The 142,789-nt window shown below is 44.2% G+C and overlaps 4 protein-coding genes, 2 non-coding genes and 2 pseudogenes across 23 annotated transcripts in view; 5 read left to right on the forward strand and 3 right to left on the reverse strand.

Moving 5' to 3' along the window:
* Positions 1–1,953: 1,953 nt before the first annotated feature.
* Positions 1,954–2,025, reverse strand: TRNAE-CUC (transfer RNA glutamic acid (anticodon CUC)). Its single transcript has one exon. It is a non-coding gene; the product is annotated as a tRNA-Glu (tRNA).
* Positions 2,026–2,260: 235 nt separating this feature from the next.
* On the reverse strand, positions 2,261–2,366 carry TRNAL-CAA (transfer RNA leucine (anticodon CAA)). Its single transcript has 2 exons — positions 2,329–2,366; positions 2,261–2,306 (listed from the first exon to the last, which is right to left on the reverse strand). It is a non-coding gene; the product is annotated as a tRNA-Leu (tRNA).
* Positions 2,367–3,999: 1,633 nt separating this feature from the next.
* LOC140604428 (homeobox protein NANOG pseudogene) lies at positions 4,000–6,665 on the forward strand (annotated as a pseudogene).
* Positions 6,666–20,339: 13,674 nt separating this feature from the next.
* ZNF692 (zinc finger protein 692) lies at positions 20,340–28,600 on the forward strand. The gene is given in 13 exon segments (XM_072777246.1): positions 20,340–20,547; positions 20,805–20,992; positions 21,293–21,324; positions 21,639–21,902; positions 22,626–22,674; positions 22,764–22,889; positions 23,205–23,426; positions 23,514–23,591; positions 23,694–23,772; positions 25,387–25,501; positions 27,924–28,023; positions 28,165–28,431; positions 28,433–28,600. Coding segments are annotated over 13 exon segments (1,626 nt in total). The 5' UTR covers positions 20,340–20,475; the 3' UTR covers positions 28,467–28,600.
* A 465-nt stretch (positions 28,601–29,065) lies between these two features.
* Positions 29,066–37,215, reverse strand: ZNF672 (zinc finger protein 672). 15 transcript variants are annotated; one of them, XM_072777249.1, is made up of 5 exons: positions 36,391–36,865; positions 33,869–33,925; positions 33,006–33,100; positions 31,723–31,778; positions 29,066–31,625 (listed from the first exon to the last, which is right to left on the reverse strand). In XM_072777249.1, the coding sequence occupies exon 5, from the start codon at positions 31,365–31,367 to the stop codon at positions 30,006–30,008; it is 1,362 nt and encodes a 453-aa protein (XP_072633350.1). In that variant the 5' UTR covers positions 31,368–31,625; positions 31,723–31,778; positions 33,006–33,100; positions 33,869–33,925; positions 36,391–36,865; the 3' UTR covers positions 29,066–30,005. The 15 variants fall into 15 exon arrangements, 14 of the variants coding, with proteins under 14 accessions (XP_072633350.1, XP_072633360.1, XP_072633359.1 ...); XM_072777259.1 differs by lacking the exons at positions 31,723–31,778; positions 36,391–36,865 and adding an exon at positions 36,876–37,215 and having other exon boundaries at positions 33,869–33,891; XM_072777258.1 differs by lacking the exon at positions 33,869–33,925 and having other exon boundaries at positions 36,391–37,215.
* A 13,916-nt stretch (positions 37,216–51,131) lies between these two features.
* SH3BP5L (SH3 binding domain protein 5 like) lies at positions 51,132–65,452 on the forward strand. 3 transcript variants are annotated; one of them, XM_072777264.1, is made up of 7 exons: positions 51,132–51,417; positions 51,936–52,543; positions 59,259–59,321; positions 59,487–59,615; positions 61,723–61,884; positions 62,824–62,997; positions 63,553–65,452. In XM_072777264.1, the coding sequence occupies exons 2-7, from the start codon at positions 52,361–52,363 to the stop codon at positions 64,021–64,023; spliced, it is 1,182 nt and encodes a 393-aa protein (XP_072633365.1). In that variant the 5' UTR covers positions 51,132–51,417; positions 51,936–52,360; the 3' UTR covers positions 64,024–65,452. The 3 variants fall into 3 exon arrangements, with proteins under 3 accessions (XP_072633365.1, XP_072633363.1, XP_072633366.1); XM_072777262.1 differs by lacking the exon at positions 51,132–51,417 and adding an exon at positions 51,418–51,559; XM_072777265.1 differs by lacking the exon at positions 51,132–51,417 and adding an exon at positions 51,715–51,736.
* A 34,818-nt stretch (positions 65,453–100,270) lies between these two features.
* LOC140604520 (casein kinase II subunit beta pseudogene) lies at positions 100,271–114,655 on the forward strand (annotated as a pseudogene).
* Positions 114,656–132,627: 17,972 nt separating this feature from the next.
* Positions 132,628–142,789, forward strand: part of LYPD8 (LY6/PLAUR domain containing 8) — a 10,621-nt gene continuing 459 nt past the window's right edge. Inside the window, exons 1-7 of one of the 2 annotated variants that reach the window (XM_072777267.1) lie at positions 132,725–132,770; positions 133,100–133,193; positions 134,845–134,953; positions 135,338–135,457; positions 137,641–137,805; positions 139,303–139,440; positions 142,190–142,789. The exon at positions 142,190–142,789 is cut by the window's right edge and continues 459 nt beyond it. In XM_072777267.1, coding sequence (XP_072633368.1) covers positions 134,899–134,953; positions 135,338–135,457; positions 137,641–137,805; positions 139,303–139,440; positions 142,190–142,488 — 777 coding nt within the window. In that variant the 5' untranslated portion in view covers positions 132,725–132,770; positions 133,100–133,193; positions 134,845–134,898 and the 3' untranslated portion in view covers positions 142,489–142,789. Of the gene's footprint in view, positions 132,771–133,099; positions 133,194–134,844; positions 134,954–135,337; positions 135,458–137,640; positions 137,806–139,302; positions 139,441–142,189 lie in introns of both variants that reach the window. The other variant, XM_072777266.1, reaches the window with a different exon arrangement.

Below are 142,789 nucleotides of genomic sequence, written 5' to 3' on the forward strand. Positions count from 1 at the left end.
TTTTTCTTCATCTTCACTAGCATTTGGTGTTATCACTACTTTTTATTCTAGTCATTCTGCATCTCATTGTGGTGGTGATGGTGGCATCTCATTGTGATTTTCATTCCTACTTCAATAAAATAAACATGAATGTCTTTTCATGTCTTTGGCTTATTTTTTAAATTGGATTGTTTATTGTTTTACCACTGAGTTTTAAGAGTTCTCTATGTATCCGGTGTCAGATACGTGGTTTATAGATTTCTTTTTCTGTCTATACCTTGTCTTGTCATCCTTCTAAGATCTGCAGAATAAATGTTTAATTCTTGCAAGTTTTGATTTAATGATGTTTTCTTTTATGGATTATACTTTTATTGTTATCTAAGAACTCTTCACTAAGCCTGAAGTCCTAAGAATTTTCTCCTACATTTTTTTCCTAAAATGTTATAGTTTTGAATGTAATTTTTAAATCTGTGATTCATTTTGAGCTGATTTTTGTGTAAAATATGAGTAATTTTTCAAGTAAAGTGTATTCATCTACTAATAAATTATATATACCCATGGTAGGAAAATTAGCATATGCATAAAATTACAGAGTTACAGAAAATTAAGGATTTTCATAATCCTAGCACTTACAGAAAATCATTTAAGAAATCATAAAAGTTACATTTAGATGTTTGTCCTTTCAACTTTCTTTTTCTTTTGTTCTTACATGTATTTGGATCCCTTCCAATTCCTTTTGAAGATGGAGAGAAGTTTTGAAAATTAAACTTAGAGGTTAAATAGAATTTTATTCTCTTTCTTTTTCATCCTTTGGTCAGTTTTGCTGGTTAGAAAACTAAGTTTTAGAGAGGATAAGCAACTTGCCTTCAGCTGGAAAGACACAGTCGGAACTTACTCATCTCAGCCTGACCACTTACCTAGCCATCCATCATTCACTGCACCTTGCTCCATACTGGACTAAATTACAACAAACAACAAGGACAACAGCAACTGCTAGAGCACAGCAAAACAGAAGCAAAGTTCTTTGTGCCAGATTTGCGACTGTCTGGGAAAGCAGGATCTAACCCATAGTGAGGTAGTGTGTACCCTAGCTCAGTCTTGGCCTGGAGGTCTAGAAAAGGTGCCCAAGGAGAAATGAATACTTTGAAAAACAACAAATTAGGTATAGAGGCTCAGATTATACAAATGTTAAGAAAATAGAATTTAAATGTGGTCTAACTGTTCTTATTATCACAATATATTGTTTTCTACAGGCATTACAATAGGAAAATGAACAGTGAAAATTCCTAGAAAAAAAGCTTTTTAAAAAGAAGCTATAAAAGATACTTGGGGAACAATTGGGAGAAATCTGAATGTGAACTGGCATCTGATGTGTTAACTTGAATAGCGCAATGAGCTCTGCAATTGTCACACGGGTGGCAGGCTGGGGATGCAAGAGAGAGAGAAATGTGGCAAAATATTAACCAGGGTTGTATCTAGGTAGAGAGAATATCTGTGTCTTTTGTGTCATTTTTAAAAATTTTTTTAAATTTATTCATAAGAGACAGAGGCAGAGACATAGGCTGAGGAAGAAGCAACCTCCCTGCAAGGAGCCCAATGTGGGGCTCAATCTCAGGACCCCAGGATCACAACCTGAGCCTAAGGCAGACATGCAACCGCTGAGCCACCCAAACGTCCCTTGTGCCATTAGTTGAATTATTTAACATATCTTCAAAATAATAAGGTAGATGTTGGGATGAGGGAGATTTACCAGACTTCCCTAGATCCACAATTGCCTGCGTCACTGTGAGCAGCTAAGATCCAGGTGACCCGTCCAGGTTCGGGGCAGCCCGGGGGTGGCGCCTTGCCTCGGTTAGCGCTGCCTCCAGCCGGCGCATAAGACCTTGCCAGACGCACCGTTCACTTATCATAACGCCTTTCTGCCAAAACAGAAAAGCTACGGGGTGTATTTCGAAGGTGGAAAGAAAACATCCATTCCCTGACCGGGAATCGAACCCGGGCCGCGGCGGTGAGAGCGCCGAATCCTAACCACTAGACCACCAGGGAAGGCACGCTCACGCCGCTCCCGAGGTGCTAGACCAAACATGTAGCGATGACGCGGTCGGAGGGAAAGTGCGCTTGGAGGACTTTGGGTGCCTCCCCAGGCCCTCGCCTCCGCACGCCCGCAGAAAGGGCTGCGGGAGGACTTCGGCGACCTCAGGGTCTCTCGGGGGCAAAAAGAATCGCCAGCAGTCCCTGGGATGGTGTGGGGGTCCTTCAGGAGACGCACACAAAAGGTCTGTGTCAGAAGTGGGATTCGAACCCACGCCTCTATTCAGAGACCAGAACACCCGCGGGGAAGGTGAGCACCTTGAGTCTGGCGCCTTAGACCACTCGGCCATCCTGACACCCGGCGGGGAGGCCGGCTGCGCTGCACCCGCTTCCTGGGCGACCGCCGCCTCCGCCGCGCAGGCCGCCCGCCCTGCACTTCCGAGGACCGCGCGGCCGCTCGGCGCCCGGCGGCCCGGCCGGGTCTTCCCGCAGGGAGTCCAGCGAGCCGCTCCGGCCCGGCGCCCTGGGTCCCCGGCACCGGAGGGCTCCGACCGCGGCCGGCGTGCACCCCGCGGGGGCAAGAACCCGGCTGCGGCTGCCCCCGGCTCCCGCCGCCCTGCGCTCCCGGCTGGGCCTCTGCGGGTGGAGCACGGGAGACACGCGGGACGTCCTCGCGGCGGGGAGCGCGGGCGAGTCCGTGGTGACCCCGCACACCCCGCACACCCCGCGCCCCCGGCCCGCGCCCGCGCCCGCTCCCGCTCGCACCGCCGGCGCCGCAGATGATGCGGAGACACTATTAAAGAAAGCGATGACTGTAACCATCCGAGAAAAGGAGTCCTCACGCGTGACCCCTGTTGAAACACTATCAGGAAGGCTTTTTCTTTTTTTTTTTTTAATTTTATTTATTTATGATTGAGAGAGGCAGAGAGCCTGGCGCGGGACTCGATCCGGGGGCCCCGGGATCACAGCCTAGGCCGAAGGCAGGCGCTGAGCCCCTGACCCGCCCAGGCATCCCCCGTTAGGGAGGCTTTAAGGGCGGCCGTCGTGACAGGTGTAGGGACCACTGCAACGGGGGCTGGCCCCGGCAGGGACAGAAGTCGGACTCCATTCAGAATACAACAAAGAAAAGTGAAGTTTTCTAGCTAAGGAACCGGGGGGGGGGGGGGGGGGGGGTCAGTGGATGGCAAAGGAGGCAGAGAAAACATCATCCAGGGTTAGGATTCTGGTTGCTGGATCTGACTCGGCCTGACACGATTCTTGCTGAAGGCAGCCCTGGATGATAAAGAGCACTTTGGGGAAGGGGGGGTGAGGAACCCCATTGGATATCCAGGATGATCAGATATCAAGGATGGGAGATTCTGGCTAAATTTATTTAGCAGGAATCCTGCCAAAATTGGACAATGCAGAGACAAACATGGAAGTCCAAAAGTCAGGCCTAGTAGAAGAAAAAAAAAATCCAGGGAACACTTAAAGGAGTGCAAAGACAGCTAGCGTGCTTTAGCGGCCAGTGGGGAGGCCCCACTCCCCTGCTCCAGACTGCATCCCATTCAGTCCTTCATTCATTCACTGAGTCTTTACTGAGGGTCCCCTGAAAATACAGCAGTGAACGAACACAGAAGCCCTTGCCCTGGAAAACTGCTAGTGGGGGGAACAATCTGCACAAACAAATATATATGCTGGAGGAACAAGAGTAGGGTAGTGGGATAGCAGGTTGTATTTTTACACCGCCTTGGTCAAGTGAGTCCTGCTGAGGTGATTTGCTAAAATAATTTCATTTTAAAGATTTATTTATTTACGATAGACATAGAGAGAGAGGCAGAGACACAGGAGGAGGGAGAAGCAGGCTCCATGCCGGGAGCCTGAGACGGACTTGATTCCAGGACTCCAGGATCGCGCCTTGGGCCAAAGGCAAGTGCCAAACCGCTGAGCCACCCAGGGATCCCTAAAATAATTTTAAAAAGCAAAACAGGGACGCCTGGGTGGCTCAGCGGTTGAGCGTCTGCCTTCAGCCCAGGGCGTGATCCTGGGATCCCGGGATTGAGTCCCACGTCGGGCTCCCTGCATGGAGTCTGCTTCTCTCTCTGCCTGTGTTTCTGTGTCTCTCATGAAAAAATAAATAAAATCTTAAAAAAAAAAAATAAAAAGCAAAACAGGTGACTCTCACGCAAATATATGATGCACCCCTGTCAAGAGTTTATTCAGTTCATTTATGAGGGGCCCCGAATGTTGTTGCAATAACCAATTCAAATGAGATATTCAAGAGATTTTTTTTTTAATAATCAGTCAACCAAAGGAATGTTGAAAAAAGATTGCTAACAGATGGAAGGGAGGTTAATATCCTAAAGATAGGTAATAAACTATGATACTTAAAGTTATGATTTCTACTTTGGGGTAATTTTTATTTTTTACTTATTTATTTTTTACCAGACAGAAATCAGGGGCATCTCTTGACATGTTTTATTTGTATTGCTATAAACAGGACTCTCTGGCCTTGCTCTCACACAGAAACCGTATGCATTGCGATCAGTTTCCCACAAATTAACCTCTATACCTGCAGAATTATAAAATAGCCAACTCAGTCAAAGGTGCCCATGGAATCAGTTCACCCCCAAAAGGTCTGCTAGGCAATGCTAAGCACTCCACTGTTAGGACACCTAGCATCCAAAAGGACAAGAGCTGGACAGAAGTTAAGCCGTACAAACAGATTTTATTCAGGAACTATTGCAGTAGGGGATAGGAAACCTCATCTAGAACTGGGCTCGATTCCAAATATAGCAAGGACAAGCAAGGATTTATAGTCAAGGAACAGAATGAGAGTCAGTGGATGGAAAATGAGAAGAGAGGAGAAGGGAGACTTGCTATACTGAGCTAACAGGGTTTCTGCTAAAGGCAGGCCAGCCATGAGATAGCACCTGGAGGATGGTGGGGGATGAGGAATTTGATGAGATAGGGAGGGTGATTAGATATCAAGGATGGAGGGATTCTCGATAAACTGACCTAGCAGAATTGTTAAAATTAGACTCTGTGGCTATGGGCAAACTAAGGTTCTGTGGCCCCAGTTTTCCTGTTCCCCACCCAGTCTGGACAACCAGGCAGCTAGCTACCTTTTGCCTTACAATAGCCTTGCAGTGAGTGTGGCTTCTAGCTCCGGCCCAGTGCCCATCTTGCCCCAAAGCACCAATTGTAGGAACTCTTCAATGCCTGAGATTTATGGTTCTAAAGAAAATTATGCACCCTTGCAAATATCAGCTGCTGAGAACCTCACATGGAGACCATCTCTCCTTTTCCTTCCTCCATGGATTTGCTTATTCAGGCCAGCCCTGATTCTTTCTAGTAAAACTAGTGAATCACTACCCACTTCTGTAGAGAGCACAGTGAAGAAGGAAGTTATGGCCCAAGGCAAGAAAGAGAAGATGTTCTCTCAGACCCAGCTATATGTACTCAATGACAGATTTCAGAGACAGAAATACCTCAGTTTCCAGCAGATGGGAGAACTTTCTAGCCTCCTGAACCTTAGCTATAAGCAGGTGAAGACCTGGTTCCAGAACCAGAGGATGAAATGACGGTGGTAGCAGAAAAACAACAACGTAAGAGTCGCAGGATAGAACGGTGTGTCTCGTAATAGCTCAGCGACTACAGAACACCCAGGCTTCTACTCCTATCACCGGGGATTCCTGATGCAGACTTCTGGAAACCTTCCAGTATGGAGCAACCAGGCCTGTAATAACCCAGGTGGGAGCAACCAGACCTGGAAAAGCCAGTCCTGGAGCAACTGTTCCTGGAATAGTCAGATCTGGTGCTCCCAAGCCTGGAACAACCAACTGTGGAGAAGAATCCCTGCTGCCCCAGATCCAGTTCCAGCAAGATTTTGTCAGCCATGTGGAGTCCATCTTAGAAAGCTGCTGGGGAAAGCCGTAAGAGAGCAAACTGTCAAGTATTCTAGTACACAGCAGATGGTGGATCTTTCTCAAAGTACTCTGTGACTATATAGCCTGAAGATGTGTGACAATGAATCTATGAATCAGTCTCAATTGGTGCTGTGTTACTTCTCTGAAGATTTGTCTTTTAGGTCCTGGATCTCTGCCTTGATGTTCCGTTTCCCTTTATGCTCATTGTGTCCACTGCGGAGGGGTGGGGGGGGTTGGGGCTTGCTTAGAGTCTAATCAGAGAGGTTTCAGTAGATCAGCTACTGTGCACAACATGATAAAAGATGTTTCTGGTTGTAGATAACTAGATAGGATACTAGCTTGAATATCTTTGGGTTCTAGAATCTAACTTCAAGAATAGGAAGTATAAGTGATGAATCACTAAATTCCACTCCTGAAACCAATACTCACTATATGTTAATTAACTTGAATAAAAAATAGAATAGGAAGTAAAAGCACAGAGATGTATGATGGATTATCCTTGTTTTCTGAGATTGAGAGGTTTTACTTGTTGATGACCTCAGTTGTTCCAGTGCTGTTTTTACTACAACTCCTAATTTGAAAACAAAAACAAAAACAAAACAAAACAAAAAACCCTCCTAATTTGTTCATTATTCTAGTCTTTGTAGAAAGAGGCTTTATATTTCAATGCATCATGATAATAATACCAGTTGACTGGTTGGTTTATAGGTTTAAGTACAAATAAATAAAATACCCACTTTACCTTTATTTTTATTTTTTTAAAGATTTTATTTATTTGAGGGAGAGAGATCACGAGCAGGGGGAAGGGCAAAGGGAGAAGCAGACTCTCTGCTGAGCAGGGAGCCCAATGCAGGGTTCCATCTCAGGACTCTGGGATCATGACCTGAGCCAAAGGCACTGCACCATTCAGGCGTCCTCTCCACTTTACCTTAAAAAATAATTAGACTCTGCTAGAATAGACATGGAAGCCCAAGGTCAAGGCCTGCCTGAAAAAAGGGCTCGAAGTGTTACTGAACCAAAGTGGGCCTGCCCCCCCAGTTAGTTACAGATAGAGATTACAGCAGGTGAAGTTGCCTTACGAGGCCATCTTTACTTGTACAGATAAGGAGATCACAGGGAATAATTTCCAAAGCTGTGTCTCGGGAAACCAGGGAACACAGGCTCCTTTAGGGTTGGGATGAATATGCAGAAGGGAATTTTAACTTTATAATGAGGCTGAAGAGATTGTTGGTCCCTCCTCCGGTACTTTCTGATTCATCTGGGCAGGCTCTCCCTCAAATGTTTCTTTCTCTGTTCCTGTAGTTTGTTACCTTGTCTCTGAAGCTAAGACTGACAGCTAGATAGAAGCTTCTAGTGGTTTAGTTTCTAAAAGGAAGATTGGCACTTCAACAAAAGCTCCTACTAGAAATTTCCTGAGTTCAGGGGGTCGGGCTTTAATGAGAGGAGCCTAAGTAAGTTAAGTCAGGGAGAGTGTTTATCAGTAGTTATCTATGTTGTCTATTTACAAGTTTTGGAGAATCATTTCTTATCACACTGATAAGACTGACTGAAGGGAAGACATGAGTGTGAGGACACAGGGAATGGTGTTTTCAATAATGCTTATGATACTATCCAACTTCTGTGGTGGCCGCTTGGCCTTCATGACCTTTAGGCCAGCTTGACCCCACTTCGCAGTCTCCCATGTGCCCCAGGGAGCTAACCGCCTTTCCTTAACATGTTCAATCTGCCTTCATTCCCACTGCCATGGCCAGAGAAAGCCCTGCTCTACCTGGGCACCTGCATGCAGCAGAGAAGCTTACATTCCAGTAGAGAAAGACCTAGAATAAACAAGATAAATATGGGAGTGATAAATATATGACAAAAAACTAAAGCAGAGAAAGAAAGGTAGAGAGAGATGCAGGTGATGAGGAAGGCCTCTCAGGATGTGCCTTTTGAACAGAAATTTGAAGACAGTCAAGGAGCAACCAGATGAAGTATCTGGGGCCAGAGGGCTTCCGGGAAATGGAAGAACAAATAGAAAGGCCAACAAAGGAGACACAAAAGTACAGCTGGAACTGGGTGAGAGGGACTGGTGCCACCTGTAGAATGACTTCATTGAGCAAAGAGGACAGTTTTGAGCCAAGCTGCGGTAAGGTATGGCCTGCTTTCTGATGATGCCTTGGCTACTGCATAGGGAATAGACATTTGGGTGCAAGCAAATGTGAAGCAGAGAGAGCAACTGAGAGGCCACTACAGGGCTCCGTGACTAAACAGTGCGGCAGCGAGCCAAGCAGTGACAGGAGAGTGGACTTCTGGATACATTTTGTTTGTTTTGTTTTGTTTTGTTTTTCTTAAGATTTTATTTATTTATTCATAGAGACAGAGAGAGAGAGAGAGAGAGAGAGAGAGAGAGGCAGAGACACAGGCAGAGGGAGAAGCAGGCCCCATGCAGGGAACCCAATGTGGGACTCAATCCTGGGTCTCAAGGATCACACCCCAGGGCTGCCAGCAGTGCTAAACCGCTGCGCCACCAGGGCTGCCCTTCTGGATACATTTTGAAGGCCAACAGCATTTTTGATGTTGTCAACACAAAATGAACAAATTTTGTGGAATTTCTAATTAAGAAAAAAAAGAAAGGAAGAGGCTTATTTGAGCCCAAGTTAGGACAGCTGCTCAGGGTGTGCGGTCTTCACAAAGAAGAGAGAGCCCTGGGGGAAAATATTAGGAGCAGAGCTGTACATGTTTTAACACAAAGAGTTACAAATCGGGGGCTTGGGAAGATGGCAGAGTAAGAGGACCCTGAGCTCACCCAATCCCACGTTCACAGCTAGATATCATCCACATCCAACTCACTAAACCTGGAAGTGATCCAAAGACTGATAGAACAAACTCCACCACTAAATATAGAGAAGCTGCATCTGATACGAAGGTTACGAAGGTCAGAAAAGTGGAGGGAGACTGTCCCCAGGAGGGAGGAGCTGCACACATGGAGAGGGCAGAGAAATGGGCTTTCACCCCAGGAAGCTCACATGGGGAAGACTAATCCCCATAACATTTTGGCTTTAAAAACCAGAGGGGGCTGGGATGCCTGGGTGACTCAGCAGTTGAGCATCTGCCAGCTCAGGGTATGATCTGGGGGTCCGGGATCAAGTCCTGCATTGGGCTCCCTGCAAGAAGCCTGCTTCTCCCTCTGCCTATGTCTCTGCCTCTGTGTGTGTGTGTGTGTGTGTGTGTGTCATGAATAAATAAAATCTTTTAAAAAAGAAAAAATTTGGAAAGACTACAAATATATGGAAGTTAAACTAGATGCTACTAAACAATGAATGGGTCAATTAGGATATCAAAGAAGAAAAAAAGTACATGGAAACAAATGAAAATAAAAATACAATGCTCAAACCCTTTGAGATGCAGCAAAAGAGGTTCTAAGAAGGAAGTTTATAGCAATACAGGCTTACCTTAATAAGCAAGAAACACCTCAAATAACCTAACCTTACACTTAAAGGAGCTAGAAAAAGAACAACAAACAAAACCTAAAACCAGCAAAAGGAAGGAAATAATAAATATTGGGGCACAAATAAATGATAGAGAAACTAAAAAAAAAAAATTTGAACATCCATATGCCAACAATTTGGACAATGTAGAACAAATAGGTAAATTCCTAGGAACATATATACTACCCACACTGAAACGTGAAGAAATAGAAAATTTAGACAGACTGATTAACCAGCAAAGAAATTGAGTCAGTGATCAAAAACTCCCAACAAAAGTCATCAAAGATGATACGAAGAAGTGAAAAAACATTCCATGCTCATGGGTCGGAAGAACAAATATTGTTAAAATGTCTAAACTACTCAAATTAGTGTATGTATTTCATGAAACCTCTACCAAAATACCACTAGTTTTTTTCACAGAGCTACAACAAACAATCCTAAAGTTTGCGTGGAACCAAACTTTAGGACTCTTAAGAGTCCTAAAGACTCTAAAGAGCCAAAGCCATCTTCGAAAAAGAAAGTCAAGCTGGAGGTATCACAATTCCAGACTTCAAGCTGTATTGTAAAGCTATATTCATCAATATAGTATGGTACTGGCACAAAAGTAGACACATGGATCAATAGAATAGGATAGAAAACTCAGAATAAACACACAACTATGTGGATAATTAATATTTCATAAAGCAGGCAAGAATATCCAACAGGGAAAAGATAGTCTCTTTTCTAAATGGTGGTGGGAAAATTGGACAGCCACATGCAGAAGAATGAAACTGGGTCTCTTTCTTACAGCATACACAAAAATAAATTAGAAATGGATTAAAAACCTAAAAGTGAGACCTAAAACCATCAAAATCCTAGAAGAGAGCCCAGGGAGTAACCTTTCGGTCGTTAGCTGTAGCAACTTCTTTCTAGATATATCTCCTGAAGGAAAGGGAAACAAAAGCAAAAATAAACTATTGGGACTCCATCAAGATAAAAAATTATCTGCACAATGAAGGAAACCTCAACAAAACTAACAGGCAATCTACAGAATGGGAAAAGATATTTTCAAAGGACATATCCAATAAAGGTCTGATATCCAAAACGTATAAAGAACTTACAAAACTCAACACTCAACAAACAAGCCAATTCAAAAATAGGCAGAAGACATGAACAGACATTTCTCCAAAGGAGACACCCGGTTGAACAATAGACACATGAAAAAATGATCATCATCACTTATCACCAGGATGATGCAAATCAAAGCTACAATGAGTTATCACTTTACATCTATCAAAAGGGCTAAAATTAGCAACACAAGAAACAATAGTATTGGAAGGGATATGGAAAAAAAGGAAGCCTCGTGCAGGATTGATGGTGATGCTAACGGTGCAGCCATTGTCGAAAACAGTATGGAGATTTCTCAAAAACTTAAAAATAGAAATACCTAAGATCCAGCAATTGACTACTATTTACCCAAAGAGTAAAAAACACCACTGATTCAAGGTGATATATGCACCCTTATGCTTATAGCAGCATTGTTTACAATAGTCAAGCTATGGGAGCAGCCCAAGTGTCCATCGATAAATGAATGGATAAAGAATATATAGCATAGGGACGCCTGGGTGCCTTAGCAGTTGAACGTCTGCCTTTGGCTGGGGGCGGGGGGTGATCCTGGGGTTCCGAGATCGAGTCCCACATTGGGTTCCCTGCAGGGACCCTGCTTCTCCCTCTGCCTGTGTCTCTGCCTCTCTCTCTCTCTGTGTCTCTCATAATAAATAAATAAAATATTTTTAAAAAGAATATATAGTATATATATATGTATATATATATATATACACACACACACAATGGAATATTACTCATCCATAAAAAGAATAAGATCTTGCAATTTGCAATGATGTGGATGGAGCTAGAGATTACAATGCTAAGTAAAGAGAATGACAAATTTCATATGATTATACTTATATGTGGGATATAAGAAACCAAACAAGCAAATGGAAAAAAATAAGAGAGAGGAGGACAAAAGAAGAATAGATTCTCAAATACAGAGAACAAACTGATGGTTACCAGAGGGGAGGGGTGGGGAATTGGTAAAATACGTGATGGGAATTAAAGAATGCACTTTTGGTGATGAGCACAGGGTGATGTGGAAATGTTGAATTACTTTGCTGTACACCTGAAACTTCTATAATACTGTATGCTAACTAATTGGAATTATTTTTTTTCTTTTTTTTTTTTTTTACTAATTGGAATTAAAATAAGAACCTAAAAGCATCTTAATTATTTGTTTAACCAAAGTGGCCATAAGAGATTCTATTGAAAGTTGTATAGTTGTTAGGAAAACTTAGCTCCATGAATATTGAGAAGTTTTCGTTTTCTTAATTAAGAACCTGATAAAAACAAATACATAAACCTTGTATTTCTGGGCATATTGGAAAAAATTGTTTATAATTTTTTATCAAAAGCACACCTATAATCCAAGAAGACTTAGTTTTTTACAGAGCAAAAAGGCAAATTTTAATTTTATACCATCGTACTTTTAAAACTCACTTATTACAATCTTAGTCCTGACTGGATATAAAATTCTTTTTCAAAAATGCCCCTTTATAAATCTTTTATAAGTTTTTCTTTCATTTAGATTTTATCCTAAGTTTTCCTCACTAAATAACTAGTCACATTTCAGGACAAAATTATTTTTTTCCGTAAGGAAAAATGGATTTTCATTCTCTATATGTTTTTGACATATCTCTTGGTTTATCATTTTCCAGAAGTCTCAATTACATTGGCAGACTTTTAAATCTTAGAAATCTTAGTCTCCAGTGAAAACTAAATAGTGACCTATAATAGTGACTGTCTATTTTTTTAATAGTTTCACAGGTAGAATTTAGTGATTCATCAGTTGTACATAACACCAAATGTTCATAACATCAAGTGCCTTCCTTAATGCCCATCACCCAATCATTTACCACCCCCACTTTCCCTCCAGCAACCCTCAGTTTGTTTCCTAGAGTTCAACCTCTCTTATGGTTTGCCCCCTTCTCAATTTTCATCTTATTTTTGTTTTCCTTCCCTTCCCCTATGTTCATCTGTTTTGTTTCTTAAGTTCCACATATGAGTGAAATCATATGGTATTTGTCTTTTTTTTTTTTTAATTTTTATTTATTTATGATAGTCACAGAGAGAGAGAGAGAGAGAGAGAGGCAGAGACACAGGCAGAGGGAGAAGCAGGCTCCATGCACCGGGAGCCCGATGTGGGATTCGATCCCGGGTCTCCAGGATCGCGCCTCGGGCCAAAGGCAGGTGCCAAACCGCTGCGCCACCCAGGGATCCCGGTATTTGTCTTTTTCTTACTGACTTATTTCAGTTAGCATAATACCTTCTGATTTCATCCACATTGTTGCAAATTGTAAGATTTCATTCTTTTTAATGGGAGAGTAATAGTCCATTATATATATGTCTCACCTATTCTTTATACATTTATCTATCAGGGAACATCTGGGCTCTTTCCATATTTTAGCTCTTATGGACATTGCTGCTATAAACCTTGGGGTGCATGTGCACATTTGAATCATGATGTTTGTATCCTTTGGATAAATTCCTAGTAGTGCAGTTGCTAGGTTGTAGAGTAGCTCTATTTTTCATTTTTTGAGGAAAACCCATACTGTGTTTCAGAGTGGCTACACCAGTTTGTATTCCCACCAAGATCATAAGAGCCTCATTCTCCACATCCTTGATACCATCTGTTGTTTCCTGTATTGTTAATTTTAGTCATTCTGACTGGCATGAGGGGATATCTGTGGGTTTGATTTGTATTTCCCTGACGATGATTTATGTTGACCATTTTCTCATGTTTTTGGTGGCCATTTGCGTGTCTTCTTTGGAAAAAAATGTCCTAACATGGCTTCTGCCCATTTTGCAATTGGATTCTTGGTTATTTGGGTGTTGAGTTTGAATAAGTCCTTCGTAGATTTCCATACCAATCCTTTATCAGATAGATCATTTGCAAATGTGATCTGTCATTTGCAAACATCTTCTCTCATTCAATAGGTTGCCTTTTTGTTTTGTTGACCATTTCCTTTGCTCTGCAAGTGCTTTTTATCTTGACAAAGTCACAGTAGTTTATTTTTGGTTTTGTCTTCCTTGCCTTTGGAGATGTGTCTAGCAAGAAGGTGCTGCGGCTGAGGTCACACTGGGGCCTAGACTTGCTATTTTCAGCTGGCTTCCCCACTCTGATGCCTGGGAGCTTTGCCATATTCAGGCTCTCCTGTTCTTCCTGTGACCCCAGGGACCCTGAGATCATGCTGCCACACCTGGGATTCCTGCCCCACATTGCCACCTGAGCACCTTTAAGCCTGGGACATCCCCCACCATTGCAGACATCTAAAAGTTCGGATTTCATGTTCCACTGCTTATAATACTTGGTGGTAGCCTCCTTAGGCTGGGTCCCTCCCCTCCCCAGATCCTCTGATATATGGCTCCTGATTCACATCTCTGCACCTTCAAACTCCCAAGAAGTGGTTGCTTTTCTACTTGTAGAGTTGTAGCATTTCTTTTCTCAGATCTCCAATTGGTTTTGCAGGTGTTCAGAATGATTTGATAACTATCTAGCTGAATTCCAAGGACCAGATGAACTTAGGGTCCCCTACTTCTCTACCATGTTAACCTTAAAGCATAACCTATTTGTCTTAACAATTCCCCTGGAATGATGTGGAGGGGAGGGAGCCCTGATCACAACGAGAGGAGTGAGAGGGAAAGAAAGAGAGCAGCTTGTGCAGGGGATTTGCTCAAGAAAAACTCTCCCCCAAAACCATTCACTGGGAAAGGACTACCAAAAGTTGTTATCAACAGCATAGGTTAAAGTCTGAAGTTTTAAAAGTCTGCACCATCACCGGAGTCCTTGCTGATGGGCTTAGTGGTCCTTCTGTGGGCAAGGAAGACAGAGGCCCAGGTGCAGATGGCATGGTCTGAGCATCCCCTGGGTTGATGCAAAGAAACAGTTCTCCTTCTTGGAGTGCATTTGGGAAGAGTGGCATGGCCTCTTCAGGGACAAAATAGATGGCCATCACCAATGTACTTCCCTATTCTTTAGCATAGGAACAGAGACACCTGCTGAGGGTGGCAAATCTTGGTGTCAGCTTTTGATGTGCTTTACCATAAACTCTGAAGTGCTGCATGATCATGGGACCGCTTTTCTGGGACAAATTAGCACTAGCTACAGCATGGTGAGACCCTCTTCCAGAAGATCAGTGTAGGTGCATAACACACTGGGTCCCTCACATTTGGACTTTTGACACCTAACCACGCACCTAAGATAAAACACAGGAGAACTGTGCTGCTTGGCAGGCAGACAGCTTGGACACGGATAGGGTGATGGCAGGGATATGATGGAAACTAGGGACACAGGAAGGGAGATTCTTCACTCTACTGTGAGGGCTCACTTAAGAGTGGTGGGCGGTGGGTGAGAATTCTCTGCTTTGGGGAAAAAGAGTAGAGCAATACCATTCCTCCCACTCCCCACCCCACCCCCCATTAGCACTTGACAGACTTCAGTGAACCACACAGCGCCTCCAGTGGAGACTGCAGCCACTTAAACCGCATGCTGACACTGTGTGCCCTGCAGGAGCATCTTTATGTGGGCAAGTGTGCCTGAGAATTAGTACAGCAGGGTCCCTCCCCGAGAAGACCAGCACAAACCCCTCACATGCACTAAATCTACTGTTCATAGAGTGCTGCAAAGCTTCAGCTCTAGGGGAAATAGGATCTAGCATCTTTTAACAAGCCAACCAAAACACACCTAGTTAAATCTTGCCACACAGAAGATCCAAACACTCCCTACTGCAGGAGAAACTCTGCAGAGGACAACCCTGAGAGAAAGAGCAGCCAAAACACGACAGCAGAGTGCACATTCTGAAACACCTCCTGAAGCACCAGACCTAAGGCAGTATAGGACTTCCTTTTAATATAGTCATTACTCTCAGCAGTGGGAATATAACAGGCCTTTCTAACACACACACACACACACACACACACACACACACACACACAACACCTTAGCAAAATGACAAGACAGAGGAATTCATGACAAAAGAAAGAACAGAAAGAGGTCATAGCCAGGAATCTAATCAAAACAAGTAATATGCCTGAATCAGAATTTAAAATAATAATCATAAAGATATTACGGGCTTAAGAAAAGTAGAGAAGACACCAGAGAATCCCTCACTGTGAAGATACAGGAACTAAAACCCAGTCAGGCCAAAAAAAAACAAAAACAAAAACAAAAAAACAAAAAAAACTATAACCAAGATGCAAAACTGACTGCATTCTATGACAACAGGATGGAGGAAGCAGAGGAGTGAATCAGTGTATAGAAGAGAAAAGAGAAGGGATCCAAATACCTGAAATCACAAATGAAAAAGGAGGAGATATCACAACCAACACCACAGAAATATAAATAATTATCAGAGACTATTATGAGCAATTATATACCAACATTTTTGGCAACCTGGAAGAAATGGATACATTCTTAGAAACATATATTCTACCAAAACTGAAACAGTAGGAAATAGAATATTTGAACAGACCCACAATCAACAAAGAAATTGAATCAGTAATCAAAAATCTCCCAACGAACAAAATTCCCAGGACAGGTGTCTTCTCAGAGGAATTCTACAAGACATTTAAAGATGACTGTTCTTCTCAAACTGTCCTAAGAAATAGGAAGAGGAAGGAAAGCTTCCAAACTCATTCTTCAAGGCCAGTATTACCTTGATTCCAAAACCAGACAAAAACTCCCCTAAAAAGGAGAATTACAGGCCAATATCGCTGATGAACATCATGCAAAAATTCTCAACAAGCTACTAGCAAATCAAAAGCAACAGTACATTAAAAGTATTATTCACCACGATCAAGTGGGATTTATTCCTGGTCTGAAAGGGTGATTCAATATTCACAAATCAATCAATGCAATAAACCACATTAATAAAAGAAAGGATAAGAATCATATGATCTTCAGGGTGCCTGGATGGCTCAGTTGGTTAAGCATCTGCTTTCAGCTCAGGTCATGATCTCAGGGTCCTGGGAGAGAGCCATGTGTCTGGCTCCCTGCTTGGCAGGGAGCTAGCTTCTTCCTTTCCCTTCATGCTCTCTCTCTCTCAAATAAATAAATAAATAAATAAATAAATAAATAAATAAATAAAATCTTTTTAAAAAAATGATTCCCACAATAGATGCAGAAAAAACACTTCAGAAAATACAGCATTCATTCTTGATAAAAACCTTCATCAAAAAAAAAAAAAAAAACCTTCATCAGAGTAGGGACAGAAGGAACATACCTCAACATTATAAAGGCCATATATGAAAGACCCACAGCTAATATTGTCCTCAATGGGGAAAACTGAGAGCTTCTCCCTTAAGGTCAGGAACAAAACAGGGATGTCCACTCTCCTCATTGTTATTTAACATAGTCCTGGAAGTCTTAGCCTCAGCAATCAGACAACAAAGAGAGATACAAGGCAACCAAATAAGCCAGGAAGAAATCAAACTGTCACTATTTGCAAATGACATGATGCTCTCTGCAGAAAACCTGAAAGACTCCATCAAAAACTTGCTAGATGTGATACATGTATTTAACCAAGTCTCAGGATATAAAATCAATGTTCAGAAATCTGTTACATTTCTATAAACCAATAATCAAGCAGCAGAAAGACAAATGAAGGAATTGATCCTATTTACAATTGCACCAAAAATCATAAGATACCTAGGAATAAACCTAACCAAAGAGGTTAAAGATCTGTACGCTGAAAACTATAGAACACTCATGAAAGAACAAATATTGCTAAAATGTCTATACTAAGCAAAACAATCTACACATTTAATGCAATCCTTATCAAAATAGCATTTTTCAGCAGAGCTAGAACAAACAATCCTAGCATTTGTTTGGACCACAAAAGATCCCGAATAACAAAGGAACCTCAAAAAGGAAAGTAAAGCTGGATGCATGACAATTCCAGACTTGAAGTTGTGTTACAAAGCTGTAGTCATCAAGATAGTACGGTACTGGGATCCCTGGGTGGCGCAGCGGTTTAGCGCCTGCCTTTGGCCCAGGGCGCGATCCTGGAGACCCGGGATCGAATCCCACGTTGGGCTGTTGGTGCGTGGAGCCTGCTTCTCCCTCTGCCTGTGTCTCTGCCTCTCTCTCTCTCTCTCTCTCTCTCTGTGACTATCATAAATAAATAAAAATTACAAAATATAGTATGGTACTGACTGTGAAGCAGACACATAGATCAATGAGACCGAATAGAAAATCCAGAAATGGACCCACAACTATATGATCAACTAATCTTTGACAAAGCAGGGAAGAATATCTGATGGAAAAATGACAGTCTCTTCAACAAATGTTGCTGGGAAAAGAATGAGTGAAGCTGGACATTTCTTACACCGTACACAAAAATAAGCTCAAAATGGATGGAAGATCTAAATGTGGGACAGGAAACTCTCAGAATTCTAGAGAACACAGGGACCAACCTCCTTGACCTACGCAGTAGCAACTTCTTAGTATAGACCTCTCCAGAGGCAAGAGAAACAAAAGTAAAAATGAACTATTGAAACTAACAAGATAAGAAGCTTCTGCAAGGGATCCCTGGGTGGCGCAGCGGTTTAGCGCCTGCCTTTGGCCCAGGGCGCGATCCTGGAGACCCGGGATCGAATCCCACGTCGGGCTCCCGGTGCATGGAGCCTGCTTCTCCCTCTGCCTGTGTCTCTGCCTCTCTCTCTCTCACTGTGTGCCTATCATAAATAAATAAAATTAAAAAAAAAAAAAAAAAAAGAAGCTTCTGCAAAGGAAACAGTCAACAAAACTAAAAGGCAGCCTATGGAATGGGAGAAGATATTTGAAAATGACATATCTGACAAAGAGTTACTGTCAAAATTACATGAAGAACTTACTAAACTCAATACCCAAAAAACAAATAATCCAGTTAAGTAATTGGCAGAAGACATGAATAGACTCCCCCTCCCCCCAAAAAAAGACATCCAGGTGGCTAACATTGAAAAGATGCTCAACGATCAACATCACTCATCATCAGGGAAATACAAATCAAAATGATGCGATACCACCTCACCCAGTCATAATGGCTAAAATTAACAACTCAGGAAACAACAAACATTGATGAGGAGGTGGAGAAAGGGAAACCTTCTTTCACTGTTGATGGGAATTTAAACTTGTGCGGCCACTCTGGAAAACAGTATGGAGGATCCTCAAAAAGTGAAAATAGTAATACCAAAAAAAAAAAAAAAAAGAAAAAAGAAAAAAGTAATACCGTATGCCCTAGCAATTGCACTCCTGGGTATTTACTCAAAAGATACAAAAACAGTGATTTGAAGGGGTACATGTACTCCAATGTTTATACCAGAAATGTTCACAATAGCCAAATTTTGGAAAGAGCCCAAATGTTCATATGTTCATCAACTAAGGAATGGGTAAAGATGTGTCATATATGTATATGTTATATACACATATATGATATTATCTAAAAGAATGAAACTTGCCATTTCAAATAACACGGATGAAGCTAGAGTATATTATGCCAAGTGAACTGAGTCAGTCAGAGAAAGACAAATACCACATGATTTCACTCATATGTGGACTTTAAGAAACCTAACAAGTAGGGAGGGAAAAAAAGGAGTGAGGGAAAGCAGACTCTTTTTAAAAATTAATTAATTAATTAATTAATTAATGAGAGAGAGAGAGAGAGGGCACGATTGGCGTGAGGACAAAGAGAGAAGCAGGCTCCTTGCCTGGGGTGGGGGCAGTGGCTTGATTCCAGTACTAGGAGATCATGACCTGAGCCAAGGTTGATGCCTAACTAAACCACCCAGGTGCCCCCCACCCCCCAAACTAACTCTTAACTACAGAGAACAAATGAGGGCTGCTGAAGGGCAGTGGGGTGGGGGATGGGTTAAATGGGTGATGGGTATGGAGCAGGGCACAGGTTGTGATGAGCACTGGGCGTTGTATGTAAGTGAGGAATCACCAAATCTTACACCTAAAATTAATATTACTTTGTATGTTAACTAACTGCAAGTTATATAAAAAACTTGGAAGAAAAAAAAAAATAAATCCCTGGGACGGTTAGCTCACTCAAGAACAGAAGAGAGGATATTTGGTCTAGTTCTAATTCAGGAGGACACTGTATTTGGGTGGTACAGTGGTGGAGGATCCAACAAAGGAAAGGGGGAGCCAACGACGCAGGAAGAAAACCGGAAAGAATGCAGACACAGCAGCACTGGGGTTTGGGATAGAGGAGGGCAGAGGGGAAGATCCCGCAGGGTCAGATGCTCTGAAGGCGGAGAAGCGCTGTTCCAGCGGCTTGATGGAGAGGAAATCTCCGCGGGAGGCATCCCAAGAGGAACTGGGAAGTGACTGAGTCCGCAGCGAAGCCAGGCAACTTTTCAGAGGACTCTCGATGCCTCAGAGGGAGTGGGCCGTGGCCAGATGTGCCTTTGAGGCCTAGACAGGGGTCTAGGTGGTTAGGGCGGCTGATGCTGCAGGTGTTCGCATGTAGGTGGCAACGGAGAGGGAGAAACTGCAGGTGAAGCGCACAGGGCAGGGTCAGGCTCGCTACGTTTCCGCACCAGGCGGAGGCGCACCAGGCGGCGGCACCCCCGGCGGACGCCAGGCCTGCATCCCTCGGAAGCTCCGCGGCGCTCGGGCGATTCCTACGGGAACTACAGCTCCCGGCAGGCGGTGCGCTCGCCGGCCATTGCGCAGGCGCCGCCAGTCCCCTCCCAGTCCCCCTCCCGGCCGCCCCGGCCCCAGTTCCGCGTTGGAGCCGCGGACGCCTAGGGGGCGGCTTCCTCTTAAAGGAGAAACGGCGGCGGAGCGCGCGAGGTGGGCCCTCATCCTCCCGCCACTCTCCGGGCCTGCGCCGAGGAGGGGGAGGCGCAGGCGCAGTCGGGCCGAGGGCGGGTGGGGGCGCGCAGGTAAGACCCGGCGGGGGTGGACCGCGGCGGGCACTCCGGGGGCCCGGCCTGCGCTCAGTGGGCGTTAAGTGGGGCGGCCCGACGCGGGGTGGGAGCGCCCCCGCCCCGGCCACATTCACTCCGCCATGAAGAGCGCCCCCCAGACACCCCCCCCCCCCTCAGCAGTCCGGGCTGGAGGGGCCTGTGCCGTCTTCAAGGTGAAACTGTCACCTCCCCGTCGCCCAGCCCCCGTTGAAACTTGGCCGGAGCCTGGCGCCTCCCCAGGGCGCGGGGCCGGGCCGCTGGCTTCCCTCCCCCCCCGCACAGCGCTGCTCTGCGCGCCCAGTAACGCAAGCCGGGCGGTGCGGCCCCGGCGGCGGCTGCGGGGAGGACCTGGGCCGGCCGATCCGACCGCCGGGGGCCCTGAGGGCGCCCCGGGTCAGGCCGCCCGTGCGCGTGTCTCCTCCACCCGTAGGTCCTGGTGCCCATGGCTTCCTCCCCGGTGGACGCATCGCGCAGGCGGCAGGAGAAGCGGCGGCAGCTGGACGCGCGCCGCAGCAAGTGCCGCATTCGCCTGGGCGGCCACATGGAGCAGTGGTGCCTCCTCAAGGAGCGGCTGGGCTTCTCCCTGCACTCGCAGCTCGCGAAGTTCCTGTTGGACCGGTTAGGAGCCGGGCCGGGCCGGGCCGGGCCGGGGCTGCGCGGGAGGGCGCCCGGGGTGCGACGCCCAGTCCCCTACGTGGTCGGTGCCGGCCGCCAGCTCGTCACCGCCCGCAGATTTCTCATTTCAGCAGAACAGCCTGTGTGACTTGGGGCCTCTCTGGGTCCTGTCCCCCCGCTGTTGGTTTCCAGCGAATAGGGGCCCTAGGGTCTGGTCCCTTCAAAGTGTGGGAGTGCAGAGAGCTGAGGCCAGCTGGCCCGGATCCCTCCCTAAACTGCCTCTCTTCCCCCTCCCCCTGGCAGGTACACTTCTTCACGCTGTGTGCTCTGTGCAGGTGGGTAGGGAGTAGCTAGAGGTCCGGGGCCAGGAGCCAGGGAGGGCGGAGGGGCAACAGGGAACCCCCTCTGGAGGGAACTGGATCAGAGGGGACCCTGAGCCGGTTGGGGAAAGGTGGGGAGTTGGGGAGCCCAAGGTAGTTTGATGGGAGCAGGCTGTGGAAGAGAGCAATGTCTAGGGACCTTGGGGGGTTCTGGGCTCTAAAGGATGATAAACTAAGGTAGGGACTGGCTTTGCCCAGGGAGGGTGTGGTCCCAGCGTGAGAGTAGGAGGCTTGCCAACTCGCCCTGACTGTTGCCTTCACCACTTCAGGTCCTGAGCCTTTGCCCCCCAAGGGTCTGCAGTATCTGGTGCTCCTGTCGCATGCCCACAGCCGGGAATGCAGCCTGGTGCCTGGGCTCCGAGGCCCCGGGGGCCAAGATGGGGGGCTTGTGTGGGAGTGCTCTGCAGGCCACACCTTCTCCTGGGGCCCGTCTTCAGGCCTCACATCTCCAGAGGAGCCTAAGCCAGCTTCCTGTCCAAATACTGCCCGGAGAAGCTGGTGCCCAGAGGCCAGGAATGGTCAGGAACCTGCAGGTAGGCCGGGGGGTGGGGGTGGGGGGGTGGGCAGGAAGAGCTGTGAATGTGCAGCGGTCTGGTGCCTGCGGTCTGGCGCCTGCCTTTGGCCCAGGGCACGATCCTGGAGACCCAGGATTGAATCCCACGTCCGCTCCCGGTGCATGGAGCCTGCTTCTCCCTCTGCCTGTGTCTCTGCCTCTCTCTCTCCCTGTGTGACTATCATAAATAAATAAAAATTAAAAAAAAAAAAAAAAAAAAGGAAGAGCTGTGAAGAAAACGGAGGGAAAATGGTTCCCATCTCTGTAGCTTAGAACCCCCTTTGTTAAAAATTATCCTTTCTTAATGGAAAAACAAGGAAATATATCCCCAAATATATTTTTAGGTATAAAAAGCAAAATACAGAATGAGACGTATGTTGTGTTACCATTGGTGGAAAAACCAGGGGAGGAAGAATATATATATATGTACTTACGAATGTATCAAATACGTCTGGAAGGGCATGAGGGAAACCCGGTTCTCTGTGGGAAGAACTAGGTGAAGAGGGGGTAGTATTGGTAAGGAGACTTTTCCAAGCGTACCTTTTTATACTTTTACCTTTTGAACCATGTGATTGTATCATCTCCAGAGTAAAACACCCCTTCCTGCTGTACCCTCCTCAATCCCAGGAGACCTTAAAAGTACACCTGTCCTCATTCCTCCAGCCCAGAGATCCTTCCCCTTTGACCCTACCTGTACCAACAGGTTTGGCATCTGAGCACGATGAGAGGACTCAGGAGGCCAGGTTGCCCAGGTGAGGTTTGGGGGGAAGGGAAAGGAGAGACTTGGGTGAACAGTGCAGGCGAGGGAGTGGGAGCCTGAGGCTTGCCTTCCTTGGTCCAGCAGGGAAGTAGGACCCTTACTGGAGACCTTCCCAACCCCAGGAGAAGAGGGGGAGGAGGAAGATGAGGATGAAGAGGAAATGCTCAGTGATGCCAGCCCATGGACCTACAGCTCCTCCCCAGATGAGCAAGTTGGGGTTGTGGGAGGATGTTGAAGTGAGCAGGAGGGAGGGAGTAGCTGGCCAAGGACCCCAAACCTTGCAGACTTGAGGGAAAGGCTTTTTGGTGGGGAAGGTGGAAAGAACTGGAGGCTTTGAATCAGGAAAATCAGGGTTGAAGTTCGGCTCTAGAGGAGAACGAAAGCTGAAAACAGATGTGAATAGAGATCCTAGGGTAGGGTAGGGTGGTTCCAAGTTGGGGATCTTTGCAGTTTAGGGGCGGGTGTTGGGTTGAAGGCTAGCTGAGAGCCCAGGGAGATAATGCTCTTCTCTTCTCTTTTCAGCAGTGATCCAGATGCCCCCAGACTATTACCTTCCCCTGTCACCCATGCACTTAAGGAGGGAGAGACACCCCCACCCCCAGAAGCTCCCCTCAATCCTCTTGCTGTACTGTCCTCATCAACATCATCATTGGGTTCTGGAGCTCTTCTGCCTACGGAAGTTGGGGTACAGCCAGACATCAGAGGGACCCCTCAAGCAGCCCAGCAGACTGAGCCCTTGGCCAGGTAACCTGATGGCTGAGACAGAGGGCAGGGGCATCCTGGGACGTGGCCCTCCCTCGAGGCCCTTTGCTCCCTCTTTGCTGCCCATAGCCCTGAGAGTCAGGCCCAGTCTGCTCTGACCTTGGCCTGGGAGGAGGACACGGCACAGATTGGCCCCAAGAGAATTAGGTAGGACTGGGGGGAGGGGGGCGTCTTTGGGGACGGGACTGAGAGGAGGGGGCTGAGGAGAGCCTGTGGGAGTCCTTAAGCTCTCCCATCGTCCTTTCCCAGGAAAGCTGCCAAAAGAGAGCTGCTGCCTTGTGACTTTCCTGGCTGTGGAAGGATCTTCTCCAACCGGCAGTACCTGAATGTGAGGACATGAGGGACACACATTGGGTCCTTTGTGATCTCAGAGGTGTATGAGGACGGCTTAAGGAGATGCTGAGGTGAAGGAGAAGCTGAAGCAAAGAAGCTTGGAGTGTGGGTAGATTTGGAGATAGGAAGAGAAGTGTTAGGGTGGACCTGCAGAGCTTACCTACAGTTAATAATCCCTCAACCAGAAACTGGTAGGTAAAAGCAGAAAACCAAGCCTCAAGCACATAGCTGCTGCCCACCATTGCTGGTTGCATGGGTCCTCCAGGCCATCTGCCTTCAAGGGGAAGGCAGATAACCATGGCATTCCTCAGGCTCTTGAAGTGCTAGCAACTGTTCTAAGCACTTGCTGTGGGTCAAGTCTTTTGATCCCTAGGGAGTAGGTAGGTGCTGATCCTGTTCCTCCCGCAGAATGGCACACAAAGGCTAAGTAATGGCCCAGGCTCCTTAGTGTGTGGTAGTGCTGGGGCTGCTGAGTCCACACTCAGCTACTTGGCGCTGCTGGCTGGGGTGGGTGGTTCTAGTGTTGGGGGTTGGTAGGTGCAGCCTAACTGCCAGCGAGATTTGAGGCACATAGAGGGGTGGCCTACAGCCCCCACCCTATCCAGAGCCCTCCCCAACCATGTCCTACAGTTGAGGGAGAGTCCAGACCAGAGGGATGGTGACACGAGGGTAGATGGGATTTGGGAGAGGGAATGGGCAGGTGCCCAGTGGCAGGAAAGCTCTGGGATGAGAAGTTTAGCAAGGCTAGTCAAACACATTAGAGCCTGTTAATGAAGAAGACTGAAGCAGCCTCGAGCAGTGGCTTAACTATAGGAAACTGGGACTATAGAAAAGGGGAAAGCCCATGCAGTTTACTGAGCCAGGATGTAAAGTTAGGTTGGACAGGGAATTATTTCCCAGACATACTCATGGAGTTAAGTACAGATTACCTCTACAGGTATTTCAGGTTGAAAGCATGCCCATGTGTGTGTTTCCAAAGCAGATTTAGGAAAACATCATATAAGACATGCCCACAATGAGCTATTGATAAAGTAGGCAATCTGGGCAGTACTGTTTTTTATTGATGTTGTTGTTATTATTATTGTTATTATTATTATTATTTAAGGTTATTTGTTTATTCATGAGAGAGGCAGAGACACAGGAGAGGGAGCAGGTGCCCTGCGGGGTGCTCCATGCGGAACTTGATCCCAGAACCCCAGAATCACGACCTGAGCCGAAGGCAGACACTCAACCACTGAGCCACCCAGGCATCCCTGTACATCGATGTTAAAGAGGATAGCCATACCTTCCCCAGATTGTGTTCTCATCCCAGTAGACAGCAGCTCCATGGTTAGGGAACCAAGACAGTCACCAGAATGGCACTTGGTTCAAGGGCTGGGCATTGCTAAGGAAAGTTGTGACAAAAATGTGAGATAATGCAAGTCCAGGACAGAAGACGATGAGGGCACAGTGTGGTGTCAGGATGGGATGGGTGCTGGCATTCAGAGGAGGACTGGCCAGGATGATGTGAGCTGGTGGTGCTAGAACTGTTGGTAGAGCTGGGACAGAGAAGCCTGCCTGCTGGACCAGGTCTGGCGGTCTCCCTGAGACCACCTGTTTCATTTCCCAGCACCACAAGAAGTACCAGCACATCCATCAAAAGTCCTTTTCCTGCCCAGAGCCAGCCTGTGGGAAGTCCTTCAACTTTAAGAAACACCTAAAGGAACATGTTAAACTGCATAGTGGTGAGTGGCGGAAATGCCTCCTCATTTCCCTCCTGTGGGTCCTGTCACCTCCCCTGTGCATCCCTTCACCTCCCCTTTGGGTCCCATTACCTATCCCCGAGGGACCCTTCACCTCTCCCAAGGGTCCCTTCATCTCCCCTGTGGGGCACGTCATCTCCTCCTGAGGGGCCCATCACCCGCCCTGAGGGGCCCATCACTTCCCCTGAGGGTCCCTTCATCTCCCCTGTGGGACCCATCATCTCCTATCTGCAGGTCCCATCATACCCCTCTGTAGAATCACTCTCACACTCGTTCTCTGTGTGTTGAGCACCTGCCTGCTTGAGACTGTTCTAGGTGCTGAGATACAAAAGTGAACGAAGAGGGCAATCCTTAGGATGCCCACTCTAGTGATAACAGGGGAACAAAGGGATCTGAAAGCTCAGAAGAGAGGAGAGCATGAGGGAGGAGTCTCTCTTGTAGAAAGGGAAGGTGCTTTGAGCAAAGACTGAAGTGGAGGGAGGATTGGAGGCTTGTCCATGTCTGTGGGCAGCACTGGGAAGGCCTTCACCTGGCATCTGCATGGCATGTTCCAAGAATGGAGAGGAGGCCAGGAAGTTGGAGAGGAAGGAAAAGAGATCAGATAGGCGGTTGGGGCCTCTTCGACTACCATCAGCATGGCTTGACTTCCGGCCAGATGAGCTGGGCAGCTCAGGGACAGAACTGCCTTTACAGGGAGCAGAGTGACTGCCATGTGGACAAATGGGACTGTAGGAATGTGCTGTGATAGCCTTGACGTGCTGGTACAGTTGAGTTGGTGAGAAGTGGCTGGAGGCTGCTGTGAGGACAGAGTGGCCACAGGTGGGTGGGCAGGAGGGCATCTGGGCTGACTTGAAGGATTCCAGCCTCGGCAACTGGGCAGAGGTGATGTGATTTCCTGAAGGTGAGGGAAAGGCAGGCTTTGGGAAGGTGACATTTTATTTATTCACGTTCCAGAAGATGTGAATCTAGAGTTCAGAGATGTTGGGGAAGAAAAAACTGTGTTCATCACAAGCATGCCGTGGTATTTGGAGCTGCAGGTGGAATGTACCCACGTGGCATGAGTGTAGGTAGAGAAGCATTCTGCGGCTCCTGGGGTGGGGGGTAGTGCCGGTGCTACAGGACTGAGTATAATGAGGATGGGCCGCTGGACTAGATGACAGGGTGGCGGGAGACAAGGGAGGACAGCCAGAATGGAATGAGCTAAAGAAGTAGAGATAGTGAGGATGGGCCACTCTCTGGGGTGTTATGACGACAGGTAGAGAAATGGGAGCTTAGCTGGAAGGCTGTGAGCTTGGGGGTACAAAGATGGGAATGACCCCCCCCCCCCCCCCCCCGAGAAAAGGCTTACTGATGTCTAGGTGGCATGGGGAACCTCTGGTCAGGGAGAAGCAGAGTTATGCAGCAGAGCAAGGAGTGTTCACATACATGGCACAGAGGTTGACTGATGGATCAGGTTGGGGGAAGATATGGTTATTCTCTTGGCTTCTCTCTTCTTGCTGACTTGAAAAATGAGATCACTGCTGAATGAGCTAGCACAGAGAAGACTCCTCTAAGAGTGGGAGAGGGAACCGACCAAGAAAGTGCAGAAGCATATCGTTGGGGATGAAAAGGAGAGGCTGGGGGCTGGGCAAACAGATGGTGGGCTGTGTTTCTGCTCCCCTTAGCACACCTGTGCATTCCTAGAGCGGGCCAAGAGTTGTGTTAATCCTGAGTGGGATTTTAACCAAACAGGTCCAATTGTCCAGGGAGAGAGTGGTCAGTGATTTCATAGTGTGAGTGAAGGCAGGCTACAAAGACGCCCTGGAAAGGGATCTGGGTGAGGAGGGTGGAGGGGCACAGGGATGGGTGGTGGGCTGCTGGACTGGCAGCGGGAAGTCACAGGAAGTCCAGTGATGGGACGTGACCTGGGAATGGTGGCTGAGAAGGATGGGAGACCAGGAACAGAAATGTGGAGTGCTGGACATGTAGAAAACAAAACAGTAGCACAAGTAATGGGGGAGGAGAGGGCCTGGAGCCAGAGATTTGTGGAGTGTGCTGGAGAAACGGGGAAGAAGGCTGCAGGTGGACACGTGTGGTGTGACAGTGGGGGATCCAAGTGGTGGTGAGGCAGAGGTCTAAAGGATGTCACAAGAAGCAGGGATATTCCTGTGGAGCCTGCCCTGAGACCTGGGGAGAAAAAACCACAGGCCTGTGAGAGCTCCTGGAGAAGCGCAAAGGGCAGGTGCTTAGTGCTGGTAGGGAAAAAGGAGCAGGATGGCAGCTGACAGCCACAGGGCGCTGTTGGGCTGGGAGGATAAGCAGGTTGCTTGGGGGCAGTCGTCCTGTAAGGGTTGGCAGGTGGGCTGGGTTGAGGAAGGGCCGTGGCTTGGGGATGGATGCTGGGGTGACCCCTGTGAACCCGCAGACACCCGGGACTACATCTGTGAGTTCTGTGCCCGGTCTTTCCGCACCAGCAGCAACCTCGTCATCCACCGGCGCATCCACACTGGAGAGAAACCCCTGCAGTGAGTGTGGGGGAGTATGGGTGGGAAGGTAGGGCTGCCAGGGGTGCCAGCAAGACACTGGGAAGCTAAAGGCAGGAAGAACCCTTGGGGAAGTTAAGATGGGCTGAAGCCCTGTCCTTCCCTCCACTGTCCCTGGCTCAGGTGTGAGATCTGCGGGTTCACCTGCCGCCAGAAGGCCTCCCTGAACTGGCACCGGCGCAAGCATGCAGAGACTGCTGCCACTCTGCGCTTCCCCTGTGAGTTCTGTGGCAAGCGATTCGAGAAGCCGGACAGCGTTGCAGCTCACTGTAGCAAAAGCCATCCAGCCTTGTTACCAGCCCTACAAGAGTCACCTGGCCCACTGGAGCCCTGTCCCAGCATCTCTGCCTCTGTGACCCTGAGGTCTGGTGACAAGTCCAGGCCTTCGGGTTCCTCAGACTCTGACTGTACTCCCTCAGCAGTGAGCATCCCTGGGCTCTGAGGAGCCAGACCCCAGGGACTGGAGAGAAGTGCCAGGGAGTGCAGGGTGGGGGCAAAGAAACCAGCCAGGCTACTTTAGTCTTCCTAAAGGACAGAATAAACCCTTATTTTACATGGACACGTGTGGGCAGAGTATTTTGGCACCTGCAATGCAGGAATCCTGATTCCTTTAGAAGCAGGCTGCTAGAATATGCCTGAGTACACCATCAGTTGGGCCCTGTTCCTCTCTGCAGGCCCCCACCTCAAGGAGCCAGCTGTCTTTCCCAATTTGCTTTGGCATTTTGCAGTTCTTTTCTGTGGGGTATCATCATACATACCCATTCTTGCACTCAAGCAGGGCAGGCTGGGACACTAGAGAGGAATGAAGGTATGTGAGCAGGAATGGAGGTATGTGAGCCTAAGCCATATTCGTACACTGCGTTATCTGGGAGAACCAAATGTGTATGCCTGAGTAGTCTTGACTTTACACGCAAAATCAAGGGGGCTGTACGTGCAAGATCACTGAGCTACCTTGAATACCTTAGGATCACTCCTAAGTGTGCCAAGACAGCGGCCTCAGCTTTGATAAAGGAGGATCTTGGCATCTGGAACCCAAACAATCTTTATTTCTCCAGCCATAAGCAAAAAAAAAAAAAAAAAAAAAAAATCGCTGGTCAATTCAGACTTTCTGCACTGTTGGCTCCATGTAGCTCAGTTCCCCATGGCTCCAAGTTTGATTTGGAAAGCCCACTCTGAAAGCTCCACTTGGCAATACTCTGCTTTATGGACCCCATGGGGTCTCAGTTCAGGTCCCAAAGTTAATGTCCCTAGCTGCAGAATATTGCCCGGAGAGGCACTCTGATCTGGACACCGTGATCATGTCTGACCCATGGGGCAGGTGGGTACTTTGCTGAGGGCTCCTGTCTACTGTCATGGTAGGTAGGCTTTCTCCCACAGGCTGCATACTTCTGGCATGAGATCTTTCACTGAAATGAGCGATCCCATCATCTGCCTACAAATCCCATCCCTCAGAGCCCAGGGAGAAAGCGGCAAAGAGACTGTCAAGTAGAACCAAGAGGCAAGATGACCACAAGGTGGGTGGGCTGTCGCTGTAGCCACATCTGTGGTCACTACCTGAAGAGGTAGGACGACAAAAGTCCCCAGGAAGAAGAGCGAGAGGAGGCCCAGGCTGGAAAAAGGGGCTGGGACAAGAGAAGATCCAGCACAGGTGGGAAGAGAAGAAAGAAACATCTGAGGGCACAGTGGCGGCAGCCGGCTTCTACGGGCCCTGGCTCTCTTCCCAAGCTCCCTGCATCCACAGCTGGGGGGGGGGGGGGGGGGAGCAGGAAGGATGTGGGCAGGAAGAGCTGGCAAGGCAAAGAGCGGGGGTACTGTGGCAGGGTTACCAGCGGGGGCGTGGGAAGGCCGCGGGCAGCCACGGTGACCTCGCGCGGACCTCCGCCTGCCGGGTGCCCCACTATCGCTGTGCCAGTGCTTCAGTCCCTGCCCAGCCGCCTCCCAAGACGCTTCTCAGCAGGTGTCCCTCAACTAGGACACCAGAGGCCAGGCTTTTCCTGCTCTGCCTGCCTGGCGAAGAGGACTGCGGCTGCTGCGGTGGCTTGGGTGGCAGCGCCGGCGGCTTGTGCCCGAGCGTGGGCCCGCTGGTGCTGGGACAGCGAACGGCTGTGGCTGAAACACTTGCCACACTCGGCGCACTCGGCCGGCCGCTCACCCAGGTGGGTCTTGCGGTGCAGTGCCAGCTTGGAGCCCACGCTGAAGGCCTTGCCGCACTCGGGGCACTTGTGGGGCTTGTGGCCGGCGTGGTTGCGCCGATGCACGTTGAGGTTGGACACGCATGTGAATCGTCTGCCGCACAGCTCACAACGGTAGGGCCTCTCGCCCGTGTGCGTGCGCCGGTGCTTGGTGAGGTCGGAGCGGTCGCTGAAGCGGCGGCCGCACTCGGCACACGGGAAGGGCCTCTCGCCCGTGTGGATGCGCTGGTGCACCGCGAGGTCGGAGCGCTGCCCAAAGCCCTTGCCGCACGTGGGGCACGCGTGCGGCCGCTCTCCCTGGTGGCTGCGCTGGTGGCGCACCAGGGTGGAGCTTTCGCTGAAGCGGCGCCCGCAGTCCCCGCACGCGAACGGCTTCTCCCCAGTGTGCGTCCGCTGGTGGCGCACCAGCGTGGCGCTCTCCTGGAAGCCCTTTCCGCACTCGGGGCACGCGAAGGGCCTCTCCCCCGAGTGCGTGTGCAGGTGCCGCGCTAGTGTGGAGCTCTTGCCGAAGCTCTTCCCGCACACACCGCACTGGTGCGTGGCCGGCGCGGGCGGAGGCCCTGCGGACTCGCTGGGGCTCGGGGCCGCGCGGCCGCGGCTCCGTGGCTCCGTGTGGCTGCCGAAGGCCCGTGGGCCCTGCGCGCCGCGGAGGGGCGGGGGGCCGGGCACGGCGGGCAGGGCCCACGGGTGCGCCCGCGCCTGGTGGGACCGCAGCGCGCTCTGCCGGAAGGCGCGGGCGCACAGGGGACAGCGGCGCGGCCGCTCGGGGGGGTGCCGGCGGCGCCGGTGCAGCAGCAGAGCCGGGCGGTGTGGGAAGCGGCGGCCGCAGGCGCGGCAAGCGCGGGAGCTGCGCCGCCGGTGCGCGCCCTGGTGCAGGTCGAGGCGGCCGCTGTGGCGGAAGCTCTGGCCGCACTCACCGCAGACGTAGAGTGTCTGGCCTGCGTGGGCGCGCCGGTGGGCGCGCAGGTCGGCCGCCGAGGCACAGCGCTCGCCGCAGTCGAGGCAGCGGTAGCAGCCGTCGCCGCCGTGGGCGCGCTCGTGGCGCAGCAACACCGAGCTGTAGCGGAAGCTCTTGCCGCACCCACTGCACATGTAGGGCCTTCCTGCCGCCGCCGCCTCTGATCCCGCGAGCATGGCGAGGTCTGGGCCGGGGCGCCCTCGGGATGCAGGCTGGGGCCAGGCTGGCCGGGAAAGGTGCCTCTCCCACTCCGGGGTCCACCTCCTCCAACTGCGTGTTACTCGGTTTTCTGAAAGCCTGCAAAGGGGGTGGCAGAGGGAGGAACGGGAGGCCTGGGAAGCTGGCTGGCAGACACCAGGTTCCTTCTCTTGTGGGCAGGCTCTGCAGCTTTTTCTCGGGTGGGCTGCAGCCAGCTTCACCCTTCACTCAGAGCCCTACAGGGAGAAAGTCGCTGTCAGCCACAGTAACAGCTGCAACAGCTACACCTTGGGGAATGGAGAGACCCCAGGGTCCCTGTCTCTTGTAACTTACTTGGCCAGGCCGTCTCCGGATTGCATTCTCCGAGAGGAGACAAAGCCATAGGACTCCTAGAATATGGGGAGGGGGGCACTCATGCAACCAGGAAGGGCAAGAGGGATTCAGAGAGAGAGGGAGGGGATGAGGAATAGCCAGCCTGTTTTGTGTCAGTAGATCGGAGGTCGCGGCCTGGAGATGCACTAGGAAACACCAATGGGGGAGGGGCAATGAGAAGGCCCTTGGGGGATCCCTGGGTGGCGCAGCGGTTTGGCGCCTGCCTTTGGCCCAAGGCGCGATCCTGGAGACCCGGGATCGAATCCCACATCAGGCTCCCGGTGCATGGAGCCTGCTTCTCCCTCTGCCTGTGTCTCTGCCCCCCCCCCCTCTGACTACCATAAATATTAAAAAAAAAATTAAAAAAAAAAAAAAAAAAGAAGGCCCTTGGGCCTACATGATAGCAACACTTTCCTCTGTGATTCTGGTTTCCTAAGTCCCCAGTGTGAACCCAGCCAGGCCTGGGCTGGAAGGACAAGGAGGGTACCTGTGCAGAAGCAGCAGTCTGGGCAAAAGTCTCAGAGAGGACTGGGGCCCGGGTAAGGGATGGTTATCTGAGAAACCCCAAAGTACTGCACCTTTGCTTTGGACAGCACCTGATAAATAAGCACTCCACGTCAAAGTTCCCTGGCTTTGCCTTGAGAAAGCAACTCAGGACTCAGGAAAGAGGCAGAAAGGAACATGAATCATCCACAAAGAACAATATTGAAAGTTAATGGCATTATCCTAGGAGCGCTTTTCCCATCTTCAGGAAACATGGGGAGAAGGAAGGAGCATTCCTTCCTAATTCTCAGGTCATCCCAGTTGTTTATAAACATTCTCCAGTCTTTTTTCAATGCCCAGCAATCGGAGAATCCAGACTAGCAGAGAAGCTCCATTATGGAGACGGACTCTGATCTGCTGCCCTGTTTATCTCTGATGTTATCCCTATAGCTTTCTGACAGGTTGGTCCAGGTAGCTGTCTGGGGGCAGGCTCAGCCTTTCTGTACAGAACCTCCCGCAGGCCCCATCACTGACTGTTCTCCTTGAGGCCCATGGGTTGGTCCCAGCTAAATTCAGTGAAGATTAGGTATAGCTTCTATAAAATATATATATAGGCTGTGTCACTCAACAGGTCAGGGAGAGGAAGCAAACAAAATGGTCAGCATTTTCTTATTGGCAGATAGAAACATCCTAAATACTCAGCTCTGCTTAAAACACCCCATAAATGGGATCCATTGAAAAAAGCCTTGAAAGCCACAAACCTCAGCTCTGCAGTTTCTGCTCCCTCCACGATGGGCAGGAGTGGCCACTACAGGATGTTCTCTTCTCATGCCTTTGTAACAGGATGTTCTGTACACTGCAGAGATGAAGTAAGAGGGACAACATGAATTTACATTGAGCAAAGGGGACAGAGGCAGGGAGAGATAGAAGAGGGGAGTATTTCCTGGAGGGAAAAGGGTATTGCCTTAAAGGACATTTTCAAATATAAAAAACTAAAGAATATCATGAATCACCCCCTCACCTAAGCATCTACCTACATTTTGTTATTGTTTCATCTGTCACACTCCTCCTTTCCCACACTCCCTCTCTTTTTTTTTTTTTTTTGGTCTGCAGTGTTTTAAATCCTAGACACCTTATTCACAGATACGAGATTAAGCAAAAGCTACAAGCAGGGGAACGAGTCCCTCTGCAGACCCAAAAGCAGTCTTTAAAGGGAGCCCATCCTTCCAGAGGGAACTTTCGGCCCAGACACTGATTCTAGACTGTCAGTTCAAAAGAGTGGTTGCCCTCCTGTGAATAAAACCTTCCCTCAGGATTCAAGTGTTTGATCCAAATGCTAAAGAGAGCAATGTGCATACTAGTGAGGGCTCCACATCACTTGGGGGTCTCCAGGGACCATGGAGACCTCTCAAGCCAAGTTTCTGGGAAACCACCCTCTGTCTCCCAGGGCACATGCCCAAGGAAGATAAGACAAATGCACAAACAAAAACATGCCTACAAAAATGGCATTTACACAAAGATACAATTTCCCCCCATTACAAATGTTAGGGAAGACAGACCCTGATCTAGGGGCAGATTTGGTAACTGAGTGCCAGAGTACAGCCCTCAGGTCTCTCTTGTGTACCTCACTCCATGATGTAGTTTGCCCTGGAAGCAAAAGGGTCTGTGAATGGGAGGAAATCTGAAAGAAAAAACAAACAAACAAAAAAAAAAAAAAAAAAAAAATATATATATATATATATATATATATATATATTATGGTACAAAAAAATTCTAGACTATCCTAGACACTTTCCCAACTGAGAGTCTTCAAGCTGTTATATATTCATTTTAAGTAAAAAAGTAAGTACAGAAGGAAACAATAAGTACCAGGGCTTGGAAAGAGGGAAGAAGGTAATTATGAGTGAGTTGGTAAAAAGTCCTAATAGTTCAATACTTTAAAATATTTTAGAAAAAATATAATATTTTAGTACTTTTCAAGCATTTAATACTTACAAATATTTGCAAATATTACATGTGTAATTAATAAACAGGTACTAAGATAAGCTAATGGAAAAATTAACATTCACAATTGATTAAAAATAAACTTCTGAATTTTATATATCACTTTATTTTTTTGGTTATTTCTTAATAGATGTTGCAGGTATTTCATGCCATATCTAACATATTACAGATTAGAGATGTGTTATAATTCATCCGGATTTAGTACATTATCTAACAATCTACTATGAGAACATCTTAGTTCTTTTCCTTCTGAGTTGTATCCTTCGGTTAATACAAAGATTTTCTTCTCTGGTTATCTGTTCTGCTGGGCCAATATTTCTGGGGCAGGATGAAGAGACAAGCGATCCTCCTTCTTGAAGCCAGAGCTGGGTAAAACTGGTACAGGAGTGGGGCTGAGGGCTGTCCCAGCTGTACTGTCCACTACAGAAGCCATGAGCCATATGTGACTGAGCGCTTGAAATGTGGCTGGTCCAAATTGAGATGTGCTGTAAGGATTACATACACTCCTGATTCCAAAGATTTAGTATGAAAAAAGAATGCAAACTACCTCGTGAATATTGTTTAATGTTGTATGTTGAAATGATAATATTTTGGATATATTGGGTTAAATGAAATGTATTAGTAAAATTAACTGCCTACTTTGGGACTGTTCCACTTCTAGTTCCACTTGTAAAGCCCCTTTCTCTCTTTATCCAGGGCTCTGCTACAGTCACCCCTCCTCACAGAAGCTCTGCTGAGCAACTCCATAACCCACAGCCCCATCCCCTTACTTTGCCTTTATTCTGAATAATCAATGAAAGTAACAAGAAAGTGATTCTCATACATCCTAGGAAGGTTTCAGCCCCTTTCCTAGGTAGGGAGGATGGAATCTAGAGCACCAGAATGGCTACTCCTTGCTTTCTCTTCTTCCATAACAGAAACAAGGTCCAGTACTTCAAAAGAAGTTGCCCCTTTCAGCTTCAGATTCAGTCCGACAAGTTTTCGGAAGTGCTGCTTCCCATCCCAAGTGCCCAAGCCTGATCATGATCCAGATACACTCTTTTGGAAGTTTTGCCTTCACAGAGCTTTTCCTGTGCACTGGAAAGTGTGAAGAAGATAGGGATCTTCGGCAGGGATAGAACATATATAGTAGGATAGTCTATTCCCTAGGTTCCTTTGACACTTGCCCAAAACTGCAACCCACAGAGGGCAAAGCATCGCAGAACTGGGATGCGGGAAGGTGTTTTACACCTTTTCTGGGCCTAGCAAGAAGTTGGGCACATGGATGGCACTCAGTGCTTTTAAAAAATACGTTAATTTGGAAATAATTCTTTCAAAAGTTAGGTTACAGGAGGAGGAGGCCTCTCTCCAGTCATCGTATCCTCCCTAGCCCTATCTGATACTGCACATACCGCAAGTAGTCTGCTTTGGTTTACTGAAATGGAACTGCCAACATCCATGAAAGAACCACAGAGGCAGTTCCTCCTTACTAGCTGTGTGACCTTGGACAGGGGACTTCAGGTGCCTGGGAAAACTCAGGAAAGGAAGCTATCCTAACGTTTCATATGAAAATAAGGTTTAGGAGCGCCTGGGCGGCTCAGTCGTTAAGCCTCTGCTTTCTGCTCAGGTCATGATCCCAGGGTCCTGGGATGGAGCCCCGCATCCGGCTCCCTGTTCAGCGGGAAGGCTGCTCCTCCCCTGCTTGTGCGCTATCGCCCCAGCGCTGTCTGTGTCAAATAAAATAAGAAAGAAAGAAGAAAGAAAGAAGAAAGGAAGAAAGGAAGAAAGGAAGAAAGAAAAGAAAGAAAAGAAAAGAGGAAAGGAAAGGAAAGGAAAGGAAAGGAAAGGAAAGGAGGTTAAAATAGGAGTTTTTAGGTTTTGCCCTGCTCAAGACAGTTCCTCTGAGGAGGGACCCTGAATACGAGTTCTGACTCCTACACCCGCCCCCCCCCGCCCCCCAGGCCAAGGATTCTAAACGTTCTGCAAGAGTTTTGAAGTCCTTCCCCGACCCCCAAGGAACCCTTCTCCGCACGGTTGGAGAGCGTGGGCATTCCGTAGCCGCAGGCCACACCCCGGGAGCTGTCGGAGCCAGCGTGGAAGCTGATTACTCAGTTTCAGGCTAGTCGGTGGGGACTTAACCCGCAAGTGCACAAAGCGGCTCACCGAAGGAGGAACGCCGCACCTGGGTAGGTCGCGGCGCAGCCAATCCCGGGCGCCTCGGTCTACTTTCGTCACGAGTTGCTAGGCGGGTTCTCCTTGGGCGAAACTTGCAGCCCGGGGTCCTCCCGCAGCTCCTCGCCCCAGGCGCCGGCCTACCCTGGGGGCTGGACAGGGCAGCAAAAACGTAGCGAGGAGCGGGGGCGCCGACGGAGCCTGGTGCTGACACTGCCCTCCGGATCCGCCTCGGCCTGGCCAGGTCCGCGTCGCCCGGCCGCCGGCCCCGAAGGTCACCGGGAGAGGCGGGCAAGGCCGGGCGGCCGCGGGCGCAGCAGACCAATGGCGCGTGCCGCACACCCGCCGTCACTCGTTGCCGGGGCCGCGCTCCCGACAGCGGCAGACGCCAGCCGCCCGTAGCGAGGGGACACGACGACAGTTGGGGGTCGCCGCCCCGCGCCAACCCTGCCCCCCCAGCCCCTTGGTCCCCTCACCGGTCGCCGACTGGCTCCTTGGACACCGCGCAGCCCCCACTCAGCCGGCTCGCCGCCCCCGCCTCCCGGATCGCGGGACTGGGGCGTCGGAGGAAGGCGCAGGCGGAGCGCGCGGCCGCCGAGTGGGGCAGCTGGGAGGCGCCTCGAGATAGGGAGTCCCGCGTCCCCGGCTGACCAGTCGTCGGCCTCCTGCGGGCGGCGTCACCGGTTGCAGGGACGTGTATCTAGAAGGCCTCAGAGCCCCCAGCCCCGGGCGGAATCCCAGCGAGGGGACGGGCCTAGCCCTGGGAGCCAAGCTCCGCCTCCCTCCCCGACAAGGCTCCGCCTTCTTCCCACGCTTAGCCAATCTCTGCCTTCCCTTCCGTCCGCCCGCCCCCCGGGCTGCTCCCGTCCAATCAGAGGAAGGGGCGCGCAGTGTGGTTCGGCAGGCGAGGAGTGCGGGTTCCCGGGCTGCTCTTGCCGCTGCTCGCGCCCCGGGTCCTCGCTCCTGCTGCCCCCCTCTACCCTGGGTATCGGGTTCCTGGCGTGGAGTAGCCGCGGGGTCCGCCCGACCAAATCGTCCCAGTGTAAGTTAGTGACTTTTCGTACCGCGAGGCCACACTCGGCACCCATTATCGCGCTTAATGCTCGCCACAGCCCTGCCAAGGAGGCTCCCACCAATTAATGACCCACCCAGGGGCGCACTGCCAGAGTGGAGGAGGGGAGGTCCTGCGCTGCTTTGCAGCCGCCTCTTCAACAACTGCTCGGCAGAGCTCCCCGTCCAAATGTCAAGGCTTCAGTGTCTTCCACTGCGAGATGCAAGTGCTGAGCGCTGCTTTCCGGAGATACGGTTGGTACCCTACTGATCATCTGGAACAGACTCCACAGGATGGCTCTCGGGATCATTCTTCACCTGCTCTAATCTTCCTTCCGAGGACACTTAGCACTGCCATGCTGCTACCTATCGAGAGCGTCTGTCCCTCTGCTCAGGAGTCCCCTAAATCACCGTCCATTCAAACTCCTCAAGTCCTACCCCGTGACTCAGCATGGAATGCTCCTCTGCTTTCAACTCTAACTTAAAAAAAAAAAAAAAAAGTTTAGTCAGGTGCCATTTCCACCAATCTATGCTGGAATGCAGCTTTCCACCCTCACTGTGGAACCCTCTACACGTGGTGCAGTCAGAGGATGGCTGTCACCTCTGCAGTTAAAGGACAGGGCTTGTCTTACTCATAAGCCATGCCTGAAGCCTGAGCACCACACATCACAGGTGCTCAATGAGTGTTTGCTGGTCCACCTGTGAATATGATGTAAGGAGTTCAGGGGTGGCAGCAGCAGGCAAGGAACCAAAAAACGGACCCAGGATGCAGGCCTGGGGTGATGATGGCCTGAACCAGGAAGGGATGGATTTGGAGAAGTAGAAAAGGAAAACATGCTTGTAAAGTTCCATATACAGATAAGGTAATGCTATGCAGGATCATTCCAAAGCCCTTCAGGCCTGAAGAATGGATTAATTAGGACATCTCTGGACTCACTGTTCAGCATTGATATGTGACACGTAGGCCAATTCCAGAGGAGTGATTAGGATACTGATAAATACATTATATAATTGAAAGGGCTGGGAAACATGTTCATGATGACTGTACACAAAATTTGACAGACTGTCATGTGAAAGAGGTCTGGATTAGACAACTTTTTTTCTTTAAGATTTTATTTGAGAGAGAGCATGAGCACGAGTGTGGGGGAGGGGCAGAAGGAGAGGGAGAAGTAGACTCCCTAAGTGGGGCTCCCTATGTGGAGGCTCCATCCCAGGACCCTAGGATCATGTCCTAAGCTGAAGGCACTTAACTGACTGAGCCACCCAGGTGCCCTGACAACTTTTTTTTTTTTTTAAGATTTTATTTATTTATGAGAGAGAGAGAGAGAGAGAGAGAGGGGCACAAAGACACAGGCAGAGGGAGAAGCAGGCTCCATGCAGGGAGCCCAATGTGGGACTCGATCCCAGGACTCCAGGATCACGCCCTGGGCTGAAGGCAGGCGCTAAACTGCTGAGCTACACAGGGATCCCAACTTTTTTTTTTTTTTTTAAATTTTTTTTTATTTATTTATGATAGGCACACAGTGAAAGAGAGAGAGGCAGAGACACAGGCAGAGGGAGAAGCAGGCTCCATGCACCGGGAGCCCGATGTGGGATTCGATCCCGGGTCTCCAGGATCGTGCCCTGGGCCAAAGGCAGGCGCCAAACCGCTGCGCCACCCAGGGATCCCCCAACTTTTTTTTTTAAACAACTTTCTTTTGTGTGGCTATGGAGGAAAGAACTCAATGGAGAGAAAATGCAGGGAGGTGGATTTTTGTTCCCTGTGGGAGTCATTACAGAGGGGGATAATAATTGGAGCATGAATACTGAGCTTAGTGAAATAAAGAAGGTCAAGATGAAGTTATGTGCGTATTTGTCAGTTTGAAAATATTTGATCTAGATGGTTGCCTTTCACTACAAATCTCCATCATTAAATGACAACTCCCAGTATGGTCTTGTAAATATTCAAGATATTTATGGAGGATCTACTATATGCCAAGTAATCTTCCAGTCATTGGGGGATACATCTCTGAAGTGCCAGATGAATCTCCCTAAAGTAAGCTCTGAGTGTGTCATCCTACCACTCAAAAACTGTTAAATTCTATATTACCCATCAAATGAAGTCTACTCTTCTAGTGTAACATCAAGATCTTTTCCCTCCTGTTCCAACCTGTCTTTTTAGCCTGTTCTCTTCAAGCCTCCACTAAACAAGATCACTGCTCACCTACCTACATTTCTCTCAGCCTGGAATATACTCTTACTCCTCCACCTTTCTTTATCTGCCAAAGTTCTGCTTATCCTTCACAACTCTCTTTAAATGCCAATCCACTTCAAAGTGAAAAACATATTTCTGGGGATCCCTGGATGGCTTAGCGGTTTGGCGTCTTCCTTTGGCCCAGGGCGTGATCCTGGAGTCCTGGGGTCGAGTCCCACATCGGGCTCCTTGCATGGAGCCTGCTTCTGCCTTCTGCCTCTCTCTCTCTCTCTCTTTCTGCCTCTCATGAATAAGTGAATAAAATCTTAAAGAAAAAAGAAAAACATATTTCCTTTCTGACCACTAGAATTGTTCATCTAGAAATTCTGTAAGTATTTATCTGAAAATGTGTTGCCTTTCAGGCCACAAGACATATGAATACCTTCTGTATTTAATATCATTTACCATATACTTCAAAACTGTGTCTGTGTCTCATCTCCCCTACTAAACCGTAAGCTTAAGGGCATTCTTACTGAATGCACTTTCCAAATGCTTGCTTATGTTCAAGGAAGTGAGTTGTTGAGTATTAGAGACAAAACAGAAACGGAGTCTTTGAGGAGTGTTGTGGGAAGACAGACCTCCATAGACTATACCTTCCCACGATATATCAGGTGTAAAGTGGTATAAAGCTAGAACAGGAAGAGTGGGACAATTCTGCTATAGGTCATCAGAAAATTTCATAGATTAAACATGTAGCCAAGATTTTGTATCAGGATGGTGATGACAATTATTTCCATGTCCTGGGAGCTTTCTGCCAAGGTAGAGATACTGGGATTTGGTTGGGCAGAGAGATGGGATAAGCACGAAAGTAGTTTCCATACTCTTGCTCTAGACTGAGGACAAAATATTAGTATATGCAGATCAGAATTCTCTGGAGGATGCTGAGTGGGGCAGGACAGGAGTTCTAGAAAATGGAGATGTTGAGAAAGGAAACTCAAAGAAATTTGGTTAATTTGAAGAATCTCTCTCTTCCACACATGTCTTTTTTTTTTTTTTTAAGATTTTACTTTTTATTCATGAAACAAAGAGAGAGAGAGGCAGACACACAGGAAGAGGGAGAAGTAGGCTTCCTGCAGGGTGCCGGATGTGGGACACGATCCCAGGACCAGGATCATGCCCTGAGCTGAAGGCAGATGCTCAACCGCTGAGCCACCCAGGGGTCCCTCCCTTCCATGAATCTTTATTGAGGACACACTGAGTTTCACCTGCCTAGGCAGGTGAAATGTGCCCATAGCATGCCCTTACAGTGTGGTTAGAAGAATCTATGCCACAGTCAAGAGTTTAGGCTTCTGTCACTGGGCAGGGGAGGAGCCATGGGGCATCAGGTTTTTTAAAAACTTGGAAGTTAGGCGATCCCTGGGTGGCTCAGCGGTTTGGCGCCTGCCTTTGGCCCAGGGCGGATCCTGGAGTCCAGGGATTGAGCTCCCGGCATGGAGCCTGCTTCTCCCTCCTCCTTGTCTCTGCCTCTTTCTCTCTCTCTCTCTCTCTCTCTCTCTCTCTCATAAATAAATAAATACATCTTTTAAAAAAAAGACTAGGAAGTTAGAGGTGAAAAGGTGAAGCTATGAGAGTGGATGACATTTCCCAAAGAGGCTGTGGGTGGGTAAGAAGGGAACTAAAGGTAGAACCCTGGAGCCCTAGCCTCTAAAAGGAGGCAGCTGTAGAAGGGGCAATCAGTAAGGACTTTTAGAAAAGTGACTGCTGGGCAGTCCCAGTGGCTCAGCGGTTTAGCGCTGCCTGCAGCCCGGGGTGTGATCCTGGAGTCCCCGGATTGAGTCCCGCATTGGGCTCTGTGTCTCTATGAATAAAATCCAAAAAAAAAAAAAAAAAAAAAAAAAGGGACAATCAAGACAGGGTGAGTTTTTTTGTTTTTGTTTTTGTTTTTTTTTTTTAAGATTTATTTATCTATTTTAGAGGCACACATAGACACATAGAAGGAAAGAGAGAATCCCAAGCAGACTCTGCCCTGAGCACAGAGCCTGACACGGTACTTGATCCCAGGACCCCAAGATCAGACCTGAGCTGAAACCAAGGGTCAGACAAAACTGACTGAGCCACCCATGAGCCTCTAGACAGGGTGAGGTTTTGGATCCCATGTGAGAAAACGGTGGTCCATGCCTAATGCTTGCATAAGCCCCGTAATGTCATAACAATGTCAGTCCATTGAGTTTGACCAGAGGGCACTCTTAGTGGTTTAAAAGGAGAGATAGGGACAGAAAAGGGGAGTAAAAGTACTGAATATTTATTCATTGTGGGCATGTGGAATACAGTACATGCTTTACATTGCAGCTGAGAGGTGAATGAAAGGTAAATAAACAGAGTTAAGGGTATAGACCACTATTTCAATCCCTTGTTTGAAATGTGATCCTGATCAAATGAAATTTGGAAAGCTTGCTGTTACAGTGATATAAAGCCTGAGAACAGTTTCAATTTCATTTTGTTCCTGTATTACTAAATACAATTAAGTATTCCAATTTCAGTCCCATTTACAATAAAAACATTGGCCTCTAGAACATGATAGCTTCTTTTGCTTCTCAAATAACGCCACAGATGTCAACTGGCAGTTTTCCAATAGTGGAAAGAACCAAGTACAGTAAAGTGAAATCTAACAATCTAGAATGAGAACAGAAAGAACAGACAACCTAATAAAATTCTGAATTGCAGATTTTATTGTTTTAAGAATGAGGGTTTTTATTAATTTCAAGTTGCAAGCATATTGTAAAGTCAGGTCAAAATGGTTTTCAGGAAATAATAGCTTACAAATTACATCAATAACAAATTAATTTTAATGACATGACATAGAGTATTTTTTTTTGACATAGAGTATTAAATGTCCTTTCATTATTTTCCTTCAAATTTTTATTTAAATTCCAGTTAACATATAATATTGGTTTCAGGAGAATTTAGTGATTTATCATTTGCATATAACACCCAGTGCCTGTCATAACAAGTGTTCTCCTCTAGGATTTTGATGTTTCCTCATGTAGGTCTTTCATCCATTTAGGATTTATTTTTGTGTATGGTATAAGAAAGTGGTCCAGTTTTCCCAAAACCATTTGTTTAAGAGATTGTCTTTTTTTGCATTTGATATTCTTTCCTGCTTTTTTTTTTTTAAGTTCTGATTTATTTATTCATGAGAGAAACACACACAGAGAGAGAGGCAGAGACATAGTCTGAGAGAGAAGCAGGCTCCATGAAGGGAACCCAATGTGGGACTCTATCCTGGGACTCCAGGATCATGCCCTGAGCCGAAGGCAGAGGCTCAACTGCTGAGCCACCCAGGTGTCCCTTTCCTGCTTTGTTGAAGATTAGTTGACCGTATGGTTGTGGGTCCATTTCAGGGTTTTCTGTTCTGTTCCACTGACCTACGTGTTGTGGTGCCTACACCCTACTATCCTGATGACTACAGCTTTATAATACAGCTTGAAGTCTGGAATGATCTTGCATTCACCTTTGCTTTCCTTTTTCAAGATTGTTTTGGTATTCAGGGTCTTTCGTGGTCCTCTACAAATTTTAGGATTGTTTCTTCTAGCTCAGTGAAAAATGTTGATGGTATTTTGAGAGGGATTGCATTAAATGTGTAGTTTGCTTTTGGGTAGTATTCATTTTTTGTCTTAATTTAAAGAGCATGCTTAGAGGGAAGCAAGTCATAGGAGAGTCTTAACTATAGAGAACAAACTGAAGGTTTGGAGGAGAGGTGGGCTGGGGATGGGTATTAAGGAAGGCACTTGTGTTGATCACTGAGTGTTTATATGTAAGTAATGAATCACTAAATTCTGCTCCTGAAACCAGTATTACATCATATTTTAATTAATTAGAATTTATTTTTAAAAATAACTTATTTATTTATTCATGAGAGACACAGAGAGAGACAGAGACATAGGCAGAGGAAGAAGCAGGCTCCCCACAAGAAGCCTGATCCTGGGCAGCCCCAGTGGCTCAGCGGTTTAGAGCTGCCTTCGGCCCAGGGCAGGATCTTGGAGACCCAGGATTGAATCCCACGTCAGGCTCCCTGCATGGAGCCTGCTTCTCCCTCTGCCTATCTCTACGTTCTCAAGAATAAATAAATAAAAAATCTTAAAAAAAAAAAAAGCCTGATCCCTTGGATCTGGACTTGGATCAAGTCCTGGCTTGATCCTGGCTCAACTGTTGAGCCATCCAGGCATCTCACTAATTAGAATTTAAATACAATTTTAATTAATTTCTATTTCTATTAATTAATTTTTAATAGAAAATTATTGGAGGTTGTGCAGCTTTAAGTGTGCAGCCAACTTCAAAGTCTCAGGCACTGATTCAATCAGAGACTGCTACTTATTTTTACATTTATGCAGGTAAACTAATTGTAAAAGCTCTAGTAAACTAGATACAGATAAACCGGATAAACTTGGTGTAACACAAAACTGGAATATTAGTTGAGAGGATAAAAATCAACTTTATTTAAAAAAGAAGCTCTTTGGGATCCCTGAGCCTGCCTTTGGCTCAGGGCGCGATCCTGGAGACCCGGGATCGAATCCCACATCGGGCTCCCGGTGCATGGAGCCTGTTTCTCCCTCTGCCTGTGTCTCTGCCTCTCTCTCTCTCTCTCTCTGTGTGTGACTATCATGAATAAATAAATTAAAAAAAAAAGAAGCTCTTTGGCTGAATACTTACCATTTACATCAACATGGATAGAACTGGAGGGTATGATGAGTTGTGAAAAAAGTCAATCAGAGAAAGACAATTATCATATAGTTTCATTAATATGTGGAATATAAGAAACAGCATAGAGGAGCATAGGGGAAGTGAGAGAAATTGAATGGGAAGTCATTAGAGAGGGAGAAAAACCATGAGAGACTCTTAACTCTAGGAAACAAACAGGGTTGCTGGAGGGATGGGGAAGGGGGAATGAGGTAACTGCGTGAGGGGCATTAAGGAGGGCACATGATGAGATGAGCACTGGGTGTTATACACAACTGATAAATTATTGAACACTACATCTGAAACTAATGATGTACTATATGTTTGCTAATTGAATTTAAATTAAAAAACACAAGCTTTTTCCTATTCTTTAATGATGTTTAAGTCCTTAATGGTGAAATTTCTTAGTCTTCTTTTCCTCCACCACTCGAAATTTCTTAGTCCTAATGCTAGCTTTTTTTAAAGTTATGTCAGACAGATGAAAAAAATGCTCAACATCACACTAGGCATCAGGGAAATACAAATCAAAACCACAATGAGATACCACCTCACACTAGTCAGAATGGCTAAAATTAGCAACTCAGGAAACAGCAGATGTTGGCAAGGATGTGGAGAAAGGAGAAGCTCTCTTACACTCTTGGTGGGAATGCAAGCTGGCACAGCCACTCTGGAAAACGGTATGGAGATTCCTCAGGAAGTTAAAAATAGAACTACTCTATGACAAAGCAATTGCAATTCTAGGTATTTATTCAAAGGATACAAAAAAATAGTGGTTCAAAGGGTCACATGCACCCCAATGTTTATAGCAGCAATGTCCTCTGTAGCTAAAACATGGGAAGATCCCAGATGTCCATCAACAGATGGATAAAGATGAAGTGGTGTATATATACAATGGAATATTACTCAGCCATCAAAAGAATGAAATCATGCCATTTGCAACAACATGGATAGAACTAGACGGTATTATACTATATGAAATCAGAGAAAGACAAATATCATATGATTTCATTCATATGTGGAATTTAAGAAACAAAACATGAACATTGGGAAGGGAAGGAAAAATAAAATAAGATGAAAATAGGGAGGCAAATCATAAGAGGCAGTAAACTTTAGGAAACAAACAAGGTTGCTGGAAGGCCATGTGTAGGGGGAAGGGATAATCAGGTGATGGGCATTAAGGAGGACACTTGATGTAATGAGGGTGTTATATAAAAATGTTGATCACTAAATTCTACTCCTAAAACTAACAATACAGTATATGTTAACAAAATTGAATTTAAATAAATTAAAAAAAAGAAATAAAAGTTCTACCAGATAAAAATTATGTTCAATGGGCAGCCCGGGTAGCTCAGTGGTTTAGCACTGCCTTCAGCCCAGGGTGTGGTCCTGGAGATGCAGGATGGAGTCCCAGGTCGGGCTCCCTTCATGGAGCCTGCTTCTCCCTCTTCCTGTGTCTTTGCCTCTCTCTCTCTCTCTCTCTGTGTCTCTCCTGGATTAATAAGTCAAATCTTTTTTTAAAAATTATGTTTGGGCAGCCCTGGTGGCTCAGCAGTTTAGAGCCGCCTACAGCCCAGGGCCTGATCCTGGAGACCGGGGATCAAATCCTATGTCAGGCTCCTTGCATGGAGCCTGCTTCTCCTTCTGCCTGTCTCTGCCTCTCTCTGTCTCTCTCCTCTCTGTGTATTCTCATGAATAAACAAATAAAATCTTAAAAAAAAATAAAAAATTTAAAAAAATAAAAATAAAAAATATGTTCAAAACTGACATGTAGGAATCACTGGTTCACAAAATATTTGGAAAATGAGCTTAAAATATGAGATATAACTTTTAGGGGAGAATTAAAGTAAAATACATGGTAAGAATAAAATCACTATGATTGAAATCACTTTTTTAAAAAATTAAATTCAATTAACCAACATACATACATCAGTAGTTTCAGATGTAGAGTTCAATAATTCATCATTTGCATAGCACATCATGTGCTCTTCTTAATGCCCATCACCCAGTTACTCCATCCCCACATCCACCTCCCCTCTAGCAACCTTCAGTGTATTTCCTGTCATTAAGTTTCTCATGGTTTTTCTCTGATAACTTCCCATTCAGTTTTCTCTCCCTTCCCCTATGATCCTCTGCACTGTTTCTTATATTCCACATACGAGCAAAAATGTATAATTGTCTTTCTCTGACTTATTTTGCTCAACATAATAATCGAAACCACTTTCAAGGCATTTTAGGAGCAGTAGTGTAAATAATACTGGTATCACGTGCAAACTTGTAGCATCTTTAGAAAATCTTTTGATTTTGGTTCCTTTCACAGCTTTTGAGGCATTTAAAATTAAAGTAGGTACATTTAAACTAAACATATGATGTCACTAAAAATATTTTAAATAATGTTAAATACTTTTCTGTATAAAGCTTAGTTGAGGCCCTAGACTGACTTCATGACTGGTGCTGTCACTTACCAGCAGTATCACCGTGGGCAAGCTATTTAACCTCTAGTTCTTCAATTTCCTCAGTTGTAAAGTGGAGGTACAGTATACTCCAGTTAGTTGTCATGAGGAAAAATGATAGATACAAACTCACGCAGAACAGTTCCTGGTAGAGAGTTAACACCGCATATGTGTTCACTGTTTTTATGATTCAATAAGATGACAAGCTAAGGGGAAAATAATTTATTTCTCAAAAATCTAGCAGGTTTAACAAGAGTAGAAATAATTCAGGTATTTTAAATAATATAGGTTGTCCCTTTAATTAACATTTATTAGCAAACTTTACATCATATATTTCTCAGAGCAAGTTTCCAACCAATTTTTTAAAAAAGCTTATTGAAGTATAATTGACATACAGAATCTCTATATTGAAATGTACAGTTTGGACAGGTGCCTGATAGTTCACCGTGATCCTACAGTGGTTAATACTCTGTGCTGATATGTACAATTTGAAAAGTCCTAACATATGTATATACAGATCATATCCTCATTACAATCAAGATAGAGAACACATCCACTACCTGCAAGTCTGCGTTATCAGTCTGTCCTCTCTCCTTCCTTTCCCCTGGCAACCACTGATCTGCCTTCTGTCACTATACATTAGTAATCAATTATGTTTCATTACCAGACGGTGGTATGTATTAAAATATTTGACTCAAGGTAGGGAAAAAAAAAAAAGACCATAGAAAGGTAGTTTTGTTGGTAGGAAAAAAAACAAACTACAAGAAGAGTTTTTAAAGATGAAGGTAATTTAGAGTATTTCTGTGAAGAAATTAAAAAAAAAAAGTTACCAATAAAAGCTTGATGGGGGGATCCCTGGGTGGCGCAGCAGTTTAGCGCCTGCCTTTGGCCCAGGGCGCGATCCTGGAGACCCGGGATCGAATCCCACGTGGGGCTCCCGGTGCATGGAGCCTGCTTCTCCCTCTGCCTATGTCTCTGCCTCTCTCTCTCTCTCTCTCTCTGTGACTATCATAAATAAATAAAAAATTAAAAAAACCCCAAAATTTCTTTAAAAAAAAAATAAAAGCTTGATGGGGTGCTTGGGTGGCTCAGTTGGTTAAACTTCCTACTCTTGATTTTGGCTCAAGCAATGATCTCAGGGTCATGAGATGGAGCCCTGCATGGGGCTCCACATTGGGTGTGGAGCCTGCTTGAGATTCTATCTCCCTCTGCCCCTCCCCACCCCAGCTTGCACTCTTTCTAAAAAATAAAATAAAAATAAAAACTTGAGAAAAATTTTACTTCACTGATGAAGAGTTGACTTGTCACTAACACTGTCAATTTACTAGATAGTATCACATCTTTATGTGGCTTTCATATTTTTACATCTCATTTATTAACTCAGTCAACAGGGTTGATAGGTTGTTTATCTGTCAGGGCTTGGAAGAAGGCACACTTGTGGCAAAGAGATCATGTATACTGTGCTGTCCAATGCATTAGCCTCTAACAACATATGGCTATTTATTATTTTTTAAGGATTTTATGTTTTAAATAATCTCTACACCCAACATGGGGCTTGAACTCACAACCCAGAGATAGAGTTGCACACTACCCTGACTGAGCCAGCCAGGCGCCCCCACATATGGCTACTTAAACTTAATTTAAAATTTAGTTGAGTTGCAGTAGCCACACTTTAAAGTTCTGAGTGTCCCACCCATGGCTAGTGAACACCATATTGGACATTGCAGATACAGAAATTTCTATCACTGCTGAAAGTTCTAGTGGACAGAGTTGATTAAGAAGCCTCTTGAGGTACATGATCTACAAAGGAGGTGGGGAGGGTCTCAACTGGAGCAATGGAAATGTAATGGAGAGGAGGGATCTCTTAAGATACTTAATGTACTGCAGAGTGAAGATAGGGGGATTCATTTAGGAGGTCTTCTAGGTTTTTCCCTATGTAAATGGGTGGATGGTAGAACCATTCACCAAGAAAAGAAATATAGAAGAAGTAGGATTGGGAAGTGGAAATCAGATCTAAACTCAGGGAGAGGCAACCCTTGCACAGGCCAGAGGTCTGAGAAGCTGCTGGATCTCAGAATGTGATCTGAGGGGAGTTTGAGTGGAGGTAGGGGTCATGCACTTTGGCAAGAGCTCTCACAGAAAGTAGGCTGCATGACATATAAGGTGGTCATAGTGTAGCATCAGAGCCTGAGAAGTCCAGGCATGCAGGGTAAGGTTTTCAAACATGAGCGGGTAATGAAATCAATGGTCTCCACCAGTATATATATATAGAAAGCAAGAGTATGCTTTGCATAGAATTTGAGTAAAAATCTTTTCCTTAAAAAAAAAATCTTTTCCTTAAACTTTTGTATTTTTACACAAATATATGTACACTTGTTACAAGGTAAAACATTTTTGGGTTGTGGTCCTATATGTTTGAATGTCAACTGATTTATAAAGTGAGTACTGCACACTATAAGCTACATGCAAACTGGAACAAGTGTCTTTTTCCTCATTACCTAAAATTGTGGCACATAGTAGCTCAGTAAAGACATAATGCATGAAGGAATGAGTCAATAGGCCAGAGAAGTAAGGGAAACCCAGGACAAGGGTGACTCAAAAGGTAAAGAAGGAAGAGAGAGAATAAATAGCCCAATATCAGGTGTCAGTCATTTGGTGATATTCAGAGCATGGATGACACCTCATATCTGCAATTTCTGTGGATTGACAGAAGCTAGACTGCAGAAGTAAATGGGAAGGGAGTAGAAAGGACACATAGGACAATGGAGTAACTGGTTTTGTACTGAAATTGTGAAAGTTCAGTATGTCTCTGAAAGAGATATAGGAAAGGCAAGCTGTAGAATTGCACTGCCCAATAATGGAATCATTTGCCAAAGGTGGAGATTTAAATTAGCATTACATTTAAAAAAGCTGTTCCTTCAGAATACTAGCTCCATTTCAAGTGCTCCATGGCCACATGCGGCCGGTGGCTACCACTCCTCGGAGCTGACAGAAAATTTCCAACATTGCAGACAGTCTATTGGAGAGTGCAGTTCTAGGAGAAAGTTTTAGTTCATCGTGCCTGTCCTGGCCCCACAGGACAAGCCAGCACTGCTCCCAAACTTCTCCTACCAGAAACATTATCCAACTATAGCAGAGAAACTGCTGGAGCTATTACAATCAATAAATGTAACTTTACGTGTCTCAGTGAAGGTTAACCCTAGAAAAGGCCCGGGGGGGTACCAGGGAGGCTACCGAACTTCAGGATGTGACCCAGGAGGAGTCTGGGCAAAACAGGTCTTCGTGTCATCCCAGCCAACGCAAAACCATGTGACAAGCCTTGCTAACGACTGAATGCACAGGGAATGGAGCTGCGGGACAAGGTGTTGGGGCGGCAGACGAGGCTTCGTGCTGGGGAGTTCGGGCTCGGCGAGACGGAGACGCAGCGTCAAGTGGGGCATCCCTGCAGGGAAATTCCAGGTCTAATAATTAAAGTTACCAGAAGGTAATAGATACTATATCCGGTTTCCGAACGTGGCTCTCTCAGTAACGAGAAGGAATGCGGTGGGAGACAGGTGTCAGCGTCCCTAAGCTCTGTCTACGTAGACGCTTTAAGTCGGACTCCCACTGACTCACTGCAGAAGTCACTAACTTTGTGGACAAAACAACCCCTCAAGTCGTTTTTAAAGGAATATACTTGGCTCAACTTCTTAAAAAAGTTTTTCTTTTTTTGGTGTGTGTGTGTGTGTGTGTGTGTGTGTGTGTGTGTGTGATTATTCCTGTGGTGAGGGAATGGAGGAAATCCAAAGAGAAGAAAGAATATTCAGCGCGTTTGCCTTCCCTGCCTCAGGGTCAACCTTGAGGTGGCGCTCAGTAAGTTAGGTCTTCTGCAAAAATAAAACCTGAATCCTCCTGTCTTCCCCCTAGGCTGTGCCTGTGACACAAGGTGAGGAGCGGGTCGCCGAGGTCAGGTCCTCTCACGGACACGCGTGGCAGCGCGACACACCGAGTTCGGGCGCCTGGGGTTCTGGTCAGTGCTCACCGGGCAACCGGGTCCGGGGGGGGGGCGGGTGGGGAGAGGCCCGGGTGGGTGAGGGGAGGCCGGGCTGGAGAAGGGCTTGCGGGGCGCCGCGCCGAGGAGCACATTGGCCTGTGAGAACTGTCCGTCTGGACCGCGTTACTAAGGGCATCGCTGGCTTGGCGGAGGGACCGGTGACGGCCGGAAGACGCGCTGACGCCCGACTCCCAGGACGCTGTCCCGAGACTGCGGCCGCCGCTCCTCCTGAGGCGCCGCCCCGGCCTTCCCGCGCGAGGCCGGAAGCGACTTTCCAGCGCCCCGGCGCGCAGAGCAAGATGGCGGCGCTCTCTCCGAGGCGACTGTGCCGAGTTCGTTCTAGTTGGACCCCTTCCCTATGCGCCAGGGACTCCCGACTCGCATCGCCGACCCTGCTTTTCTCAGCAGAACACGCTCATGTCTCAGTTCCACCCAGCGGAGCTGGAGTCCACGCACGGCGGCGCCCAAGAGCGCCGAGCCGCACCGACTAGCACTGACAGGGCAGACCGGCGCGGAGGAAACGTGGGTGCCCAGCCGCGGCCCCGCCTCCCGGAGAGCGCGGGGCGGGGCGAAAGGTCAGGAAGGCGTCGTGTGCGGGAGGCGTATTTCCGCTTCCGCCCGGCCCCGTCGCGTTTTGGTTGGACGGGCTTGTTGTGGGGAGGGAGGGGGGAGATTGTTTGCGGTGGAGGAGCTTAGTGTGCGGGAAGGTAAACTGAGGTAAGGTTCTGTGTCGGGGGGCCCGGGCGTGTGGGAGTCCTGGGGGCAGGCTGTTCAGGACTGAGGGAGGGTGCGGGGTCATCCCCGCGTTTGCAGAGAGAGGTGGGGCGGGGCTGGGGTTAAGGAGTGGATTGCGACGCCCGGGTGGGGGGTGGAGCCCGGGCGGGCGTAGGGAAGGTAGGGGCTCGCGGGGAAGTGCGGAAGGCGCGGCCGGGGCGCGGGCGGTCCCGAAGGGCTGAGGAGAGTGGTTGCGGCGGGGTCTGGTGGACGCGTGGCGGCCGGGAGCGCGGGGCTCGGAGGCCGAGGGGCAGGAAGGGGCCGCCGGCCCGCGTGCGTCCTCATGCTGCCCGTGCGCTGGGCCTTGCTGTCCGTGCAGCTCTCCGGAGACCGTCGTCCGCAGCTTCGGGGGCCAGCCCTATCTCTCCAGCCGCCACCACAGCCTGGAGGCGCCTGCCTCCGCCCTCCCGAATGGTGCTACTCCTCGCAGGCCTCGGCCCGGGATCCACGCCCCCTCTACCCCCTGCCTTGGAGCCGGAGCCCCGGGTCCCTCCTGCCGGACGCCCCGTGACGGGGACGGTGGACCTCTACCGCAGACCGGGCTGCAGCTCCAGGAGCCCCGCCGACCTCGTGAATCTTGGCCTCTAACCCAGCGTCAGGTCATACTTGTGCCCCTTCTCCCGCCGTTTGAGAAGAGAAGCCCTTCTCCTCGCTGGCCGGAGCCCAGGAAGCCCCACGCTGGGGCCCTGGTCCCAAAATGTCAGTCCTCTCTTGTGCATAGGACTGTGCCCCCTCCCCATCAGCATGGCTGAGTTCAGGCCGGCTCCGGGGGGGCGGGAGACCCCGCAGGGGGAGCTTCGGGCTGAGGTTGTAGAGGATGAAGGCCCTCGGAGCCCGGTCTCGGAGGAGCCCCCAAGAAGCGGGAGCGGCAGCACTGAGGCCAAGCTGTCTCCCAGAGAAGAGGAGGAACTGGATCCTCGAATTCAGGTGAGAATAGCAAGAGGGGGACACCTGGGTGGCTCAGCAGCTATTCGTCTTCCTTTGGCCCAGGGCGTGATCCTGGAGTCCTGGGATCGAGTCCCACATTGGGCTCCGGAGTCCCGGGATCAAGTCCTGCATCAGGCTCCTTACATGGAGCCTGCTTCTCCCTCTGCCTGTGTCTCTCATGAATAAATAAAATCTTAAAAAAAAAAAAAAAGACCAAGAGGGAGGGAGACACACAGGGAGCCCAGATTCCGGTTTTCCTGAAGAGCTGTGGGATCAGCGAAGAGTTAGACTTTCTCTCTGTCTGGTGGGCAGGAGCAGGAAGGAAAACCAGCCTGGCGGTGATCATGGCAGCAGTGTAGATCGTGATGCCATGGAGAGAGCCGCCTGCCCCACGCCTGGGCTGTGTTTCTCAAGGCTTCGCAGACAAGTGAAGCAGCAAATTAGCATCAGATGCAGGGCCTCGTTTAGGTCAGTGGAGAGTAGAACTGTCTGTTGTTCTCCTTTCCAAGTAAGGGGCTGTTGGCTGAGAGGTGCCATATGAGAGGATGGGATTTGGAGATTGGGAGGTAGTAGGGAACCTTCCCTTCCTTCTCTCCTCATCGGTGCCTTCCAGGGATGCACACGTTTCACAGCTTGTAAGGACTCAACAGATTGAGGCCTGTAAGGAAATCCCATGTGTTTAGGGAGTTGACCAGCCATGGCCAGTTCTTAATAATACAAGTTCCCAGGTCTGAGGGTGCTGCTTGTATCCAATGAGTGGGAAAGCTGATTTATTATTGCCTTGGAGTATTTACAGGCTAGTAGTTGGTAGGATGGGCAGATCTTGGAAGGCGGCCTCAGAGCAGTGGGTGAGGAGGACAAGCACCATGCGGGTGAGATGCACGGTTGGCCAAGGTGGAGTTTTACTGTTTCCGGGCATTGACTGGGAAAGTTGCTTGGGCAGGTGAGGGCAGGAAGTTGTTGTATGTTGGGGGCTGAGTCTGCCAGAAGGTCTGGCAGTGTCTCCAAGATTCTGACGTTGCGGTGATGCACATACATCTCTAGGTGAGCAGGAGCATCTCAGGGCTTGCATTCCTAGCCTTCTCTGCCAGCCAACCTTTATTAGATTGGTTCTGTGAGTCAAGAGGAGATCAGGTCTGGTCCGAGTATCCTCTCCACCCTCTTGGTGGAGCTTCCCTGGATGTTGAGGTGGGGGAACTGTGTCCATGCTTATATTGGAGCTGCAGTAAGCCATTCGTTTACTGGCGTGGGTCAGTTTATTTCTTCCACGTGTCATGGGTGTTGCATTGAAAACAGCTGAGTGTCTTCTGCTAATTCCATGGATTTGGATTTGTTATCTACTGAGGAAATAAGTTGTAGTGAAAAAACGCGGTTGGGCTGAGATTGAAGCAACCTCCAGCTCCATTGTTGGTGATTTCCATGCAAGTTATGTAATCTCTGAGTTTCACCTTCATCTATAAAATGAGGGGTTGGTCTTGCTGATTTGTGAGCACAACTCCTTGCTGTACTTTGACATAGTCTTTTTTTTTTTTTTTTTTTTATTTATTTTTTTAATTTATTCATGATAGGCACACAGTGAGAGAGAGAGAGGCAGAGACACAGGCAGAGGGAGAAGCAGGCTCCATGCACCGGGAGCCCGACGTGGGACCCGATCCCGGGTCTCCAGGATCGCGCCCTGGGCCAAAGGCAGGCGCCAAACCGCTGCGCCACCCAGGGATCCCTTGACATAGTCTTATAGTTCTTTCCTATCACAGCTCTTTGGCTTAGCTCTTGGTAAAAGTTTGTAGGTGGTGCTTGGGGAAAGAGTCCCGTATCTGTTCTGTGGTGTGGAGGGCTGTGTGATGCACTTCATACATCTCTTTCCAGTGTTCCTTAGTCTCCTCCAGGTGAGAATCTACCATGGGTGGTTTCTTTGCTCAATCTCTCCTGCTCCTGTGTGTTTTTCCAGTGCCCACACAGGCAAAGGCCATAGTGTGAAGAGTCACACTCTCATGTTGCGTTGTTTGGTAAAGTAGCTGTGAGCCACGTATGGCTACTTAAGTAAAATCAATTAAAAACTAAAAAATTAAAATGCAGTTTTCCAGCTGCTGTTCGTATTGCAGAAGTAGAACACCTCCATCATCATAGTTCTATTGGATGAGCTCTGTGAGGGTCACAGAGTACCAAGCAGGCATAAGATTTGCCTTGAATCCAGGGAGTTTGCAGTGTTATTGGAATGAGAAGAACAAGCAAACCATAGTCACTCTTGTTAAACCAGGAGGCACATTGTGGAGCAGAGTGGGTTATGTAGGGAGGAAGGTCTTGTAGAGGCTTCCCCCTTTGATGGCACACTTGTGGCTGGGCCAGTGCTCTGCCCTTATCAGGGCCTCTGTGTCGTCTTGCCATGTGAGAGAGGTAGCCCGATGTGAGGGGCACCTCTCACAGAGAAAGCTAGTAGGATTCAGCCCTTCTGTGTTTTGGCTCCTCTAGATAAGGAGGAGATGGAGGCATGTGTCATTTGAGCTCCCTGTTGGTGTTGATGATGCATGAGACCATAGTATCCTGATAACTGTGTTTCAGTGCTTTAAAGGGATTTTCAGTATATTTTGTGGGTTTCCGCCAACAGATCCATCATAATCCACCAGCAAGTTTTAAAAACACCCATTCCAGGGAACCCTGGGTGGCGCAGCGGTTTAGTGCCCGCCTTTGGCCCAGGGCGCGATCCTGGAGATCCGGGATCGAATCCCATGTCGGGCTCCCAGTGCATGGAGCCTGCTTCTTCCTCTGCCTATGTCTCTGCCTCTCTCTCTCTCTCTGTGTGACTATCATAAATAAATAAAATTAAAAAAAAAATAAATAAAAACACCCATTCCTGAGCCATGCTCAGACATGCGAATTCTGGTCTCCGTGGGGTGAGAAGTGGTTCTAACATGCAGCCCACATGTCTTCACTGAGCCAAGGATATCCCAAAGGCCAGGGACTGTGTTCAGGTATTTTCTGGAACTCCGAAAAATGGTTGCCCCTAAGGCAAGGCTTGTACTCAATAGGGAAAGGGGGTTTCTTGGCAGGCAATTCATGTCCCTGTTTTCTGGTAGGATGCCTCTGGAAGTTGGTTGGAGGCCAGCTCTAGGCCTACCTGGAGTTTGCTGTCCCCCAGGGAAGGCCATGTCTTAGTCTCCATGTCTTGACCTCAGTGTAGTAGTTCTCTGAGGCCTTCAGGCTGGTCTTCAGCTTTCTGACAGGGTCCCAGTGGAGGGAAGAAATGAAGGAGGGTGGTGCTAGGATGGTCCTGGGTCTCCTGCCCTGTGACTTTCTCAGTTCCCTTTGTGATGGGCACATTCATTCTCAGGTGAGTGGATATAGTGCCTTACCTTCTCCCTAGACTCTTCAGAGTGACTTTGCAACCTCTTTGTCCTCATCTGAAGTATCAGTTTAGTTCTCACAGGACAGTCATATTTTCCTTATTCTCAATTCTTGGGCCGTGCATCACCCTGGCCCTGCATCACCATCGGCTTATGTGTTTTAATGGCCCGCACAAGGTGGGCAGGAGCATCTGTCCGCTGAGCACCCATGCCTTTGACTCAGTGGCCTGGCATCTTTGGAATGTGCCCGGTGTGCCCTGGGAAGGTCACCCTCCTTGCTGGTTGCGGGCTCACTGATGGATGATGTATGCTGACTCAGACTTCATCATATTCAAATTCCGTTTCATCCGGGTGCCAGGAGTCCCTGGTAGAGCAGGCCAAATGGAATGTATTGCCAACTTCCCAACACAGAGTCCTGAGTGCTCATTGACTCCCACTCAGCCTTGTCCTGGGTTTGTCCCAGCCTGATTGTTCACCCTGCCCTCTAGCCTATTCTCTTTCCCAGTATCCTGGTCATGTTAGAAAGAGCTTTGTAGCTTTGTGATCAAAAGATTTTTTTAGGGGGAATCCCTGGGTGGCTCAGTGGTTTGGCCCCTGCCTTCGGCTCAGGGCATGATCCTGGAGACCGGGATCAAGTCCCACATTGGGTTCCCTGTTTGGGGCCTCTCCCTCTGCCTGTGTCTCTGACTCTCTCTCTGTGTCTTTCATGAATAAATAAATAAAATCTTTTTTTTTTTTTTTTTTTTAAGATTATTTTAATTGCTGGAAGTGCTGTGTGGATGCAAGGTCCCTTATAGAAAGAAGTACCTGCTCCTGCCCTTAGCTGATATCTGGAGCCATTCACATCCTTTTTCCTGTGGGGAGACTTACGTAGAGCCGTCAGCTCCTGTGATGATCTTGCTAGGATCTGGGAGCACTTTGGGCTGTGGAACTGAGTGGGATCCAGTCTTGAACCTTGGTTTGCCTATGGCAGTGTTGCAGGATGGCCTTTAGTGACCTCCTCTTCTCTAGAATCCGTGTATTGCCTCCTAAGGGGCATGTCCTCTTTCTACCAGGACTGTGGTTTTTCTAGGTGATTGTACTCCTGTCTTCTCTGAGGCATCCATCCAAGGATATGCTTAGTCCTAGGATGGTGGTCACAATAGCAGGAAAGCTGGATTCCACATCAGGTCCTAAATCTAGTTTCAATTCTGCCCCTAACTCGCCACTTCATTGTTTCTTATCTAGCAAATTTGAATGAGCTGAGAAAGAATGTTCTTACAGGAGCTGCTGAAAGCACTGTTACTTCCCCTCCCAGATAGTCTGAAACCCACCACAGGCTTCATCAAGCTGGAGGAGACTAGGTCCACAGTGGGAGAGGTGGTCTCTTATCCTGACAAGAATTCCCTTTTTTGAGGACCCTTGAAGAATTCCATCAACTGAAGGTGATGTCCTAGGTAGGAAGGCACTGTGAAAATCTGAGCTCTGTGTGTCAGGTGGGCAGGCTCTGCCCCTGGGCCTCTTCTGAGGTCCTGTGAACTGTGTCACTTTTTATGGTTCCACAGTGTTTTATTGTGATAAACTGGGATTGTGCTTAATGAAATTGCTTATGTGCACCAACTCCTAGACCCACAGTGTCCAGTATGGGAGCCACATGCCACTGGCCAAGTTGAGATGTGTCCTAAGGGTCAAACACATGAAGATTTCAAAGGCATAGGTTAAAAGGAATGTAAAATTCTTTTATGATTTATGTTGATAAACATGTTAAAATTATAATATTTTGGATATAGTGGATTAAATGGAATGTATTGTTAATAATGTAATCTGTTTGCTTTTGCATTTTTTTAAATGGTTGCCAAAAACTAAAAGTTCAATATGAGGCTCACAGTTTTGTTGGACGGTTCTGCTCTGTAAACTTTAGAGCCAAATTTATGGTCTTCTTTGGGACAGGGGCTGCATTGTTGTAGGTGTGCATATTTTCATACCCTTGTTCCTGATTCTGTTACATGTTTCTTTCTTTCACTAACATTTGGCCATATAACTTGGCTTCCTGTATTCTTACTTGCTGACTCAAATTTTTTAGGACTTGAGGACAGGTATACAAATAAAAAGACTAAAAGAAAATCATATACTGGGTTGTTAGAAGGGCCAAATGAAGTGTGGGAGCCAGTAATGGCAGCATCACTCACTGCCAAGTGCAGGTCGTGTCTGGGTTATGGGCAGCAGGCAGACACAGGCCGGTTCCACTACCCTGTCCAGGGGCTGTAAGGCTCCTGGGAGAGCATCCCAGAGCTGAGTGTCAGGTATTTCATTCCTCAGGAGTGTCCTTGGCATGGTGGGCTCATGAATTTTCCCTTAGGTTCTCCTTCCCTGCCACAGAATCTGTTGTGTGAAGACCTGGGGTCTCTGTCCATCTACTGCCCAAGCAGGCCTAGAAGCCCTTGAGCCATGTGATCTTCTCCCATCTTGACCTGAATTGTCTACCACACCCTCGTGATTCTGCTGCATCCTGCATTTGTCTGGCATTTGCCCTGTCCTCTCCTACCTGGCATACTGCAGACAGCCTCCACTTTTGTCCCTCGGCCCTTGTAAACTTCCCACATATTGCTCAGATCCGCCTTCCTAAGCCACAGACAAGGTGGTGCCAGGCTCTGAGGGGCTCCCCCTGCCATTGGGGAAAAGTTATGGTATCCTTTCTCTGTGCCCCAGCCTTACTGGCTTCTCACCTGACAAGCTGCCTGTCCCAGGCACCTGCTCTCCTGATTCCTAGTCCCCTCCTCACTGGTGCTTTTCTATGTATCCATCAAAGCCCAGCCCAGGAGCAAGTACTGTGGGTGTCCTGAGCTGGCTTTTTCTGCCCAGGTAGGTGACCCTGCTGCCCCCACCATGCCTACCTCTTACAGCTGCTTGCAGTGCTGAGAACTTATTGCTTACTTACTAGGCCATGAGCTCCTACCTCTTTGTTTTCTGAATTCTGGGATCTCAGGTGTGCTGAGCTGTGAAGTGTATGTAGAAAACGTGATGGCCACGTGATAGTACTGTTAGAAACACAGACTAGCTCTAAGGAGACTCCTCCTGGCTGGAATATGAAGAGAAGGTGGCACTGTCTGATGAAGAGAGGGCAGATTGCTGCCACTGAGCGTGTTTCATTCCCTGAATATTGATTTACTCATTGTTAAAATGGGGGTTTAACAACCTGATGCAGAGGTGGAGTTGGGAGGATTACAGGAGACTATGTTATTAGGTCTCCTACCAGGAGCCATCCACAGAACCTCCTGCATCTCTTCCGTTCTCTAGTCAGGTGGACCTTCCCTCTGTGGGCTGTGCTCCCACTCCACGTTGTTCACATGAGGCTACTTTCCACTGCTCTCATTTTTCGCCCCTCTCTGTGGCAGGAAGAGCTAGAGCATCTGAACCAGGCCAGCGAGGAGATCAACCAGGTGGAGCTGCAGTTGGATGTGAGTGTTATTCCTTTTCTTCACCCCCTTGAGCTGGTCTCTGGAGGTGTCTCCTTCTCTCCCTGTTCAATATGGTGGCAGGGGAAGGGGCATGTATGAAAAACAAGAGGGGCTGGGACCTACACCTATGCCTTCCCTCTGCTCACGTCCCTCTCCCTTTGCCAGGAGGCCAGGACCACCTATCGGAGGATCCTCCAGGAGTCAGCAAGAAAGCTCAACACGCAGGGCTCCCACTTGGGGAGCTGCATTGAGAAGGCTCGGCCTTACTATGAGGCTCGGCGGCTTGCTAAGGAGGTATGGCCAGCTGACATGCATTCCAGGAGGGCCACATGCAGAGCCTGGCCCTGGACTCTTCTATCTCTGTATGAATTGTGTGAGACAAAACACTTTCTCCTTTCTTTTTTCTCTTCTGTCTCTTCCTTTTGGTTCATGTTTCTTTTCTTTGCCCACCCCTCCATTCCTTTACCCCTTTCCTTCCCTTTTTTTTTTAAACATAAATAATATGTGTTCATTATTGGAAGACTGTAATGTAACTATAAATATGAAGCAAGAAGAAAATCAAAATCACCCCAAATCCTACCATGTACATGTTTCATGTTTTTTGTACATAGGATTTGTTTTTTTTTTTAAATAATAAATTTATTTTTTTATTGGTGTTCAGTTTGCCAACATACAGAATAACACCCAGTGCTCATCCCGTCAGGTGCCCCCCTCACTGCCCATCACCCACTCACCCCCACCCCCCGCCCTCCTCCCCTTCTACCACCCCTAGTTCGTTTCCTAGAGTTAGGAGTCTTTATGTTCTGTCTCCCTTTCTGATATTTCCCACACATTTCTTCTCCCTTCCCTTATATTCCCTTTCATTATTATTTATTTTTCCCAAATGAATGAGAACATACAATGTTTGTCCTTCTCCAATTGACTTACTTCACTCAGCATAATACCCTCCAGTTCCATCCACATTGAAGCAAATGGTGGGTATTTGTCATTTCTAATGGCTGAGTAATATTCCATTGTATACATAAACCACATCTTCTTTATCCATCATAGGATTTGTTTTAACCAAATATGGTAAGGTGACAGACACAGAGAGAGCTGCCCTGAAAGGAGACTGTATTACTTAAAATTCTCAAGAAGGAAAGGCATACCACACCATGTAGGGCCACGTGGCGAGGCACCTGGGTCAGTGAGGAGCCAGAAGAACTGAGAGGGAAGCTTGGCTCAGAGCCTTTATTGTGCTTACCATGGGAAGGAGTGGGTAAGGCACTTTGAGTTACCTCAAAGGTAACTTTGAGCAAATTTGGAATTAGCTTGAATATTTGTGAGCTCTGGGTGAGGGGTGGTCTCTATATTTTGGTACCTGGCCCTGGAGTAACGTAGAGCAGGTGTGAGAAATACTGGTGTGGTGTGAGAGTTAGATAAAGGGAGTGGTGGGGATTTGGATTGGTTGGTTTGCATTTGAAAAGTGTGCTCATAGAGGAGTTTACTATCTCTGGGACTTAGCCCAGGAGGGTCATGAGGCCCCCAAGATGTCAAAGCATTGTAAAATACAGAGATTACAATTAATACAGCACAGATAGCCTCTTAGTTTTTTTGTATGTATTTTGCCAAAATGAGATGACATGTGCTATTTTTATTTTTTAATTATGACATAATTCTGTGTTGATAAGTATACATCCTTGCTGTCAATTTTTTTTTTTTAATTTATTTATTCATGAGAGACACAGGCAGAGGGAGAAGCAGGATCCATGCAGGGAGCCCAATGTGGGACTTGATCCTAGGACTCCAGGATCGCGCCCTGAGCCAAAGGCAGATGCTCAACCTCTGAGCCACCCAGGCGTCCCACCTTGCTGTCATTTTTAAGAATTGCTTAGTATTTCCTTATTATTACTTTGTTGTTCATTCTGTAACTGAAAAGTTAAAGTTTCCAGTTTTTTGTTTTGTTTTGTTTTGTAAGCATGACTGATGAATATTGTTGAGCACTTGTCTTACTTCCTTCAGCTTACCTGCTGAATTGGAATTGATGATCTCAGGGGTGTACTTTCTGTAAGATTTGGTCTGTGTCACTAACCACCTTGCAGCTGAAGTGGTGTGGATTTTTCTTTTTTCCCCTTAGGGCAAAAGGCCAGTGGCCTTTGTAAGTGCTGATTTCACACGCTCTTACCCTCTAGCAGCAGCATTTTCCAATCTTTATTTCTACATTTACTTCTTTTAAGTCATATCCTTACAAAATATTCTTTATAGAATGCTACTTATTTGATATTTATCCTTAGCGCAGTTTGGGAAGCAAAGCTGATGTTGCACTGGCCTTCCTCCTTATCTTGTCGTCATCCAAGATGGGTCTCCATGGGCAGGTGGAGCTCCTTGGGGCTCCCCATCCTGAATAGCCCTCTCTTCCCAGGCCCAGCAAGAGACCCAGAAGGCAGCGCTGAGGTATGAGCGGGCCGTGAGCATGCACAATGCTGCCCGGGAGATGGTTTTTGTGGCTGAGCAGGGTGTCATGGCAGACAAGAACCGGCTGGACCCCACATGGCAGGAGATGCTCAATCACGCCACCTGTAAGGTGAGCCAGTCAGTGCCAACAGGTTCTGCTACTTCCTTTGCTGTGCTTTCATCCCATCATCTTCCTTCCTCCTTCCTCCTTTCTTCCTCACTCCAACCTTTCCTCAGCTTTGATTCTGTTTCAAGCAAAACCTCTTCCTTCCTCTCTGCCCTGTTTGGCCTCTGTTAGTATACTTTGATTTTTTAAGTGTAATTTGTGTATTGTTTCTCAGCTATTCAAAGGAGAGTAGAGAGTGGGAGGATCCCTGGCATCAGCTCCAGTCTGCCACCTTCACCTTGTAAAGAAGTTAGTCCATTGAGGTTGTTACAACAAAATAACATAGACTGTGTGGTTTAAGAAACAGTTTATTTCTTACAGTTTTGCAGGTTAGGAAGTCCAAGCTCAGGTGCAGGCAGATTTGGGTGTCTGGTGAGGGCCTGGTTCCTGGTTTCTAGATAGCAGGTGGTCTTTTCACTGAGTCCTCATGAGATGGAAGGGGTAAGTGGGAACTCTCTAAGACCTCTTTTATGAGGGTGCTAATCCCATTTAGAGACCTGATCACCTCTCAGAGGGTCCACTTCCAATGCCATCACTTTAGGGGTTAGGATTTCAACATACGAATTTTGGAGGGATACAAACATTTAGTCTCTAGCAACAGATGTCACCTCTTGAAGGATGGTCATGTTTTTTTTTTTTTTTTTTTTTTTAAGATTTTATTTATTTATTCATAGAGACACAGCTAGAGAGAGAGAGGCAGAGACACAGGCAGAGGGAGAAGCAGGCACCATGCAGGGAGCCTGATGCGGGACTCGATCCCGGGTCTCCAGGATCACGCCCTGGGCTGCAGGCGGCGCTAAACTGCTGCGCCACCTGGGCTGCCCCAGGATGGTCATGTCTTAAGAGATAAGAGCGTGGGTCCTAGATCAGTGATGTATATGTTCTCTGCCTCATCTGGGCCAGGTGAATGAAGCAGAGGAGGAGCGGCTTCGTGGTGAGCGGGAGCATCAGCGGGTGACTCGGCTGTGCCAGCAGGCTGAAGCTCGGGTCCAGGCCTTGCAGAAGACGCTCCGGCGGGCCATTGGCAAGAGCCGCCCCTACTTTGAACTCAAGGCCCAGTTCAGCCAGATTCTGGAGGTAGGGGAGGGGGAGTGGGAGTGGGAAGGTATGTGAACAGGCAGGAAGGGGGCAGGCATAGAGAGTGAGGGCTGTTAGAGGGGATGCTGGTGCCTCTTTGGGCCATCTCAGAGACCAGTGTGGTGGGACAGGTAGGCAGTACATGTGCTTAGAATGACCCATAGGAGTGGGAGTGCAGCTTGGGGAATAGGTGCTGGCAGAGAATGGAGTTGAAAGGAGGCAAATGAGGAAAATTGGGAATCGGGAAACCAGGGAGATTGGGGATAAGGAACTGGCCAGATAGGGAAAGGGAACAGTGGGACAAGGAGGGGTGGGTGGGATTGAAGACCTGGGTAGAAGGCTTAGGCGAGGAGCAGGGCAGGATTGCTGGGGAAGAGGAGGAGTGGACAGGGGCTGGCTGGGGGTGTAGTGCTGTAGGTATGTGTTGAGTGGGGAGCTGCCCGTGGGTCTGGAAAAGGAGAGACAGGTAGAGTGCTAGTGGGGCTGAAGCGACTCAGCTCCAGAAACACGGAGAGTTGCCCCCTGGGTCACCTCACTCTGTTCCTCACTCTGCAGGAGCACAAGGCCAAGGTGACAGAGCTGGAGCAGCAGGTGGCCCAGGCCAAGACTCGCTATTCAGTTGCCCTGCGCAACCTGGAGCAGATCAGCGAGCAGATTCATGCACGACGCCGGGGCCAGTCCCCTCATGCCCCAGGCCAGCGGCGATCCTCCCCTGTGGGGGCAGAGGCTGGGCCTGATGGTGGGGAGGATGGGGACAGTGGGATCATGGAGGGGGCTGAAGGCGGGGGCCTGGAAGAGGGCAGCAGCCTGGGGCCTGGTCCTGCCCCTGACACAGACACGCTCAGCCTGCTGAGCCTGCGCACCGTGGCCTCAGACCTGCAGAAGTGTGACTCTGTGGAGCACCTGCGGGGCCTCTCTGACCACACCAGTCTGGATGGCCAGGAGCTGGGTCCCCGCAGTGGGGGACGCTGGGGTAGTGATGGTGGGAGCCGTGGGGGCCGCCATCAGCGCAGCATCAGCCTGTAGTCCATGCTCAGGGTGGCTTGTTCCTCTTCACCACCGCTGACCCATGAGGACCAGACAGGCTCCAAGCTCCCTCTCCTCAGGTTCTTGCTTCCCTTGGAGAGGTCAGGTTGGCTCTTGTCTCTGGTGGGTTTCTCCCCGTCCTCGCCTTTCCAGGTCCCTCCTTGCAGGTGGCAGCTCTCTTTGCCTTATCCTTTCAGAAGGCTTTTCTCTGGCTCTCACATTTGCCCTCTCCCTGCTGGCTCCTCATGGTCTGATGCCCTTTGCTGCCCCCTTTCTGCCTTCCTTCCCTCTGTCTGGTTTTCCCCTCAGGGAACTTGGTCTGGAAGGCACAGGGAATCCCATCAGAGAAGGTGGGTGTGGGACCTGAGTCCTGGCAGCTTGGCCCCCTAGCTTGAGGAAGTAGACACGTGTCCCTTCCACTTCCCCATCTCCCGAGGGAGTCTAAGGATGCTGCAGAGGCCTCTGTCCCAGCCTGTCCATGTGGAACCTGTAAAATGCACTGTAGGACTGTGCCTCTGGAAAACACTACCCATTCCTTCAGTGCCCCTTCATCATGACCCAAGCCACTTTGCTATGTGTGCCGCAGAGCAGGACTTGAAGGGTACCAGTGTCAGAGAAGGTGAAACCCGACCCCCTGTCAACATGGGAGGACACCACCAACTCCACTAGGCTCCCATGTGCATGGTGTTTTCCCCAGCTGGGCTGGGTCATTAACATTGCTGAGGTGCTAGTAAGTCTCTAACAGGGTCCGTGTTGGGGGGTAGATGTGGAATGAGGTCCAGATGGTGGAGGCCCTTGCCTTTCCTGCTGCAGAGTTGGGTTTACTTTTTCTGGGTATAGGATGTTGAGCTGAATCTCAGCATCCTCCTGCAGGGTGGAGTTAGGGAATTTGGTGCTCAGCTGCTGTCCCTCTCTCTTCCCCAAACCAAACAATACCTACTCCAGGATCCCTTGCAGGAGATGCTCAAGTTTGGCTGCAGAGCCTTCTCTGATGCAGGGAGGGGTTGCCCTGGGGTGAGGGAACCCACCCTCCATGGGGAGCAGCTCTGGGTGTTTGGTAGTGTTCCAGGCTCTATGGGGAAGCCACACCTGGATCTGGGTTCCTTGGGAGAACTGGTCCTTTCTCCTTTCCCACCCTAAGAGGTCTGAGAGCTGGACTCTAGGCAGGACAGCTGGTGCCTAGGCCTTTGTGCTGCTGCCATCACCTGGGAGGAGTGGGCTTTCATATGGAGGGTGTCTCCCTTTGCTAAGATGGTCACTATGAGAACCACTGGGTTTGAGGTGGCCATGGGTAGAGGGAGGAGAGGGAGGGAAACATGGGCATGCGTGTGTGCATGTGCTGGGGGTATGTGTGTGTGAGAGAGTGAGTGTGAGAGAAGAGGGTATGCCCCTGATTTTATTTAAATAAAATAGTTTATGTAACAGTTAACGTTTGCTGTCCCTGTTGGGGCGGGGGGGGGGGGGTCTTAATTTTGGTCAGGGTGGGGGAGACCTCCCTCCTACCTGCCAGGCAGGGAGATGAGGACATTGTCAGCCACTGGTATTCCAGAAGGGATGAGGATGCCGATCCTCGATCTGGACATGTGTTGAGGAAAGGGGAGGGACAGATCTCAGGCTGTCTGACTGAAATTTCAGATAATTTTCCCTCCTGCAGTGTTTAGGGCATATTTATACTAAGTTTTTTGTTGCTATCTAAAATTTATTTTTATTTTTATTTTTAAAATTTTTAAAATTTATTTATGATAGTCACACACACACAGAGAGAGAGAGAGAGAGGCAGAGACACAGGCAGAAGGAGAAGCAGGCTCCACGCTATATTATAGCGGATCCCTGGGTGGCGCAGGGGTTTGGCACCTGCCTTTGGCCCAGGGCGCGATCCTGGAGACCTGGGATCGAATCCCACGTCGGGCTCCCGGTGTATGGAGCCTGCTTCTCCCTCTGCCTGTGTCTCTGCCCCTCTCTCTCTCTCTCTCTCTCTCTCTGACTATCATAAATAAATAAAAATTTAAAAATAAATAAATAAATAAAATTAATATAGATGAAAGCTGTCACCCAAGTCGGGACTTAACCTTTTGTGGGGTGGAAAGGATTTGATTGTGCTTGGACCCACAGTCTGTGAAATACTTGGTGGCATTAGGTTGGAGAGAGATGAGAACTTCAGGAGGTGTAGATGTGTAGAGTGAAAGTTTTGGATTGAGCAGCCTCAGCCTCAGCCCCAGAGGTGCGCCTGCATTTCGAGGCAGGTCAGGAGGGATACACCAAGGGATGGAGAAGGCACTGCAAGGGAGGAGGTTAGGAGACCCCCCCTGGAACCTTGATGGGAAGTGGGTGACCTGAAGACCCTCAAGGGGCAGAGGGAAGGCCAGAGTTGGGACAGGACAGCAGTGACCCTGGTGATCTCAGGTGGCATATGGGCCATCTGGAGCCACTGTGTTGTGAGCATGCACTGCGTATCTTTTGACAGGTACTGTCCAGGTATGAGACTGCCTTACTCAAGCTGGCTTTTTATTTATATTTTAAATCTATTTTGTTTATTTATCTTAAAGATTTTTATTTATTCATGAGAGACAGGCAGAGGCAGAGACACAGGTGGAGGGAGAAGCAGGCTCCATTTCCATGCAGGGAGCCCGACGTGGGCCTCGATCCCAGGACCCTGGGATCATGCCCTCGCCAAAGGCAGGCACTAAACCACTGAGCCACCCAGGGATCCCCTGGCTTTCTTTCTTTCTTTCTTTTTTTTTAAAGATTTTATTTATTTATTTATGAGAGACACACAGAGAGAGAGAGATGCATAGACACAGGCATAGGGAGAAGCAGGCTCCATGCAGGGAGCCCAGCGTGGGACTCGATCCTGGGTCTCCAGGATCACACTCCCGGCCGCAGGTGGCGCTAAACCGCTGCACCACCGGGGCTGCCCGCCCTGGCTTTCTTTTTTTTTTTTTTTTTTCCTGGCTTTCTTTTTAAACAAATTTATCTTTCTCGCAGTTCAGAGGATAAGTCCAAGGTCAAGCTGTCAGTAGGATTAGTTCCTTCTGAGGGTTGAAAGGAAAGGATCTGTCCCAAGTCTCTTTCCTTCATTTGTAGATGTATCTTCTCCCAGTGTCTTCATCATCTTCCTTGTGTACAGGTCTGTGTTCAAATTCCTCTCATAAGGGCACTAGTCATATAGGATCAGGGTTCACTCTCGTGACTTCATTTTACCTAAGTATCCTCTGCAAAGACGCTCTCTCCAAATGTCACATTCTGACTAGGTTATAGCTTCAGCCTATGGATTTTGAGGGAGACACAGTTTAGTCCATAACAGCACAAAAGCAAGTCATCACCATGAACAATGTAAGTGGTATCTGATTCTCTTCTTTCCATTGCAACATCACTGGATTTAATCTACCGTTGCTTATCGGAATGGCCTCTGACCTCTCTTCCTAATTGAGGAGTGAAGTGTGGTAAGGCAGATGGGTGCCAGAATATTCCCTTTATTCCTGGAAAAGTTGTGAGAATGCATGGCTTACGTCCTTGGGCAAGTAGGCTTTCTGCGATGACACTCCAGGGTCCTACTTCCCCACCCAATCATTGCTTCAGGACCTGCAAGTCTCTTGGTGTGAAGGAATCCCCAGAAGAAGGGCTGGCTGTGCCCACCCTGTTTCTCTTCACAAAATCACCTCCTAGATAAGGCAAGAGTGGACATCTAATAGAGTTAAGAGCTAATGGTGCTGTTTCCACGTGGAAGAAAATGGCCACAGCAAATATGCCCCCCAACCCTCTCCTAACGGTGTCTTGTATTCATGTGCCAGGTGTATGTATTTGCCGATTTCCACAACAGCCTCATGAGGTGGGTAGCACCATGATTGCCTTTACAAAGATGAGAATTCAGGTGTAGTGGGGATGCTTAGTTTGCCCATAGCCTAGTAGAAGGTAATGGAAGTGTTTGGACTTGAGTGCACAGGAACCATAGGTGAGAAAGTGGAGTGGACGTATTTACCTCTTAGGAAAGTTTCCTGGGGGAGGAGAACTGAGCTAAGAAATAGGAGAGTCAAGGAATTTTGTTCTAAAATGAGCAAGAGGTGGTGAAACAGGGTGAAAGTTCCCCCATTCCTGTGCCATGTCATGTTACCCATGTTACTGAGTGGTAATAAAGTCTTCTGAACTATATCCTCCCCAAGTGAGCAGCTGGGCCTCAGTCTCCCCAACACTTAATACATGTCTGGCACTTAAATGTTTAGGAAACATACTTTTGCATCTCCCTCCTCCCCCCAGTCCAAATCTATGCTAGGTTACTTTGTTAGACCATGGTTAGGAGGTCAGCATCTGTATCCACAGTCCTAGGATTATATCTCCATGTCTTCAGGTGGGGAGTTCTCTAGGCTCCAATTTAATTACCTGTAAAATGAGAAAGCGTGGGTATGCCTAAAGCTATGCCAGGTGGTAGCCACATGATCTGGAATTAGTTCTCTGCAGATTCCAGATTAGGAGGGCCTCCTTCTGTCTTGTGCTAGAGAAGGAGGCTTTTTATAAAGGCCCCGATGAAGTTTGGGTTTACTTCTTACTCTGGATGTAGTTTTGGTAGTCGCCCTTTAACTTGACCTAGCAAGTGCAGCAAGGATGGGCTTCTCAGGCTGTCATGGTCCTGCTTGGTCGGCAGAGGGCAGCAGCCACCAGAAAGTGGGTGGAGCGAAACCTGGGTTGGCTGATCCTGGTCCTGATTTTCCTGCTGGCCTGTTGGGTTTGTCTCCTTGACGCTTGGCAGGTGATCCTGGGACCCTGGAGGGGTAGAAGATGGGGTGTATGAATTAGAGTCTAACCACATCCATCCCCACCTGGGCTTCTTGTACCCCAGATGTGCTTGGGATGGTCTGTTGTGTGTGAAAGCTGGTTCAGGTCTGTGGGGCAGCAGGTCATTTGACACCATATGTTCTGTGCTTCTTGATGCCCTGTTCTCCTCAGCACTGGCCTCCTTCCTTGTCCTCCTTGGTGGCTTTTCACCCTATGCTTCCTCAGCCTCCTTGCATATTCCCCTCTTGGGAAGTCCCTTTGGCTTCCCTCTACCACCACTCCTGAGCCTTTGGCTTCCCCTTTGTCCACTATCCCTGCCTGGCCCCAGACTGCCACACTGCACCGTACCTTGAATTAAAGGAACCAGAGGACCATTTGGCTGGCTGGCAAAAGGGCATGTAGTTTATTAAATATTTAGCACTGGTAGCACCTGTTAGGAATGCCAGAAAGTATAATACTGGGGCTGGATAGCCCATTGAGAAACACAGGTGGATACAGGTAACAGGTGATACAAGACAGTAAACAGATATTTTAAGGTTTATTTGTTTTAGAGCAGGGGAGAGAGAGGGGGAGAGAGAGAGAGAAAAAATCTCAAGCAGACTCCCTGCTGAGCTTGGAGCCCGACCAGGGCTCAGTCTCATGACCCTTAGGTCATTACCTGAGCCAGAACCAAGAGTTGGACACTACACCGACTGAGCCACCCAGATGCCCCAAATGAATAGATGTTTAAGAGGGCTGCAGGCAAGGGGAGGTCTGGGAGGTTAGGAAAGGCTTTGAGCAGGAAACTACTCTCTGAAGCTCTGGACCAGCCCCTGCCCTCAGGCTGGAGAGGTGGTGGTCAGATTCCTCCCGTAACACTCTCTTCTGCCAGTCGTCTTACCCCCATGCCTTGCTCTTCTGAAATTGTCCTGTGCTCATCTGGTCTGGGCCTGTGGCCTTGGTGTCCTCAGGGTGTGAGACAGCACTCTTCAGCAGACATCGTCCGTTGACTTGCTTATACTTGTGCTGCTCCTGGCACAAGTTCTCTCCCTGCATAACCCATCAGATTTCTGCCTGTGATTTGAGGCTCAGCTCATGTGGACTTTGGACCAAATCCTCTGGGCTCCTTTGACTTGTCACAAGCCTGGCTCGGTGTCATTCCTGACTCCATCCCACTCAACACTTAACATAGTACAATAGACATCCTATAAAATAGAGTGATCATGTATTGTCTAAACTGGGACACTTGAGTGTGAAAGGCAGTGGCAGATGCAAGTCAGGACTGAAAAGCACTGACTGCACCATCTAGAGAGCTGTCACTGGTCTGCCTCTGCCATGCAAGCATGTGTGCTTATGGATGAGGCTGTCAGCTCCTCTGGGTTTTGGTGTTCCTGGGTCAGGAAGGGGAGCCAGATGCGGTGGATAACATCTCAGGTTATCAAAGCACTAAATTATGGCTGGTGGAGGAGGTTGGGGCCCATGGGAGGTATTTTGGTGAAGGTGGTTAGATGGTAGATGTGTTTGTAGAAGATGATGGGTCTTAGCATGAGGGCTTATCTTGATGGGTCATAGCATGAGGACTTCAAGACCGGGCTTGGTCAGGGCCCAGCCTAGAGGCAGTAAAGAGCTGCTAGACATTTCTGCTTTGGATATGAGGTGGTGAAGGACTTGGCAGTGAGTTTTCCTTCCTCAGAGCAGGCAGGCGGTTACCACCACACAGTGGAGATAATCCAGCTGATTTATTCATAAACATCACTGGGAGGAGGGGCTATAAAAATTAGTTTCTTTCCCATTTGGGACAGGAACATCCTGATCTAGGCTGGGATGGAAACTAGGATTGTGTAGTTTGTCAAGAGCGGACAATGCATCCTTTCTTGGTTGCTGTGGTATCCCCTTTTCCTCGCTCCTTGTGATTTCTGCAGTAACATGCTAAGTAGGCAGGGTCCTCTCTACACCCAATGGGGCCTGTCCTCCTGAGGTGAGGCAGGAACTCTTCTTACAGGAGTTGGGAGACTGAGAGGGGAGTGGAGGAAATAGTGGAAGCTGAGGGTTTCGTGGTATGAGGCTCCGTGAGATGCAGGACTCTCAGGGGCTGCTGCTGGTTAGGGGAGAATGAGTGTCTCTCATTTAAAGTCACCCCTTCCTTCTCCTTTAAATCTCAGTGGCACTGTTGTGGATTCAGCCTTCAATTCTCCTTGGAGAAAGAGGCCAGAAGTGCACCTGCCCATGCATTACAGGGCAGGAAGATGCATTTTCGACTCTCACACTTGGTCTTCCTCTAGCTGATCTTTACCCAACCACCAATTCCACTTTGGACACTATTTCCTAAACCCCCGATCAGAAACTCTTCCTTCTTTTTCAAACAATTGCATTTAACAGAAGAGACTGTATAAAGCTACCCAGTTGGAAGGGGGACCTGCCAATGACAAGAGAGGGCATGAGGCCTTAGCATGGTTTCCTTTAGAAAGGGGGAAGCTATGTCTTCACGGCGCCAACAAATATAATTAAAAAATGCAGTGAGGTGTGTTCATCTGCCACTTTGGATATGCTATCGCGCGCTCTCTCTTTCTTTTTCTTTTCTTCTTTCTTTTCTGAATTGAATTAGTTTTTCTTTAAAACAATGTTAAAGATCCATCCAGGGAGAAAGTGGCAAGACAAGAAGACAATCTCAAAAGACAGGCAAATCGATCTAGAAGCATAAAAATTGGGAGAGGGATGAGAGAAAACACTGCAACTAGAGGAACCACAGGGATTGGAGAGAGTGGAGAAGAGAGGAAGAGAGACATGAAGATCTATGTTGTCAGCTGGAGGGAAGGACTGGAGATAAGAGGAAAATTCTCCCAGGTGACTGAGCCAGTAGCAGAAATGATGTTCAGAGGTACCTGGACATTAATAATCGAGTCCAGGTAAATTTTATAGTTCTTTCCCTACCCCCACTTTTTTTTTTTTTTAAGATTTTATTTGTTTGTGAGAGACACAGAGAAGCAGAGACAGAGGCAGAAGGAGAATCAGCCTCCCTGCAGGGAGCCCGATGTGGGACTTGATCCCGGGATCCTGGGATCACAACCTGAGCTGAAGGCAGATGCTCAACCGCTAAGCCATCCAGGCATCCCTTATCTTGACCTGTCTCAAGGTTGCTAGGTATGGCCCTCACATGTGTCAGAATGGCTAAAATTAACAGCATAGGAAGTAACAGATTTTGACGAGGATGCAGAGAAAGGGGAACCCTCTCAAACTGTTGGTGGAAATGCAAACTGGTGCAGCCACTTTGGAAAACAGTATGGAGGTTCCTCAGAAAGTGAAAAATAGAACTACCCTATGACTCAGCAATTGCAATACTAGGTATTTATCCAAAGGATACAAACATAGTAACATGAAAGGGCACCTGCACCACAATATTATTATAGCAGCAATGTCCAGAACAGTCAAAATATGGAAAGAGCCCAGATGTCCATCGACAGATGAACGGATAAAGAGGAGATAGTATAGATATGCAATGGAATATTACTCAGTCACCAAAAGAATGATATCTTGCCACTTACAGTGATGTGGATGGAGCTAAGAGAATTATGCTAAGAGAAATAAGAGAAAGACAAGTACCATATGATTTCACTGTAGGTGGGATTTAAGAAACACAGTTGAACATATGAGAAGAGGGATAAGAAATGAGATGGGGCATAAGAGATTCTAACTACAGTGAACAAGCAGGGATGATGAAGGGAGGTGGGTATTATGAGGGACTTGTGAGGAGGACTGGGTGTTGTCAGTAAGTGGTGAATCACTAATATCGACTCCAGAAACCAATATTACCCTATATTAACTAACTAGAATTTTTAAAAAAGATTTTATTTATTCATGAGAGAGACAGAGAGAGGCTTAGACACAGACAGTGGGAGAAGCAGGCTCCACGCAGGGAACCCGACACGGGACTCGATTCTGGGTTTCCAGGATCACACCCTGGGCCAAAGGCGGCGCCAAACTGCCGAGCCACCCTGACTGCCCACTAACTAGAATTTAAATAAAAACTTGAAACAACAAACAAAGAAAGATTGCTAGGTGTGGGGGCTATTCCTTGGAGCTGCCTGCATTCTGCAGCTGACTGTCAGCTAGACATTTATGGCTCTGATATCAGGAAAATCCTTGTTTCAGACATGCCTCACCCTCTGTTGGCTCCAACAGTAACATCTAATAAGTCATATCCTGTGAGCTGTTAAAAAAATGAAATTCAGTTGAGTAAATTTTAAAGATCTTATTGGCTTTATTCAGTGATTCATGAGTGGGGCAGTATCCCAACTAGCAAATAGGAAGGAGCTCTGAGGAACTGTATGAAATGAAAGAATGTTATAGGCAGAATGGAGCAGGACAAGGAAGCTATACTAACAAAAGTGGGTTGATTGTGTCAAGGTCATCCTTAGGGGATGGCAGGGATCTGTCCTGCCCATTACCTCATTAGTGCTGATTGACTGGTTTAAGATTCCATTTTTGGGATAGGCTGAAAGTGCAGTTAAGTAGTGAGTCTCAGTTTGCTGAGGGACTAATGTAAGTCACTCTATTTTGGGTCTCATTTTATTACTAACAATTCCCTCCTTAACTGATCAAAATTTAAACCATGTGTGCTGCTCCCAGCTGAAGTTCTCACAGTTTTTGCATGGTATTCGTAGGTCACAACTTCAGGTTAAGATTTTTTAAATGAGTCATTCTTTTCATTTTCTGACATTCTAGTTTTAGATCATTTGTTTGCTGGTTAGTGGTGGTGAACATGCATAGAAAGCTTTTGAGAGAATACAATATGCCAGGGAGACTGCTATGATTACTATAAGGCTAATTCCCAATGTCTGGGGTGCACTCTAGAGCCCCGGTCCCCAAGACTCAAGTGAATTAAGATTGATTAAATCAAAGAAAGACCCCCCCCCCCCAAAGGAGTCACTTTCTTAAGCCAGGTGGCTTGCATAGTGATCTTATGTAGCTAAGTTTTAACTTCACCAGAAGTGTTAATTTGGATGCAGCAAGTGGTGTTAGCTATAGCACAGATGCCTTCTTGCTCCACTAAAAGATAGTGAAGAACTGTCCTGTCATCATGAAGTGTTTGGCCAGAGAGTCTAAGAATTTTGTTGGGCAGTAATTGCTTTAACAGCACCTGCAATGTCTTCAAGAGTTGAAAGGTTCCTGATTAGAGCTCATTCCTACTCCTAACCAAGGAAGCAAATCCTGAATTATGACTATCTCCTGGTAGGTCTTTTCTAACTTGGTGACATAAATTTGGGGGAATGTACCAACAAAGTGTCTCAGTTTGATTGTGGACGGTTAGGCGCACAATTAGATAACGTAAAAGGCATTGTCAAGTTATGTGCCAGCCTTGTAGGTATTCATAGGCCAAAGAAGAATGATAACCCACAGACGAGGATAAATCCTGTTGGAGCACAAACCATTCCCACTAAGGTGGCACTATAATAGATGTGTGCACAGCAGATTTGCCCATTCAAGCCAGGAGTTATATTTTCAGCACATTCAGGAAATGAATCTCCTAGCTTGAGATAAAGGGTTCTAAATTCTTTGCAAAAATGGGTACTGCTAGAAAGATATTTTCATGATTGTGGACAGTCCAGTTTAGATAATGATATGAACATTGGAGTGCAAATTTACTATCATTTGTGTAGGCATTTGTGTCTAACTGGTCAAGTACAATAGATTTAGTTGGGGAAAGGTAAAATCAAAGTATTTGTATTTGTGTGCTTTGATCATAAAGGTCAAGTCTATAAGTGACTTATAAGAGGAGTTGATTGAAGTTTAAGGTGACATTGAGGATAGAAGAAAAATTGGTCACAGGTAGGACCAGAGGATCTCTAGCATCATAGATCTCAGGGTTTTTTTTTAATTGAAACATAATTAACTTGCAGTGTTAAATTAGTTTCAGGTATACAATATAATGATTCAACAGTCCAATACATTTCTCAGTCCTCATTAAGATAAATGTACTCCTTTTTTTAATAAATTTATTTTTTTTTGGTGTTCAATTTGCCAACATATAGAATAACACCCAGTGCTCATCCCATCAAGTGCCCCCCTCAGTGCCCATCACCCAGTCACCCCACCCCCCACCCACCTCCCCTTCCACCACCCCTAGTTCGTTTCCCAGAGTTAGGAGTCTTTCATGTTCTGTCTCCCTTTCTGGTATTTCCCAAGATAAGTGTACTCTTGATTCCTTTCATCTACTTAACTCATTCCCTCATCCATCTCCCCTCTGACAGCCACCAGTTTGTTCTCTGTATTCGAGTCTGGTTTGTGTGTGTGTGTGTGTGTTTGCTTATCTCTTTCTTCTTTGTTCATTTGTTGTTTCTTAAATTCCACAAATGAGTGAATCATATGGTACTTGTCTCTCTCTGACTGACTGACTTATACTTGCCATTATACCCTCTAGGTCTATCCATGTTGCTGCAAATGGCAAGATTTCATTCTTTTTTATGGCTGAGTAATATTCAGTTGTATTTGTGTGTGTGTGTATAAACACACACTCCACATCTTTATACATTCATCTGTGGATAGACACTCGGGCTGCTTCCATAACCCGGTTGTTGTAAATAATTCTGCAAAGACGTAGGGGTAGATCTAGACAGATTGGAGTTTCTGATGACAAATCAGGCAGTCTGAAAGATTATCCTCTTTAGCGGGCCTGGAAGATATGCACAATGGCATTATCATTTCAAGCCAATGTCAGAGTAAAGGAAAAAAGAAAGGACTTCGTGGTTTTTATAAAGATTTTATTTATTTATTGAGAGGAGAGTGTGTGAGAGGAGGGAGGAAAGGAGGTGGGATGGGGGGGAAAGACAATCTCAAGCAGATTCCATGCCACAACCCTGAGATCAAGACCTGAGATAAAATTAAGTCAGATGCTTAATCAACTGAGCCACCCAGGTGCCCCAAAGGTTGGATAGTTAAAGTGGAATGCTTTTTTTTTTTTTTTTAAGTGGAATGCTTTGATTTGTCATCTTTAGAGAAAGCAATCTCCCTCTATGTCAGATAATTCTCTTCCTTATCAATTTGAGTTGGAGGTCTCTAGCATTTCACAGGACTAGATGTCAGGTGGAGCTGACTTCTTCAGCTGTGAGATATGTAGTTTCTTTAGTTTCACAATGTTTGTGGTCAAGAGCGCCTGGTAAAGTCCTTTCCAGGAGTCTCACTTTTGCAAAAACATTTTTAAAAAACCCCAATACCTGTCTGTAAATGACAAAGGACTAAAAGATTCCATTATTAAAGATCTGATGAGAATTCATTTGATAAGGATATAGTTATTTCTGTACATATACAACATTTTAAGATAATAACTAGAATTATGACTGATACCATGATACCAGGACATAACAGATTTCCAGGAATTCCATATAATTTCTGGAACACATTACATATAACTGTATAAATACAACATCAAGAAGGTTTAACAGTGCTTAACAATGTAACATAACATATTCAGTAAGCCTAATTAGTTGAATTTCTTTTTATAAGGAGAGACAATAAGTTCTTTTCCTTTTTCTTAGTTTTTTCCTTTTTAAAAATTTAAATTCAATTAGCCAACATACAGTACATACTTAGTTTCAGATGTAGTATTCAATAATTTATCAGTTGTGTATAATACTCAGTGTGTGATGAGGAGTACTGGGTGTTATATGAATTCTTTTTCTTTAAAGTTTTTATTTAAACTCAAATAATATTCGACAAAGGAGGAAAGACTATCCACTGGAAAAAAGTCTCTTCAATAAATGGTGCTGGGAAAATTGGACATCCACATGCAGAAGAATGAAACTAGACCACTCTCTTTCACCATACACAAAGATAAACTCAAAATGGATGAAAAATCTAAATGTGAGACAAGATTCCATCAAAATCCTAGAGGAGAACACAGGTAACACCCTTTTTGAACTTGGCCACAGTAACTTCTTGCAAGATACATCTATGAAGGCAAGAGAAACAAAAGCAAAAATGAACTATTGGGACTTCATCAAGATAAGAAGCTTTTGCACAGCAAAAGATACCGTCAACAAAACTCAAAGACAACCTACAGAGTGGGAGAAGATATTTGCAAATGTCGTATCAGATAAAGGGCTAGTTTCCAAGATCTATAAAGAACTTCTTAAACTCAACACCAAAGAAACCAACAATCCAATCATGAAATGGGCAAAAGACATGAACAGAAATCTCACAGAGGAAGACATAGACATGGTCAATAAGCACATGAGAAAATGCTCTGCATCACTTGCCATCAGGGAAATACAAATGAAAACCACAATGAGATACCACCTCACACCAGTGAGAATGGGGAAAATTAACAAGGCAGGAAACCACAAATGTTGGAGAGGATGTGGAGAAAGGGGAACACTCTTACACTGTTGGTGGGAATGTGAACTGGTGCAGCCACTCTGGAAAACTGTGTGGAGGTTCCTCAAAGAGTTAAAAATATACCTGCCCTACGACCCAGCAATTGCATTGCTGGGGGTTTACCCCAAAGATACAGATGCAGTGAAATGCTGGGACACCTGCACTCCGATGTTTATAGCAGCAATGTCCACAATAGCCACACTGTGGAAGGAGCCTTGGTGTCCTTCGAAAGATGAATGGATAAAAAAGATGTGGTCTCTGTATACAATGGAATATTAGCCATTAGAAACGACAAATACCCACCATTTGCTTCAACGTGGATGGAACTGGAGGGTATTATGCTGAGTGAAATAAGTCAATCGAAGAAGGACAAACATTGTATGGTCTTATTCATTTGGGGAATATAAAAAATAGTGAAAGGGGGATCCCTGGGTGGCTCAGTGGTTTAATGCCTACCTTCGGCCCAGGGCGTGATCCTGGAGACCTGGGATCGAGTCCCACATCAGGCTCCCTGCGTGGAGCCTGCTTCTCCTTCTGCCTGTGTCTCTGCCTCTCTCTCTCTCTGTGTCTCTCATGAATAAATAAATAAAATCTTTTTAAAAAAATAGTGAAAGGGAATAAAGGGGAAAGGAGAAAGAATGAGTGGGAAATATCAGGGAGGGAGACAGAACATGAGAGACTCCTAACTCTGGGAAACGATCTAGGGGTAGTGGAAGGGGAGGAGGGCAGGGGGTGTGGGTGACTGGATGACGGGCACTGAGGGGGACACTTGATGGGATGAGGACTGGGTGCTATTCTATATGTTGGCAAATTGAACACCAATAAAAAATAAATTTATAATAAAAAAAAACTCTACTTAATATATATGGTAAAATTGGTTTCAGGTATAGAATTTAGTGATTCTACTTACATATATATAATACTTACATATATACACTTACATATAATACCCAGTGCTCATCACAACAAGTGCCCTCCTTAATACCCATAACTCATTTAGCACAACTGACAACTGCAACAACCCTCCCCTGCAACAACCCTTAGTTTATTTTCTATAGTTAAGAGTCTTCCGGTTTACTTTTCCTTTCCCTATGTTCATCTGCTTTTTTCTTAAATTCCACATATGAGTGAACTCATGTGGTATTTGTCTTTCTCTGACTTATTTTGCTTAGGATACCTAATACAATCTAGTTCCATCCACATTGTTGCAAATGGCAACATTCCATTCTTTTTGAAGGCTGAGTAGTATTTCATACTATATATACACTATGTTCAGGCATTGGGCATTTTAGCTCTTTTGTAGTTTGGCTAATATATATTTTTTAATAATAAATTTATTTTTTATTGGTGTTCAATTTGCCAACATACAGAATAACACCCAGTACTCATCCCGTCAAGTGCTCCCTTCAGTGCCTGTCACCCATTCACCCCCTCCGCCCGCCCTCCTCCCCTTCCACCACCGCTAGTTCGTTTCCCAGAGTTAGGAGTCTTTATGTTCTGTCTCCCTTTATGATATTTCCCACACATTTCTTCTCCCTTCCCTTCTATTCCCTTTCACTATTATATTCCCCAAATGAATGAGAACATAAAATGTTTGTCCTTCTCCGATTGACTTACTTCACTCAGCATAATACCCACCGAGGCTCCTTCCACAGTGTGGCTATTGTGGACATTGCTGCTAGAAACATCGGGGTGCAGGTGTCCCGGCGTTTCATTGCATCTGTATCTTTGGGGTAAATCCCCAACAGTGCAATTGCTGGGTAGTAGGACAGGTCTATTTTTAACTCTTTGAGGAACCTCCACACAGTTTTCCAGAGTGGCTGCACCAGTTCACATTCCCACCAACAGTGTAAGAGGGTTCCCTTTTCTCCGCATCCTCTGCAACATTTGTGGTTTCCTGCCTTGTTAATTTCCCCCATTCTCACTGGTGTGAGGTGGTATCTCATTGTGGTTTTGATTTGTATTTCCCTGATGACAAGTGATGCAGAGCATTTTCTCATGTGCATGTTGGCCATGTCTATGTCTTCCTCTGTGAGATTTCTGTTCATGTCTTTTGCCCATTTCATGACTGGATTGTTGGTTTCTTTGGTGTTGAGTTTAAGATTCTTTATTCTGTTCCATTGATCTATGTGTCTGTTTTTGTGCCAGTACCACACTATCTTGATGACCACAGCTTTGTAGTACAACCTGAAATCTAGCATTGTGATGCCCCCAGGTTTTCTTTTTTAAAATTCCCCTGGCTATTCGGGGTCTTTTCTGATTCCACACAAATCTTAAAATAATTTGTTCTAACTCTCTGAAGAAAGTCCATGGTATTTTGATAGGAATTGCATTAAACGTGTAAATTGCCCTGGGTAACATTGACATTTTCACAATATTAATTCTGCCAATCCATGAGCATGGAATATTTTTACATCTCTTTGTGTCCTTAGTTTGGCTAATATTGATAATGTTTCTATAAACATGGGAGCACATGTAGCTGTAGTTCTGTATCCTATGGGTAAATAGCTAGTACTGCAATTGCCAAATCACTGATAGGGTAGATTTAGTTTTTTTCTGGATATCTTCTTTGGAAAAGTGTTTATTCATGTCTTCTGCCTATTTCTTAACTGGCTTAGTTGTTTTGTGGATATTAAGTTTGATAAGTTCTTTTTAGTTTTTCTCTCCCCCAATTTACTTCCAAGCACCTTGCACTTGACAGCTATCTTACTCCAACCATGAAGTCCTTCTCCCAGTACTCAAATCAATTTCTCAGGTGTTTCAATGATGTCAATACAGCTGTGTTTGAGAGATGAGAAAAGCCTAGAGTCCCCCTACCTCTCTGCCATCTTAACTCCTCTAATGTCAAGTTATTTATTTGAGATTTTTCTTGCTTCTTGATAAAGTCCTGTATTGATATAAAATTCCCTCTTAGAACCACTTTGGCTGCATCCCAGAAGTTTCAGACCATTGTGTTTTCATTTTTGTTTGTTTCCATGTACTTTTTTAAAAGGATTTATTTATTCATGAGCAACACAGAGAAAGAGAGAGAGGCGCAGAGACATAGGCAGAAGGAGAAGTAGGCTCCCTTCAAGGAGCATGATGTGGGACTCCATTCCGGATCCCAGGATCACGCCCTGAGCCAAAGGCAGACACTCAGCCACCATGGTGTCCCATGTCTCCATGTACTTTTAAACTTCTTTATTTCCAGGTTGACTGATTCATTGTTTAGTAGCATATTTTTTAACCTCCAAGCATTTCTGGTCTTTCCAGATATTTTCTTGTGGTTGACTTTTAGTTTCACAGGGTTTTGGCGATAAAAGATGCATGTTATATGACTTCAATCTTGAATTTTTTTGAGGCTGGTTTTGTGTGCTAAGATGTGATCTATTCTGGGGAATGTTTCATGTGCACTTGAAAAAAAATACGTATCCTGCTGTTTTAGGTTGGAATGCTCTGAATACATCTGTTAAATCCATCTGTTACAGTGTGTTATTCAAAGCCATTGTTTCCATGTTAATTTTCTGTTTAGGTGATGCACCCAGTGATATAAGTAGGATGTTAAAATGCTCTACTATTTTTGCCTCATTATCAATCAGTTTCTTTATGTTTGTTATGACCTGTTTTATGTATTTGGTGGCTCCTATGTTGGGTGCATTAATATTTATAATTGTTATGACTTTTTGTTGGACTGTCCCCCCATTTTTTTATTACATAGTGTCCTTATCTCTTCTTAGAGTCTTTGTTTTAAAATCTATGTTGTCCAATATAAGTAGTACTATGCTGGCTTTCTTTTGACATGGATTTGCATGATAGATGTTTCTCCATCCCTTCAGTTTCAATCTATAGGTATCTTTAGGCCTAAAATGAGTCTCTATAGGCAGCATATAGATGGGGTGTTTTTGTAATTCATTCTGTCACCCTATGTCCTTTGGTTGGAGCATTTAGTCCATTTACATTCAAAGTAATTATTGGTAGAGATGAATTTATTGCCATTTTATTACTTGTTTTGTGGTTGTTTCTGAAGATTTTTTCAGATCCTTTCTTGTCTTCCTGCTAAGATGATTTTCTTTAGTGATATTTTTGGATTTCTTTCTCCTTATTCTTTGCATGTTTATTAGTGGGTTTTAATATATGGTTACCATTAAGTTTGTATGTAACCTCTTTTGCAAATAGCCATCTATATTAAGTTGATTATTGTTTAAGTTTGAACCCAATTTGATACCTGGGTGGCTTAGTTGGTTATGCATCTGCCTTTAGCTCAGGTCATGATCCCAGGATCCTGGGATCCAGTCCTGCATTGGGCTTCCTGCTCAGCAGGGAGTGTGCTTTTCCCTCTGCCCCTCCCCACTGCTTGTGATCTCTCTCTCATGCTCTCTCTCTCAAATAAATAAAATCTTTAAACAAAATTGAATTCAGTCTTTTCTTCTCTCTTCCTCAAATTTCAGGTATATATTGTTATATTTTATATCTTTTTTTGTTTTGTTTTGTTTTGGTGAGTCCTTTAACTCATTTTTTACAGAAATTTTGTTTTTACTATTTTTGTGTTTCCTATCTTTATACTGTCACTCTTGGCCTCTCATTTCCACTTAAAAAAAAAAAAAAAGTCCTTTAATATTTTCTGAAAGGCTGGTTAGTGGACACACACTCTAATTAATTTTTAAAAAGTTTTAAAAAAGATTTTATTTATTTATTCATGAGAGAGAGGCAGAAACACAGGCAGAGGGAGAAGCAGTCTCCACGCAGGAAGCCCGACGTGGGACTCAATCCCAGGTCTCCAGGATCATGCCCTGAACCAAAGGCAGACGCTCACCTGCTGAGCCTCCCACACATCCCCTAATTTAATTTTTAAACTTTTTTTTTTTTTGTCTGGGAAGCTCCATCTCTTTCTATTCTGAATTATAGCCTTACTGGATAGAGTATTCTTGGCTGCAGATTTTTCCTATTCAGAACTCAATATATCAGGCCACTCTCTTTGAGCTTAAAAAATTTCTGTTGCAACGTCTCCTGTTAACCCCATGGGGCTCCCTTGTTACTGACTTATTTTGTCTTGCTGCTTTTGAGATTTTTTCTTTAATTATTATATGTCTTGGTATGCGTCTGCTTTTGTTGATTTTGGTAGGATTTCTCTGTGTTTCCTGGATTTGGATATCTGTTTCTTTCTCCAGATTAGGGAACTTTTCATTTAGTATTTCTTCATATACATTTTCTGCCCTCGTTTCTCTCTTCTTTTGGGACTCCTACAATAGGAACATTATTATGTTTGATGAAATCACTCAGTTCCCCAAATCTGTTCTTATTTTGTGCATTTCCCCCCTCTTTTTTGTTCATCTTGATTTCTTTCCATTACTCTGTCTTCTAGGGCACTCATTTATTCCTCTGTTTTTCTATCCTCCTGTTCATTCCATCAGGCATATTTCTGATCCCATTTATTGAGCCTTTTATGTCTGCCATGTTATTCCTGATCTCTGTGTGTCAAGGGTCTCGCTCGTCTTTTACACTTTTCTCAAGTTCAGTGAGTATCCTTATGATCATTGCTTTAAATCCTGTATCACACATGTAATTATTTATATATGTTTTGCTTAGAACTCTGTGGCCTTGTCCTGTTGTTTCATTAGGAATAAATTTCCCTGTCTCTTCATTGTGTTTGCCTCTCTGTGTCTCTTTCTGTGTGTTAGTAAAGCCAGGTGCCTTCTGCTATTGAGTGTAGTGACTTTATGAAAAGGTGGTCATGGAGTGTTCTGTAGTGCAGTGTCCACTGTTCAACAGAATCTTGCACTTCAGGAGAGTATTCTATGTATGTTGCTTACACCCTGCTGTTGTGTCTGAGGCACTTTTCCTTTCAGTACAGTCATCTGCACTGCTTGTGTGCCTATTCTGGGCTATGCTTGTTCTCTGTGGTGTCAGTAGGATCCAGACAGGCCAGCTCTGAGGGGCCGTTCCCTCCAGAGAACTTGGGTCAACATTGTTAGCCAAATTTGTTGGGCCACTAGTCCTATGCTGGATCCCCAGAAGCACTGAAGTGACTGGGGCCTGCATGCTGGGGTAGCTGGAGATGTGAGGCTGCAAGCAGGGATCCCTAGGTACAGCTGTATGTGGCACAGTGGCAGCAGTGGGCATGGCATGCAGTGGTGTCTGGACGTGAGGTTGGGCTGAGTACAAGTTGGCAGCTGTGTACCCAGTGACTGGCAGGGTGTGGTGTGTATGCAGCTTTAACCAAATGTGATCTGAGCTCTGGGTGGAAGCTACAAGTATTTGTGCAGCTCCACTTCCTGTAGGTGGCTTTGTGTGGTGAGTTTGAGTTAGGAAAATGATGCCTGCCAACTTCTCATTTTCAAGGATATCCCTCAACATGTTCCAAAATCAATATGAAGAGATCTGTCTCCCATTTGCCCCTAACATTGTGTAAACTGCCAATTTTAGCTTTTAGTTGCCTCCCCATGCAGGTTGCCATCTCTCTAGTGGCAGTGACACAGCTATCACGTGCATTCCCATCTTGCCCAGGATTGAGTCAGCAGATTTTTAAAGCTCCAGGCTCTAAGTCCCACTGGTTTTACAAACTCATGGATTTCAGCCTCTCTGGTTTTTGAAGCCAAATATTATAAGGATTAATCTTCCCATTGTGAGCTCCCTGGGGTGAGGGTCCATTTCTCTACCCTCTCAGTATGTGGAGCTACATCCCTTTGTGGGCAGTCATCCTCTGTCTGACTTTCCTTATCTTTCAGTTGCAGCTTCTTCTCTATATTTACTTGTGGAGTTTGTTCTGTCATTCTTCATATTGTTCTCCAGTTTATTGACATGGAGATAGATGATATCTGGTTGTAAACGTGGGATGGTGTGAACTCAAGGTCCTCCTAATTCAGCCATCTTGCCCCATAGTCTCAGAAGTATTGACTTTATATCATAGTATTTACATATTGTTAATGTTACATCATAGTATTTACTTTATGAAACATCAAGACAAGTAAACATCACCCAAGGACTTTACATTCTTTTCTGGAGAATGGCCTCTGTGTTTTCAGTTGTATGTAGAATAGCTGTATCATGTCAGGTAGAACTGTGTCCTTGTTCTTGATTTATTTGGAGATTTAGAATGATTTAAAGAGATGTGTATAGGGATACCTGGGTGGCTCAGTGGTTGGGCGTCTGCCTTCAGCTCAGGTTGTGATCCCAGGGTCCTGGGATCGAGTTCTGCATCGGGCTCCCTGCATGGAGCCTGCTTCTCCCTCTGCCTGTGTCTCTGCCTCTCTCTCTGTGTCTCTTATGAATAAATAAATAAAATCTTACAAAAAAATAAAGAGATGTGTATAGGTACAAGTTGATAAGAGGTGGAAATCCAATAGTAAATTTTGTATTATCTTGGCTAGGCCATGGTAAATAGATATTTGATCAAATACTCTAAGTGTTGGTGTGAAGGTATTTTTTAGGGTTAGTAAACTTAAGGGATGCCTGGGTGGCTCAGCAGTTGAGTGCCTGCCTTCAGCTCAGGGCCTGATCCTGGTCCTGGGATTGAGTCCCACATTAGGCTCCCTGCATGGAGCCTGCTTCTTCTTCCTATAACTCTGCCTCTCTGTGTGTGTCTTTCATGAATAAATAAAGTCTTTTAAAAAAGGATTAGTAAACTGAATAAAGCAGATTACTCTCCGTAATGTAGGTAGGTCTTACCCAACTAATTGAAGACCTTAATAGAAGAAAGACCAACCCCCCCCCAGGAGTATGAGGAAATTCTGACAGCAGATCACCTTTGGACTTGAACTGCAACCCTTCCCTGGGTCTCTGGCTAGTGGCCTGCTCTGCAGATTTGGAATTGTGAAGCCCCTGTAATCCCATAAGCCAAATATTTGAAATAAATATATGTCATCTGTTTGTTATGCTCCTCTGGAGAACCCTAACACACCATTCGTATAGATAGTTTCTATTGCTTGCTTTTTCTATTGTATATGGGTTACATTTTCTCCTTTCTTTGCATATCTCCCAATTTTTTGTTGGAAACTATGCATTTTAGATAATATATGATAGCAACTGTGGGTAGTCCTCACTTCACTCTGGGGCTTATTATTTGCCTGCTTACTTGTGTAATAGTTGGCTGGCTTACCTTTATTGTATCTATTATCCACCCATCTCCCCCGACTATTCTTCCCCACCTCTGCAGTGGGAAGCCTCAAATAATTGTGCTCAGAGGACATTATGTATATGCACCTTGTGTATGCCCATAGTCTTGAGATGACAGTGGTTTTGGCAGGTCTTTATTTACTATCTCTTCTCCTGACTATACTCAGCTATGGCAAGCTGCTTACTCTATTTTTTCAGCATGCCTTGGACTTAAATTAACCCATAAACTCATCCGACTAAATTCAGACTCTTTTTGAGATGGTACAGAGAAAAGAGGTGGAGAGAAGGGGAAGATGCCAACACTTTCACTTGTATAGTAAGGAGCTAAGAGATATGGTTTACAGTTAGTGGAAGGATTTAAGTGTATTAATTATTGTTGCAGTTACATATAATTAAAAACACAGCTAAAATATTGATAGAACTATATTGAGAAGCAGTGGTAGTGGCAGAGGGACCTAATCTATCATAATAGGAACCTTATGTATCATAATAGGGACATAAACAATGCCTAAAATTAATCAAGAAATAGTGATTTAACTTTACCAAAAGGGATGCCTGGGTGGCTCAGCTGTTGAACGTCTGCCTTTGGCTCAGGGTGTGATCTTGAAGTCCCTGGTTGGAGTCCTGCATCAGGCTCTCTGCATGGAGCCTGGCTCTCTTCCCTCTTCCTACGTCTGTGTCTCTGTCTCTCTCATGAATAAATAAAATCTTTAAAAAGAAAACTTTACCAAAAGATGTAGAAGTGACTTTAGAATTAAAATCATAACGTGTGGAGGGGCAAGATGGCAGAAGAGTAGGGTCCCCAAATCACCTGTCCCCACCAAATTACCTAGATAACCTTCTTTTTATTTTATTTTATTTTTATTTATTTATAATAGTCACACACACACACACACACACACACACAGAGCACAGAGGCAGAGGGAGAAGCAGGTTCCATGCACCGGGAGCCCGACGTGGGATTCGATCCTGAGTCTCCAGGATCGCGCCCAGGGCCAAAGGCAGGCGCCAAACCGCTGCGCCACTCAGGGATCCCCCTAGATAACATTCAAATCATCCTGAAAATCTACGAATTCGTAGATAACATTCAAATCATCCTGAAAATCTACGAATTCGGCCTGAGGTTTAAAGAGAGAACAGCTGAAACGCTACAGTGAGAAGAGTTCGTGCTTCTATCAAGGTAGGAAGACAGGAAAAAAGAAATAAAGAAACAAAAGGCCTCCAAGGGGGAGGGGCCCCGCGAGGAGCCAGGCTAAGGCCGGGGCGAGAATCCCCAGGACAGGAGAGCCCCGTCCCGGAGAAATAGGAGCTCCACCAATCTCCCCTGGCGGAAAGGCACCCGCAGGGAGTTAGAGCAGCACCCCAGGAGGGCGGGGATGCCCTCAGGCTCCCTGGGACACTAACAGATACCTGCACCCCAGGGAGAGCGCGCTGAGCTCCCTAAAGGGCTGCAGCGCGCACGGCGGGACCCGGAGCAGCTCGGGGGGGCTCGGGCGGCAGCTCTGCGTGGAGGGGGCTGCACGGCTCCGGGAGCAGCTCGAGGGGGCTCGGACGGCTGCTCCGCGGAGGGGGCTGCGCGGCCAGGAGCGGGAATCCAACAGCGCAGGCCCCGGAGCACAGGGCGCTGGGACACAGCCCAGGATCCGGCCTCCCCCCGGGGACAGGCAGAGGCCGGAAGGGCCCAGGACAGCAAGGACGCTCCTGCCCCGAGCTGCGCAGATCAGTGGGCCCCCGGAGCCTGCAGGCCCTGCAGACAGAGAGCTCTGTAGTTCCTGCGGGAGCTGAATCCAGGTTTCCAGAGCTGCCGCAGCCACTGGGGTTGTTCCTCCTGGGGCCTCACGGGGTAAACAACCCCCACTGAGCCCTGCACTAGGCAGGGGGCAGAGCAGCTCCCCCAAGTGCTAACACCTGAAAATCAGCACAACAGGCCCCTCCCCCAGAAGACCAGCTAGAAGCACAAGTTCCAGGGGAAGTCAAGGGACTTAAAGTATACAGAATCAGAAGATACTCCCCCGTGTTGTTGTTGTTGTTGTTGTTGTTGTTGTTTTTGATTTTTGATTGCTTCCCCCACCCCCCTTTTTTTCCCTTTCTTTCTTTTTCTTTCTCTTTTTCTTCTCTTTTTTCCTTCTTTCTTTCCTTCTTTCTCTCCTCTCTTTTGCTCCTTTTCCCAATACAACTTGTTTTTGGCCACTCTGCACTGAGCAAAATGACTAGAAGGAAAACCTCACCTCAAAAGAAAGAATCAGAAACAGTCCTCTCTCTCACAGAGTTACAAAATCTGGATTACAATTCAATGTCAGAAAGCCAATTCAGAAGCACTATTATACAGCTACTGGTGGCTCTAGAAAAAAGCATAAAGGACTCAAGAGACTTCATGACTGCAGAATTTAGATCCAATCAGGCAGAAATTAAAAATCAATTGAATGAGATGCAATCCAAACTAGAAGTCCTAACAAGGGTTAACGAGGTGGAAGAATGAGTGAGTGACATAGAAGACAAGTTGATGGCAAAGAGGGAAACTGAGGAAAAAAGAGACAGACAATTAAAAGACCATGAAGACAGGGGTCCCTGGGTGGCGCAGCGGTTTGGCGCCTGCCTTTGGCCCAGGGCATGATCCTGGAGACCCGGGATCGAATCCCACATCGGGCTCCCGGTGCATGGAGCCTGCTTCTCCCTCTGCCTGTGTCTCTGCCTCTCTCTCTCTCTCTGTATCTGTTATAAATAAATAAAATATTAAAAAAAATAAAAAAATATAAAAGACCATGAAGACAGATTAAGGGAAATAAACGACAGCCTGAGGAAGAAAAACCTACGTTTAATTGGGGTTCCCGAGGGCACCAAAAGGGCCAGAGGGCCAGAATATGTATTTGAACAAATCATAGCTGAGAACTTTCCTAATCTGGGAAGGGAAACAGGCATTCAGATCCAGGAAATAGATCCCCCCTTAAAATCAATAAAAACCGTTCAACACCTCGACATTTAATAGTGAAGCTTGCAAATTCCAAAGATAAAGAGAAGATCCTTAAAGCAACAAGAGACAAGAAATCCCTGACTTTTATGGGGAGGAGTATTAGGGTAACAGCAGACCTCTCCACAGAGACCTGGCAAGCCAGAAAGGGCTGGCAGGATATATTCAGGGTCCTAAATGAGAAGAACATGCAACCAAGAATACTTATCCAGCAAGGCTCCCATTCAAAACGGAAGGAGACATAAAGAGCTTCCAAGACAGGCAGGAACTGAAAGAATATGTGACCTCCAAACCAGCTCTGCAAGAAATTTTAAGGGGGACTCTTAAAATTCCCCTTTAAGAAGAAGTTCAATGGAACAATCCACAAAAACAAGGACTGAATAGATATCATGATGACACTAAACTCATATCTGTCAATAGTAACTCTGAACGTGAACGGGCTTAATGACCCCATCAAAAGGCGCAGGGTTTCAGACTGGATAAAAAAACAGGACCCATTTACTTGCTGTCTACAAGAGACTCATTTTAGACAGAAGGACTCCTACAGCCTGAAAATAAAAGGTTGGAGAACCATTTACCATTCAAATGGTCCTCAAAAGAAAGCAGGGGTAGCCATCCTTATATCAGATAAACTAAAATTTACCCCGAATACTGTAGTGAGAGATGAAGAGGGATACTATCTCATACTTAAAGGATCTATCCCACAAGAGGACTTAACAATCCTCAATATATATGCCCCGAATGTGGGAGCTGCCAAATATTTAAATCAATTAATAATCAAAGTGAAGAAATACTTAGATAATAATACACTTATACTTGGTGACTTCAATCTAGCTCTTTCTACCCTCGATAGGTCTTCTAAGCACAACATCTCCAAAGAAACAAGAGCTTTAAATGATACACTGGACCAGATGGATTTCACAGATATCTACAGAACTTTACATCCAAACTCAACTGAATACACATTCTTCTCAAGTGCACATGGAACTTTCTCCAGAATAGACCACATACTGGGTCACAAATCGGGTCTGAACCGATACCAAAAGATTGGGATCGTCCCCTGCATATTCTCAGACCATAATGCCTTGAAATTAGAACTAAATCACAACAATAAGTTTGGAAGGATCTCAAACACGTGGAGGTTAAGGACCAGCCTGCAAAAAGATGAAAGGGTCAACCAGGAAATTAAGGAAGAATTAAAAAGATTCATGGAAACTAATGAGAATGAAGATACAACCGTTCAAAATCTTTGGGATGCAGCAAAAGCAGTCCTAAGGGGAAATACATTGCAATACAAGCATCCATTCAAAAACCGGAAAGAACTAAAATACAAAAGCTAATCTTACACCTAAAGGAGCTAGAGAAAAAACAGCAGATAGATCCTACACCCAGCAGGAGAAGAGAGTTAATTAAGATTCGAGCAGAACTCAACGAAATCGAGACCAGAAGAACTGTGGAACAGATCAACAAAACCAGGAGTTGGTTCTTTGAAAGAATTAATAAGATAGATAAGCCATTAGCCAGCCTTATTAAAAATAAGAGAGAGAAGACTCAAATTAATAAAATCATGAATGAGAAAGGAGATATCACTACCAACACCAAGGAAATACAAACGATTTTAAAAAACATATTATGAACAGCTATACGCCAATAAATTAGGCAATCTAGAAGAAATGGACGCATTCCTGGAAAGCCATAAACTACCAAAACTGGAACAGGAAGAAATAGAAAACCCGAACAGGCCAATAACCAGGGAGGAAATTGAAGCAGTCATCAAAAACCTCCCAAGACACAAAAGTCCAGGGCCAGATGGCTTCCCAGGGGAATTCTATCAAACGTTTAAAGAAGAAATCATACCTATTCTACTAAAGCTGTTTGGAAAGATAGAAAGAGAGGAGTACTTCCAAATTCGTTCCATGAGGCCAGCATCACCTTAATTCCAAAACCAGACAAAGACCCCACCAAAAAGGAGAATTACAGACCAATATCCCTGATGAACATGGATGCAAAAATTCTCAACAAGATACTAGCCAATAAGATACAACAACAGTACATTAAGAAAATTATTCACCATGACCAAGTAGGATTTATGCCCGGGATACAAGGCTGGTTCAACACTCGTAAAACAATCAATGTGATTCATCATATCAACAAGAGAAAAACCAAGAACCATATGATCCTCTCATTAGATGCAGAGAAAGCATTTGACAAAATACAGCATCCATTCCTGATCAAAACTCTTCAGAGTGTAGGGATAGAGGGAACATTCCTCGACATCTTAAAAGCCATCTACGAAAAGCCCACAGCAAATATCATTCTCAATGGGGAAGCACTGGGAGCCTTTCCCCTAAGATCAGGAACAAGACAGGGATGTCCACTCTCAGCACTGCTATTCAACATAGTACTGGAAGTCCTAGTCTCAGCAATCAGACAACGAAAATACATTAAAGGCATTCAAATTGGCAAAGAAGTCAAACTCTCCCTCTTCGCCGATGACATGATACTCTACATAGAAAACCCAAAAGCCTCCATCCCCAGATTGCTAGAACTCATACAGCAATTTGGTAGCGTGGCAGGATACAAAATCAATGCCCAGAAATCAATGGCATTTCTATACACTAACAATGAGACTGAAGAAAGAGAAATTAAGGAGTCAATCCCATTTACAATTGCACCCAAAAGCATAAGATACCTAGGAATAAATCTAACCAAAGAGGTAAAGGATCTATACCCTAAAAACTATAGAACACTTCTGAAAGAAATTGAGGAAGACACAAAAAGATGGAGAAATATTCCATGCTCATGGATTGGCAGAATTAATATTGTGAAAATGTCAGTGTTACCCAGGGCAATTTACACGTTTAATGCAATCACTATCAAAATACCATGGACTTTCTTCAGAGAGTTAGAACAAATTATTTTAAGATTTGTGTGGAATCAGAAAAAGACCCCGAATAGCCAGGGGAATTTTAAAAAAGAAAACCATAGCTGGGGGCATCACAATGCCAGCTTTCAGGTTGTACTACAAAGCTGTGGTCATCAAAACAGTGTGGTACTGGCACAAAAACAGACACATAGATCAATGGAACAGAATAGAGAACCCAGAAGTGGACCCTGAACTTTATGGTCAACTAATATTCGATAAAGGAGGAAAAACTATCCATTGGAAGAAAGTCTCTTCAATAAATGGTGCTGGGAAAATTGGACATCCACATGCAAAAGAATGAAACTAGACCACTCTCTTTCACCATACACAAAGATAAACTCAAAATGGATGAAAGATCTAAATGTGAGACAAGATTCCATCAAAATCCTAGAGGAGAACACAGGCAACACCCTTTTTGAACTTGGCCACAGTAACTTCTTGCAAGATACATCCACAAAGGCAAAAGAAACAAAAGCAAAAATGAACCATTGGGATTTCATCAAGATAAGAAGCTTTTGCAAAGCAAAGGATACAGTCAACAAAACTAAAAGACAACCTACAGAATGGGAGAAGACATTTGCAAATGACATATCAGATAAAGAGCTATTTTCCAAGATCTATAAAGAATTTCTTAAACTCAACACCAAAGAAACCAACAATCCAATCATGAAATGGGCAAAAGACATGAACAGAAATCTCACAGAGGAAGACATAGACATTGCCAACATACACATGAGAAAATGCTCTGCATCCCTTGCCATCAGGGAAATACAAATCAAAACCACAATGCGATACCACCTCACACCAGTGAGAATGGGGAACATTAACAAGGCAGGAAACCACAAATGTTGCAGAGGATGCGGAGAAAAGGGAACCCTCTTACACTGTTGGTGGGAATGTGAACTGGTGCAGCCACTCTGGAAAACTGTGTGGAGGTTCCTCAAAGAGTTAAAAATAGACCTGCCCTACGACCCAGCAATTGCACTGTTGGGGATTTACCCCAAAGATTCAGATGCAATGAAACGCTGGGACACTTGTACCCTGATGTTTCTAGCAGCAATGTCCACAATAGCCAAACTGTGGAAGGAGCCTCGGTGTCCATCGAAAGATGAATGGATAAAGAAGATGTGGTTTATGTATACAATGGAATATTCCTCAGCCATTAGAAACAACAAATACCCACCATTTGCTGCGACGTGGATGGAACTGGAGGGTATCATGCTGAGTGAACTAAGTCAATCGGAGAAGGACAAACAGTGCATGTTCTCATTCATTTGGGGAATATAAATAACAGTGAAAGGGAATATAAGGGAAGGGAGAAGAAAAAGACTGCTAACTCAGGGAAATGAACTAGGGGTTGTGGAGGGGGAGGAGGGCAGGGGTTGGGGGTGAATGGGTGACGGGCACTGAGGGGGGCACTTGACGGATGAGCACTGGGTGTTATTCTGTATGTTGGTAAATTGAACACCAATAAAAAATTAATTTATTAAAAAAATCATAATGTGTTATATGTGATTATATCTGAGAAGCAAGATTAGAGGTGAGGAAGTCATTTAGAGGCCTTCCTCCCTCTCTCCCTTCTCTTTCTCCCTTTGTTCCTACATCCCGTTCCCTCCTTTCTTACTTTCATTAAAGTTTAAAATATTTAGAGATTTAGGGATTTGCTGAATAAGTAAACATTAGAATTAGGTTATTCAAGAGAACAATGGTTTTCTTTGAGTATTTCAATTCTTTTTTAAAATTTGTTTATTTATTGCTTAACATTTAAAATTTTAATTCCAGTATAGTTAACATACTATATTATATATATATTATAATATATTATATATATGTATATATATATAATATTAGTTTCAGGTATACAACGTAGTGATTCAACAATTCTGTGCATTACTCAGTGCTCATCATGATAAGTATACTCTTTAATCCTCATCACCTATTTAACCTATCTACCTCGGGTAACCATCATTTTGTTTTCCATAATTAAGTCTGTTTCTTGGTTTCTCTCTCTATTCCTTGTATGTTTGTTTTGTTTAAATTCCAAATATGAGTGAAATTATATGATATTTGTCTTTCTCTGATTGACTTATTTCATGCAGTATTATACTCTCTAGATTTGTCCATGTTGTTGCAAATGGCAAGATTTCATTCTTTTTATAGCTAAATTGTATCTATATATATATCTCACTTCTTCATCCATTTGTCTATCAATCAGTGGGCATTTTGGCTGTTTCAGTAGTTTGGCTATTATAAGTAATGCTGCAATCAACAGGATGCATTTATCTCCTTGTATTATTGGGTTTTTTTTGGGGGGGTGGTAAATATCCAGTAGTGCAACTACTAGGTCATAGGATAGTTCTAATTTTAACTTTTCGAGGAACCTCAACACTGTTTTTCACAGTGACTGCACCAGTTGGCACCCACAACAGTGCACAAGAGTTTCTATTTCTTTACATCTTTGCCAGCGCTTGATGTTTCTTATGTTGTTGATTTTAGCCATCCTGACAGATGTAAGGTAATATCCCATTGTAGTTTGGATTTGCATTTCCCTGATGATGAGTGATGTTGAGAATCTTTTCATGTGTCTGTTGTCCATCTGGATGTTTTATTTAGAGAAATGTCTATTCATCTGCTCATTTTTAATTGGATTATTTGTTTTTTGGGTGTTGAGTTGTGAAAGTTCTTTATACATTTTGGATACTAACACTTTATCAAGTATGTCATTTACAAATATTTTCTCCCAGTTTGTAGGTTGCCTTTTAGTTTTATTGATTGTTTTCTTCTCTGTACAGAGTTTATTTTGATGAAGTTCCAAGAATTTATTTTTGCTTTTGTTTCCTCTGCCTCAGGAGACATATCTAAAATTTTTAATTTTTATTTATTTATGATAGTCACAGAGAGAGAAGGAGAAGCAGAGACACAGGCAGAGGGAGAAGCAGGCTCCATGCACCGGGAGCCGGATGTGGGAATCGATCCTGGGTCTCCAGGATCGCGCCCTAGGCCAAAGGCAGGCGCCAAACCGCTGCGCCACCCAGGGATCCCCTCAGGAGACATATCTAGAAAAAAGTTGCTACATCCTATTTTAGAGAAATTACTATCTGCACCCTCTTATAGGGTTTTTGTAGTTTTTAGCTCTCACATTTGAGATCCTTAGTCCATTTTGAGTTTATTTTTTGTGTGATGTAAACCAGTGGTCCAGTTTCATTCCTTTGCATGTAGTGGTCCAGTTCTCCCAAAACCATTTGTTGAAAAGACTATCTTTTTCCTGTTGCATATTCTTTCCTCCTTTGTCAAAGATTAATTGTATAAATGTGGGTTTATTTCTGGCCTTTCTAGTTTCTTTTATTGATCTGTGGAGGGGCACTCAATTCTCAATAATTGATAATGTAAGTTAAACATCATTCTTACCTATTTATTAAGTCATGTACCCATGTACCTAGTCTTAGGATGTTGTTAGTGCTAGTTATGGGTCATTGTCTGCCCTTGGGAATTTTGAAACTGCATTATTTGAGAAGAGTCCTCCTCAACCTCTGGCCCCCAAATTAACCAAATTCAGGCTCCTTTGAAGAGATAAGTTTCAAAGTTAGTGTTTGAAATTTGCTTTGATCCCAGGAAGATTCTTGGATCCCTGTTTTCCTGTTTCTTTCTGGCAAACTAACTGGCCTAAAGTTTAGCTTGAATCTTTGATGAATGCATCAATTGATTCCCAACTGCATTTTACACAGGCTTCACTGGTGTTAGAGCTCTCTTAGGTTTGACTATTTTTTACAACCTATTGCAAATGAGGTCATTTCCTTTGGAGGGAAAATTGGAACTCTCTGTTCTATGGTTTGCTTCTCTCCACTGAAAAAATGTCTGAGCCATGGCTCTTGTGCTGATTTCTGTCTTTCCTAGGAAGAGAGCCCTCTGACTAGAGGCAGGAGTGAGAAGGAGCCCTGTGTTCTTGGCTGTACCAATGGCGAGGGGAAATTCCATCTTGCTGAGCTAGAATAGGGACAAGGCATGGATCTTGGTTCAAGTAATGTTGGGACTTCTCTCTCTCTCTCTCTCTCTCTCTTTTATTTATTTATTTTTTTACTAAATATAGTAGACTTCCTGAATAACTTTTTATTTACTATATGCCCTTATGACAATTTACAGACTTAAAATTTTTTTCACTAGTTTACTGGTCTACAGAGTTTTTTCATACTAATGTACTAAAAGTGGAACTTTCACTAGGATGCCACTTTAATTTGGTCTCAGGAGTCCCCAAAGCTTGTTGGAGCCAGGACATGCTGATTACATTTAAGTTCAGAACTAAACCACCATGTTCCCATTACAATTATGTGTGTGGGAAAGGATGGTATGTAGGGAGAAAGGGTCTTCCTTCCAACTGCCTTCCAGATATAGAAGATGGCAGGTGACTCTCACATACACATACACAGTCACCTCCTCAGTCACTGACACATTCATGGTGACCTCTCCTTCCACCCTAACTTAACTCATGGCATTCCTACCCTAGTCTGTCACCTAAGCCTAGTTCTAACTGCCATCCTACACATCAGTTCTATGTTGATTATAGTAAGTGCGATCAAGTATAAGAGGTTCCAGTGAGGAGCCCAGTCCTGGACTCCAGAAGAGGACTAAGTTCACTGTGCCTCCTCATTCTCTATCTTGAGCCTCTCTGCCCACCCTTGGCTAGGTAGTGGCATGGAAAAGGTTATAGGTTCCAGGGATCCTTCTATGCCTATGGCCCATCATACTGACTGCTACCAGAGCAGAAAGAAACCTGGGCTTCCGATCTCCCGGGAAGGAAGCATCTGTGGATATAAGGATCTTTGAGTGCTCAGAGATGGATCTTGCAGTCTCTTTGAATGTGGATGTCCTTCTACCCTTGACACTTTAGTTGGTGGACAGAGACCAAACTTCCTTTGTTCTTTTCTGCCCAGAGAACCTAGTCTGAATCCTACATCATTGCCTAGTTTCACTTGAAACTTCTCCCTTTGCAGTACACAGATCCTGAGTCAGGTATACAGATCCTGAGTCAGGAACAGCTATTTATTTATTTATTTATTTATTTATTTATTATTTATTTATTTATGATAGTCACACACACACACACACACACACACACACACACACAGAGACAGAGACACAGGCAGAAGGAGAAGCAGGCTCCATGCACCGGGAGCCCGATGTGGGATTCGATCCCGGGTCTCCAGGATCGCGCCCCAGGCCAAAGGCAGGCGCCAAACCGTTGCGCCACCCAGGGTTCCCAGGAACAGCTCTTAACACTGTCCTCAGACTTCTGGAAATTCCCATATCCTGCTCAGCTCTACATATAGGTAGATTTTATGACAGAAATATGTCAGGGCCATAATGGGTGGCAGAAAAAGTCAGGAGGTGGAAGCATAAGCTCCTTCCAGTCTTTCTCTTCCCAAGTTTATGGTTGTGGTTGTGGGAACCAAATGAGGTCTGTTTACTTACCTAGAAAAGAAAAATACATGAATAGGATGATTTCAAAGATCTTGCTCAGATAGAAAAGCTTATTATTCTATTCAATATGTATCTTCTTAATGCCTGTTTTGCCCAGGCGCTGTGGCAACAGAAGTAAGAAGCCCAATTACAGAGCTCACCATTCCCAGAGGAAATGAGCAGTCAGTTATTCACCTTTTTTCTTCTGCCTATGTCTGCCTAGCAGTCCCTTCTTCCATGCCCTGAATCTAGGGACTATTAACCTCAGTTAACACACTGGCCACCCATTTGCAGCTGCATCAAGTTGTCCATGGACTATGACTTACAGGTCCATAGTTTCCAGTCAGATGACTGCACCTACTGATTGCTCTCTTCCAGGAATGGCCATTTGCACTCCAAGGGGGTGGTGGTGGTGGTGGTGGTCTGACTCCAGTCCTGATGTTTGGAGCTCTTTTATTTTACTTCCCATCTACTGGATGCTGTGGATGGAATTCCAGAGTACAGTAAAGATTCCTTGAGCCCATGTAGGCTGCTTCTTCAGAAGTTCTTTACCTAGGTTCTACAGACTTCCAGTCTATGAACAACATTTAGGGGTCAATTAATGTGGATGGTTAAAAGTATTTATTTATTTTCCCCAGACCTTACAAGAATCATTGCTTTCTCTTCCATGATGAATGGAGCCAACCAAAGAGAAGGATTAGAAAGACCAGTGCATTGGATGCCAAGAGAAACCACAGGTCATATTATGCCATAGTTGTTAACAAACAATTCAAAATTTTATTTATACTCACCACAACCTGAAAATAGCTGTGGTTATTAGATCTTCAGGCAGGCTAATGCTTTAATAAATTAATAAAGAAGTACACATAACTATTTTTTGTAGGGTTTTAAAATTTCTACTATCTTTATTACTGTATTTTAATATAATTGATTTCCCTTATGAGGCTCTGTACCTCATTTTATGCATACAAGCACATTTCTGAAGTCTTTTTACAAAATGGCTAGAGGAGTCCATGCTCAAAATGAGTTAAGAAGGCCTGTCCAAAGTTCTCCAGAATAGATTACATATTAGCTTTAAAAACCTACCTCAAAAAATTCAAGAAGATTGAAGTCATACCATACATACCTTTTTTAAAAAAATATTTTATTTTTAAGTAATCTCTACACTGAATGTGGGGCCTGAATGATCCCAAAATCAAGAGTCCCATTCTCCACCAACTGAGCCAGCCAGGCTCACCACCATGCTTCTCTTCTGGCCAAAGTACTATGAAGCTGGAAGTTAACTACAAGAAAAAATCTAAAGAGACCATAAATACATGGAGGTTAAGCAACATGCTACTAAACAATGAATGCATCAACTAGGAAACAGAAGAAATTAAAAAGTACATGGAAACAAATGAAAATGAAAATACAGTGCAAAAACTTTGGGATATAGTAAGTGGTTGTAAGAGGGAAGTTTATAGCAATACAGATCTAGCTCAAAAGAGCAAGAAAAATCTCAAACTAACCCTATACCTAAAGAAGCTAGAGAAAAACCCCTTAAAACCAGCAGAAGGAATGAAATAATAAAGATCAGAGCACAAATAAATGGTATAGAAACTAAAAAAGAACAATAGAATGATCAATGAAGCCAAGAGGTGATTCTTTGAACAAATCAATAAAAACCTCTCACTAGATTCATATAAATAAATAAATCTCAAAAAAAGTGTCAAATGAGAGAAGGGAAATAACAACCAACACTACAGGAATACAAAGTATTGTGAGAGAATAGTATGAAAAATTGTACAACTTGGAAACAATAAATTCCTAGGAACATATAAACTACCAAAACAGAAGCAGAAATAAATAGAGCATTTGAAGAGACTGATAACCAGCAAATAAATTGAATCAGTAATCAAAACCCTCATAGCAAACAAAGTCCAGGACCAGATAGATAGCTTCACAGGCAAATTCTACCAAACATTTATTTTTTAATTAATTATTTTTTAGATTTTATTTAAATTCAAATTAGTTAACATATAGTGCATTAATTTCAGGGGTAGAATTTAGTAATTCATCAGTTGCATATAACATCTAGTGCTCATTACATCAAGTGCCCTCCTTAATGCCCACCACCAAATTACAAAATCCCCCCACCTACCATCTGTCTAGTAACCCTCAGTTTGTTCCCTATATTTAGAAGTGTCTTATGGTTTGATTCCCTCTCCATTTTTATTTTATTTTTTTCTTCCCTTCCCTTATGTTCATGGGTGGTTTTTTGTTTGTTTCTTAAGTTCCACATATCAGTGAAATCAAATGGTATTTGTCATTTTCTGACTTGACGTATTTAGCTTAGCATAAAACCCTCTAGTTCCATCCATGTCATTGCAAAGGGCAAGATTTTGATGGCTGAGTAATATTCTGTGATATATATACATAACAATGGTATATATATATATTATTTCTTTTTAATCCATTCATATATTGATGGAAATCTGGGCTCTTTCCGTATTTTGACTATTGTGGACATTGCTGCTGTGAACATTAGGATGCATGAGCTACTTCAAATCATTATGTTTATATCTGGATAAATACCTAGGAGTGCAATTGCTGGGTGGTAGGATGGATTTATTTGTTACTTTTTGAGAAACATCCATACTGTGTTTTCCACAGTGGCTATGCCAGTTTGCATATTCAGTACAACTTTCCTCTGGAGAAAGTTGTGCACTTCCAAAATCTCTGAACTTGAGCTCCACTCACTGTTTGCAATAACCTATACCACTCAGTTCCTCTGGCTTCCCAGTCAATAGTCCAAGAAGTTTTCTTCTTGTGCTAACCTGATGCTGCACATTCTCAACCCGTCTCTCCCTCTTTCCCCTTTCCCTGGGGAAAGATATCCTTCCCCATTGCAGCAGGGCAGATTTCCTCTCCCCTAATTCAGTCACACACATCTTGCAGCTGCCATGCTGTCTCCCTCCAGCCGTGGAAATCCTTCTTCCAATCTTCAGATTGATTTCCTGGGTGTTCCAAGTGATCTGACCTCAATACAACTATGTTCAAAGGATAAGGAAAGCCAAGGATCCCCATACTACTCTTCCATCTTAACTCTTCTCTACCAAACATTAAAGAAGTATTAATTCCTATTCTTCTCAAACTATTCCAAAAAAATAGAAAAAGAAGGAAAACTTCCAAACTTATTCTATGAGGCCAGCATTATTTTGATACCAAAACTAGATAAAGACATTACTGGAAAAGAGAACTACAGATCAATATCCCTGATGAATATTAAAGCAAAAATTCTCAATAAAATACAAACAACACATTGATTAAAGAATCATTTACCACAATCAAATGGATGGTTCAATATTTGCAAATCAACCACCATGATACGTCAGATCAGTAAAAGGATAAAAACCATATAATCATTTCATAGTTGCAGAAATAGTATTTGACAAGGTATAGCATCTATTCATGATAGAAACTCTCAACAAAGTAGGCTTAGAGAGAACGTATCTCAATATAATAAATGTCTTATGTAAAAAACCCACAGAGAACACCATCATCAATGAGGAAACTGAGAACTTTCCCCCTAAGGTTAGGAACAATACAAAGATGTCCACTCTCACCACTTCTCTTCAACATAGTACTCTAAATCTTAGCCACAACAATCAGACAACAAAGAGAAATAAAGTGCATCCAGATTGGCAACGATGAAGTAAAACTTTCACTATTTGCAGATGACATAATAGTACACACAGAAAACCTTAAATACTCCTTCAAAAACCTTCTAGAACTGATAAATAAATTTGGTAAAGTCACAGGATACAAAAACAACACGCAGAAATCTGTTGCATTTCTATACACTAATAATGAAACAGCGGAAGGACAAATTAATAAAATAATTCCATTTACAATTGAACCAAAAATATTAAAATACCTAGGAATAAACTTAACCAAAGAGGTAAAAGACCTATACTCTGAAAACTATAAAACAATGATTAAAGAAGTTGAAGATGACACAATTGGAAAGACATTCCATGCTTATGGATGAGAAGGCCAAATATTGTTAAAAGGTCTATGCCAACCAAAGAAATCTACGCTTTGGATGCAATTCCTATCAAAATATCACCAGCATTTTTCACGGCTAAAACAATCCTAAAATTTATATGGAACCACAGAATACCCCAAGTAGCCAAAGCAATCTTGAAAAAACAAAACAGGAGGTAATACATTCCAGACTTCCAGTTATATTACAAAGCTGTAGTAATTCAAACAGTATACTGTTAGTATAAAATGGACACGGATTAATAAAACAACACTAAAAAATCTATAATTATATGATCATTTACTCTCTGACAAAGAAGGAAAAAATAGTGGGAAAAAGTCTTCAACAAGTGGTGTTGGGAAACTGGATAGCTACTTGCAAAAACAATGAAAGTAGGCCATTTTCTTACATGATACACAAAATAAACTCAAAATGTATCAAAGACCTAATTGTGAGATCTGAAATTATAAAAATTCTAGAAGAGAGCAATTTCTCAGATATTCCTGTAGCAACATTTTTCTAGACATGTCCCCTGAACTATGAGGATGCAGCAAAGGTGGTCCTAAGAGGGAAGTATATAGCAACACAGGCCTTTCTCAAGAAACAAGAAAAGTTGCAAAGACACAGCATAACCTGAAATCTAATGGAGCTGATAAAAGAACAACAAATAAAGCCTAAATCTAGCAGGAGTAGAAAAATCATAGAGAGTGGACCAGAAGGCAATGATATGGGGAAAAAAAAAAAAACCCAGAAGAGATCAACGAAATCAAGAGCTGATTCTTTGAAAGAATTAATAAGATCGATGAATCCCTAGCCAGACTTATTAAAAAGAGAAAAGAGAAAGGACTCAAAGAAATAAAATCATGAATGAAAAAGAGATCACAAGCAACACTGAAGAAATACAATTATAAGAGAATATTGTGAGCAATTATATTCCAACAAATTAGGCAATTTGGATGCATTCCTAGAAATATATAAACTACTAAAATGGAAACAGGAAGAAATAGAAAATCTGAACAGAGCCATAACCAGCAAAGAAATTTAATCAGATATCAAAGATCTCCTAACAAACAAGAGTCCAGGGCCAGACGGCTTCCCAGGGGAATACCACCAAACATTTAAATAATTAGTACCTATTCTGAAACTGTTCCAAAAAAATAGAAATGGAAGAATAACTTCCAAACTCATTCTATGAGGCCAGCATTGATCCCAAGACCAAATAAAGACCCCACCAAAAAGAAGAACTACAGACCAAAGATCCCTGATGAATATGGATGCAAAATTTGTCACCAAGATAGTAGCAAATTGGATCCAAAAGTTCATTAAAAGGATTATTTACCATGAACAGAGGAATTTATTCCTGAGATGCAAGGGTGGTTCAACATCTGCAAATCAATGTGATACACAACATTAATAAAAGAAAGAATAAGAACCATATGATCCTTCTCAGTTGATGAAGAAAAAACATTTGACAAAATACAGCATCCTTTCTTGATTGAAACTCTCTGCAGTATAAAGATAGAAGGAACTTACCTCAGTATCCTAAAAACCATACAAAAAAATCCACAGTGAATATCATCCTTAACAGGGAAAAACAGAGATTTTCTTCCAGGGTCAGGAATAAGACAGGGATGTCCACTCTCACTGCTGTTCAACATAGTGCTAGAAGTCCTAGCCTCAGAAATCAGACAAAAAGAAATAAAAAGCATCCAAATTGGCAAAGAAGTCAAACTTTCACTATTTGTAGACATGATACTTTATATAGAAAACCCAAAAGATTCCATCCCCAAATTGCTAGAACTGATGTAGGAATTCAGCAAAATCGCAGAATATAAAATCAATGCACAGAAGTCAGTTGCATTTCTATACACTATCAATGAACAGATGAAAGAAATCAAGGAATGGATCCCACTTACAATTGTCCCCCAAACCATAAGACACCTAGGAATAAACCAAAGAGGTAAAGGATCTGTACTCTGGATACTATGGAATGCTTATGAAAGAAATTGAGGAAGACATAAAGAAAAGGAAAAACATTCCATTCTCATACATTGGAAGAACAAATATTGTTAATGCTACCCCCAAAATTGTCTATTGCTACCCAGAGCAACCTACACATTCAGTGCAATCTCTATCAAAATACCATTAGCATTTTTAAAAAGGTTTTATTTATTTATTCATGACAGATACACAGAGAGGGAGAGAGAGAGGCAGAGACACAGGCTGAGGGAGAAGCAGGCTCCACACTGGGAGCCCGATGTGGGACTCGATCCCGAATCTCCAGGATCTGGCCCTGGGCTGAAGGCAGCGCTAAACCGCTGAGCCACCCGGGCTGCCCGCATTAGCGTTTTTTATAGAGCTGGAACAAACAACCCTACATTTTTTAAAAATAAATTTATCTTTTATTGGTGTTCAATTTGCCAACATATAGAATAACACCCAGTGCTCATCCCGTCAAGTGCCCACCGCCGTGCAGGTCACCCAGTCACTCCTATCCCCCGCCCACCACCCCTTCCACCACCCGTAATTCTTTTCCCAGAGTTAGGAGTCCTTCATGTTCTGTCTCCCTTTCTGATATTTCCCACTCATTTTTTTTCTCCTTTACCCTTTATTCCCTTTCACTAATTTTTATTTGTATTTATTTATTTTATTTATTTATTTTTTTAATAATAAATTTTTTATTGGTGTTCAATTTGCCAACATATAGAATAACACCCAGTGCTCATCCCGTCAAGTGCCCCCCTCAGTGCCCGTCACCCAGTCACCCCCACCCCCCGCCCTCCTCCCCTTCCACCACCCCTAGTTCGTTTCCCAGAGTTAGGAGTCTTCATGTTCTGTCTCCCTTTCTGATATTTCCTACCCATTTCTTCTCCCTTCCCCTCTATTCCCTTTCACTATTATTTATATTCCCCAAATGAATGAGAACATATAATGTTTGTCCTTCTCCGATTGACTTATTTCACTCAGCATAATACCCTCCAGTTCCATCCACGTCGCAGCAAATGGTGGGTATTTGTCATTTCTAATGGCTGAGTAATATTCCATTGTATACATAGACCACATCTTCTTTATCCATTCATCTTTCGATGGACACTGAGGCTCCTTCCACAGTTTAGCTATTGTGGACATTGCTGCTAGAAACATCGGGGTGCAGGTGTCCCGGCGTTTCACTGCATCTATATCTTTGGGGTAAATCCCCAGCAGTGCAATTGCTGGGTCATAGGGAAGATCTATTTTTAACTCTTTGAGGAACCTCCACACAGTTTTCCAGAGTGGCTGCACCAGTTCACACTCCCACCAACAGTGTGAGAGGGTTCCCCTTTCTCCACATCCTCTCCAACATTTGTGGTTTCCTGTCTTGTTAATGTTCACCATTCTCACAGGTGTATCTCATTGTGGTTTTGATTTGTATTTCCCTGATGGCCAGTGATGCAGAGCATTTTCTCATGTGCATGTTGGCCATGTGTATGTCTTCCTCTGTGAGATTTCTGTTCATGTCTTTTGCCCATTTCATGATTGGATTGTTTTTTTTTCTTTGCTATTGAGTTTAAGAAGTTCTGTATAGACCTTGGATACCAATCCTTTATCTGATAGGTCATTTGCAAATATCTTCTCCCATTCTGTAGGTTGTCTTTTAGTTTTGTTGACTCTTTCTTTTGCCGTGCAGAAGCTTTTTACCTAGGTGAAGTCCCAATAATTCATTTTGGCTTTTGTTTCTCTTGCCTTCATGGATATATCTTGCAAGAAATTGCTGTGGCCAAGTTCAAAAAGGGTGTTGCCTGTGTTCTCCTCTAGGATTTTGATGGATTCTTGTCTCACATTTAGATCTTTCATCCATTTTGAGTTTATCTTGTTGTCTGGTGTAAGAGAATGATCCAGTTTCTTTATTCTGCATGTGGATGTCCAATTTTCCCAGCACCATTTATTGAAGAGACTGTCTTTTCTTCCAGTGGATACTCTTTCTCTTTCCTGCTTTGTCAAATATTAGTTGACCATAAAGTTGAGGGTCCACTTCTGGATGCTCTATTCTGTTCCATTGATCTATGTGTCTGTTTTGGTGCCAGTACCACACTGTCTTAATGATCACAGCTCTGTAGTACAACTTGAAATCTGGCATTGTGATGCCCCCAGATATGATTTTCTTTTTTAATATTCCCCTGGCTATTCGGGGTCTTTTCTGATTCCGCACAAATCTTAAGATGATTTGTTCCAACTCTCTGAAGAAAATCCATAGTATTTTGATAGGGATTGCATTAAATGTGTAAATTGCCCTGGGTAACATTGACATTTTCACAATATTAATTCTTCCAGTCCATGAGCATGGAATATTTTTTCCAATTGTAAAATTAACGAAGCACCTCTAAATATTGAATTAGAATTAATGCCTGGATGTATCAGCTTCTCATGAAATACTTTAATCTTTTAGTGCACTAAGAAGGCACACAGCATTTTCCAGGATTACAAAGCTCACCAGCATGGAGACAGCAGCACTTCCGACTGTTCTAATGCAAGTGATTGACAACTGTTTACTTTTTCATAGGGTTTGCCTCTCTCAGTTCTTAGGAATTCCACTATTCTTGCTCTTCCCCATCGTACTATAATCTTACAGACCTTTTAAAGCAGAAAGAGCATCCTATGTAATAGCTATAGTCCTGGGATCATTTTCTTTCTTGCTTGCTTGCTTCTATATTTTTTTTATTGGAGTTAGATTTTCCAACATATAGTATAACACCCAGTGCTCATCCCACCAAGTGCCTCCTCCGTGCCTATCACCCAGTCACCCCATCTCCCTGCCCACCTCCCCTTCCATTACCCCTTGTTCATTTCTGGGATCATTTTCTATAGGTGATCTCCACTAGATGCATTTCAGTAAGACTTTTAAAATCCACGCTGTTCTCATTGTTTGTTTTACAATGTTTTTCCCCCAGCTGTGTTCTCCTGGCCAGCATTGTGTATTCAAGGGCCTGATCAATATGATATGGAAACCTGATCTGGTAGCAGAGTTAAATGCCCTAGAACCTTCCTAGTATTTTATTGCAATTAGCAAGGGCCCTGATTTGATTCCCAGGAGGTAGGGATGTCAAAATTAAAGAAAACTGGATATTGGTTAAAGTGGTAAGGACAGATTTCAATCAGTAATATTCTATTGCAATAGGGAATAGTCCGGTATGAACTGAACTCAAGTTTGATTTGTGCAGAGGTGACTGGGCATTTTGAAAACAGAATTGAAGGAGTACGGAGGGGAAATGGGGGACTTGAACAGAGTCAGGGAAGTGAAAACTTACACAAATAGGGAAGAGGGCATTGATCCACATTAAAGCCACCTGAGTTTGCTAACTAGTGCATGTGGCAAAGGCTTCTCCCATAGAGGTGAGGGGATAGTGGCCCTAGCTTCAGGCTGGCTGACTGCCACAAACCATCAACTCCTTTGCAGCCTTAAGTTTTCTCAGGAAGGCATTTTAAGGGGCTTGGGGTTATTCTAGCAATACAGGCTTGAATTTTTAGGGATTATGTTCATGTTTTGTTCAAGTCTTTATAGGCCAGGGCTGAGGTCAGTCCAGAAGAGGGCTCAGAATAACCTGGCTGGAGTTTGATCAGGGAATCTTTGCAGGATGGCCCTCTTTTCCCATTGTGTTTAGGCACTCTTCTTAGAAAGAAAGGGGGAGCATTTCAGCAGACCTCTTCTCCCCTGGCAACAGGCTCCCAATTCCCTGTCTCTGGCCATAATTGGCAGAAGAAGGAAATCTTACCATCAACATAACCCCTTTTATGTTGTCATAGGAGCAACATATTTCTCATGGATGCGTCTTTTCCATTCTAGAACAGACTCCTTGTGGGCAAGCACTTAGATACAGCAGTTCTTAAGGTGTCCTGGTGAGAGTACTATGGTGGGGGTGCAGACATCATGGCATCACTGTCTGTGCATCAGGCTCCTGCTGTGCCAGCTGCTGGCTTGGAGAGCCTGCTGATACAGGCTATAGGCACTTTGCCTTTTGAGTGCTGTGTGGCTTGTGATCTGAAGGATACAGTCTAGGTTATAGCATAGCTATGTTTCTTAACTGCTGGGTTTGACTTGTTACTGGGTCATGAAATCAATATAGTGTGTCTTGACTAACTTTGAGAAAGCTAGTACAAATTAGTACAAACATGTACATATCCCTCACTGTTGAGCTCAGTCTAAGTGCTCTTTGTGTATTTCCTCATTTAATCTTCATATCTACCCCTGAGCAGGTGCCTGAGGTACAAAGCCCTTAAGTCACACAGCTAGCACCTGACATAACTGGGATACTCATTTATTTTAATTGAAATATATTGATATGTAACCTTGTGTAAGTTTAAGGTGTACAATAAGTTACATTTACATATTATTGTATGATGACCATTGTAGTGATAATTACCATCCCCTCACATTACATAATTATCCTTTCTTTTTAGTAGTTGGAATAATTAAGGTCTAGTATCTTAGCAAGTTGGATGATCATAATACAATATTGTTGTCTACATTCATGGTATTGTGGATTATATTTCTAATGTTATTTACTACTTGTAGATTTTTACCCTTAAACAGTATCTATCCTGTCTCCCCACCCTTCTTCCCTGGTAATCATTATTTTATTTTCTATTTTTACAAGTTTGGCTTTTTTTTTTTTTTAATTAAGTTTGTCTTTTTAAAATTCCACATGTGAGTGATATCATACAGTACTTGTCTTTGTCTCTCTGACTTATTTCAGTTAGCATAACACTCTTCAGGTCTGTCCCTGTTGCAAATGGCAGGTTATCTATCCTTCTTTATCATTGCTAAATAATATTTCAAATACTATTTGAACATACACACATTCAAACCTCTGCTTTATCCATTCATCTGTTGTTAGACACTTAAATTGCTTCTATATCTTGGCTATCGTGAATAGTGCTCCAATAAACAGGGTAATTTATATATTTATTCAATATCTTGTTTTTATTTCCTTTGGGTATAGACCCATAATGGAATTGCTGGATTATACGGTGGGTGTATTTTTAATCATTTGAGGAAACTCCATACTGTTTTTCATAGTGGTTGAACCAATTTACATTTCCACCAACAGTATAGGAGTTCCCTTTTCTTCACATACTTGCCAGCACTTGTTATTTCTTGTTTCCTTTTCCTTTTTTTTCTTTAAAGATTGTATTTATTTATTCATGAGAGACACAGAGGCAGGGACACAGGCAGAGGGAGAAGCAGGCTCCATGCAAGGAGCCTGATGTGGGACATGATCTCAGGTCTCCGGGATCACCTCCTGAGCTGAAGGCAGATGCCCAACCACTGAGCCACCCAGGTGTCCCCCTATCTCTTGTTTTCTTGATAATAACTGTTCCAATGAGTGTGAATTGAAATCTCATTGTGGTTTTTTTTTATACCTTTACTTTTTATTTCTTTTTATCATTATTAACTTTTACCTCTGATAATTTTTTCTTATTTTATCATTTTACAACATTTGAAGATCAATATTAAATTCCTTTATTTATAGTTATTACCCCTTAACAAAGAAAGAATACAAAGCTATAAATTTGATCTTGTCCTAATTGTTTTTGAAGTATTTCATTTTTTTATTTTTATAGGCACTGAATTATTTCAGTTCCTTTATTTTAAATATTTCTTTAACAAGGCCTAACTTATACACTCTAAGATGCACAACTTTTAATACCTCTAGATGAATTTTACATATCCATATGTCTGTGTAACCACCATCAACATATAAAACATTTACATCACCCCAGAGTTCTCTTGTGCCCCTTCACATCATATACCACTTCCAAGAGATAACCACTAGATTGATTTGCATTATCAGAGACAAGTTTTACATTTGTATAAACAGAATCATCCAGCATGTACTCTATGTGTCAGACTTTCTTGACTTTTAATATCTGTAGGAGTCATACATGTCCTGTTTAACAATATTTCATTCTTTTTTATTGTTGTTTGGAATTCCATCATATGAATATATCATGATTTACTTACTCTTTTACTGGTGGCAATTTGGTTTATTTCTTGTTTAAGGTTATTATACACAAACTGTTATGAACATATTTCTGATGAACATGCATTTGTTTCTTTAGCATATATACTTAGGGAATGGAATGACTGGATTGATTCAAAAGTTACTTTAGAAGTATATTACTAATTTTTGAATCATTAAGTATTTTAATTCATCTTTATATTTTTTCTTGTTTTATTTTTTAATAATAAATTTATTTTTTATTGGTGTTCAATTTGCCAACATACAGAATAACACCCAGTGCTCATCCCGTCAAGTGCCCCCCTCAGTGCCCGTCACCCATTCACCCCCACCCCCCGCCCTCCTCCCCTTCCACCACCCCTAGTTCGTTTCCCAGAGTTAGAAGTCTTTATGTTCTGTCTCCCTTTCTGATATTTCCCACACATTTCTTCTCCCTTCCCTTATATTCCCTTTCACTATTATTTATATTCCCCAAATGAATGAGAACATATAATGTTTGTCCTTCTCCGATTGACTTACTTCACTCAGCATAATACCCTCCAGTTCCATCCACGTTGAAGCAAATGGTGGGTATTTGTCATTTCTAATGGCTGAGTAATATTCCATAGTATACATGTGTATATATAACTTAAAAAAATTTAAGTATCTTTTGTCTGGTATTAGGATAGCTCCAGCTTACTTATGGTTGCTATTTACATAAAAATATTTTTCTGTCCTTTACTTTCAATTTGTATATTTGAACTTGATGCGTTTCTCCTTTAGACAACAGATACTTGGATGTATTTTTATTACTCCACTATGAAAATCTCTGCCTTTTGATTGGATTGTTTATATAATGTTACTCTTGATATTGTTGGTGCATGAGTAGACACTAGGTAGACACTAGGTAGACACTAGTAGCTAGGTCAAAGGCTGCATCTGCCTGAAATTTAGTCCTGGTAAATTTAGTCCTGGAATGAGAAATGCTGGTAGAAGCCCCTCCCAGAAAGATACCATAGCCCTCCACTGGGTCCTGGACGGTAATAGAAACCCTGTATTCTGGTCACACCAACCTTGAATAGAGTCCAGAAGTGGACCCTCAACTTTATGGTCAACTAATATTTGATAAAGGAGGAAAAACTATCCACTGGAAAAAAGACAGTCTCTTCAATAAATGGTGCTGGGAAAATTGGAAATCCACATGCAGAAGAATGAAACTCTCTTTCACCATACACAAGAATGAAACTCTCTTTCACACAAAGATAAACTCAAAATGGATGAAAGATCTAAATGTGAGACAAGATTACATCAAAATCCTAGAGGAGAACACAGGCAACACCCTTTTTGAGCTCGGCCACAGTAACTTCTTGCAAGACGTCCAGGAAGGCAAGAGAAACAAAAGCAAAAATGAACCATTGGGACTTCATCAAGATAAGAAGCTTTTGCACAGCAAAGGATACAGTCAACAAAACTAAAAGACAACCTACAGAATGGGAGACGATATTTGCAAATGACATATCAGATAAAGGGCTATTTTCCAAGATCTATAAAGAACGTCTCTATCATGCTGAACTTGGGATGGGGGAAGCAAGTATGCTGCAGATCAAATGTTGAAGACATTTGCTATTCTTATGGTTTTAGTAGATTAGTAGATTTGGTCCATCTTTGGTAGCTTTTCATGAATAAATAGTCTCTTGCTGCATGACCCTAGCACAATTGCAGATGTTTTCTATATGGTTGTTTTTAAAAGAATTTTTGCCAGTTTCACTGGGGTGTTGGTCCACAGACCTCCTAATGTTGCCATTCCTGAAGTAAAACATATTTTGGAGATTTTCTATGACTAGGATTTTTTATTTTTTATTTTATTTTTTGATCAGGAATTCTGTCTATATTCTTCCCTTATGAAATTTTTAGGCACATTTAAACCCATGAGAGAGTTTTGTTTTTTTTGTATATTTTTATTGGAGTGCGATTTGCCAACATATAGTATAACACCCAGTGCTCATCCCATCAAGTGCCCCCCTCAGTGCCAGTCTTGCAGTTACCCCAACCCCCTGTCCACCTCCCTTCTACTACCCCTGGTTTGTTTCCCAGAGTTAGGAATCTCTCATGTTCTGTCTCCCTCTCTGATATTTCCCACTCATTTTCTCTCCTTTCCCCTATAATCCCTTTCACTATTTTTTATATTCCCCATATGAATGAAACCATACAATGTTCTTTTTTTAATAATAAATTTATTTTTTATTGGTGTTCAATTTGCCAACATACAGAAAAACATCCAGTGCTCATCCCATCAAGTGCCCCCCTGGGTGCCCATCACCCATTCACCCCCACCCCCGCCCTCCTCCCCTTCCACCACCCCTAGTTCGTTTCCCAGAGTTAGGAGTCTTCATGTTCTGTCTCCCTTTCTGATATTTCCTACCCATTTCTTCTCCCTTCCCCTCTATTCCCTTTCACTATTACTTATATTCCCCAAATGAATGAGACCATATAATGTTTGTCCTCCTCCGATTGACTTACTTCACTCAGCATAATACCCTCCAGTCCATCCACGTTGAAGCAAATGGTGGGTATTTGTCATTTCTTTTCTTTCTTTATTTTTTTTACAGATTTTATTTATTTATTCATGAGAGACAGAGACAGAGAGAGAGAGAGAGAGAGAGAGAGGCAGAGACACAGGCAGAGGGAGAAGCAGGCTACATGCAGGAAGCCCGACATGGGACTCAATTCCTGGTCTCCAGGATCAGGCCCCAGGCTGAAGGCAGCACTAAACCACTGAGCCACCCAGGCTGTCCCTGTTTGTCATTTCTAATGGCTGAGTAGTATTCCATTGTATACATAGACCACATCTTCTTTATCCATTCATCTTTCGATGGACACCAAGGCTCCTTCCACAGTTTGGCTACTGTGGACATTGCTGCTATAAACATCGGGGTGCAGGTGTCCCGGCGTTTCACTGCATCTGTATCTTTGGGGTAAATCCCCAGTAGTGCAATTGCTGGGTCATAGGGAAGATCTATTGTTAATTCTTTGAGGAACCTCCACACAGTTTTCCAGAGTGGCTGCACCAGTTCACATTCCCACCAACAGTGTAAGAGTGTTCCCCTTTCTCCACATCCTCTCCAACATTTGTGGTTTCCTGCCTTGTTAATTTTCCCCATTCTCACTGGTATGAGGTGGTATCTCATTGTGGTTTTGATTTGTATGTTCCTGATGGCAAGTGATGTGGAGTATTTTCTCATGTGCTTGTTGGCCATGTGTATGTCTTCCTCTGAGATTTCTGTTCATGTCTTTTGCCCATTTCATGATTGGATTGTTTTTTTCTTTGCTATTGAGTTTAATAAGTTCTTTATAGATCTTGGATACTAGCCCTTATCTGATAGGTCATTTGCAAATATCTTCTCCCATTTTGTAGGTTGTCTTTTAGTTTTGTTGACTGTTTCTTTTGCTGTGCAAAAGCTTCTTATCTTGATGAAGTCCCAATAATTAACTTTTGCTTTTGTTTCCCTTGCCTTCATAGGTGTAACTTGTAAGAAGTTGCTGTGGCCAAGTTCAAAAAGTGTGTTGCCTGTGTTCTCCTCTAGGATTTTGATGGATTGTTGTCTCACATTTAGATCTTTCATCCGTTTTGAGTTTATCTCGGTGTCTAGTGTAAGAGAATGGTCTAGTTTCATTCTTCTCTGCATGTGGATGTTCCATTTTCCCAGCACCATTTATTAAGGAGACTTTCCTTTTTCCTGTATAGCTTTGTCGAATATTAGTTGATCATAGAGCCGAGGATCCATTTCTGGGTTCTCTATTTTGTTCCATTGATCTATGTACCTGTTTTTGTGCCAGAACCACACTGTCTTGATGATTAGAGCTCTGTAGTACAACTTGAAATCTGGCACTGTGATGCCCCCAACTCTGGTTTTCTTTTTTCAATATTGTCCTGGCTATTTGGGGTCTTTTCTGATTCCACACAAATCTTCAGATGATTTGTTCCAACTCTCTGAAGAAAGCCCATGGTATTTTGATAGGGATTGCATTAAATGTGTAAATTGCCCTGGGGAGCATTGACATTTTCACAATATTAATTCTGCCAATCCATGAGCATGGAATATTTTTCCATCTCTTTGTGTCCTCCTCAATTTCTCTCAGAAGTGTTCTGTAGTTTTTAGGGTATAGATCCTTTACCTCTTTGGTTAAGTTTCTTCCTAGGTATCTTATGCTTTTGTGTGCAATTGTAAATGGGATTGACTCCTTAATTTCTCTTTCTTCAGTCTCATTGTTAGTGTACAGAAATACCGCTGACTTCTGGGCATTGATTTTGTATCCTGCCACACTGCCAAATTGCTGTATGAGTTCTAGGAATCTTGGGGTGGAGTCTTTTGGTAAACCCATGAGATAGTTTTAAAAGGCTTTGTGTGATCGGTTCACACATGGTCTACACTAATGCCAGGTTGCCTAATCTTTCTCTCTTTCACTCTCTTTTTAGGTACAATCATAGTCTTTATTTTTATATATAATTTACACCCCACATACTTTTTGAAAAGATTAGATCATTTATAGCAACAACACATTTGACACCCAATAACTAAAGTAAAAAATAAAAGTTTAGTAATTAAAAGAAAGAGAAAAAAAATTACCATGTGTTTCTAGTCCAGAATTATTTTTTAATGTTTTCTTATTTATTTTTAGTTTTTTTTTTTAAATTTAAATTCTAGTTAGTTAACATATAGTGTAATATTAATTTCAGGAGTAGAATTAAGTGATTCATCATTTACATATAACACCCATGCTCATCACAGCATCCTTATTTTTTTGTATGTATTTTTATTAGAGTTTGATTTGCCAACATATATTTTAACACCCAGTGCTCATCCTGTCAAGTGCCCCCCTCAGTGCCCATCATCCAGTCACCCCATCCCCCCGCCCACCTCTCTTTCCACTACCCCTTGTTTGTTTCCCAGAGTTGAGTCTCCCATGTTCTGTCACCCTCCCTGATATTTCGCACTCATTTTCTCTCCTTTCTACTATATTCCCTTTCACTATTTTTTTTATACTCCCTGTATGAATGAGACCATATAATGTTTGTCCTTCTCCAATTGACTTACTTCACTCAGCATAATACCCTCCAGTTCTATCCTTAATACCCAGCACCCACTTACCCCATCCTCCCACTCACTTCCCTTCCAGCAACCCTTAGTTTGTTATATATAGTTAGGAGTCTCTTTTATGATTTGCCACTTTCTCTTCCTTTTTTTCTCTCCCCTATCTGTTTTGTTTCTTAAATTTCACATATGAGTGAAATTATATGGTATTTGTCTTTCTCTGACAAGTTTCACTTAGTATAATACATTCTAGCTCCATCTACATCACTGCAAATGGCAAGATTTTATTCTTTTTGACAGTGGAACGACAAACTCGACAAGCTCTAGACATGATTTTGGACCTGGAGCCTGATGAAGAGTTGGGAGACAACCCCAACCAGAGCGACCTGATTGAGCAGGCAGCCCAGATGCTTTATGGATTGATCCACGCCTGCTATATCCTCACCAACGTGGCATCGCCCAGATGTTGGAAAAGTACCAGCAGGCAGACTTTGGCTACTGTCCCCGTGTGTACTGTGAGAACCATCCAATGCTTCCATCAGCCTTTCGGACATCCCAGGTGAGGCCATGGTGAAGCTCTACTGCCCCAAGTGCATGGACGTGTACACACCCAAGTCATCGAGGCACCATCACACGGATGGCGCCTACTTCGGCACCGGTTTCCCTCACATGCTCTTCATGGTGCACCCCGAGTACCAGCCCAAGCGGCCCGCGAACCAGTTTGTGCCCAGGCTCTATGGTTTCAAGAGCCATCCAATGGCCTACCAGCTGCAGCTCCAAGCCACCAGCAACTTCAAGAGCCCAGTCAAGACTATTCGCTGATTCCCCACCCTACCTGTCCCTCAGGCTTTGACATCTCCAATCCTTTGCTGCCACCCTTTCAGGAACCTTCTATGGTTTTTAGTTTAAATTAAAGGAGTCATTATTGTGGTGGGAATATGAAATAAAGTGGAAGAAATGGCAAAAAAAGTTAAATTAAAATTAAAGGCAAAAAATTATTAAAATAATTAATAAATATATGAATTAATAAATATATGAATATATATCTCACATCTTCATTTATTTTTTTGATAGCTAATATTCATATATATATGAATATATATATGTATCACATCTTTATTAATTCATTAGGCTTTTTCTATGATTTGGCTATTGTTGATAATGTTGCTATAAACATCAAGGTGCATGTGCCCTTTGATCAGTATTTTTGTTTCCTTCAGATAAACACCTAGTAGTGCAATTACTGGTCTGTTTTTAACTTTTTTTTTTTAAATTTTTTTAAATTTTTATTTATTTATGATAGTCACAGAGAGAGAGAGAGAGAGAGAGGGGCAGAGACACAGGCAGAGGGAGAAGCAGGCTCCATGCACCGGGAGCCCGACGTGGGATTGGATCCCAGGTCTCCAGGATCGCGCCCTGGGCCAAAGGCAGGCGCTAAACCGCTGAGACACCCAGGGATCCCTGTTTTTAACTTTTTAAAGGAATTTACATACTGTTTTCCAGAGTGGCTGCATCAGTTTGCATTTCCACCAACAGTGTAAGCGGGTTCCCCTCTCTCTGCATCCTGACCAGCATCAGTTGTTTCCTGTGTTGTTAATTTTAGCCATTCTGACTGGTATGAGGTGATATCTCACTGTAGTTTTTATTTGCATTTCTCTGATGAAGAGTGATATTGAGCATCTTTTCATGTGTCAGTCATCTGCATCTTCCTTGGTAAAATGCCTATTCGTATCTTCTGCCAAAATCTTGAGTGGATTATTTGTTTCTTGGGTGTTGAGTTTAATAAGTTCTTTGAAGTTTTTGGATACTAACTTTTTATCAGGTATGTGATTTGCAAATATCTTCTCCCATTCTGTAAGCTGTCTTTTAGTTTTGCTGATTGTTTCCTTCGCTGTGCAGAAGATTTTTATGTTGATGAAGTCCCAATAGTTCCTTTTTGCTTTTGTTTCCCTTTCCTCCAGCAACATGTCTAGTAAAAAGTTTTTATAGCCAAGGTCAAAAAGGTTGCTGCCTATTTCTCCTCTAGGATTATGATGGTTCCTATCTCACATTTAGGTTGTTCATCAATTTTGAATTTATTTTTGTGTATGGTGTAAGAAAGTGGTCCAGTTTCATTCATTCATTCATCTGCATGTTACTATCCAGTTTTCCCAATACCATTTGTTGGAGAGACTTTTTTCCATTGGATATTCCTTCCTGCCTTGTTGAAGATTAGTTGACCATACAGTTGAGGGTCCATTTCAGGGTTTTCTATTCTGTTCTGTTAATCTATGTGTCTGTTTTTGTGCCAGTACCATCCTGTCTTATTTATTTATTTATTTATTTATTTATTTATTTATTTATTTATTTAAGTTTTATTTATTTATTCATGAGAGACACACAGAGAGAGGCAGAGACATAGGCAGATGCCCAACTTGATCCCAGGACCCTCGGATCACAACCTGAGCTAAAGGCAGATGCTTAACCACTGAGTCATCCAGATGTCTCAGTACCATACTGTCTTGATGACTACAACTTTGTAATAATGTAACATGAAGTCTGGAATTGTGATGCCTCCAGCTTTTCTTTTCTTTTTCAGGATTGCTTTGGCTAATCAAAAAGAATGATATCTTACTATTTATTTTCAACGAAATGGATGGAACTAGAGGTTATTATGCTAAGTGATAGAAGTCAAACAGAGAAAGATAATTATCATATGATTTCACTTAAATGTGGAATTTAAGAAACAGGATCATAGGGGAAGTGAAGAAAAAAATAAAATAAGGTAAAAACAGAGAGCAAGACAAAAACCATAAGAGAATCTTAATTATAGTAAACAAACTGAAAGTTGCTGGAGGGGGTGGGGGGGTGGGGTATCGATGATAGGAATTAAGGAGGGCACTTGATGTAATGAGCACTGGGTATTGTACCCACCTGATGAATCACTGAACTCTACCTCTGAAACTAAGAATACACTATATGTTAATTAATTGAATTTAAGTAAAATGAAATAAAAAAGATTGCTTTGGCTACTCAGAGTCTTTTGTGATTCCATACAAATTTTAGGATTTTTTTTTGTTCTAGCTCTGTGAAAAATGTTGATGGTATTTTTATAAGGATTGCATGAAATGTGTAGATTGCCTTGGGGTAGTATAGATATTTTAATAATATTTGTTCTTCCAATCCATGAGAATGAAATATTTTCCTACTTTGTGTTCTTTTTAATTTCTTTCATAAATTTCTATAGTTTTCAGAGTACAGATCTCTTACCTCTTTGGTTAGGTTTATTCCTAGATATCTTACTGGTTTTGGTGCAATTGTAAGTAGGATAAATTCCTTGATTTCTCTTTCTGCTTCTTCATTATTAGTATATAGAAATGCAACAGATTTCTGTGTGTTGATTTTGTTTTTTGTGACTTCCCTGAATTTGTATAACAGGTTTTTGTATAACAGTTTTTTGGTGGAGTCTGTTGTGCCCAAGATTGCGAATCTGAGAAACCACCGAGGAACCGAGGAGCCAACACTGATGCAAACACACGAGGGTTTATTTACAAGCTCGAGCTTGGGTCCAAGTATACCCGACACAGCGGAGCAGGGACTTGGACCCCGAAGTGGGTTACAGCTGGTTTTTTTATAGGCTGGTCTAGGGGATTTTCAGAAGGGGTGGAGGAATTTCTAAGTTCTGTTTACATTTTGATATGGGGCTTTTAAGGGCATTGAGCTCTGTTCTCATTCTAATATGGGACTTTCTACCAGGGGTGTGGGCTCTCTTGTCTTTCTGATATGGGATTACCTGCCGAGGACATTGAGGACATTCTACAGGTTTTCCCATAAAGTTCAGCTTTATGGGATGAACGATGCTACGTTCATCCTACGATGAACGTACAATGATCCTACGATGCTGTACTTGTGCTAATGCTAAACTTTAGGTGGGATGGCCTTAATTTTTCTCGGCCTCCACAAGTCTTTTCAGGTTTTCTACATAGAATATCATGTGCGCTTTTTTGTTTGTTTTTAGAATATCATGTTATCTGCAAATAGTGAAAGTTTGACTTATTCCTTGCCAATTCAGATGCCTTTTATTTCTTTTTGTTGTGTGATTGCTGAAGATATGGACTTCCAGTGTTATGTTAAATAATAATGGTAAGAGTTAACATCCCTGTGTTTGTGCCCAAGATTGCAAATACGAGAAACCACCAAGGAGCCAACACGGATGCAAGCGCACCAGGGTTTATTTGCAAGCTCGAGCTTGGGTCCAAGTATACCCGACACAGCGGAGCAGAGACTTGGACCCTGAGGTGGGTTTCAGCTCAGTTTTTTATAGGTTGGTCTAGGAGATTTTTCAGAAGGGGTGGAGGGATTTCTCAAGTTCTGTTTACATTTTGATATGGGGCTTTCAAGGGTATTGAGCTCTATTCTTATTCTAATGGAGGCTTCCTGCCCTTGGCTTGGGCTCTGTTCTTAGCTGTTTTCTTCCTGTAACTGAAGTAATACAAATTTCAGCTCTTATTCACTGGGGCCTAAGATGGCTGTACTTTTGCTAATGCTAAACTTGAGGTGGAATGGCCTTGATTTTTCTTGGCCTCCACACTGTTGTTCCTGACCCTGGAGGAAAAGCTCTTAGTTTTTCCCCATTGAGGATGATATTAGTTATGGGTCTTTTAAGCCTGGCCTCTATGATGTTGAGGTATGTTCCCTATATCCCAATTTTGTGGATGATTTTTTTTTTTTTAATCAAGAAAGGTTGTTGTACTTTGTCAAATGCTTTTTCTGTATTTGTTGAGAGGATCATATGGTACTTGTTCATTCTTTTATTAATGAGGTGTATCATCTTGATTGATTTGTGAATATTGAGCCGTTCTTAGAGCCCAGGAATAAATCCTACTTGATCATGGTGAATAATTCTTTTAATGTATTGTTAGATTTCATTTGTTAGTATTTTGTTGAGAATTGTTTCGTTCATGTTCATAAGGGATATTGGCCTATAATTTTCCTTTTATTGGAGTCTTTGTCTGATTTTGAAATTAAGGTAATGTTGGCTTCATAGAATGAGTTTGAGAGTTTTCTTCCCATTTCTATTTTTTGGAACAGCTTGAGAAGAATAGGCATTCTTTAAATTGATTAAATTCCCCTGGGAAGCCATCAGGCCTTGGACTTTTGTTTTTTGGGAAACTTTTTATTCCTGTTGTAATTTCTTTGCTGATTATGAGTCTGTTCAGATTTTCTTTTTTAAAAAATTTTTTTTATAAATTTATTTTTTATTGGTGTTCAATTTGCCAACATATAGAATAACACCCAGTCCTCATCCCATCAAGTGCCCCCCTCAGTGCCCATAACCCAGTCACCCCACCCCCCGCCCACCTCCCCTTCCACCACCCCTAGTTTGTTTCCCAGAGTTAGGAGTCTCTCATGTTCTGTCTCCCTTTCTGATATTTCCCACTCATTTTTTCTCCTTTCCCCTTTATTCCTATATTTTCTATTTCTTCTGTTCAGTTTTGCTAGTTTATATGTTTCTAGGAATTTATTCATTTCTTCCACATTGCCCAGTTTGGATCATCATACAGTTTTTCTAACATTCTTTTATAATTGTTTATATTTCTGCAATGTTGGTTGTGATCTCTCTCATTCCTGATTTTGTATCCTTCTCTTTTCTTTTTGATAAGTCTGGCTAGGAGCTTATCAATTTTATTAATTCTTTCAAATAATCAGCTCCTAGTTCATCAATCTGTTCTATAGTTTGTTTGTTTGTTTGTTTGGTTGGTTGGTTTCTATGCCACTTATTTCTGTTCTAATCTTTATTGTTTCCCTTCTACTGGCTTTAGGCTTCATTTGCTGTTCTTTTTCTAGCTCCTTTAGGTATAAGGTTAGGTCATATATTTGAGATTTTTCTTGTTTCTCGAGATAGGCCAGTATATAGGTCTCTTATGATCACTTTGCTGTTATGCCAAAGACTTTGGACTATCATGTATTCATTTTCTTTTGTTTCCATGTATTATTTTTAAAAGTTTCTTGTTTAATTTTCTGGTTGACTCAGTCATTCTTTAGTAAGATGTTCTTTAACCTCCCTGTATTGATGATCTTTCCAAATTTTTTCTTGTGGTTCACAAATTTTGTGAAACCTTTTCATGTTTCATAAAATTGTAGGCTGAAAAAAATGAATGGTATGGTCTCAATCTTTTTGTATTTGTTGAGGCCTCATCTGTGACCCAGTGTGTGATCTATTCTGGAGGATGTTCAATGTGCACTTGAATAGGATGTGTGTTCTGCCCCTTTGTGATGAAATGTTCTGAATGTATGTCTTAAGTCCATCAGGTCCAGTGTGTCACTCAAAGCCTTTGTTTCCTTGTTGATTTTTTTGCTTAGATGATTCTGTGCATTGTTATAAGTGGGATGTTAACATTCTCTACTATTATTGTATTATTATCCATGAGTTTCTTTATGTTTATCATTAACCAATTTATATATTTGAGTACTTCCAAGTTGGGGCCATAAATATTTACAATTATCTTCTTGATGGATAGACCCCTAATTATGATATAATGCCCCCTTTCAGCTAGTGTTACATTCTTTGGTTTAAAATCTGGGTTGTACCAAAGAAACAAACAATCCAATCATGAAATGGGCAAAAGACATGAACAGAAATCTCACAGAGGAAGACATAGACATGGCCAACATGCACATGAGAAAATGCTCTGCATCACTTGCCATCAGGGAAATACAAATCAAAACCACAATGAGATACCACCTCACACCAGTGAGAATGGGGAAAATTAACAAGGCAGGACACAACAAATGTTGGAGAGGATGCGGAGAAAAGGGAACCCTCATACACTGTTGGTGGGAATGTGAACTGGTGCAGCCACTCTGGAAAACTGTGTGGAGGTTCCTCAAAGAGTTAAAAATAGAGCTGCCCTATGACCCAGCAATTGCACTGCTGGGGATTTACCCCAAAGATACAAATGCAATGAAACGCCGGGACACCTGCACCCCGATGTTTATAGCAGCAATGGCCATGATAGCCAAACTGTGGAGGGAGCCTCGGTGTCCAACGAAAGATGAATGGATAAAGAAGATGTGGTTTATGTATACAATGGAATATTACTCAGCTATTAGAAATGACAAATACCCACCATTTGCTTCAATGTGGATGGAACTGGAGGGTATTATGCTGAGTGAAGTAAGCCCGTCGGAGAAGGACAAACATTATATGTTCTCATTCATTTGGGGAATATAAATAATAGTGACAGGGAATATAAGGGAAGGGGGAAGAAATGTGTGGGAAATATCAGAAAGGGAGACAGAATGTAAGGACTGCTAACTCTGGGAAACGAACTAGGGGTGGTGGAAGGGGAGGAGGGCGGGGGGTGGGAGTGAATGGGTGACGGGCACTGGGGGTTATTCTGTATGTTAGTAAATTGAACACCAATAAAAAATAAATTAAAAAAAATAAAATCTGGGTTGTCTGATAGAAGTATGGCTTGTCTGTTTTTTTTTTTTTTTTTTTTTATGTTCATTGATGTGATCAATAGTTCTCCATCCCCCGACAGAACATAAAGACTCCTAACTCTGGGAAACGAACTAGGGGTGGTGGGAGGGGAGGAGGGCGGGGGGTGGGGGTGAATGGGTGACAGGCACTGAGGGGGACACTTGACGGGATGAGCACTGGGTGTTATTCTGTATGTTGGTAAATTGAACACCAATAAAAAATTAATTTATTAAAAAAAAAGTTCTCCATCCCCTCCCTTTCAATTTGCAGGTATCTTTAGTTCTAAAATGAGACTCTTGTAGGCAGCATATAGATGGATATTGTTTTTTTTTTTCACATTTAGGTACTTTTATTTATTTATTTAAAAATTTTTTATTGGAAAAAATAATTTTTTTATTGGTCTTCAATTTGCCATATTGTTTTTTATATTCATTCTGATACCCTTTTGATTAGAGCATTTAGTCTTTTTAAATTCAGAATAATTATTGATAGGAAATTAGTGACATTATATTACTTGTAAAGTCATTGTTTCTGGAGATTTTCTGTTTTGTTCTAGTCTCTGTTACTATTGGTCTCCCCTCACCCTACCCCACCCCTCCCCGGAATAATTTACTTTAATATTTGTTGCAGGGCTGGTTTGTGGTCACAAACTCCTTAGATTTTGTTTCTCTGGGAAAAACTCTTTAGTTCTCCTGTTCTGAATGACAGCCTTGCTGGATAAAGTATTTTTGACTGTTGATTTTGTCTATTCAGCACATTAAATATATCATGCCATTCTGTTCTGGTCTGCCAAGTTTCTGCAGATAGGTCTCCTGCTAACTTTATTTGTCTTCCCTTATAAGTTAGGGACTTCTTTTGTCTTATTGCTTGTGGGATTTTTTCTTTATCTCTATGTTTTGCTAATTCAACTATAATATGTCTTGGTGTTGGCCTGCTTTTGTCGATTTTGATGGGAGATCTCTGTGCATGCTGGATTTGGATGTCTGTTTCCTTCCACAGTTTAAGAAAGTTTTCAGCTATGATTTGTTCAAAGTAATCTTCTGCTCCTTTTTTCTCTTTTATTCTACTGGGACTCCCATGATATGAATATTATTATGCTTTATAGAGTCACTCAGATCCCTAACTCTAGATATGTGATCCAACATCTTTCTTTCCCTCTATGTTTCATATGTTTCAGCTTTGTTATTTTCCATAATTTTATTTTTTATATCACTTATTCATTCTTCTGCTCCTTCCAACCTTTTCTTTCTTTCTTCTTTCTTTCTTTCTTTCTTTCTTTCTTTCTTTCTTTCTTTCTTTCTTTCTTTCTTTCTTTTTAGATCTTACTTATTTGAGAGAGAGCAAGAGAAAGAAAGAGACTGTGAGAACAGTGGGGAGGTGCAGAAGGAGAAGCAGGCTCCCCACTGAACAGGTAACCTGATGCAGGGCTGGATCTCTGGACTCTGGGATCATGACCCGAGCTGAAGGCAAATGCTTAACCAACTGAGCCACCCAGGTGCCTCTGCTTCTTCCATCCTTGTGGATATTACATGCAGTTGGTTTTGCATCTCAATTATAGCATTTTTTGTTTAACCTGACTTGTTTTTAGGTCTTTTATCTCTGCAGGAAAAGACTCCCTGGTGTCTTCTATGCTTTTCTTAAGCCCAGCTAGTATCCTTATGATTTTTGTTTTAAAAATTGGATCAGTCATATTACTTATATCTGTTTTGATTAGATCCCTGGCTATGACCTTTTCTTCTTTCTTCTGGGATGAATTCTTCCCTCTTGGCATTTTGTCTAAATTTCTGCTTATCTATGTTAGGTAAGCCTTTATGTTTCCTGATCCTGAGGCTTTATGAAGAACAGTTCACACCAGCAATTGCACTACTATTTATATACCCAAAGAATACAAAATTCCTGATTTGAAGGGGCACACGAATCCTGATGTTTCTAGCAGCATTATCAACAATAGCCAAATTATAGAAAGAGCCCAAATGTCCATTTACTAATGAACAGATAAAGAAGAGGTGGTATGTGTGTGTGTGTGTGTATAAGTTAGCCATCAAAAAGAATAAAATCTTGCCATTTGCAAACACGTGGATGTAGCTAGAGTGCATTATGCTAGTGAAATAAGTCTGTCAGAGAAAGACAAATATCATATGATTTCATTCATATGTGGAATTTAAGAAGCAAATAGATGAATATAGGGAAAGAGCAAAAAAAGAAAGAGAGAAGCAAACCTGTGAGACTGTTGATGATAGAGAACAAACTGAGGGAGGTGGGCTTGGGATGGACTAAATGGGTGATGGGTATTAAGGAGGACACTTGTGATGTAAGTGATAAATAGTAAATTCTACTCTTTTTTTTTTTTTTTTTTTTTAGTAAATTCTACTCTTGAAACGAATATTACCCTATATGTAACAAATTGGAATTTAAATAGAAACTTGAGGGGTGCCTGGGTGACTCAGTCAGTTGAACATCTGCCTTCAGCTCAGGTCATGATCTCAGAGTCCTGGGATTGAGCCCCATGTCTCAGGCTCTCTGCTCATCAGGGAGTCTGCTTTTCCCTCTCCCTTGGTTCCTCCCTCCACCCCCAACCCCCTCCCCTGCTTGTGCACACACATACTCTCTCTCTCTCAAATAAATAAATAAAATCTTTAAAAATTAGAACCGCAACACCCTTTTTGAACTTGGCCACAGTAACTTCTTGCAAGACATCCAGGAAGGCAAGAGAAACAAAAGCAAAAAAGAACTATTGGGACTTCATCAAGATAAGAAGCTTTTGCACAGCAAAGAAACAGTCAACAAAACTAAAAGACAACCTACAGAATGGGAGAAGTTATTTGTAAATGACCTATCAGATAAAGGACTAGTATCCAAGATCTATAAAGAACTTATTAAACTCAACAGCAAAGAAACCAACAATCCAATCCTGAAATGGGCTAAAGACATGAACAGAAATCTCACAGAGGAAGACATAGACATGGCCAAGAAGCACATGAGAAAATGCTCTGCATCACTTGCCATCAGGGAAACACAAATCAAAACCACAATGTGATACCACCTCACACCAGTGAGAATGGGGAAAATTAACAAGGCAGGAAACCACAAATGTTGGAGAGGATGCAGAGAAAAGGGAACCCTCTTACACTGTTGGTGGGAATGTGAACTGGTGCAGCCACTCTGGAAAACTGTGTGAAGGTTCCTCAAAGAGTTCAAAATAGACCTGCCTTACGACCCAGCAATTGCACTTCTGGGGATTTACCCAAAAGATACAAATGCAGTGAAACGCCGGGACACCTGCACCCCGATGTTTCTAGCAGCAATGTCCACATAGCCACACTGTGGAAGGAGCCTTGGTGTCCATCGAAAGACGAATGAATAAAGAAGATGTGGTCTATGTATACAATGGAATGCTATTCAGCCATTAGAAATGACAAATACCCACCATTTGCTTCGATGTGGATGGACCTGGAGGGTATTATGCTGAGTGAAATAAGTCAATCAGAGGGGATCCCTGGGTGGCGCAGCAGTTTGGCGCCTGCCTTTGGCCCAGGGCGCGATCCTGGAGACCCGGGATCGAATCACACGTCGGGCTCCCGGTGCATGGAGCCTGCTTCTCCCTCTGCCTATGTCTCTGCCTCTCTCTCTGTGTGTGACTATCGTAAATAAATAAAAATTAAAAAAAAAAAGCCAATCGGAGGAGGACAAACATTATATGGTCTATTCATTTGGGGAATATAAAAAATAGTGAAAAGGAGTAAAGGGGAAAGGAGAAAAAATGAGTGGGAAATATCAGAAAGGGAGACAGAACATGAGAGACTCCTAAATTTGGGAAACGAACAAGGGGTGGTAGAAAGAGAGGTGGGCGGAGGGTGAGGGGTGACTGGGTGGGCAGAGACGGGCACTTGATGGGATGAACACTGGGTGTTATGCTATATGTTAGCAAATTGAACTCCAATAAAAAAAATAAATAAAAATTAGAACCTTGACCCTACCCCCTTCCCAAAAAAGAAGAGGAATAACATTTCATGAGGTGTTTCTGGAGTATGCTGTCTGCTGCTGTTTTGGCTGCTCTTTTCCTCAGGTCAGTCCTCTGCAGAGTTTCTCATTTCCTGCAATGAGGAGTGCTTGGACCTTGGCCAGTGTGTGGCAAGTTTTAACCAGCTGTGCTCTGGTCTGCTCACTAAAGAGATCTGATCCTATTTCCACCAGAGCTAAAGCTTTGCAGCACTGGATGGTCAGTACACTTGGTGCATGTGGAGTTTGTGCTGGTCTTCTGGGGGAGGGATTTGCTTCTGTGGTTCTCAGGCATACTTGCCCTAGGAAAGAAGCATCTATCATCTGCTGAGCATAGGTGGTTGGGGTTTGGTGTAAGCAGCTCAGGCCTCTCCTGTGGGTGCTGTGCTGCTCACAGAAGTCAGTCCATGCTGATGGGTGGGGGAGATAAATGGCACCTGCTCTTTACCTCGTTCCTGGAAAGAGGAGTTCATATCTATCACTATCTGAGAAGTCCTCACAGAAGAGCAAACAGTTTCTCCTCTTGTGTCTCTGTTCCTCAGATCCTGCCTTTACCTTATCTGTATCTAGGCTATGTGCTCACCACATACCCCAGTGCACCTGTGTTTTATATCAGGCACACTGGCTGGGTTTTAAAACTCCAACCTTTAGGGACTGGGAGAGGAGTGGACTCATGTTGATCCTCTGCGAGAGGGTCTTATCATGCTGGGACTGGTGCCAGTTTGTCCCAGAAGGGAAGTCGCACCAACCAGCAGGAACTTGGAGTTTAGAGTAAAGCACAGCAAAAAACTGGTGTCCAGGTTAGCTGCCTTCAGCAGGTGTCTCTGTCCCTATGCTAAGGAACTGGTCAGCACACTGGTGCCTGCAGCTCTGTTGTCCCTGGAGAGGTGGTGCCACCTCTGTCAGATGCACTTCACGGAGGGGGAGACTTCTCTCTCCATGGGTCTCAGGGGATCTTCAAATTGTTCCATCTGCTCTCGGGCTTCTGTTCTCTTTCTCCACAGGTGCACCGCTGCACTTGCTGGGCTCCACACCAGCCACAGCCACACTATGGACTTCTGAAACTTTAGTCTTTGACATCTGGTGGTTGTAAAATCTGATGATAACCTCTCTTGTTTCCTGGTGAATGGTTTTGGGAAAATGTTTTTCTTGGGTGATCCCCTGTGCACTACTTGCTCTCTTGCTCTCTCTCTTATTCTCTCTCTCCCCCTCATCTCTCTGTGACCAGGGCTCCCTCCCCTCCTCAGCACCAATGATTCTTTTCTTCTCCAAATCACATCTCTGCACATCCTACCTTCCATGATGTGGTCTCTTCACTGTCCCTAGTTGTGCAGTCTGGTCTCTCAGTCCTCAAGTCAATTTCTTGGGTGTTCAGAATGTTTTGATATTTATCTAGTTGTCTTTGAGGGACAAGGCAAGCATAGAGTCCCCCTGCTGATCTGCTATCTTAGCTCCTCACCCCTGCCTAATCTTAATGACTGTATTTGGACTCAGAAAAGAGACCTGAACTCTGGGACTGAAGCCCCAGAGCAGTTAGCTCTGTTGGAATAATACACTTAAAACTAGACTGAATTCTGCACTTATGGTGTCTTTCCTGGGGTAGAAAAAGAGGAAGGATATGGGTTAAAGTCATACAGCCTATGAAAACCAGAAATAAAAACCAGCTCTATATTCTATATCTTTTATTGCCACCAGCATCAATATAGGCCCTTAACGGTTTCACCCTTTAATAAGTCATTTAGTATGTCTGAAATGATGTTATATTTTTCTTTTCTTTTAAAGATTTTATTTATTTATTCATGAGAGACACACAGAGAGAGAGAGAGAGAGAGAGGCAGAGACACAGGCAGAGGGAGAAGCAGGCTCCATGCAGGGAGCCCGATGCGGCACTCGATCCCAGGACTCCAGGATCACGACCTGAGCTGAAGGCAGGTGCTAAATTGCTGAGCCACTCAAGGATCCTCTGACATTATATTTCTAAATGAAAATTCCATTTCAATGAGTCACAGAAACATAGGAAGCCTATCCGTTTTTTTTTTTTTAATATTTATTTATTTATTCATGAGAGACACACAAAGAAAGAGGCAGAGACATAGGTAGAGGGAGAAGCAGGATCCCTGCAGGAAGCCTGATATGGGACTTGATCTCAGGACCCCAGGATCATGACCTGAGCCAAAGGCAGATGCTCAACCACTGAGTCACCCAGGTGTCCCAGGAAGCCTGTTCTTATACCCATGAGCCAATAGACAGAGCTTTGGAAGCAACCTGCAGGAAGTAGTCTCATTAGTTGTCTGTTTTCAGCTGCCTTTTCTTGTTTTTTCTTCCTTTAGGCCTGACAATCTTTCTTAACTCTTCCCCATTCTAGTTTCTGTCTTTAGGACAAACTGAATAAAAGAATGAGGTCTATGCCCTAGGGGTTCCCAAACATATATCTGAAATTTCCATAGTTTCTAGATTTTATTTTCAAAAATATAGTAAAAGAAAAACATACAAAAACCAGCAAAAACCAGCACTACTGTTTATCATCACCATCAGAGTGATTGAAAATTATTTGTTGCACCTCACTGAGGTAGGCCAGTCTTGCCTCCTGGTGAAAGAGCATTCAGTCACAGGTCAGTGGGATGGAGCAGACAACTATATCAAGAAAGAGACTGAGTCAACTCACTCTTGTCCTGGGTCTCACAGAGGAAGCAGGAGGGAAGGAAGGTCCTAAAAGATCCTTCCTTCTTCTGCTTCTACCTCCCCTCTGCCCCAGTTCTCCCTGATTTCCATCCCTCTGTATCTTTTTTTGAAGCCTCCACTCTTATGTCTCCTCTACCTTCTTCTCATTCCCCAGAGAAACTCAACTCCACTGTATCCCAAGGGACACAGAGCCTCATCATTTATTTACTTCTGGAGTTTCCCCAGGACTAGCACTTTGGGCTCTGACCAGCTGCTAATGGAGGTGGTTTTCTGTCCAGGGTTTGTGGATCTGATGAATGGACGGTGAGTGGAAGATAAGTAAACAGATTCAATTCAGACTCCTTAGGAGTGAAAAGACCTGCAGGTTACCTTGCTCATTACTCAGAAGGCAAAAGTGAGTGTTAATAGTTTTCCCAACATATGTAATTCAGTCTTATATCAAGAAAGCACATCTTCCTGTCAACATGACTTTGACTCTGCTCCACATGGACAAAATAACCTTGGCACAATGTTTAATGGGTACTGGTTAGTCCTACTAACATATCACATTCATTAGAAATAATGTAACCAGTGGAAAATTGATTATTTCTCATTATGTTTTGTAGACAAGGGGCAGGAAGTCACCACCTATTTCTCTGGATAAATATTACCTATTTTACCATCTTATAGATAAGGAAATTGTGACTCATGGAGAAAAGTTAACACAAAGCTAGTAAATTGCAAAACTAAAACACTTTTGCCAACAGACACAGTGTTCTTTGTACCTCACCTAAGCCGCTTGTGAGAAATAGCAGCATAATGTTGAAATGAGCTGAGGAGGGTGTGAATACTGACCTTGTGATTTTCCCATAAACTGGTGTTCCTTTACTCAGTTCCTTAAGCAAGGCATGTTCTTCACCAATGAGCCTTTTTTGCTCATGCTTTTTGCCCTCTTCAGGGAGCCATCTGATCTCCTTCCTTTGTCTGGTCTCTTCTCATCTCTTAGAGAGATCTCCCTGCCTTACTGTCTTTCTTTCCTTTCTCAGCTGCCATTTTGTTTCCATTACAATTCTTCAATTTGCGATTATCTTGTCTGTTTACTCGTATTTTTAAAATGTTTCCTTGTTTGTTTGTAGTTGTCAGCTTAAAATCTTAGGGCAAGGAACTCATCTGTCTCATTAACTTTGTGACCCCACTACCCAGTGAGGTTACCCTAAAGGCAGTAACAATATTTGTTGAATCCTGAAGACATTTAGGTCTATATTGGCAGAGAAAGGATGAGGGGAAAGAAATAGTCATTTTCAGGGAGTGCTTTTTGTGTGCCAGCATCTGCATGAAATAGCATTGTTTTCTTTTTGTTTTGATGCAGATGCTCAGAATCTTTTTTTTTTTTTTTTAACATTTATTTATTTATGATAGAGAGAGAGAGAGAGAGAGAGGCAGAGACACAGGCAGAGGAATAAGCAGGCTCCATGCCTGGAGCCCGATGCGGGACTCGATCCCAGGACTCCAGGATTGTGCCCTGGGCCAAAGGCAGGCGCCAAACTGCTGAGCCACCCAGGGATCCCCTGGATGCTCAGAATCTTAAACCAGGTTACAGAGCTAATAACTGGTGTAGCCAGCTGTCAAGCCAGACCTGTCTGTTGGTTTTTGTTTTTCCTTACCAATCCAGTGAAGGTCCACAATAGTAGATCATGCAAACAAACTGGTTTTATAATGTTGGATGCAACAATTCTTCAAATATGCCTTGTATTTAGTGCCTAGAGTTTTTAGGAAAATGGTCATATTTAAAATTTCCTGAGATGATGATTGATTTAGTACTAGACATCTCCCCTGCCACAGAGGAAGCCCAGGTAAACTGCCAGTGACTGAGTTAAGGGTAAAAATAGCTAAATTTTCTTAGGCTAAATTCTTAGCCTAATTCTTGGGCTTTGTGTATTTCCCCAGGCTGTGGTGCCACTGGTGTAAGCTCAGAGTGGGAACCATTATTTTTGGAGCTCTTACAATATGATAAGTACATACTAATGTCTGCTTAAGTGGTCTCCTCTAACCCTCAGAACAATTCTTAAGAAGTGGGTGGCATTGCTTTTTCCATTTGACAGATGGGGAACCCAAGACTCAGAGGTTCATTAACTGGCACAGGGCATGGACTATTGGCAGGCTTATCTCTCAGAGCACTCACATTTTCCCTGAGTGGTGTCTGCAGGTCAGGAATACTGGGAACAGTATCTTCAGCTTATTTTCACATTTCCAAGCTGGAAGAACAAGCCAGTCAGGGATAGCTCCCCGAAGTAAACACAGATGGAGGGATGTTCTCAGTTGGGACACTTAGCTGAGTTTTTGGCTTGGACACCTATTGGAATTTATTGGAGTATCTGCTCTTACTGTCCTGCCCCAACCCTGCTCACCTCTGCATATTTATTCCAAAATGGAATGGATTCCTTTGAGAACTCACCTCTAAGCTTTACTGATAGTTTAGGGAAACTCAGGAGAAGCCTATTTCCCGCATGGGTTTCAGCCCAGATTCTCCAATATCTGGGTAAGTTTTAGCTTACACCTGTTGAATGGTCATGGGGACAGCCATCCTTGTTCTCTTATAAGGGGATAATACAGCCGTAGTGCCTTAAATGTGCCAAGTATCCTTAGTTTAAGAGCAAAACTTAGTGTATTGAGATCCTGCTTCTCTTGGATCCCTGGACTTCTTGGCTAGTGAGAAGGAGAATCTGCTTTAGGGGATACTTTCTTTTATAATGCCTTATGACTGATCCCAGCTTCTGGCTCCATAGTCCCATGCTGACTACAGAGAGGAGCAGGAAGGAGGAAAGTGGGTCAGTATTCCCAACACTTTGGACAGAGGCGGGCCCCTACATGAATTGTGTTGGAGTGGAAGGAAGTTGGCCTAGGTGTCTTAAGGCCTAGAGGAGAGAATTCTCTGAGGTCAGCCTCCTCATCTGTCAAGGAGAGTTTATGATACCCATCTGCACACTGTCTAGACCTCAGGATGGACAAATTCAGGATTACTGTGAGTGGCTGTGTATAGCAACCACATCACACACGATCAACTCCCACCTCCCATACCATTGTTGTTACATGACATTAGGAAACGATACAGTGAGGTGGGGTGAAGACTCCAGGAGGAAATAAACAACCAGCAACCATTTCCTCAGGGTCTGATGTTCCCATTTTATAGAGGGGAGCTCAGGCCCAGTGAGCCAGGTTAATAAGTGACTTATTTATGAGGGGCAAAGACTGGATTCAGGAAGTTGTTGCCTTTGGTCCATTTGCCTTCTGAGAAGGATTAATAAAGATTAGCCTGAGTCTACTGTCAATTTTCAGTGTGTTACTGGAGTGGCCCCTGAGGCTGTTACTGTGTCTTTGAAGTCCTCCATCTTTGGCTGGGGAAAGCCCAGTGCATGGGACCTTTCTCTCACACACATCCTGTTGTGGCTTCTGCTGCCACTTCTCCCATTGGGCTATCCCAGGTGGTTGGAAGAAAGACATAACAAAATTCTGTTAGGGAGGGAATTGCCTTTGTTTAGGAAAATCTGTTGTCAGCCTGAGGACAGAAGGGGAAATGAAGAGAAAATGAGAGATGGCCAGAGGCTCTGCTTATAATAAAATGACCCAAATTTCGTCTTCTCCACAAGACCAATGCAGATCTATTTAAAATTGAATCTTATTTCCCCCAGCATGGTTGGTCCTTCACCTTTGCATCTTCTCTTTTTGTGAGAGTAATTACCACATTCCAGTCTACTCTATAATTTGCTTATTTATCACTTTATTTATGTTGTCTATCTCCCATTCTGGACTACATTCCAGGAGAGCAGTCTCTGTCTCTTTGCTCAGATACCTCCCAAATGCCTGGGCAGACCCAATGCATGAACAAAACAAAAAACTCACAAATGTTTGTTGGATGAATGAGTGAGTTTGGGAAAGGAAGGAGAGTTGAGCCACAGACTAGGGCAGAGTAGCAGCAAGTGTATAAGGGGTATTTTCAAGAGCAGGGAACCAAAGTCTAACTGCAGGAAGGGGGTGCTGGCCTGATATATCCCCCAACCCCTGTTTCCTTGGTCCTCCTCCACCAATTGTGTGTGTGTGTGTGTGTGTGTGCATGTATGTTTTATGATGTATGTGAATACATGTTTGAGTGTGTATGAATGCAGAAAGATGGAAAGGCCAGGGAAGTCCAGTTTACACTCAATGCCAGAGGTACCTAGGGCTTAGTGTGAAGGTGCTGGGAGGGGCTGATCTAGGCTCTCCCCAACAGTAGCTTCCCAGACAGCCAGGCCAGATGAACTGCCCGGAGTGTTGGAGGTGGCAGGAGCAATGGTGTGGGCCCTTCATGTTGGTATGTAGAACATGCTGCAAGCAGGGGCTTCATGGCCTCTCTGCCCTGTGAGGCTGTATCGTGGGTTTACTCTCATCCTGGTTAAGACAGTTGCTCCAGGGGGCCTGACCCCCTTTCCTGAGCTGCAAGGACCCCATGTGGCATGATTCTGAGTTCTGACTATCCGAGCTGTGTGAGCTTGGGCAAGTCTCATATGTTTCTCTTCTGTGCCTTGGTTTCATTTGTAAATGGTCTAATCAAGGTGACTTCTTTATCAGGCTGGTATAAAGTGATGCTTATGATTTATTAATAGATACTAGAATACATTCAGTGTGCATAGCCAACATGAGACAACATCAAGGACACACCTTGTTCTCTTGCATGTTTTGCCAAAGGCAGGCCTTAACCAAAGTTGCACCCGATTTTTGGAGGCCTAAGAAAGTTGACCAACTGCACAGCTGCCAAAAGGTTAAGCTGCCTGTGGCTCTTTGGCTTTGGCAGAGCTGATCCAGAAACCCCTCCCTGCAGGCAGTGGTGCTTTCTGATTGTTCAGTCACCTGCTATATAAGGCCTTTCACACACATGCTCTTATCCTGTACTGGGATCCACCTTCGGGAGAGCAGTCTCCAGGCCAGACTCTGAAGGTGAGGGGCTGAAGCCAAGCTGTGGTGGGGGCGCCAGCTTTAAAAAGCTCAAACCAAGAGAAGGCCAATGTGGGATGGCTGGAGTTCAGGGCATTATCATGGCCCTTGCTCCTTTAGCAGTGCTCAGGGGAAGGAAGTCTGGAGGGGAGAGCTCTGTGCCTGGGGTTTGCTCTCTGTTTTAGCTGTCCTTTTCATAGCTGCTCTGAACTTGCTTATGTATAACATGAAAGGAGTTGTAATAGGATGCACTCAGAAAATATCCAATGATAGATGAGTGGGAAGGAATTTTCAAAGGGGTTTTTCAGATGCTACTTGTTCTTATTTTGCAGATGAGGCCTCCTGCACCAACGGCCACCTCCCTGGTTTCTCTTTAGAGGTGGTGATCAGGGCCACTTCTAGGCTCTCTTTGCTGTGTGTCTCTAGGTCAGATCCTGATCTCTGTGGGCCTCCTTTATTTCCCTCTGAAGACGAGGCTAATAATCAGGGGTATAACACAAGAAGAAGTGGTTGATATATCTGACATGGCTGCTGTGACCTCCTTACCCTCATCTCTTTCTTTCCTTTTCCCTTCTCCATACTTATAAGGCTTGAGAGGCCCTTCCCAGGAGGCTCGACCTCTGAGCCTGTCTCTGTACTGGGGTTTCAGGCCTGGAGGGGTGATCAGGCGTGGGGGCATGTTGGGTGCAAGGTATGGAACATCTGCCACAAGTTCCAAACCAGATATACTTAATTTCTCTCCTTGGATTTCTGTACTATGTGGCCCTTACATAATAGATATACCCCTCTACCTACCCTGATTGAACTAGTGTCTCTTCCTTTTTGCCAACCTCTAATAAGTCAACTAAGTGATCACAGTTGCAGTGGTATGTGTGTGTGGTTGTGGTGTGCTGAGATGAGAGGTGGGGGACTGACTGCAGCCTCAGGTGTCAGTTGTCTTGGTAAGTAGCAGCTATCATGAGCTGGAAGGATGCAGAATGAAGTCCCAGTTTTGGCCTCATGAGCTCGGTGAATTTGGGCAGCTTCCCTTATCTCTCCATTGGCAGGTTCCTCACCTGCTGAGTGGGACAGTAAGCCACACTATGCCCTGGGACTTTCTGTAATGAAGGGAATGTTCCAAAGTTGTGCTGGCCAATAAGTAGTAGCTAGCCAGGTGAGTCTTAGAAATAGAATGTTTTTTTCTTTCATTCCTTCAATGACTGCCACATGCAGTTTGTGGCTACCATTTATAGGATCAATGAACTAACAATTAGGAAGGACTCAGGGCAGAGACAGATACTTCTACTCCCTGCTGCTCTGATACATGGGCAAGTTGAAATCCTGGGAGCTCTGATTCGGGATCCTAATGAATACAGCAAACCTTAGCTATCAGATGACTGTCGACACAGAAAGATTTGGAGACTCATCAGTTGGAGGTGTGCTGGGGCCTCTGGTTCTGTCCTGCAGGTTGAGTGTGTCCAGGCCTGGGGCTCTGGGAGTCCCATCTGTTGGAGGCAGTGTGGGTCGTGGTTAGGTGCTTGGGCCAACCCCAGCTCTAATACCTCCTAGGAATGTGATCTTGACTTTGAGTGGTTTATTTGATCTCTCTGGGACTTGATTTCCCCTATGAAATGAGAGTGGTGCTAATAATAGCACCTGCTTGTTAGGGTGAAGGCAACACATGAATTAATGAACATAAAGTGCGTGGAAGAGAGTACGTACTCAATAGGTGTGGTGATGACAACGACAGAGCTCCTAAGTGAATTATGTGAATGTGGTGAGATATTAGCTAGAGGACTACATTATACTTTATTCTTGGACCCCATCCCCAGTGGGGCTGGCAATCATCTGTCTGCCCATGTTGTATCTGAAGTGGCTGTGGTGTGGGGAATGTTCAGGCTGTGTTTTGTAGCTGTGTGTAGATGTGCAGGCATCCAGGATTGGGGGAAACTCAGACTGGCACAGATGAAAGGGCAGCATAGAAACTGCATCACAGTTCTGTGCTCCCAGCTGAGAATGCTGATTTTTTCTGTAACATGGGATGTTGTGCCCCAGCACCCTTGCCAGCCCCCAGACTGCCTTCTTTGTGTCTCTTCAGGCATAAGGCTCTGCACCACAGTCCTCTTCCTTGGGAGACACCAGGTCCTGCACCATGAAGGGCATCCTTGTTGCTGTTATCATCACAGCATTTGCTGTTGCAGCTGTAGGTGAGAGAAACCACTGACACCCTTTGGGAATGAAGACCTTTTCTGGCACACTGTATCAAAGTCTTCTCACTCTTGGTATTCTGGGGTCCTGTCCCATGGCATTTCATGTCAGGGTGTGGTCAGTGGAAAATATGAGACCCCTCTGGGCACACTGCCCTCAGAGGAGCCTCTCTGTGCTATGGGTCTTCCCACTGGGAAATGGTGCACAGTGCGGAGAAAGTAATGGAGGTGGCTCCATCTCACAGCCTCAAGTTTGGGGGGTCCCAGAGGGAAGGGATGCCATCCCCACTATTCTTTGGAGGGTGTGGATGTGGTGCTTTGTCCAGAGTACAGTCTATAAGTGTCCCCTGAATGTTGACAGTGCTGCCCATCTTGTCTCACCAGAATCCCTAAGTTGCGTGCAGTGTAATTCAGTGACAAACCCTTGTGAAAACAGCAGCGTCTCTCAGTGTCCCGGCAATGCCAATGCCAGCTGTACCAGTTTGGTGGCCAGCTTTTCTCAAGGTGAGCCTGGGATGCCATAACCCCCATTTCTGGGTTTTGCACAGGGCAGGAGCTGGATAGGGTAGCCAGGGAGGAAGGGAAGGCTGAGAAAGCGCTGGGCTGTGCAAGGAGACAGATGGGGTTATGAAGACTCTTCTGGAAAAAGCAACATGCAGGAGTCAGGTGAGAATGTGGGGCAAGCTGACAAGCTCTCGTGACTTCTTGGAATTGCTGTTCTTGTCTAAAATCCCATTCTAGACCTATATTGGTGGATGTGAGAAGCAAGGGCAGCTCTTAGTTAAATTACAAAGCAGGCAGTTTGCTCTGGGTGCTTGCATTCTTCCATTTTTCTGGCTTCCTCTCCTCTCCTCACTGCTCCTTCCTTTTCGAGCTCCAACACGCTTGCACCCAGGGTGATTTGCTGCATGATTTTTACCTCTTTCCCACAGCACTTAGATTTCTTTTTAATGTTTTATAATGGACATTTTCAAATATGCACAGAAGCAAGAAGAATAAAATGAATTGCCATGTAACCACTATCCTGTGTCAACAATGATCATTTTGCTTTTTTTAATGGTATTTTATATTTTTTGAGATTTTATTTATTTATTTGAGAGAGAGAAAGAGAGCACAAGCTGGGAGGAGGGGAGGAGGGAGAAGGAGAGAGAGAATCAGACACTCTTCTCTGAGTGTCGAGCCCCATACAGGACTCTATCCCAGAATCTGGAGATCAGGATGTGAGCCAAAGTCTGATGCTTGACCAACTGAGCCACCCAGGCACTCCTGCAATGGTATGTATGTATGTATGTATTTATTTATTTATTTAAAATATTTTATTTATTTATTCATGAGAGACACAGAGAGAGAGAGAGAGGCAGAGACACAGGCAGAGGGAGAAGCAGGCTCCATACAGGGAGCCCAATGCGAGACTCGATCCCGGGACTCCAGGATCATGCCCTGGGCTGAAGGCAGGTGCTAAACTGCTGAGCCACCTAGGGATCCCCTGCAATGGTATTTTAAAGCAAATTTAGGTATCATGTAATTTCTCCTGAAAATACTTCATTATTCATCTTTAATAAGGACTTTTTTTTTTTTTTACATAACTACCGTACCACTGTATACCTAAGAAAATTAACTGTGATTCTTTAATTTCTTCTAATACCCAGGCCATCTTAGAAATATCCTAGTTGTTTCAGATGTTGTGTTATAGCCAATGTGTTAGATTTCAGATACAAACAAAACCCCACATAGCATTTTGCTGTTAGGTCTATTAAGTCAAATTTGTTTTATAATAGCTACCATCACTTTTTTTTTTGGTTCAATCCCATTGATTTGTTGGATAAATTGGGCCAATTGTCCTATAGCTAGCTATCCCATATTCTGGCTTTGGCTGATTATTTTCTTGTGGTGTCATTTCTTTGTTTCCATATTCCTGGTGTTTCCTTGTAAATTGGACCCATACTGCTCAATAGAGCTGTCTTCAATAACAGAAATGTTGGGGATCCCTGGGTGGCTCAGTGGTTCAGTGTCTGCCTTTGGCCCAGGGCATGATCCTGGAGTCCCGGGACCGAGTCTCACATTGGGCTCCCTGCATGGAGCCTGCTTCTCCCTCTGCCTGTGTCTCTGCCTCTCTCTCTCTCTCTCTCTCTCTCTCTCCATGTCTCTCATGAATAAATAAATAAAATCTTTTCAAAAAATGGAAATGTTTATATCAATGCCGTCCTGTACAGTAGCCACATGTAGCTATTGGCCACTTGAAATATAGTTATATGACTGAAGAGCTGAATTTTAAATAGCCACATATAGCTACTGGCTACCATATCAGATAGCTCTGATCTAGAAGCTTGACTGTATTCAGATTTAACATCCTATTGCACGTGGGACCATCTTCTGCTTGGCTGTTTTTAGAGATGCTAAGACTGATCAGTGGCTTTGGATGTTGGCCTGAACCACCATTTCCAAGCTCCCCATCAATCTTTGATCTGAAATTTAGCCTGCATCTCTGCTCATCTCCTGCTAAAAGAAGGAACTACCTCACGAGGAAGATTTTTCTGTTTGCAAGGAAACCCTCCTCAGTGTCTCTGAAATCACAGTGAACTGGGGGTGTGTTTTCTGCTGTTGCCTGAAGCAGTCACTATTCAGAGTCTCTACCCTTTCCCAAGCCTTACACCCAGGACTGACAGTCTTTGTTTGCCTTTTAATAGATCCAGACCACATATACCAGGATAAGGCCTGCTCTGTGGACAACTGCCTAAAAGAGAGAGACATGGTTGAAACCATCATTGTCCGTGTGTCCGATACAGAATACTTCCATTTTACAAGCCAGTGCTGCCAAGGAAAGAAGTGCAATGACACCAGTAATGCTCAGGGTGGGTGCTGGCAATGTGCCATCCTCCCTCTGGCCTTTCAGCTCTCTCCTTTCCTTTGCCACCTGTAGTCCTCACCTTCTGGTGAACATCTCAAGTCCAAGCACTTCACTGCATATCTGGGTAACATCAACAGCTGACTTACAGCAATTACTTGAAAAACAAATGGGAAAATCATCACTACTTTCATGCTTTCCTCTTTATCAGAACAGACAGAAATCATAGTACTCCATGTTGCATAAAATTAGAGGCTTATTAGTATTTCTCCAACTTTGTGGTTTCAGGCTCTCTTTTAAGACTCTAAATCTTAAAAATTATTGAGGACTAGAGAAATTTGATTTATGTGAATCATACTATCAATATTTACACTCAGAAATTTTAAAAATTCAAAGAATTTCTAAACAAATTTAAAATCTTTATTTATAGTTCACTAAGAAATCATAAACCCATTACATGTTAACAATAACATTTTTGCATAGAAATAACTATATCTTCCAAAGCAAAAAAATATTTTGTGAGAAGAGCGGCATTGTTACATATTTTCTCAAAGCCCTTTAGTTTCTGGCTTAATAGAAGACAACTGGATTCTCAAATTTGCTTGTGCATTTAGTCTGTTACAATCTCTTATGTCATGTGGTCTCTCAGAAACTCCATTGTACATTCATGAAAGAAAGAGTGTGAAAGAGGCAAGGAACATCTTAGTATTGTTATGAAAATGGTTTTGACCTTGTGGTCTCCCTGAATGGTTCTTTGGGATTCCCAGGAGTTCCTGGACCACAAATTGATATTGAAAATTGTTGGTTTATACCAAAGCTCTCTTTTTGAAGAGAAGAAACCATGGCCAAAAAGGCATCGTTCTAGAGTATAAGTCATTAGTAGCACAGCTGTATCTCAATATAATTTTGTATTAAATGTTAAATAAAGGGGCACGATCATTTATTCAGAGAAAGATTTAGTAATAATTACACATCTATTGGCCGATGTTCAGAATAGCTGGCTAATGTTGACATTGCTTGGTTTTCTTTTCTTTTTTTTTTTTTAAAAGATTTTATTTATTTATTCATGAGAGACACACAGAGAGAGGCAGAGACATAGGCAGAGGGAGAAGCAGGCTCCCTGTGGGGACCCTGATGTGGGACTCGATCCCAGGACCTGGGATCACGACCTGAGCAAAGGCAGACGCTCAACCACTGAGGCACCCAGGTGCCCCAACATTGCTTGGTTTTAGATCAAAATCTTATGTTTCCCTTCTCAGCCCAACACACCCACTGACCACAGTCCTTGAAGACTGGATGGCTTGTAAGGGAAGGTCTGTGAGGTTGTGTGCTGTAACTATTTTGGTGGGATATGAGGTTAGGATGACTGCTGTCTTTATGCAATTGTCCCATTTTCAAGATCCCTCTGGCTAGCATCTTTGTTTGCTTGTCCCCTTCAGTACAAGGCAGTACCATGTTCTATATTACAACCTTGTTCTAAATTAATGGCTCTTATTCTATCCAGCTCCTCCACTAGAAGATTCATCCAGCAACATAGAATGTCCTGCATGTTATGGATCTAATGAAAGTTCCTGTAGTGTGAAATCCAGGAAATGTCATAAAGAAGAACAGTGTGTCGATCTAGTTGCGGAATTTAAGAATGGTTTGTCTTGGGGTTTCAATTCCCTTTTATGGGACTGGAGTTGAAAACATATTAAGCCTTGGGTAATAAGTTCTGAGTTAACAAAAGGAGGCTGGGGGAGGTTAAAAGAATAAGGTCAGAATGCTTTTGACATAATGAGGCTGTTAATGTAGCCCTGAGCTGCTTGCTATTTTGCCTCCTTAGTCCAGAACCATTCTTTCTGGGCTGTACATCTCTTGAACCCTGCTCTCTTCTGGCTCATAATCAAGCCAGACTCATTTAAGCTCATCATGCTATTCCTGACATTTACTTCTTTACCAGATTGCATTGCTCTGTGGGTGTGTGTGGGATTTGTCTTTTATTTCCTTTTATACCTACATTTTTTTCTATCTGTCACTGAGAGGGGCTGCCTTATGACAACTTGGGTCACCTGATTGAAGAGTCAAATTGGATTTTAACATCCAACCAATTGTTCTTTCCTACAGAAGTAATTTGATACTAACCATCAAATTAACCACTATAAATAGAAAACTGATACGTATATTATGCTTTAAATATTCAGGCAGATGTTACATCTGAATATTTAAAGAATAATACATTTATTAGCAAGGATAAGTTCGTTACTGTTAAAAAGCAACCTCTAAATCCTCAGGATCAATGTAACAGATATTTATTTCTTGCTCATATGGCAGTTCATTGCAGAGTCCTGGGGCCTGTTGTCCTTTTCATCTAGAGGATCTGGTCCCCAGCCACCCAGGACGTAGCAGCTCCCTGCTGTATTCTTTGTCTCTCATCAGCAGTTCGGGGAAGACAGGGAGTGGAGGGAGGCAGGAGGATTTCTATAGGCAAAGCCTGGAAGTGCATGCATCACTCTCTCTCACATTCTGTTGGCTGGGAAATGCAGTCTCATGGTGTCTAGTGTGGTCCAGCAAGAAAGGAAGAGACATGAAGCTAAAATGAACAGCCAGCCAGTCTCTGCCACAATATGGCTCAGCTTAATAACAGTTTAAGAGCACCAATACCCAGGTACAATTTGATTTCAACTTTTACTAATGGCAATTATAGTACTGGAAATCCATGCTTAACTGTAATTGCAGGCTGAGAAGTGAGGCCAAACATCACAAGTATCCTGAACCTCTTTTTATTTTTATTTTTATTTTATTTTATTTTTTTCTTTTTATTTAAAAAAAAATAAATTTTATTTTTTAGAACAGTTTTAGGTTCACAGTAAAACTGGGAGGAAGGTAAAGAGATTTCTCACATACCTCTGTCCCCACACACACAGCCTCCCCCACTGTCAACATTCCCCACCAAAATGGTACCTCATGAATCCATGAACCTACACTGATGCATTATTATCATCCAGAGTCCGAGGTTTACATTAGGGTTACTGTTTAGGTTGCATATTCTATGAGTTGTAACAAATGTATAATGAAGTATATCTACCATTATAGCATCACACAGAATAGCTTCACTGTCTTAAAAATCCTCTATGCACTATTAATCTGTAGCCTCTGGCAACCTCTGATCTTTGTTTTGTTTTGTTTCTGTTTTGTTTTGTTTTTTAACCTCTGATCTTTGTACTCTCCCCATAGTTTTGCTTTTATCAGAATATCATATATTTGGAATCATAAAAAGGTAGCCTTTTCACATTGACTTCTTTCACTTAGTTATATGCACTTAAAGTTTTTTTTAATTAAAAAAATCTCTAGGATGTCTACGCAGCTCTGATATTTAATTCTTAAGCTATGTCTGAGGTTAACAATAACATCTGAAACAATTTCTCTTTCTGCTCACTTTGTTCCCAGGTGTCTTCTGATGTCAAGGATGGAATTTTAAAAATATTCCTTTGATTTAATCTGAAGCCAGATAGATCAAAGCCATCATACATGTGGGGGTTTTTCCTTTATTTATTTTTGCCCAAGATCACTTTTTTTTCAATATTATAGACATGTGCCAAGCAACACATTTCTCTAGCTTACTGTAATTCAATCTCCAGCACTGCTATTTGCTATAAAAAAGGAATTAATTATTTTCTTCCAAGGGATGTAGAGATTTCTCTTTCCTTCTCAGAACAAGTTAATAGCCCTTCTGATAAGTAGCCACTTGTCCTCCACTTCCTTCCTGTGTAACTGCCTGTCCTTCAGACCTGTTTAAGTCATAGAGCAATTGGCACATAGTAGCAGCTCAATAAAGGTGGCTGCAGTCACAGCCACATTTTCTTTGCAAATCCTCTTGGCCTTTTCCTAGGACCTACACCTTTTAACAGAATTAAACATAATATAATTCAGATTTAGAATGAAGACCACCTCCAGCTATTTTTTTCCTCTATTCAGATAAAACTCAGGCAGAGAGAACTCAGGTCCAGAGAAGAGTGAGGATAGAAAACGGAATTCATAGTACAGGAGCCTGGGAGGAGTCCTTCTTGGATTGAGAGGAGAGGGCTCTCTGAGCCCATCTCCTGGGTTTTTAATCACCTGCCAGCCCCTCAGGGAAACACCAGAGACTTGGGTCCCAGGCCCATTTCTGGCCTTCATCTGTGAGCTCGGGCTTGCATCCACCTTCTGGAGCCTGTTTCTTTTGAGTTTAGATCGGGGAGAGTGTCTGGGTGCTGACCTCCATGGTACCTCTGCCATTACTGTGTGGTGTTCCTCCAGGCTCCTGTTTTAGAACCAGACGTAAAACAGGTTGCTGAACCAGACCTAAAACAGGCCTAAGGAGGAAGGGCAAGAGTGTTGTGAAGTCCTTACTGTTCGCATTACATTCACAGAGACCAAGAAGCTCGTGCTGAAAGGCTGTTCCAAAATCAGGAACTCCACCTGTCAGTTCCTGTCTGCTGAGAACCAGACAATTGGAGGAATCATCTTCCGAAAGTTTAAGTGTGTAGACGGTTTCAGCGCCTCCTCAACTGCCATTCGTAATTACCCCCCAACCAACCCTCCTGTCAGCAACTCCAGCACCTCTTCAGCACCCAACTCCAATAAGCCCACCAGCCTGGACTCGGGCTCCAGAGTCTCCTTCACTCCTGCAGCCTTTGGCAGCCTCCTCCTGCTGAGGCTGCTGCTCTGAGACCCATCCTGCCCTCAACTGCCCCTCCCTCCCCCTATTTAACTGCTCAGTTAATTGCAGCCACAGCCCTCCTGGCAAAGCTCAGTGACAGCCACATTTTTCTCCATTATTAAAGGCTGGCCAAGTCTGTCCTGATAGGTTCCTTTGAGCTGCTGTCCATCACCACTTCCCAGTCCCTTGCATTTGAAATCTGTGCACCTTAGTGTGTGGCTCCCAGGACTCCCCTAAACTCTGCCCACCTTACTTCTGAGAAACATACCTTTTCACCTTGTTGGCATTTTCTGCCTACAGCCCTGCACTT

This window comes from Canis lupus, chromosome 15 (assembly GCF_048164855.1).
Source record: "Canis lupus baileyi chromosome 15, mCanLup2.hap1, whole genome shotgun sequence".
NCBI classification, from domain to species: Eukaryota; Metazoa; Chordata; class Mammalia; order Carnivora; family Canidae; genus Canis; species Canis lupus.

Coding starts and splice junctions, on each gene's coding strand:
- ZNF672 (XM_072777260.1), bottom strand. CDS start 31,367: ATGCTCGCGGGATCAGAGGCGGCGGCGGCAGGAAGGCCCTACATGTGC.
- SH3BP5L (XM_072777264.1), top strand. CDS start 52,361: ATGGCTGAGTTCAGGCCGGCTCCGGGGGGGCGGGAGACCCCGCAGGGG. Junction 59,322..59,486: donor AGGTGGAGCTGCAGTTGGAT/GTGAGTGTTATT, acceptor TCCCTTTGCCAG/GAGGCCAGGACCACCTATCG. Junction 62,998..63,552: donor AGTTCAGCCAGATTCTGGAG/GTAGGGGAGGGG, acceptor CTCACTCTGCAG/GAGCACAAGGCCAAGGTGAC.